The sequence below is a fragment of the Sphaerodactylus townsendi genome, linkage group LG09, assembly GCF_021028975.2.
Source record: "Sphaerodactylus townsendi isolate TG3544 linkage group LG09, MPM_Stown_v2.3, whole genome shotgun sequence".
NCBI lineage: Eukaryota > Metazoa > Chordata > Lepidosauria > Squamata > Sphaerodactylidae > Sphaerodactylus > Sphaerodactylus townsendi.
In genome coordinates this window covers 43358692-43502870 of record NC_059433.1, presented here as the reverse complement: position 1 = coordinate 43502870, position 144179 = coordinate 43358692, and the positions used below count along the sequence as shown (strand labels likewise).

Here is a 144179-nt window from a genome sequence, read left to right as displayed (position 1 = left end):
TCAACTTGCTCTTTAAGAATGGTGAATAGGACAGGAGTTGAACTAGTGGATGCACCCCTATTAATTCCTGTACTCTTTTTCACTGTGAATGCCAACAAAGAGCAAAATGCCTCTACTCAGGGATTAACTTTGTCTGACTTACTGACATATAATGTAGACTTGCTGACATATAATGTAGGGAAACAGATATGCATGAGAACATAAGAACATAAGAACAAGCCAGCTGGATCAGACCAGAGTCCATCTAGTCCAGCTCTCTGCTGGACTAGTCCAGCACTAGTCTCATCTAGTCCAGCTCTCTGGTGGACTAGTCCAGCTCTCTGCATGGCCTCAATTGTTAAACACTCAATCCCATCACTCTTGATGTGGGCCATGCATGCAAGAGGGGAAAGAAAGTGACTTTATCGGATTCCTCTTCATCACTGCAATGCCCCATCCATCCTGTGGAGAATTTTGTTTTTGAGGTTCTCCTCATCATCGAGGAGTTTCTGGACAAACAGCAGGCAGCTTTGTAGAAGTTGGGGGTTGGAGGTGATGCCAACTACTCCAATGTAACTCTTCCAATGGATTCAACCCAGAATAGGATTTAGGGTTCTGGCAAAAGATTTAAATTAAGCAGAAGGCAAGATAGATAGCAATTTGAACAGGCAGTAGACTAAGTTTTTAAGAGTAGAAACAGAAACATTCGCTATATGTTTGCTACTTTCTTTGAACTCCACACCTTCATGAACCTCTGGAAAAAGGCACCATCTTAAAAAAAAAACATCTATACCAAGACCACTACAAGCATACAACAAAGCATAAATCAAAATGATCATATTTTGTTGCATATATTAAAGGGTACTGACTTCACCACTTGTAAATTTCATTTGGAACCTAGATCTTTCCAGTTTTTCTGCTGGTGCAAGGGGTGGGTGGGTGAGAATCTTGCTGGATTTGTCTCTTCACTGCAGCCCTATCAAGTCTGACATTTTGTCCACATAGGTCCCACAATCCCAGGGCTTGTCTGTGAATCCAGTGCAAAAGTAGATAGGAGCTGATGTTTACAGTATAATTCTAGCCAGTTACAAGTCAGGGACCTGCAATGAATTTCTTCTGCTCCCCTCCTTTTCCTAAGGCCCAAACCAGTTATGTGTAACACATGATTACCCCAGGGAACCACCAGCGTAGTTCCAATCCAAATTGAAATCCAGCTTCAGAACTGAGTTCCAACAACAAAAAAAGAACTGAGTTCCAACAAGAAATTGTACCATTTCCATGGTAATCATGTATTAAGCATAACACTTAGTGTGGGCCTGATACTCAGCTGCTCTCAGAATTTCATGCTTTTTGAAGTGAGTGCTTATCACCCTATTTATCTGAGCATAATGGGCTTTCTTCTTTTTTTTAATTTATAAAATTATACTTGTTACATCTGAAGTGAGCCCTAAATTTGTAGAAACTCATACTTTTCTCATTTCACTTTTATTATCATAACAGAAAATCCTTATTATACTGAGAGGATGAGAATGCATGAGGAATCATGGGGACAATAATGAATGTAGAAACGTAGCCCACCCCTTAAAATCTCCAAGATTCTGTTTCAGGGATTTGAGCAGCCTGACTCGCCCCTCCCCTTTTAACCGATGCTCTGCTTCTCTGAATTTTGTGTTTGTTTTAAAGCAAAGTTCTCATCAGACCACATCTAAAGACTTTTTGTTCATTTATAGCAGGGGTCCTCAAACTACAGCCCAGGAGCCAAATGCGGCCCCCTGGAAACATTTATCTGGCCTACCCGGTGTTTGTGCCATGCGCATCCACCTTCCTTTCAGGGGCTTCCTCTCGAGCAAGTGCACGTGCACTTGCAGTCTTGGAGACCTCGGTGCATGCAAATCTTTGCAAGGATCCTCTCAACCACAAGCCCCATGGGAGGCGAGAAATCTCTGTTCCTGGGGGGCTGCAATGCCCGGCACGCAGAAGGCAGCAGGCGGGTACACCCACCAGGAGACCCTTGCCGACTGCAGCTGCAGCCGTGACTACTGGCTTTGCTCACTGTTGTCGTGCGCCACTCTCCAGCCTTGGTCATCCAGTCCAGCTTCAGTCTCCTCGTCTGCCGCCTGCCAGTACCCGAAGTGGGGAGGAAAGGCCCCTGCCACCAGCCTCTCCCCGTCTCGCTCACTCGGCTCGGACTGCTCGCATGACTTGGACCGCTCGTACAGGGGTTGCAAGTGAGCAGTCCAAGCCGAGTGAGCGAGCAAGCTGGGAAGAGGCCAGTGGCAGGGGCCTTTCCTCCCTGCTTTGGAGCCAGACAGGACAACTGAGGCTGGGAGTGGCGCACGATGACGGTGAGCAGGGTCAGTAGTCACAGCTGCAGCTACGGTTGGCGAGGATCGCCTGGTGGGTGTACCCACCTGCCGCCTTCAAGGCACCTGGTTGCAGGAGTTGCTGTGCCAGGGGGCTGCCTCCTGCGTGCCGGGCATTGCAGCCCCCCAGGAATAGAGACTGCCCACCTCCCGTGGGGCTTGCGGTTGAGAGGATCCTTACAAAGATTTGCATGCACAGAGGTCTCCAAGGCTGCAAGTGCACGTGCACTTGCTCGAGGGGAAGCCCCTTGAAAGCTCACACGCGAGCAAAGGTGGGTGCGAGCTGGCAAGGGAAAGATGTGTTAAAATGAACAACAGAGATTCCCATTGGGAACAAAGGGAGAGATGCCTGAAGGCCCATTGGGTGCAATGGAACCCAGGAACGCCAGTAGACTTGCATGGGCTTCATTGAAGACATTACAGCACACAAAAGAAAATGCAGAACACATTTGGAGAAGCCTGTTTTTTGCCTGGCATGACAGCCCCCAGTGTGGAATGGTGGCCTCTGGGACCAGTCAGCTCAACTGCTGGGGGTCTGCAATGCCAGCCCCCAAAGGGAAACAAGAGACTGTGGTGTTGGTATCAGTGTTCTGGGACTGGAATGGCTTGTGCTTTCAAAGTAAGACCCTGCAAATCTGAAGGGCTTTGCCTAGGGCAGGAGGTTCCCACGGATACCATAATACTCATGATACCTTTTCTGGGACCCCCCAAATCTATTTAGAGAGTAAGCAGGACTGGGGGGATGGGGGTTGTCCTTGTATACTATTATATGTATTTTTACTGGGAATTCATAAAATTCATTTTTAAAGAAATAATCTTATTCACAGGAAAGGTTGTAGTGTTTGTTGATGGAAAGTTGTTTGGCAGGGATCCCTTACCTGAGGCAGCTCAGGGATCTTGCCACTATTATGTGATCTTATGCATGATCACTTAGAAAAGAATACAGCCTGATCCTATGCAAAAACATGCATTGAAACATGCATAGAAACATTTTTACTTGTTCTTTATTTTAAATTTTGTATTTGTTCCCATTTTGTTTTTTTACTTCAAAATAAGATATGTACAGTGTGCATAGGAATTTGTTCATAGTTTTTTTTTAAACTATAGTCTGGCCCTCCAACGGTCTGAGGGACAGTGAACTGGTCCCCTGTTTAAAAAGTTTGAGGACCCCTGCCTTTGACAATATGTACAGGAATATATTTATTTGTTAACTTCATGCTCTTTGAGACTCAAGGTGGATTACCAAATACTTTAAAAAATTTATTCAGCCAGATAAGATGACCAATAAATGATGCCATAGGACTAGAATTGTGTATGTGTGTGTGAAGTGCTGTCAAGCAGAAGCTGATTTATGGCAACGTCTTATTGGATTTTCAAGGCAAGAGATCAACAGAGGTGGTTTGCCATTGCCTGCCTCTACATAGCAACCCTGGACTTCTTTGGTGGTCTCCCATCCAAGTATTAACTGGGGCTCACCCTGCTTAGCTTCTGAGATTTACCATAATTGAGCTCCCCTGGAACAACCATGTTAAGGCCCAACTAGGATAACACAATTTAAAAAACCCTGTCTAGGGTACGATATATTAGTGGACTACAAAGGTAGAAGACAATGATGCAAAAACAAGAGCTCTGCAAGACACTCTTCAAACATGGGGAATGAGCATTGAAATGACAAATATGATTCAATGCAAACAAGTGTAAAGTGGTACACACTGGGGCAAATAATCCCAGCTTCACATATATGCTGATGAGATCTGAGCTGGCAGTAACAGACAAATACAGGGACCTTGGGGTGATGGTGGATAGCTCAACAAAAATGTTGATCCATTGTGCAGCTGCTCTGAAAAAGGCATATTCCATGCAGGGCAAGGTGAGAGACGTAGAGTATGAACATTCATTCATTCATTCATTCATTCATTCATTCATTCATTCATTCATTCATTCATTCATTCATTCATTCATTCATATAAACATGTATGGGCTTTTGTTGATCTTACACATTTATATGGGGGCACGCTCAGAAGGCTTTGTTCAGATTAATGAAACTCACAGGGCAGAACATAGCATGATAGGCAGTCATGCTTAACTGGAGGTCCAAAGCCATTAAGACTTTTGTGAGTGACAATCACTGCCTTGAATTGAATACACTATCCAGTGAAGTTCCTGAAGAATGGGTGTGATATGCATGCTCTGTGTCAGGTTGGTGGTTCTGACACTCTGCTTAGTTCCTGATACTAACTGAACTGCAATATTCTGTATCAACTGGAGGTTCTGAATAGACTATCAGGTTAGACCTATGTAGGGTGCATTCAGTAGTCTAGCCTTGAGGTGGCAGTGGCATGGGTCCACATGATCAGATTTGGCACGTCAAGGTAGGGAGCCATCTTCTAGGCTGAATGGAGGTGGATAATAAAATGGGATGCAGAAATGATCAACCCTGCACCATTTTGATAGCAAAACTCATCTCCACTCTCTCCCTGTAATGGCTAAGAGTTGACTGTCCACATGGATGATCTGCCAGAAGCTACTCCATAACTTCCCCTTAGAGCCAGAAAATATTTGGGGGGAGGGGGAACCAATGTCATATCCAGATCCACCACAGCATCATGTATGGGCTCCCATTTGCTGTGACAGCTTGCTAGAGGCTATTCCTTAAATCTGCTTGTTCTAAAAGGTTCAGTTGCTTGGGGGTGGGGGGAAAAGGTACTGAGTAACAAGACAGCCCATTGAGAGGCACCGTCTGTTAACTTTGATAGAACATCTTTGAAAGAACAGTAGAGTGTGTTAGCTGTTTTGAGAAATCAATATCCAAAGTTAATATACTCTAGCAAACTTGGGGAAAACCCAGTCCAATAGCCATATAGGATTTGTGTGTGTGTGTGTGTGTGGAGACAAAAATGGCTGATCTCCAGGAAGTATTGCCTCTTGCCTCTAGTCAAGGAAGTATTTTATAAAGCCCCCTCCCCCATGTCTTAAATCTAACCTGAACTTATTATTTTTCTTTAATTTATTCAGTCATAAAGAGATCCCAAAATTGTAACAAAAATATATTAAATAAAAAAAATTGGTTAGGGTTAGGGTTAAGGCAAGCGCAGGGGCTCAGGCTTGCCTTAGTGTTACTTTGAGTTCAAGGGCGCAGTCCGAGAGTAGTGCTATGGTCAGTTTCATGTTTCGGGTTTTTGTTACAATTTTGGGAACAATTTTTGACTGAATAAATTAAATAAAAAATAATAAATTAGGGTTAGGTTTATGGCAAGGGCAGCGGTTCAGGATTGCCTTAGCGTTACGTTGAGTTCTAGGGCACAGTCCGAGAATAGGGCAATGGTCAGTTTTATCTTTCGGATTTTTGTAACGCCGTTATAACGCCATTATAAAATTTAGTGTTAAGGCAAGGGGAGAGGCTCAGGCTTGCCTTAGTGTTACGTTGAGTTCTAGGGCAGAGTCCATTATTAGCGCTATGGTCAGTTTTAGGTTTCAGGGTCTTTCCTTTTTTGGCAACAGTTTTTGACTGAATAAATGAAATAAAAATAATAAATTAGGATTAAGGTTAATACAAGGGCTGGGACTCAGGCCTGCCTTAGTGTTACGTTGAGTTCAAGGGCGCAGTCCGAGAGTAGTGCTATGGTCAGTTTTAGGTTTCGGGTTTTTGTTACAATTTTGGGAAGAAATTTTGACTGAATAAATTAAATGAAAATAATAAGTTAGGGTTGGGCTTCAAGCAAGGGCAAGGGTTACGGCAAAACCCTGAAACTGACCATAACCCTATTCTTGGAGTGCGCCCTAGAACTCAGTATAACACTAAAGCAAGCCAGAGCCCCTGCCCTTGTCTTAAACCTAACCTGAACTTATTATTTTTATTTAATTTATTCAGTCATAAATTGATCCCAAAATTGTAACAAAAAATAAATTAAATTAAACAATTGGTTAGGGTTAGGGTTAAGGCAAGGGCAGGGGCTCAGGAGTCCCTTAGTGTTACGTTGAGTTCTATGGCACAGTCCGAGAATAGGGCTATGGTCAGTATTAGGTTTTGGGTTTTTGTAACACCGTTTATTATATCTATATATTTTGAGTAAATATAAAGAGTAGATATATTTTTAAACACATTCATGCATATTATTTTTATGCATGTCTGTAAAATACACATGGAATTATATCAGACACGCTCAAACATTACTGTGTGACTCTTTGAGTAGTTAGTTATGGAATTATGGTTATAGTCCTCTATGTGGGTTTATCTCACCTACAAGAAGTCACTTTAAATACTAAGGCAGATGCTTAGGTCATCGATCCTTCTTGATCTAAAAACTGAAAGTTTCATAAACAAATTGGTTTTTCTAAGCTTAGTTAAAATGGAATTTCTGTTTTATCCATTATTCAGTAAAACTATAGAAAGGACACAGTCTTCTGGATTCAATCCCATAAATAGAAGAAAAATGTGTAAAATCCCACAAATTGAATATATATATATAGTTCCAAAGTAACGAGGATAGCATTTAATTAGAAGTTAATATGGCACTTCAAGGCTGATCCATAAATTTCAAAGTCCATGAGGCAGACATGAGGATTGTCAAAATATGCCATACTTGGGAATTTAATTATCAGCACAAAACTCAAAGGACACTTCTGATTCAAAGTCCCCATGTGACATTCACACAGACTTCGTAATCTGTGAACCAGCAGTTAAATTACTTGTGTCTGTCTAGCAGAAGATGAAACCAGTGTATCAAAGCATTAAAAAACTATGTAAAAACTTACAAAGTTTATATATTCTAAAATAGTTGTGTTTTATTTACAAGACAATTTTCAAACTGTTGGCATTTTAAATATAACTATGATGCACAATGACACTATAACAAAGATCAATAGTTTGATGATTTTTAAAATTCTAATAGTTAAAATTTTTAATTTCTATTTAGAAATGCAAGTTGATCTGCCACACAATAATTTATAAATACATATTCTATGAACTTATTCTAATTTTATGTTAATACAACACATTTTGTCTGAAGCTATTTTAAATGTTTTCTTGATAATAGTATGTAAACCCACTAGTCATACATGTATTGAGACAATTCTTTAGAATGTAACTGACTTACCAGCTTCCCTTTGAACACATGAAACAGACACTCCATTCTACAGTTCATTACAAATGAATCTATGATCACTGAAATCTTTTACAGCCTATTTGTTATCTCATGTTTGCATTTTAAATACCACTTTTATTAAGGTTGGAGAGTGCCATAATTTGAAATCACATGGGTTTTCTGTTCCCTTTCTCAGAAAATGTCCCACAGAGAAATTTTCTACCAACTCTTTTACAAGTTCCCTCACTGGATCTTTTTTCTGGAGAGCAGCCTTAAGAAATGAATATGAACTTGTGGTACAAATCTGGTGATTTATGAAGTAATGATTTCATAAATGTACCTCTTAAACTCTGGTATTAAGATGCAATCCCAAGCACACGTACTAATATGTCAGCCCAGTTGAACTCATGGAACTTACTTTCAAAGACACATACTCTCAACTGGCATGTAAATCTCAAAATGCTGATTAATGCAGAGTTGTGATGTAGTTTATAACACTACAATACCTAATTTCTTTTAGTAGGAAATACAAGAAGCAAAACAGAATTGTAATTCTGACTTCTGTCATTCAAAATATCATTACAATATGCCCCTATTTTCCGTGACTAGCTAGTTTGTCATCTGTAAGGAGTATTCAACCATTCAAACGACCACTTGCATTCTGAAATGGTATGGCCCAGCCATAAATCTACTGCCTCGGTGAGAACTAGACTCTGAACTTTTAAAACTGTCATACTGAACCTGTTACACACCTTGATCTTTTGAAATGACTACTTCAGGGCTACCAGATTGTCCAGTCATTCAGTATCAAATTTGTGAAGAGGAAGTAAAGATTTATTGCAGCTCACTGTTGTATGAACATCACTCCCATGAGCTGCTTTGAATAAAAATATGGCTGAACAGTCCTGAGTTAATTATGTATTTATTTACTTCTTTAGCACTAGAATAAATATGTTAGTGTAAGGATAAGGACACTGAATCTGGGCACTGATGTACAATACCCATTTAGACCTGAGAATCCCAGTGACAGTGTGGGCTTTTCAGACAGTTCCTACAAGCTAGTGAATATCACCTTATCATGAGTACTGGTGCAGCAGCTGTTCCCCCTTCTTTCCACTGTCTTTTGATTGGGCTCCAAATCAGAAAACAATTATTCCCTTAAATGTAACTAGGTCAAAAACAAGCAAATGAGCTAACAATTCTTGCTCTTGCCTTGGGCCTGGGTAGAAACAATAATCACATAAGATGCACAAAGAGAGCCTTAGAAAATAATGGTTTGTAGAAAATTGTTCCAATGCCACTAAATAGAAGGAAGCATCAGAGAACATTCCTTCCTCTTGAATGGCGCTGATCAGAACTATGAAACCTGGATCAAATTACAACGCTTCTTTGTTATACAATGAAGAATGTTCTGGCAAGGACCACACCTGAAGCTCCTGTACAAATTATTACATTGGCAGTATGCAAGACTGTACATTACTTCCTCAAATGTACAGGAAAATACTGCAATATATTACTGATCGAATTTGTGCAGGTTTGTTCTGAAGCAAGTTCTATTAGGCACAACGGGGGCATACTCCCAAGTAAGTGTGCATAGGATTGCTCTCTTAAAGTATATGATGAAGACAAAAGAGAAACATCAGGTCGAGTAGGGAAAGACAAAGCAGCACTGCCATTCTTCCCATTCTTCAGTTGTCCACCCAGCTATATTAATTTGCAAAAATAATGGGCTGGATCCAGAGGTTCCATTCTGCTAAGCTTGGAGCCTTTCTTTTGGAGCCTATACATGGAGCCTTCAGATCCAACCAGTGACAGAAGATTAATCAGGAATTAGACAACTAATGAGATGTAATAGATGAAATTCTTAAAATAAGATTTATATTTTCTAAATTCTGAATGAATTCCTGTGCTCACTGTGACTCATTTTTTTCTTTTTTAAAATCAGTGTAGCAGAAATAATTTTAAGATGTTTGGTATTCAGTATCAGCACAACTTGCAAGCCAATGAAACCAAAGGACTTGGACTCAAACACATTGCCATACTTACACAGGAACATATTTCACCTGATTTCTATGAAGTTTACATCCCTTAAGTAGTGAAGTCCAATGAATTCCTAATGAAATAGTTTCTCCCCCCCTTTACTCAGCATTCCACCATTTCTCATCCAAACAGAACAAAAGCTCTCTGAAGGAGTAGGTTTATAGCATTGTTGAAGGCTTTCATGGCCAGAATCAACGGGCTGTTGTGGATTTTCCAGGGTGTGTGGCTGTGGTCTGGTAGTTTTTCTTCTATGAGGATAAAACATTAGGAGCAAAAACTGGTCACACCATGGTCACACAGCCCAGAAAACCCATGACAATCAATATGCTGATTAACAGAATCATATATTTAGGACTGAGATGTTAAAGGAACTAAAGTCAATAGGACAGAAATAGTTTCAGTCCATGTTCTCTGGTTTAATTTCACTGTGTATTGGAAAGTGAAGCTGTTCATTCCACATGCATAGAATTTTATTCCACTGAGATTAGGCAAACACTGGAAAAACATAATTTTAATAGAGGAGTAACTCCTGCTAAGAATCTGACTCCAAGTAATTTATATATGATGGGAAGCCCAATCCAGATTTGGGATGTGTGTGTGTGGGGGCGGGGGGTACTGAATGCCCATAGCAGGCAGTGTGGGTTCATGCCAACACATTTGCCCAATTGGCTGGCGTAAAAGGTACTTAGGCCAGCTGGTAGGACAAACTGGGAGGCAAGTTCTGCTTTTCCCTTTAGAAGGCTTTTTGGGGGGATGTGTGTTTTTTCTGCCCTCTGGAGGCTGCAAGGCAGCAGCACCGTCCCCAGTCGCCTCCAGATCTGGATTGTATTCTAAGCATTTAAACCACGACTTTATCCTGCATTTAATGTCACTGAGAGAGTGCTCTTTGCTGCAAACTATGTTTCATACTGGTCGAAGGCTTTCACGGCCAGAATCACTTGGGTGCTGTGTGGTTTCTGGGCTGTATGGCCGTGTTCTAGCAGCATTCTCTCCTGACGTTTCGCCTGCATCTGTGGCTGGCAGATGATCCTCTGAAGATGCCAGCCACAGATGCAGGCGAAACGTCAGGAGAGAATGCTGCTAGAACATGACCATACAGCCCGGAAACCACACAGCACCCAAATATGTTTCATACTATTTGAATCCCTTTAAAAATACTTTTCTCAATGGTGATTTATCAGATCAAACATTTTCTGACAGAATTTAATTGCAAGCTATAGTTTCAAGTTGCTGTTCTGCTTCAGCAGCCATAGCCGCTGCCTGTAATTGTTCTGTTTCACTTTGGAGAGCACTCGTTGTAGTTACTTGTTTCCTTTCACTGTGCATATTGTTCTCATGTCTTTTTAAATCAGATGCTTTGGCAAATGCTTTAGTACAAGAACTGCAGACAAAAGGCTTTTCTCCTCGGTGTCTTCGTTCATGGTCTTTCAGGTGGGACTTGTGCTTGAATGCTTTGTCACACATGTGGCATGCAAATGGCCTTTCATTACTGTGAACTCTTTCATGCTTCTTTAGATCTGGAGCACGGATAAAAGATTTTCCACATACTTCACAGCTATACGGCTTGTAACCTGTGTGTATCTTTAGGTGTTCTTTCAAATGGGCCTGAGTAGTAAAGCCTTTAGTGCACATTTCACAAACAAATGGTCTATCAGCAGTATGGAGCTTTTCATGTTTTCTCAATCGTGCTTCATCAGAAAATGTCTTACCACATGCCTGACATGCAATCTGCTCCCTGTGACCATAAAGCAAATACTCAAACTTCATGTCACCAGCTGCTGTGGTCCATGCTGGTGTCTGTTCATCTTTTACCTCACTTATGCCATCATTAAATGCTAGTGCTTGAGGAGTCTGAGATCCTAATTCTTTTGTTTCAGCAGTCTCTATGGACTCTACTTCTTGACCATAGCAATTTACCTTTCGAACCTCTTCACTCCCCAACTCTTTCAAAATTGCTTCCTGAACCCTTAAAGTAGCAGTTGGTGATTTTCCATCTTCTTGACTAGGAGGAGTCCCTTCCATTGTCATATCTGATGGGCTGTCATCATGATCTCCAATTTCTTCTACTTCATCATCTTGGTTATCATGAGACTCACCAATTGATCGATTTATTTTAAGACAATACTTATTTTTTGATTGTGAATTATCTTCTGGACTGGAAACATCACGTTTCTGAGAACAGAGTTTATCCAAAAACCTAATACCAAGAATTTGACCAGATGACATCATTAAGTTTACGTCTTCTTTCTTAACCGAAATCTTTGCTGTGTACATATAATTCAGAACTTCCTCAAATATATCAGAGCGAAGGAAATCAATCTCTATCACTGATGAGCTATCAACTTCCAATTTTTTGAAAAGTTTTTTAAAGTAGGTGCTGCAGGCAGCTAGCACACACCTATGGGCTCTGAATTTCACGTCTTCTACAACAATAGCTATGTCACAAAATTCTCCTTCCAATCGTTGTTCATTTAACGTTTTCAGGAACACAGTTTTGTGATCATCATCATTATATTTAATGGTTTCAGACATACTGATGAAAAACTCCTATAAAAAATGATAAAATTTTTGTTTTACAAGTCATTCTGAAACAAGCCAAGAATTTACATTGTAAAAAATGTCACTACATTGAAATTCTATAAGTTCTTGTTAGAACAGGAGATAGGACTCACAATGATGGGCTTAAATTATTGGCAAACATGTTCCAACTGGATATCAGGGGAAAAAAATACAGCAAGAGTTGTGAAACAGTGGAATCAGCTACCTATGAAGGTGGTGAGCTTTCCCTCACTGGCAGTCTTTAAGCAGTGGCTGGACAAGCACTGTCTGGGATGGTGTAGGCTGATCCTGCACTGAACAGTTAGTTGGACTAGATGGCCTCTTCCAACTCTATGATTCTAAGCTTGATAATTGTTTTTCAGGCCATTAATAAACTTTTAAAAAAACCATGGATGCATCTGATCTACTATTATTGTATCAGCATCTTTCATTAAGGAAATCAGCAACTGAACTGGGGACCTCAGTAATGTGAGGCTGGAGTACCTTATCAAAGAGTTGCTAGACTGCTGTAGGCTGAACAAGGCCAAAAATGGACAAAGACTGCATCCTGAAGGAGTGCACAACAAGAAGTGCATGCCATTCTTCCCCAACCAGCTGTGCTTGGGAGTGAGGAAAACAGCAATAAAATACTGGGAGGTAAAGAACTGAAGTAGGCATGGGCTACAGCAAGGAGACGATAAAGAGATAAAAGTGTGTGCATGTAAGGGAGAATGGACACAAATAAGAAGTACAAGACTCCTCTTTCCCAGTATGGTCATAAGCCATCTGTGAAACTTCACATGCAATTGCTTGGTAAATAAAAAAAAGTGAAAAAAGGAAACATTTAGACTGTACCATGAACAATGAAGTCTCTTCTCTTATTAATGGAACAAAATTTTGACAACAGAATATCTCTTGTCCTTGGCACCCTGAACCTGAAAGATAAAAAAGATGGTGATTCTCTAAATGTACATTATCGCTTTATTTTAATTATATCTTTAAAATGATTTAAAATCTGGAAACTGTTTCACAAAAATATCACATTAAGCACAACCAGCCTATTTTGTGAATTGTGCAAAACACCAAATATCCTCATTTGCACGGGGATTCACTATAAAATTTTAAGCATTCTCTACACAGGTGCCTATATTGGTACCCCTTTTTCAGTGATATTTCCAGATGTTTGTCCATGGAGGACAAGCTAAATACTAGCTCACATAGTCCTCCCCCCCTTCCCCAAGCTGCTTCTATGCTTGGCTGTTAACACAGCTCTGGATGCACTGTGATTGTTCAGCCCAGTCATTTACAGATGAGCTCCTCCCATGACTTACCTCTAAGTATCAGCCACGTGACTCTTTTTAGTAGTCATATTACACTACAAAAGAAGTGAATAATTTATTTTGAAGCACAAGACAGATGCTAGATAATGTTTTGAATGGGAAAGGTACAACATCTACTTGCCAGTTAAATATCCAGTTCTGTAATCATACAAATAATTGTAGAAGAGGAGAAGTACGGTATGCTAATCTTACAGAGACTCATGCACATGTATATACAGGTATACATGCACAAATTAGATTACAGAATTAGGTTTTCACTGGTCATAGTACTTTCCAACTTTACAATGTGATCCTAAATAGGTCCTATTGAAGTAAGTAAGCCTTACTTCCAAGTAAATGTGTTTTAAGATTATGGCATAACAATTTGACTATAAAGAAAACAATCCGGTGAGCAAAAAGAAAATGTAAACTTCTTTAATTTTAAAAGGTATAGGATGATAACCAATTACCTTTATATTCACTTTTTAAAAAGTTAAATCAATGAACTTCAGAGGTTTCTTTAAAAAAGCAGCCCAGAATTATATTAATTTTTAAAGCATTGCTATCACAATGGCATTTTTTTCATATTTAGAATGGATTTTTACAAATGGGATGAAACTGTAACAAGGGTGAATGGAAATCAGTATAATCGGTGCAGAATAGGGTATGTGTTTTGCAGAACCAACAAAACAAACGCTTTGTGGCATCTTAACAACAAACAAAATAGGGAAGTCTGTTACACACTGTAACTAGACACAGTATGTAACAGACTTCCCTCTGTGATACACCTCTGAAGATGCCAGCCACTGATACAGGTGAAACGTTAGGAACAAGATGCACTAGACTAGACCATGGCCACACAGCCCGGAAAACCCACTACCAGTTGAATCCGGCTGTGAAAGCCTTCACAGTACAATACAACATTTTATTCCAGTATAAGTACTCATGAACCAGGGCTTAGTTGTGTTTAAATCTTTTTTATTTGTCTTAGAAATACTTTGGCAATAGGAGTTCTAGAGATTATCACTGTAGATAGGTACATATGTTATATGTGTGTCCAACTTCCTCTGCCTCCACTATTAGTTGTAAATACATATACCTCTTGGTCCTTAGTAACATAAGCCGAGTTATATCTTTATAAACGATATTTAGAAACTGATGAACATCACACTTTTCCCCATTAGTTCTTAACTTTAAAAGTCTGTTATCCTTCAAAACTTGTTTCTTTTATTTCTTTTTATCTATATATTCTATTTTAGGTTTCCAAGTATCCAAAAATGTAATCAGATTCCTTGCGGTAAGGAACAACTAGGGCTTAGTCGAGCAAGAGGAAATTTAGTCCACGAAAATGTAAATTGGAATAAAGTTCTGTTCGTCTTTAAAGCGCCGCGACGCCCGGTTTTGCTTCTCTAATCTCTTTTGCTCCGCACTGAAGGGACGGCGATTTTTTCCCCCGCCAGGCGAGCGAAAGCGTGCACCCTGCTTGTGCACGGCAGCCAGCCAGCGAGCGAGCAGCGTCAACGCCGACTCCGCGCGAGTAACCCCCGGACGCGCACTGTGGGCACTCGGGTCGGTGCATGCGTGCTGGTGCCCGTGCAGGGCCCTGCTCTGCCTGCGCCCCGCAGAGACGGGACGGCAGCAGAGCCGGGGAGGGAGTGCGCACAAACTCGCGCAGGCGCGCGGCTCCCGTCGCCCCTCCCCCGAGTCATGCCGGGGTGCGCGCGAGAGCGACGGCTGCGGTTCCGAGCCTCTCCCCGCCGCCAGCCTCGCGGCGAGGAGCTCCCGTGGCCGAGCTCGCTCACGCTAGTCCGTTGCTTCGCTCCTCTGCGAGGCCGCGCCGCAAGAGCAGGAGGAGGCGGCAACAGCGCCATCGCCTCGCTTCCTCTCAGACCTGCCCGAGCAGCGCGAGACATGCGGCGTGCACAGAGCAGAATGGCGCGCGGCGGAGCCTCCCCGGCGCACCGCCCTCTCCTTCCTCGTCCCCTCCCCCCACGACCTCCGCGGCTCCGGGTTTCGCCGCAGCCTGCCGTCGAGCGCGCGCACAGGTTCCCTCCTCCTCCTCGCCCCGCCCGCTTACCTTGCTTGCGCCACGGTTCGCGCGATGAGGGGCACAGAGTCGCAGGGTGGTAGTTGGCTCCGAGCACGGAATTTGGGGCATTTAGGGGGAGGGGGGGTTTACGGGGAACTAGCGCGCGTCTCCCTCTCTGACCGTTACGGCCGCTTCCTGCACGAGCATGGAGCGCGCGCGAGAGGAGCAGGAAGGGCGCGCGCCGGAGGCGGGAACGTGCATGCGCGATGCGTGGAGGGCGCGCCCCCCGCAGGGAGAGGGCGGGCACTACGGCTGAAGGAAAGCGGGTGGGCGCTCGCGGCGACGGCCTAGGGGAGGAGGCCTTGCAAGTGGTGCCTCAGTTTGCTGCGCGGGCTCGCGCTCAGGCCGGGCGGGATCTCGCGCTTCATAGCCGTGCTTGGTGTACGCGTGGCCGCGCCAGGCTGACGGCCTCGTTTCGTCAGGTGCATTCTCACGGTCCCGATCAAGCTCTTGCTTTGATGTGTCACAATGTACTCGAGACCTAATTTTGTTATTGCTATGTAAGAAAGTGTGTATGCGCGCGCTTTAATTAGTATCACAGACAACAGGGACGTGTAAAGACAATAGCGCCCGTTTGCCCTTGCAGGAGGAGGAATAGTCGAACAAGCTGAAAACCCGGCTTTGTATTCCACTGGTGAGCAGCACCCTCCCTGCGTTCACGGTTGTACTGTTTGGATTTGACCCGCCGCTCTTCTCGCGCGCGCCCGTTGGAGGGAATCCTTTAGACTGAATAGGCAACCAGAAAGGTTGTTGAGGAGAAAAGGCGATGAGGACCCAGACCTGAGAAGGATTTCTGAGTCTCGTGTGGAGAACAGAACCCACCAGAAAACCATCAGAGGGCTTTACTCTTCCTAGGAGATTTTCATCTTGCCTTTAGCCCAAGGCAGATTAAAATTTGAACAGTAATAACTAGGGATTTGTTGGTGTTACTTTGGTTTGTCATTCTTTTAACCTAAAAATAACAAACGTTAACTAATGCAAAAATAGCATAGCTTGCAGAGGTCAGGAATTAAAATTTCATTGATTGCTGTAAAAAATATGTTCTAACTGAAATCCTTTGATTAATTTTTTAAAAATCCATAGAAAAGAATTGTTTTTTGACAGCTCGTAAAGGGGAAGCTCTGAGGCCCCTTTTGCATGCAGAATAATGCACATTCAATCCGCTTTCACAATTGTTTGAACATGGATTTTACTATTCCACACAGTAAAATCCAGCTTCGAAGTGCATTGAAAATGGATTGAAAGTGCATTATTTTGCATGTGCAGAAGGGGCCTTAGTGTGTCTAGAATTCCATTTTAGAGAGTTGACAAGATGTTGATCATTATTTAAGTTTCACAGGTTATAGAAATAGAGGGTACAGCCAGTCGGCAGAGAAAACTAATTGATGCCCAAGGGGTCCTTCAAATATATAGGCCTCAAAACATGAAATTGAAAGGTAAGAACCAGCATATTGAAGTGAGCCTGAAAGCACAAAGGGAACTAGTGCACTTGTGAACTAGTGAAGATTGCCATAGTGACCCAGTAAGAAGGTAAGCTGCAGCATTTATACATTAGCTGAACTCAATGGCAGTCTCACAAGAATCAGTCTCACAGGTGTGGGCTGAGATTCATAGCTAGATAGCTGTGTCCTAGAAAGGATGGTAATTTAGAAAGATGTAAATTAAAGAGGGTGTGTGTCTAGCAATTCCAGCCTTTCTAATAATGCGCACTTCCGAGCTCCTCAGATATTCTAATGAAGACAACTTAATCTGAAATTGTCCCTTATGAAACATTGGCTAATCTAACTAATCTCCCAATTTCTAGTAATAGGAGCTTTTGGTTTATTTAGATGGAATGGTAAAATAGGGAAAAGGGACATTTCAGAGGTTAATCTCATGGCCAAAGCTCCATTTTTTGAGCTACTGTAGACTCTTAAATGATTGGTCAGTTGCTTGAATAGCACTTTAGGTTAATCTATAATTACTGTTTTCATTCCCTTTTGTTTCTGTTAAAACAAAATGATAGATTTCCCCCTGTCCAGTTCCTGCATGTTTTTTGCTTCCTGTTGCACCTTCAAATTGAGACTATTGATCCATCGTATGACTTGTACTTTTTATATGCAGATGTTTAAAAGCCACTTATATGATAAATCTTACAATCAGTTCCTAAAAACCACTACACAATATTACTCAAAATAATCAATAAAATACAATAATCAAAAACGTTACACAGACAACATTGCCAGGCCATGATCTATAAAATACAATAGAGAAAGATCAGTATTACAGTCTCATATCTAGATTAATTATTCACTTGATCAGTTTTATTTGTACATTTAATAATTCTGTACATTCTGTACATTTGTTGGTACATTTGGTACATTTAATAATTCTGTAATTCTGGTACATTTAATAATTCTGCCTTCCCCTTCCTCCCCTCTCTTGCATGCCTCCCCTCCCTCCCTCCCCTTCCCTTCCCTGCCCCCCCTCCCTCCCCTTCCTCTCCCTCTGCTAGGGTGGGTGGGCCATGTCCAGATGCTGGCCCCCTCTCCCTCCCCTCCCTTGCATGCCATCCCTCACTCCCCTTTTTGCCCTTATAAGAATAAAGAGGGTGTTCTTTTATGATGTGACTGATTGTCAGTTGTCTCCACATCTACATTCTGGGGCTTTGAGCATTCACAATTTATGCATCTCCCACAGCCAGTTTGGAGCCTATGTAATGTGGCCCAGCTGTTCTATGGCAGGTCAGATCTAGGAAGTTCTTTACTAGACTGTCCCATTCAGGAGGGGCATTGAGGCTCTTTTACATATTGAGGCTCATTTACATATTACGGGAAAGATGGCCTCCTACAACTGCACTAAGAGTACAGTTTTTTGTAATGTATTTGTTTGAAAAATATTCACATGCACTAAAATTCATATTGAACAATCTTACAAGTTAGATAAGATTGTTATTTTATTGCTTTTGTTGCTATAGCTGTTTTTGGTTATTGGGTTGGGGAAAGGTCTGGCATTGAATGTTGTTGATTTCAATCTTTCTTACCTAATATAACCTAAAAATTTATCACTGGAGATGTGACGGCAGGAATTTGACCCTGTGAATTGCAGTATTTCACAGGGGTCTGTACCCTTGGACTTAATTACTATTGCAGTGCATAACACATTGAGATACTCTCAAAGTATTGCATCCCAAAGTCTCCATCCATTGGTATGAGCATTTTTCCCTCATTGGAAGAGTATTATGATAAGAACATTTCATTCAATTGTCATGGATATGACCAGGAATAGCGCGGGGGGGGGGGGGGGAGGAATTAATGGATTTAACCAAAAAGATCACAAGGGATGTTTCTGCTCGCCAGACATAGAGTTTATGTAGCTTCTCATCTGAACATGCTAAATAAGAGTTTAGAGACTCAGAACAGAGGGGCAGGAAACAAAGAAGTTAGATGGTATTTTATAGATGGTCTAACCTAATTAGATGGTCTTTTATAGGTTAGAAGCCATCCAGTCCTTATAAATAAATAGTATGTATTAAGGCTCAGATGTAGAAGTGTCTTGAGAATTAAACAAATGTCCAGCTTCACAAATGTGAAGATGCAGTTTAAAGATTGAGTGTGTTGGTTGAAGGCTGAGACATTGTCATGTATGAGAAAAGTGTAATCACTATTTTTTAAATAAAACAAGAAGGAACAAGAATAAACTAATAGTTTTACATACAGTGGAACCTCGGTTTTCATTGCCTTCGGTTTTCATTGGTTTCGGTTTTCATCGATTTTTTCAGTGAAAAATTTGTCTTGGTTTTCATCGATTTGCCTTGGTTTTCATCCATTTGCAGTAAGGTGCAGGGGTTTCTGGAGAAAAATCACCCAGGCAAAGCTGTTGCAGGCCGTGTCTGCAACTTGTTTAATGAAAATGTCTTGCCCCATTTCAGACAAATCTTAAAGAGGCGTCAGAAACAGACCTCTTTGGACAGCTTCCTGGTGCGACATTGGTCCACTGGCTCTGAAGCTGGTCCTAGTGTTATTGTTTGTTACTGTTTTCAGCATTAAACACTATGTTTATTCACCAAAAAATGTGTTTTTGATATGTTTTTTGGAGTGCCTAGAATGGAATAATTGGATTTACATTGATTCCTATGGAAAAGTTTGCCTTGGTTTTCATCGATTCTTTTCGGACGGATTACCAACGAAAACTGAGGTTCCACTGTATTTCAAATATAGATAACTATGTAGTGTTGGATTTATCAAGTGGGACAGCTAGCTATTGTTAGGTGTTTTTAAAAACCTATACATTTGAGATGTTGTATTAATTATTATTATTATTATTTATTGAATTTATATATCGCCCTCGCCTGGAGGGCTCAGGGCGGTGTACAACATAGAATAATAGATAGAGCAATTTAAACACAGCCAACATACAATCATAAAAATAGGCTGTATTCATATTAAAACTATAAAGAACCCCATTTAAAACAGCGATCCAATTACAATATAAACAGCAAAACTTGGAACTTCTTCAAAGGGGCTTGTTGTGATTAACTTGGAACTTCTTCAAAGAGGCTTGTTGTAATTGGGTTATCATTGGGTAACATGTTTTTATAGGTTTGTGTAATTGATCATCTGTGTAACATTAATGGATGGTATAATTTTCTGATGAGTTAGTCAGTGTTAAAGATGCAAAACAGTTAAGCTTTAAATAAAAGATTAAAATGCAAGCAAAGATTCTCTAGTAGTATCACTTGTAATAGTATCACAGTGAACCTAAAATGTTGTTAAGGTGTACATATTGCCAGGAATTAAATTTCTGATACAGAAAAGCTAACTAGATGTGTAGGATTTCTAAAGTACATATCTGAATCAGGACTGACCAACATCATCCAGATGTAACATAGTTTTCCCAGTACTGCAAGGTATAGGCAAATGCCAAATTTATTTGGTAGGACAGGGGAATTGAACAGCAGCTGCCCGAAGACCTTTGGGGTCAACTGAAACCAAACTTGCCATCAACATCCTAAGTGTGACTCCCTCCATGGTGCCCTGTCAGGTTAGCTGTTGGTCTCATAAGGTTAACCTGCTGCAAACCTGCTGGAGAAGTCAGATGACATCCAGCTGAGGTAAGGGGAAGTATGTGAGACTGGAAGCTTCCCATCAACCCATCCCTACCCTGCCTGCTCCAGTTATAATGGGATGCCCCCGCTTAACACAGGAAACCCAAATTCTGCATACATCTGTTGACAGATATAAACTGAGTGTTCTCTGTCAATTTCTAATTGTATTTTGGATCTCACCTAAGGGACAAGAAGTGCTTGCATCATGGAATAGTGCTGCAAGTGGTATCTGAATTCATGGGGAGGCGGTAATTTTTCAGCTCCTCCTTTTCACATCAGTAGCTGAAGCTCCTTGGAAGACAGCATTCCTGAAAGCATGAAGGGGTTCATGGGAATGAAGTCACCAGTCCTCTGTTGCATATGGAAGTACCTTGTGGCATGTATTTGGGATCTGTGTGCGGTAGCCCCTGGGAGGGGTGGTTCTCACCCAGTTTTTTCCGTCAGGCGTCCTTGGGTGGTGAGGGTAGAGACAGTGGTCTGTGGCATTCAGTAGATACTTTGCTATCTAGAGTCGAAACATTAATACTGGATAAAGTAGGGATTCTGTTTGTGTGCCACCCACCATGTCACCCAACAAGCTCTTTGCTTAAGCTGACAGAAGCCTCTTGGACCACGAGGTTTTTTGTCCTTGGGGATTTAAATATTCATGCCCTGGAGCAGCTCAGGGCAGCCATGACAAAGATTGTTTCGGTACTTAGGCATACAGTAAGTCATACACTTTGCTTTTCTCTGGAAATTAAGGTACAAGGTTTGGTAACGAGGTAATTTTCCACTCTGTCCTTGTCGTGGACTGATCATGATCTGGTAAGATTTAGACTCATGGAAGGCAGAAGCAATTAAGAGTGACATCCCCAGAAGGTCCATAGGGGTTCCAGATACTGCTTTTGGATTTTCTGGTCAGCAAGGTTGGTGCTCCTGTTGCAATCCTGGTTGACCTGTGCAATGCAGAGATGACCCTCTCTCCTTCTATGGAGTCCCAAATTCCCCTTGGTAACTGAGGAGCTTCGGATGATGAAATAGTTGGGCAGATGGGTAAAGCAAAAGTGGGAAAAAACTCCCCACAGAATGTGACCAAACCTGGTTCGGGGGACATGATTGTGCCTACTGTGAGGCTATGATGTAAGCTCACTTTCCCACAATTATTGTATTTGCATAATGCTATCTAAGGCCATTCCTTGAAAAGTGATCTTACCAGTGATCTACATTCTAATCACATCCAAATTAATTAGTGTAATGCGCTGTAGCTGGGGCTGCCTTTGAAAATGGTTCAGAATCTTAACTTGGTCCAAACTGCAGCAGCCAGACTATTGTTGGGTTGGTTATGAGGTTTGTCCGTGTGCTGAAATACCTGCAGTGGCTATTCCCTTTTTTCTGGGCACAATTCAAAGTGCTGATTCTTACCTTTAAGGCCCTAAATGGTTTGGGACCAAGGTATCTGAAGGACCATCTCCTCCCATACTGTGCAACTTGCCAGTTTAGATCTGCTTCTCAAGCTTGGCTCTCTGTGCCTGCCTTCAGTAGTAAGACAGGTGATAACTAGAGAGGGCATTTTTTTGTGGTGGAATTTCACTCTGCCTTTTGAGGCTCACCTGGTACTTACATTTCTTTTAGGCACCAGGCTAAAACACATCTTTTAATCTAAGTTTTTAATTTGGGGTTTTTATCTTATTAGCTTTTTATCTTATTAGTTTGCTCTGTTTTTATGCTGATTACTTCTGGTGGCTTGTTTTTTATTCTGTGGTTTTTAACTGTAAGCCACCTTGAGCAGGACTCTGAAGAGACAGCATCCAAATGTACTAGTTAAATAAACCATTATCAAGAATTATGCTTGCTGTATTTCTTTGCGTCACATGGTTGGCTGTTGTGCATGTTAGCCTGCAAGAAACGGAACACACTTTGGCAAAGTGTATTTAAACTCAGGATTAGAGTTCCAGGATTAGAAATGGACATGGCGATACACATGTGTTGAAGAAGTGGACGTTGACTCCACGAAAACAAGTACATATCTGGGAACTCGTCCTGGATTTTCTTGGATTGGATTTTGTAACAATACATTTCAGACTACTGTGCCTTACATAGAGACTTTTTATTATTTACTGGGAAAGGCTGGTGTTGTTTGCCAGCTCTGCTATACTTGTATGCACTGTACTGATTCGCATAAATATTGTACTTGTTCACAGTTGTACATTATTATCCAGCAAGAGTCTTGTGTTTTGTATTCTGTTGATTGCTGCTGTGTGTACAATTGACCCACTCATTCGAATTGGCATAGTCCACCATTTTCTAGGTAAGTTATATAAAAATATAATTTAATTATTAAGAAACCATCTCAGTTGTTGCTTTAATGCTACTCCAGTTGATCTTGTTATGTTGGCATGGACCAAGGTCTGAAAAAGGACAAACAGACCAAAATATTGAGACAAAGCAGCTGTTAGAAACAGGCAAGAGCTTTTTATTTCATCTGGCACAAAATTAGGCAATCAAAATCAAATATTAAAATGCAACATTTATTTCTGAGGACACAACCACAAAGTTCACTAACATTGAGCCACCACTGGGCCCTTGTTATTCTAGCAGCGAGCACCCATTCTAAATTGACAAATCTTATGAACAGTCAGTAGCTTTTGATGGCATTCATATTTTAATGTCATGCTAAAATGTAGGCAACATAGCCGCAACCTTGGACATACAGATCAATCTGTCCCATAGATATTAAATAGATTCTGGTGCCGTGCTCGAAACAATTATATTGCTTATTTGTGAATAGCTACCACAGATAACAACCTTTTGTATAAACTGAAAACTGTTTCTTGTCTGAAATAAGCACTACACTTGAACTAGTTTTTACCACCCACCCTTTTAGCCACTTCAAAGTGTTCCCCACATTTGAATAGTAACTTTGACATTTAGCTCTACAAATGGCCTAATTAAAAAAGCATAAATTGCCTGTTCACAGGATAAGCTTTTCACAAGGTAACTACTGGTCATTATTTTTGCTGATAATGCAAATACCTGAAAGGAATTATATTTGAGTTTCAGAATTTTTTTAAAACACAAATTTGTGTTTTAATGATTATCCTAGAGTGTAGTCTTCTGAGAAACGTGGCGCATGCATATCCTTAATAGCTGCCGCAAGACAAAAAAAAGGTACTTTTGGTTTTCTCAGGGATGGAAGGAAGTAACAACAGCTAGATGCTATATTCAAAAATCTGATGTTAAGCTATAAATGTAAAATGACACAAAATGATCAGTACATGTTTTTCAGTAAGAAACCAAAGATTACAGTTGAACTGGAAAGAACAAGTTGTGCAAACAATATCTTTAAAAAAATGACTGGATGACGGTTGATTTCTACATTTACAGCAAGAATGCTCCTGTGAGTCAGGAAATAACAGAAGTGTCATGTAGCATTGTAAAAATATCCAATGGTCAAAGGTGCATCAACTTACAGCTAGGACTAGAATAAAGGGCTACTCAAAACATGGTGTATGGGTTAAGCTGGGGGAAGGAGTCAGGTGGGTCTTTTGGGAATCTGATTACCTGTTTTCTGGCATTCAAGTTCACTTGTGCCTGTTATTGTACCATGGAGAATTATCCAGTTCTGCAGTCAAGTAAAAACATTCATTCTAATCCAGATATTTCTTTGGCCATAATTATCAGGAGATTGGAAGTCTTATGTGATTGCCTGTGGGAGTGTACTGCACCTCCAGCAGATTAATGATTATCCTAGAATTTTCAGAAGATGCCACTTCAGTCAACCACAAGCTCCACCTGGCATAAACACAGCAAAACGAAGGCAGGGAAACAAATGGTGCAGAGGAAAATGAATTATTTGATCTAGCAACCCCTACATGTTTCATGTGTAGCTTCTTAAGGGGAATCCAATAAAATGAAAAAAACAAACACAAAATAGTAATATAAACATATTAAAACTTTTTAAAAATTATTAAACAATTATTAAATGATTAAACTACATATACTGTGTGTTGTAATTTTACAAAGAAATCACATTTTAAATTAACATTAATTAGTACTGACCCTCCAGATTCTTTTTAAAGCAATATTCCCATGCATGTAGTAAGGCAAAAGTGAGCTGTTTCAACTAACACTGGCTTTATATACAGAACTGTCTGCCCTGAAATTTTCTCATTTAACCCCTTAGGGTATATACATTTTCACCTCAAAATCCACAATATACATTGTTTATTTAATGTTGTCAATATGAAGATGTAATTATATAGTGCGCTCTGTACACGCTGTACAAATTGTCCGATGTTTAATTTTTCTAAATATTTTAAAATGTTTGAATAATGTATCACATATGTTTATATTACTATTTTGTGTTATTTTTTTCATTTTATTAGATCCTCCTGAAGAAGCTGCATGTAAAATGCATAGGTGTTGCAAAAATTATTAAAGAATTAATTTCCCTCTGCATCATTTGTTACCTTGCATTCATTTTGCCTTGGTGTGCTGCCCTTTTCATCATAAACTCATGGCAGCCATTAATTTAATAATTAGCATGGTTCTTTATCAAGTTTTTGTAGCTATATACATTCTATTTCTATTATCCCAATCAGGTCACAAGTTTATTGGCATACAATACTGTAGGAAGTCACTGAACACCTAAAATGATCCTGTACTTCCACACATACATGAACTATTGGATCCGGGCTCTTGTTTTTATACTGTTTTAAAATATTTTCCTTCATAAGTGTGTGTATATTCTATATTCTTATATATTTTTCCTCTATTCCTTCATGTGGATATATATATATTCTCTAAAAATAGTTATTCATTGTTGGTCTTCCATGCAGCCCACCTTGGGACTATGCATGTGCAGGCCTGCTAATTGAGATTTTCTAGCTTAACCCCACTAGGGGACAGAACACATCAGAGTCTTATTGGCGTTCCCACCAAAACATCACATGTTCAGACGTTCCCTCAATTCTTCTTTTGCCACTATTGAAGTCAGTCGTTTTCTTTGCTGCTTGTGAGGTACTTTGTTCATTCTGCATCTGACTGTTTGGATCACTCATCGCCTACTTGTGCAAAGAATAGGCTCATTGGGATGTTGGTGTGTGCCATGTCTCAGAAAAGGTTATTCAGAATAAAGAGCACTCACTGTAGCGTAAAATTTACCCAAACCAAAAACTGTGAGGTGTCTCTTGTGTTTATGGCAGTACCACAATGTTTTGGGTTGCAAATCTTGCCAAAAGTTCACTCCCAAGGCAAGGAATGACTGGGCATCTAAACTGAAAGTTGCTCTGTGGGACTTTCCTCAGTGCCTGTTCTTCGGGGGATCATTTGTCTCAGTTTGTACCTGCATTGCAGGAAATGACAATGGACTCTTGGGTGTTAGCCATAGTCAGGTGAGGTTATAGGTTGGAGATTCTTTTAAAATATCCAAACCTGTATGTTTTTGTGTAGTTGGAGCAGTTAAAAATTCCATTCCTGTTAGTCATGCAATTGTATTTTTTAATTAGGGAAGTTGAGAAAATTGATTCATATGATCAGTGTATAGGTTTTTATTCCTATTTTTTTCCTTGTTGACAAAAAGGATGGAGGCAAAAAATGCATCGTTGAGTAAATCATCCACTAAATATTACAAAGTTTTTAATGATCTCTGTGGAGTTGGTATTACAGTTATTCCCTCACATTCCTGCTTTGCTATGCTGGATTTGAAATATGTGTATTTCCGTTTTTGGACCACACTAAGAATCCTGAGATTTAATATTTGTCGGAAGCTTATCGAGTCCTGCCCCTTTGGGTTAGCTACTGCACTTCAAGGATGACATTACCCCTGTTTAGATGACTGGCTTTTAGTGGTCAGATTAGAACAAAAGCTTTGTTCACACCTTAAATTGACATTTTAAACATTGGTCAGTTTGGCCCTAGTCTAAGATTATCTCTGCTACTTCTGTCTTGAATTTAGGGGAAGGAAAATGGTTTCTTCTGCAGGGGAAGGAAAATGGTTTCTTCTGCAGGAAAGCTAATATTAGGTACATGGCAAGCTCTTTTCTCTGCAATCCTTTTCAGATAGTAAGGAGAGAGAATGTCTACATGATCATTACAGATTTTAGAAACTATCCTGTAATTCCCAACAGCAGAGGTTCTCGATCCCATGTTCGTTCTTGAGATCCCTGTCCTGATGGGTGCAGCTGAATAATGTTGCAGGGCACTCCTTTTGGAGATCACAAATTCGATGCCATGATAACCATAAATGCTTCCCTATTGGGTTGGGAAGCACATTACGAAGGTATTATGGCTCAAGGTACTTAGTCCCACATGGAGTGTAAGATGCATATTAATATTCTGGAACTCAGAGACCTACATCAGAGGTCCCCAAACTTTTTAAACAGGGGGCCAGTTCACTGTCCCTCAGACTGTTGGAGGGCCGGACTAAAAAAAAAACTATGAACAAATTCCTATGCACAAATGATTGTAAAATGTTTGATTTCACCTTTCAGCCTTTCTGCTATGGTCTACTTTTAGAACAGTGACCAAAGTATGTCAAGTACAGGGTGGGCTCCAAATATTGTTGGGGAGGCTGTGGAATACCTTCCCCTGTAAAAAAAAAAAAGCAGAACTTTCCCAATGAAGAATTCCAGCTAACCCAGGATTAGGTATCTTCCTGGGTTCTTCCTCCCTAGCAGCCAGCGAGCGATTCACCAGCCTGGCTGATGCCAATGGGAGTGAGGCGGAACAGAAAGCCTGAGAGCAACGCATGGAGTAGCCGAGAGGGAAGGGCAGAGCAGGAGTTGCCACGTGTAAGGTTTCCAACTCTGGGTCAGAAAATTCAAGGAGATTTGGGGGTGCCATCATGTAATTGCAATCAACAGCCGTTGGGGCCGGTTCCTCCTCTCCCTCGAGCCCCCCACTGCACATGAATGGAGCCATCGCCGCCATGCCTGGCGGGCCGGATAAATGCCTTCAGGGGGCCACATTTGGCCCCCGGGCCGTAGTTTGGGGACCCCTAACCTACATTATCACTATATTCTGCTTGACCAAGCAAGAAGGGACAGGCTCCAGGCAGTCTGCACCTCAGGAACATAGAATGTTCAAGCAGAGGCCCTCAGCCTTTCATTTATCCTCTTACCACAAATAGTCACTGAGCAATTCTTGCCTGAACCATATATTCTCTAGTAGGGGGTCCCTAAGGTCAATCTTTTCCCCTCTGCATCGGGGCGGAGCGAGGGGGAACTGCGCCCTGGGCATGCATGCACCCTGCGCCCTGCCACACCCCTGCCTGCCAATGCCCTGGCCACGCCCCCACACCACCGTGCGCCTGGAGAGTCGCACACCCCTGCCCTATTGGTGCTATGCCACTGCTCTGCATCCAACACAAATGCCCCAATGTTCTGTTTTATAGCGGAACTGGTTCAGGGATGGATGGAAGACACCTTACAGATTCTGTGGCAGTGGGCACTGTTCTATTCTTTCCCCGCAATTCTACTGATTTCCAAGGTGTTGGGAAAGATGATAGTGGAAGAAGCAGATATTATTATGGTTGGCCCACTGGCCAAAGCACATTTGGTTTCCTATGTCAATGACAAGGGGCCAGTACGTATTTTCCCTTTACCCAGACTTAATCAGCATAGGCCCAGTACTTAACTCTGGCTTGCACCATTTGCACCTGGCAGCATGGAGGGTGCAAACTACTTGCTGTGAAAGGTTTTTCATTACTTGCTGCAGTTAAAAATACCCTTTTCCTCTATTAAAGTTTACCTAGCAGTAATTTCTGCCCAACTCAAAGGGTTGGGCAAAACTACAGTATTTTTTCACAAGATGTCTCAAGCCTTTCTGTCTGTAGAGTTAGTGAGACAGCAGTATTCAGAATGGATTCCTCATTTCTGAACGTTTTTCCAGAGCGAGTGATACGGAGACTGTGTGCCTACTTCTTGCCCAAGGTAGTTCTGGGGTTTCACCTGAACCAGGAGGTGATTCTCCCCATCTCAGGGGCCAAAAGAACACTGCACTCATTGGACATTAAACATGCTTTGTTATTTTATTTGCATAGGTCAAAAGATTTTTGCAAAGACAAGTCATTGTTCATTTTGTCATCCAGGCCCAAAGAAGATGAAGATGGCCTTGCCTCAGACTTTGTCTAGATGGATAGTCTCCACTTTCAAAGTGTGTTATGAGAAGTTATTGGAGATCCATGCTCACTCCACCAAGTCGCAGGAATCTTCTGCTGCCTGATTGCAGGGTGTACTGTTGAAGGAGATTTGCCAAGCTTCAGCCTTGTCCATTGCAGACACATTCGACAGATACTGTGCCTAGGCCCTGCAGGCAAGAAAAGAGGCAGAGATTGGAAAGGCAGTACTATATAGGAATCAGAGCTCTACTCTTCATCCTGGTGAGTAGCTTGGGAAAATTCCAATGTGGCACTGCAGAGAAGACTGATAGTGAAAACAGAGTTGCACTTACCTGTAACTGCTGTTCATTGAGGTCTTCAGTGAAGGCATACATCTCTCCCGCCTGCCCTGCTGTGAACTCTCTTTTCCTTTTCTTTTTCTCCAGTGGCTCAGGAGGAACTGATGAAAGAGGGTGCAACTGCACCTGAGATCATGATGGTTTTGGCAGGAAAGCTGACACAGCTTCATCCACTAGCAGTTTTAAGCTAGAAAATCTCCAATAAACAGGCCTACACATGCGTAATTCCAGTTTGTGCCTGCACTGAGAACCTCAGTGAACAGCACTGATAGGTAAGTGCAACTCTGTTTTCCATTTAATCTACTCTAAAAAAGTTGATCTTACTTCATGGAAGCTTCTACCACTCAATTCAGTTGGAAACATTTGTGTTTGCACTTTGCTTTTACCAGCATAAGTTGCCTTACATATTTTTGACAGCTCTACAAAATATAATTTATTACCTTTTTTTAAAACTAAAGAATACTGTGAACATTAATGAGCAACTAACCCAAAATAGTACAGGACACAATCTGCCCAAAATTAAGCATTTCTGTCCAACTGAAATAAACTGAATTAAGTGCTTAACTTTGACTGGATTGTGCCCAAGTACTTATTGAAATGGGTACTTTTCTCATGATTCATAATGTGAAAATACAAAATATTTTTTTTCCTGAGCCAATATTTAAAAATAGCTGATTATACTCTTCATTTAATTTACGTGAAGCATGTTATGCAGCTATATAATACAGAAGAAGTCGGAGGGCATCTGTCCTATGTACATAATTGTAAAGGAGTTTGTTTACACCATTCTTTTAGGACTCTGCTTTTCTATGTATGCCTGTACAAATACAATGTGGCACAGTAGAAGAACATATCTTATGCACATTAAAATGTCTTTCACAGAATACAAATGGTATTTGGAGTTTTGAATACAGAAAACATGTTCTTAGACATAGACCAAAACAAATTTGGATGCATTTACCACTTTTATTTCACTATGCAGAAACATACATTCACCATGTGTTGTGATGTGACTGACAGTGTGATGAAGACAGTGTCCCTTAAATGGATGTGAAAACTAAATACCAAAGAATTTTTCAGTAGGTTTTCTGTACAATTTAAGGCTTAACTCTGTTGGGATAGGAAAATGCAATCACACTCTGAAAAGAAACACTTTGTGAGAACAAAAGGGAAATAAGTTTTTTTTAAAAAATCAAGATTTCCGAGTAATAATGCTGTAATGCTAAGGAACGCATAAATTTTAAAATAATCACAACATAATTTATAGGATAAGAATTTGTGAAGGGTGGAAGGTTTCTAACTTTAAACTTTGAATAATCTAAAATTATTAATGCCTATTAAAGGTTTAAAATCAGGTAAACAAAGCACATATTGTAACCATTTAAACAACATTAGAGATTGATCATTGTTTATTAGACAATAATAAAGCCTGTTGACAAAGTATATGATTCAAAGTGTTTACTGAATAAAGTGTGTTATTGGCACATCTAAGGTGATAAAACATTATACACAGTACCTATACAGCTTTTAGTGTTTTAGAGTAATCTTCATTTACCCTAAACAAAAGTTTTGCCACCTAAGAAAATGTGATTTTTTTAAATACTTCCAATAATCTGTGAAGGCATGGACTGTTTTATGTGTAACACAAGATTGCTGTTTTATACTGGTGATGAACGTGCAGGTCTAGATGGAAACTTAGTTTTGGAAAATTAAAATGCTGCATTTTTTGTAATTTGTTCGTTGCTTCATGCAGTATTAGGCTACTAATGGTGATTCAGATTGTTGTAAATGGGACAATATTTCTGCCAGTGTCTTTAGTAGCCATCAAGATCAGTTCTTCCACATTGAAATTTTCTCTGGAGAGATGTAAGCCTGCTGGGTAGAACTAAGACTCCATGTAGGTTCTGTTATTCCCAATGGCGTACATGACAAGTCATATGAAAGCTACGTTATTCCTGCAGTAGAGAGAATGTAGTTAAATTCGATGAAATAATTTATAACAAATCATAGTAGCATTAAATCTCTCTGAGCCTAGTAGAATGAACTCTTTACAGCAGGGCTGAATTCAAATATTAGTGTGAATTATGAATGACTTCTAGTAGAATTGTCTCAAAAATATGATTCAGGCATTCAGTTTTTTACAGCAATATACAACACTTCCATGAAATTATGGAAATAATTTTTATGGAAATAAAATTATGTTGGGACTCATTTCATACATTTCTAAGCTAGGTGAAGGAATCACCCGTCTTTCATATAGAAAACTGCTACGAGCTCTTAGAAGAGAGATCAGTAAACAAAATATCTAGTCAAGCTTTGAAACTGCAGCAAAAAGGAATAATCAGTTTTAGTTTCATATAGTTTAGTAATGTGGCACATGCTGTGCATGCAGAACAGTCCAGGTTAAATCCTCTACATGAGCTGGAAAGATTTTTTTCCATAAAACCATGGAGACCATTGTACATCAGAGTAGATTCTACTGGACCAGATGGACCAATGGTTTGATTCAATATATTACAGCTGCTTATATTAATTATTCATCCAAACAATTTTAAGAAGTATGGTGGTGTCTAAAATGCATACATTTTTTATACCCAGTTCTCAATTACTTTGCAAAGGAGACCCACCAATTAAATATTTTCTTTGTCCAATCTATTGGGTATATCCAACCTCAGAATTTATTTTTAGCCCTTTATTTTATTCACATTTGAATGCAGCAGCATGTAAATCTATTAAGAGGGTACCCAAAATCAATTAGTGACTCCCTATCTTCCATATGGAACATATTACTTCTTTTAACATTTGGAACTAATTGCTTGAAACTGTTGCTATCAGTTCACGCAAAGCAGAAAAAAATCCATTTTTGCACACAACATTCAAAGCCACCTACAGAAGATGCTAGTATTAAGAGTTCTTGCATAGCATGTTAGTATGCACAATGTATTCTAGCACATGCATATAATAACTGCAATACTGTCAAGGTGCCGGTTTAACTAGATGCTTTCAGCATGCCTTTGTTGAAGAACAGCAGACAATGGAAGCTGTATTGTCTGCCCGCAAGAGATAATGCATAGTAGTAGCCATGTAAAAACAAGGAGACAAAGGTATATAGATCCGTGCTTACTACGAAGTTAACTAAAACAACATTTAACAGTGCTTCAACTGTACCTGAACAATGTAGCAATAAAAGCATACTATTCTAATATTTCTGTTCATACTATGATAGGCTGAAGCCATTACCAAAGAAACAAGTATTTACAGTATTTACACTTTCCCACAAGCCGTATTTGTAAGCTGTCTTCAGAACTTATCTAGAAGCATACTGGACTATGAAAAACGCATAGCAACTAGCAAGCAGACACAAGCAAATGGGTTTATTCTATTTCTCTAACTGGCACTGTTCCAAAGAGGGGTAAAAAAATGGCCCCGTGAACATAAAGTGAATTTCATTAGAATCATTGTTTCCATAAAATGTAGTACAAATGCCAGACAGAATAAATAGAGAGGGTTAGAGATGAATTACGAAAGAAGAAATGCCTTTGTTGCATGCCAGCCCAGTGAGTGTCTGGGAAAAATCTCAGCCTCTTACCTGTGGTCAATCCTCCCCATCTTCTGGTGTGATTTCTGTCTCTTTATGTACCACTACTTTGGTCACTGACATGTCAGGGTGCTGCTCTTTGGCCTCTTTAATTGCCTGAGCCAGCGCCTAGCCCAAGGAAACCACAGAAGGGCAAAAACAAGAAGGAGGTGGAACATGCATGATCAGTAGCAAGGTGAAGAGAGATTCATGATCAATTACACAGTTTGCAAATGAGGAAAAGTGATTCAAAACAGGAATATTATCCTTGATCTAAAGACTAATCCATTTCTAAAGGCATACCAATACTAATACGGTCCTTAGATTTATAGATAGAACACAGCAGACTAACTTGGGGATAATTTATAGCTTACATACTATACCTGATCATGGTCAAAGTCTGCATCTCCTGAGATGACTATTCGTTTTTCAATTCTTGTCTCTGATATGCCTCCTTTCACTGTCTAGATGAAAGAAACAAACATTAGCAGTTAACTTTTGATCCCAGTATCCAGGGATTACTTCCCCAACAGCTGCCCAGGATTTACAGAGGTGTATACAGGGAGATGAGTTGGATGAATTGTATCTATCAATCTCTACTATACCATCACAATAATGATGTGCCTAGCATATGACGAGCTGCCAGTGTTTTGATAAAAAGGCACACACTTTTTTATGGCAGTGTTTAACAATGTCTTACTCTTGCAGTGGAGTGTACTAGATATTCCTTGGTCAATGGCATTAAATATCTAGTTGCCACCTGGAACCATATTTGTGGACTTCTGCTTGTCTATATCCAGAGTTGGGAACTGCAAATAATTTAGATGGTGTGTTCATTAATTCAGACAATTGCCACATAATGTTTTCTTGCCTAAATGAGACTCTGTGGTGAAGGGGATTTGGACTCCATAGCTACTACATACAACAAGAACAAAGGATTTTTCCACCATTTTATCTGGTTCTGCTTTCAGTTGCCTAAATTTTTATCCATTTCATAAAAGTCAAACCTGTTTGGGGCACAGATTTTTCAGAAACTTACTTTGGTGATGTGTGTAGTAGTTGTAGTACCAGTGGTTTCAGATGTGATTGTCTGTGCGCTCATCAGAACTCCAGGATCTGAATCAGCACAAGGATCTGCCTAGGGAAAATAAAAGAACAGAAATCCTATATAATGATATATATCTTAAAGATCTGAAATATACTCATCTAATACCATCAGTCATAATATCCTGGACAGTCTAGGCTTCGATGTCCTTGTTTTATTGTTATTGTTGGTTCTTATCTTTCTTGAAAGATAGCTTATAGTGGCAGGGTGTGCTAAAAGACTCCTGTCCTGCCCACTTGCCTCCGGGGTGCCACAAAGTTCCCTATTGTCCCCCTTGCTATTTGATAGCTATATAAAGCCATTGAGGAGATCATCCAAATATTTAGTTAAAGGCCAGTAACATGGCTTTATGTCACTGAATTCCCTTTCCATTTCAGGGAGACAATGAAAATGGTAAACTAATATCTGAAAGTAGTCAAGGGGTTAGGTAAGCATGAATAAAGTAAATATTACTTCAGGTAACATGGAAGCTGTCAATAGTGGTAAAACTGATATGGCGGCAATAGGTAGAAACTGTTCTGGACAGAGCTGGACTACTTGAAAGATCAGATGTGCAGTCTGGATTTTCACTGTCTCGATTTTCACTGTCTTGATAGGCTGCACAGAGGGCTAGGAGTACCCTTCACCAATTACAGCCTGGTTCACCAGTCTGTTCTGCCAGTCGGAATCCACCTTTTCGCAAATAGTAAGGACTTTTGGTCAGTTTTCTCAACTGCCATCTCTATATTATGGAACTTGCCAGGGAAGTGTGTTTGCTTTCATTATTAAAGGTCTAATGCCACCATTTCAAAACATGTCTGCTTCAGAAGACCTTCAACAATATCTTATTTCTTATGCTTGGGATTGTAATGAAGTATTGGTATTAATAGCTTGATTTTAATGTTATTGTATTTTAAACTATTTATGAACTGCTTTGGGTGAGCTATGAACATAAAAGCATACTAAAGTATCTTATAAAAATGAATAAATAAAATAGCAGGAAAATGTTTAATATTGATTACTACTCAAGTGCAGTCAAAGCTCTGCTCCTGCCCCTGAGTTCGAACCCAACAGGTAGCCAGCCAAGATTGACTCAGGCCTCTTCCGCACATGCAGAATGCACTTTCAACCCACTTTTGCAATTGTTTGCTATTCCGCACAGTAAAATCCAGCTGCAAAGTGCATTGAAAGTGGATTATTTTGCATGCGTGGAAGGGGCCTCAGGCTTCCATCCCTCCAGAATAGGTCAAATGAGTACCCAGCTTGCTGGAAGTAAAGTGTAGAGAACTGGGGAAGGCAATGGAAAACCACTATGTAAACATAGTCTGCCTAGTAAATGTTGTGATGTGATGTCATCCCATACATTCAATACAGCATTCAGACCCGTATTAAGGAACATGAAAGACACTGTCGGCTTAACCATCCTGAAAAATCTGCAGCTGCAGAACATGTGTTAAACAAAACTGGACATAGTATTTTATTTGAGAACACTGAAATTCTGGACAATTCAGAAGCTTACTATATCAGACTGCACAGGGAGGCCATTGAAATTCACAAACACCAGGACAACTTCAATAAGAAAGAAGAGACGTTAAAAATTAGCAAAGCCTGGCTCCCAGTACTTAAAAAATGGACTGATAACCCCACCCACAATACATTGCACGCAACCACACCTTTGCATAGCAAGTTCCACCCAAACACTTAATGATTGGTTCCCCACCCTGGGACTTGGACAATATACCACACTAAACTTTCCCTTCTCACTTAGACACAATGTGAGACAGACTTTTCTCTGGGATACACCTCTGAAGAGACCAGCCACAGATGCAGGCGAAACGTTAGGAACAAAATCCACCAGACCACGGCCACACAGCCCAGAAAACCCACCAGAACCAGTTTCTCAGTGACCACTGGCTGTTCCCTGCAAAGGTGGCCTTGTACTAGGTAAGCCAGAATGCACGGGGAACTGCAGGCTGAAGCGGGGGTGGGGAGAGTGGCATGGGGAAGAACCAGCGTGCAGTGTCTTAGCTGCACTCCTGGGAGCTGATGCTGGTTTGATTACATGGTTTGCCAGGGCTCCACCTTGATCTCTTCTCTATCACAGGTGCAGCCCCAGCGCCCAATGGAGGCAGCAACCAAAGGAATTTGGAGGCAGGAGAGATCCTGGAGCCTTACCTCCTTGCGAGTGGTTCATGCCTGGCCCCATGCACAGGAGCCTTGCCCACTCCAGGAGGTGGGAAAAGCCCTTCCTTGGGATGCAGACCAGGGTGGGGAGCAACCACGTGGGGTGCCCTGGCATGCAAGGGTGTGCTGCTCCTTACTTGGCGAGGAAGGGAACAGAGGTAGTCCGGGTTGGTGTGGCCAGAGCCCGCAAACACTTGAAGCCTTCCAATGGGGGAGGAAGGAGGGGGCAAAATGTGCTCCCCACATGATATATTCATGTGGCACCTGGGGTGTTTGGCCCCTCTATACCTTCTAAATATGCTTTTGCATTTACCCACTGTGTTCAGAACTCACTGGATTCTATCTCTGTATTTCAGGGCGTACGCTATTCCTCCCATTTTTTGCATCATTGCAAATTTAATGAATAGTTCTTCCACCCCCTCATCTGGATCATTTATTAAAAAAAATTGAAAAAGCACCAGTCTCAGAATCTAGACACTCCTTCCAATCAGATGAAGTGCCACTGACAATTACTCTTTGGGTGTGGTTCCCAACCAGTTCCCTATCCATTTACCGGTAACTATCCTACAGTCTAGTATCCAGTGTTCCAGTTCAGCTGTCAGCACATCATGGGGAATTTTTACTGAAATCCAGGTAAACATTGCTATTAATCTTGCATAATTAAATAAAAATCCTGATGTTGAACATTTGACGTAATAAAAACTGCAGAAAAACATTTTACTTCCCCTTTTCTAATGGATAGCATTTTTACATCTCCATTTCACTATTATCTGTATGAGACTTTAAAAAATTTTTTGGCTAAGAAGTTTCCAGAATCTGAGATCAAAATTGTATTTAAAAGGTTCCTTTTCAATGCAATTCTTGGGAACTGGGTATACCAGACACAGTGCTGAGTGTCATTCATCTTCACAGCACTTGTCTACATCATGTCAGATGCAACAGAATTTCTTACCTCAGAAGACTCATACGTAATAGTTTTTGTTTCAGTATGAACAATGGGTACTTCCTTCACAGAAATTTCCATTTTCTCCCCACCTGAAGAAACACTCCCAAAATTGATTGTTTCAGTCTTCACAATTGGTGACTGTCATAATGAGAAAAAAAAAAGTAATTTCAGGATATATTAAAATTATGGAGTTCTGAAATAATTTGGGATTAAACAGAAAATGAACTAATTCGGTGACTGCATATGTTGAGAACAAAGATTTGCATTGTAAAACAAAACAATCAGTATGCATCACCAGCACTTTACAGCAACGTTTATATCTAAACCAGAAATGTATTTAATGTAGCACATTTTTAAAGAGCTGATTTTTTTGTTTTGTAATTGCCAGATTCATATAAGCTTATTTTCTTCAATATGATCAAAAGCAGATTAAGATCATATACGTGGCGGTGATTAGATAAGAGAATTTTTATTTTTATTAATCAGCTGGAACAGAGAAAGCTATTCCCAGGCATGAGAAGAGCTTATTGTCTTGATAAGGAAGATCAACATGTGTTTAATTTTTTGTAGAACAGCCAGTGATAGAATTCAAATAATTTAACAACTGATTGTTTACAAGCACCCTTTTAACAACCGGTTCTGCCAAAGTGGTGCAAAGCTGCTGAATCCCACCACTGAGAACAGCCCACTGAAGTTCTGTGTTCTGGTAAGTATTTAGCATGGTTAGGCACTGATGATCAGAAGCACATATTCTTTTTGGCAAACTACAAGATGTCTTGCCTGAACTCAAAACAAACAAAAAACAGAAACCAGCCGTAAGCATCAAGACTGCCATGCAAGGCAGGAAATATGGACTGCTTCATATGTGATATTTCTTACAAAGATTCCCTATTACCGTGTAGGAAAATCGCTTCTATGCAATGTATGTGTTGTCACATGAATTTCCCTTCATAAATATGCAAAGGAATAAATACATGTACAACCATGTTCACATTATAGTATATCCACATTTTACAGCCTAAACACAGCTTTTCTTTATGAAAGCCATCCATGGAAGAAACAAGTGCAGCCTTATCCAAAGAGGAGAAACAAACTGCTCATTAAACAGCAACAAGAATCTAACATCTACTTAATGCTTCATTAATAAATTCAAAGTGAAAATACATCTATTTATGCTTTTTGTAGAACTGGCTAATTAGAAGTGATTAATTACCTCAAAAAGAGGTTTTCGTTCCAGTGCATCCGAAACTAAGGCTGTTGCACTCTGCTGCTCCTCTTGACCATGAGAAACAGTGGCCGTTTCTTCCTGTTTGGTTACAACTTGCTCAGTCTCCTGCCTCTTTTCCTCTTTAGCCCCCTCAGTCACAGCACAGCCCTCCTTCCCTTGAGTGTCAGAAGCCATATGAGACATTGCCTGTGCTGTAGCATCCAGTTGAACACCAGCCAACTTAGCAGCATCCCCACTTGCATGCACATTTATCACATGTTTCTCCTCGAGCAATACCGTTTCCTGCACAACCTTCGTCATGGCATCCTCTTGCAGACGCTCCTCCGTCTTCCTTTCACCAGAACGTACCTCCTGATCAGTCTTTGCTTGTGTTTTCTGCAGGGGAAAAGTAGGGGAAAATCTACTTGTCAGATTTCATTCTTGATGGCTTCAGGATGGGGCAGTCTGACCTTAGGAAAGTGCCTTGCATTGTTGCAGGCAGGGTTGCTAGGCTTTGGTGACCCCAATGTGAAGGGCTTCCCACAATGCTCCCAGACCATCTCTTGAAAAAGCCTCTGATATACACTTTAAACCTTAAGAAATCACACTCCACAATCCATCAAGACAGCAAACATAGAAGACAGTAAAAAAAATGTAAAGAGAAGAAGACATTTCTCCATACATAAGGATGCTAGGATCTGTGAAGTCTCACCTATTCAGAAGCCACTCCAAGATTTAAGCTGCAGAGTGCTGCATGACTTTAATGCGTGGGGTGGGGGGGGAGGGATAGAGGAGGCAAGATGCAAACAAACACTGTGCTGCTCTAGAACGGCAGCAGATGGAAAATTCACCGGTAAGTGAATGAATTTTCCTTTCTACAGTGGTTCAGAGGTGGGGCAATTGGAACTCTGGGATGTAGCAAAGCAGTTCACTTCCAGGGTGGGAACATGCTTCAACCAGTAATCATGTTTTGCAGTAACCATGTTTTGCAAAACTTTTCTGCCAAATGCAGAAGGAGGGAGGATTAACACTTCCCCCCTCCCTCCACCCAGCCCATACAAACACACAAAAACTATACAGCAGTGACAAGTGAACTGACATGCTCATGACTGTCCCATAAATGGATGGAAGAGTCCTATTTTCTGCAGAAGCAGGGGAGGATAGATTTGAGGCTTCTGGGAGCTACTAAATGGCCAACATTTTAAACTGTAGTCCAGATGAGACCACTCCAATCTCTGATTGGCCAATTATTTTATTTTAACCACTTACAGAAACTAACCCTGAACTTATGCTAAATGACTAGTCCAGACCATCTTTGCCTTCGAGGATGCTTGAGAAGGCTGAAAGTCCAGAACAAAAGCAACACTTACCATGAAAGGTAACAGTTTGCTAACCCACGGAAAAATGGTGTGAGTGGCTTAGCACGGGTGATCAGTGGAGGGGCTGAATCAGCTCCTGACCCCCTTCAGTGGTCTTTGCACAGAAGGTGTTAGAGTTTTGGACTAGAATTGTGCATCTTATTTTAAATTTCTATTCAGCCTCAAAGCTCACTGTGTGAACTTGGGTCAGTCACTAGCTGTCAGCCCAGTCTACCTCATATCTCCCTGAGAAACAGGAAGGATAAAACAATGTACCAGATACATGGAATGCAAACATAAGTTAAAACAGAGTATAATAATAATAATAATAATAATAATAATAATAATAATAATAATAATAATAATAATAATAATAATAATAATAATAATAATAATAAATTTTTAAAAAAAAATCAGTTGCAGACTGGTGTCCCAAATGGTTTTTGAGTATGGAAAGATTCTTAGTTAACTGAACTGAAGTTATGCTAAAAATTGGAAAACAGTGTTGTGCTTACCTATAACTGTTGTTCATCAGGTGATTTACTGTACAGGCATATATGGGGACTGCACAGACCTACCAAGGAAAAGGCCTTTCTGAAGCTTTCTGCAAAATGAAATGAACAAGCAGTGCTCCCCCTCCTTTCTGTCTCACACTGGCATTTCCTGCCCAAAGGAGAATGTGAAGGAGGCAGGGAGAGTACTTATCCCTCCGTTCTCCCTTTGCTGCCATGCAGAGGCCATGAGATGGGAAGCAAGACAACCCACCACAGAGAAAGGACGAAGGATGTGTGCTTGCACAGAAGATCAACCGGTGAACAACAGTCACAGGTAAATGCCACACTGTTTTCATCGTTGTGGTCTCTGTGCAGTCTCACATGGAAGATTAGCAAGCTCGCTTTTCAAGAAGGTGAGTGTGAGATAAGCAAACGAGTGATTGAAGTGCTATTTTTCTCGCAGCTGCGACCAGAATCTACATCAATAATGTAGCGGTTGATGAAAGTCAAGAGGATAGCTCAGGTCATGGTTGAGGGATACCTTCACAAGGAATGTTGTGGAAGATACTTGGGCCTTGGTGGAGTGAGCTTTTAGGGGCGCCGGCCAATCCACCTGCATTTCAATGTATGCCAGTTTTATAGCTGAGACCACCCATCTGGATAACATTTGGGAAGATGCTGCCTTTCCCTTTTTGGAACCACTGAAGCAAATAAACAGACTGGGTTCCTTTCTGAAGTTATTCGTACAAGTCCAGCGAATGGAGGGTTTGTTCTGTCAGTGAGCTCAGGGATGGAAAAAACACTGGTAGAATGATGTCTTGAGCTCAAAGGAAGCAGGAGACTACCTTTGGAAGAAAACTGTCTGCATGAAACATAGGAAAGGAGGATTACACCTCAAGACTTGCAGTTCCCCCATCCTGTGGGCTGATGTAATAGCTAGCAATATATATAGTCTTGTCAACACTAATGATAAACTCCACTGGTTTTATTGGCAGGTATAGATTCAAGAGCCCTTTAAGAAACTTCCTTTAGCATGCCATAGTAAAACCACTGATACCATTATAACATGCAGAGATTGTAGCTAGGTAAATTTTGAGTGATAGGGCTGCCAAATGATTGTCTTTGAATGACAAAGGGTGCTCACAAATCTGTGATAAGGGACATGACTCTGGATCAAAGTGAGATGCAACCAAAACCTCTGAGACTGTGTCTGACCAGGTGACTATTGACTTATAATGGTGCAATGAGTTTATGTTGTGGTGGAGCAGATGACAAATTAGGAGGTCTTTTGCTGGTGGGACATTCCTTGAGTCAGAGATTGTACAGTAGGAAACCAGACTCTCCTGGACCAGAATGGAACAATTATGCAGAATGTTTTGTTGGTCCTTATTTTGGCTACTACCGTGTGAATAATACTGAATTGCGGAGAAGGAAACATAGAACAGGTGTCACTCCTGCCTGAGCTGGAATGAATCCCCAAATACCTCCCTGTCTGAAGCTTCTTGGGAGCAAAAAAGTAGGTGTTTTGTGTTGTCTCTGGATGCTAAGAAGTCTATCTGAGGGCATCCCACTGGTTGACAACTGGGAGCAAGTACTTGATGTCTATCTGCCACTCTTGATCTACTGTCGACTCTCTGCTGAGGATATCCACAACGGTGCTGATTTGGCCCTGATGTGAATGGCTGCAAGGGAGACTTTGTTTTGAATAGCCCGTGGCTAAATGTGCATTGCTGTCATGTTGTTGGATGATGGAGCATGTGCTTCCTTGTTTGTTAGGGAGAATTTGGCTGTCATGTTGCTGGTCGCCACCAACACTTTTCTTGACAAGGTTAGTGGGGAAAAAAGAAGCGCATATTGGATTCCTCTTAATTAAAAAACGCTGATGTGTAACTTAGATTTCCTGTAAGACCATGTACTCCTTACTTATGCACCATCACAGTGTGCACCCCAGCCAATCAGGACAGCATCTGAGAAAACCTCCACCTCATGTTGGTGGGTGCCCAGTTCTCAAACCCTGTGACCACCAATGCAGACCTTTAATACTATCCTGGGGATAAAAAACCTCTTCCAATGGACTGGGAATCAAATATGTGAATAAATCAGTTTTACAAGGGTCTTGTGCAAGTCTGGTGAGGGGGACAACTGCTGTTGTGGATGCCATGAGCTCTAACCATCTTTGGATTTTCTGGGCTGATTGAAATCTACAGCGGGAGAATTGCTTTACAATGGATTGAATCGTGTGTGCCTTTTCATGAGAAGAAAGGCTCTGCCTTCCACCGAATCTATTTGAGCATCCATAAATTCTATGGTCTGGGTGGTTTGCTGATGGGATTTTTCCCTGGATAACAAGAAACCAAGAGATTCTTCAGTGCTAATCAGGGTGTAATAACATTGTGGAGATTTGTCTGTCATGAGCTAGTCATCAAGTTAAGGATAAATGGTTCATCCATTCACCCTGAGACAGGGCTCTACCACAGAGACACACTTAGTAAAAACCCTGGGTGCAGCGGTCAACCCAAAGGTCAACCCAATGTTTGTCTCCAAATTGAAATCTGCTGGATGCAAGCGCGCAACTTCAAGGCTGCCCCTGCTTGCCAGGAGGAGAGCAGCAACAGTGCACGGTAAATGAGTGACTGTCATGCTGGATATGGAGGAGGAGAGCCCCTCCCCACTAGGAGCAAGTAGAGCCCAGTGGGGCAGCAAGGTGCCCTCTGCTTGGCTAAGCAGGTGCAGCAGCCCAGCCCTCACCTCCAGAAGCAAGCACAGGGCCGCTGAATCGCTCCCCGGCCCATGTGTCAAACTACCCCAGCCCGCTTACCTGGCCAGCTTGCCCACTGCTTGATTGGCCTGTCTGCTGCCCATTCAGCCTTGCCGTCCACCAGAGAAGTAGGCAAGAGGGACACAGTTTTGGGGGGAGAGTGCAATTTGGTGGGGTGCACTTTCAGTACTTGCTCCGAGCACCAATTACTGATGGTAAACCACTGGAGGTGGTCTGCCATTGCCTCTCACTGTGTAGCAACCCCAGACCCCATCTAAACTTTTTATCAGACCAACCCAGCTTAGCTTCTGACAAGGTCGAACTAGACTGGGCTACCCAGGACAGGGTTTAGTGGTATATAGGCCTTAACATTTATAATCGGAAGAGATAGTATAGCATTCTGTTCACTTGTATCAATGCTGCAGTTCTGTGGCCCTCAAGCAAGCATAATGGCTAAAACCAAGAGAAATATGTGATTCAAGCATTTTCCAACATGCATGTTTTTAGGAAACTTAAGCATCTAACTAAGATCACATATTAATATGCAAAAATAAGGAACATTCCCCTCTTTCCAAAAGCACAGTCCCATATTAAAATCTAAAGATGGAATCAAATGGCCACCTGAACCCAGCTAGGTGAAGTAGGTGTAACCCCTCCTATGAACTCAGTTGGTTTTCTTGCGGATTCTATTAAAGTGAAGATATCTGAACCATCCAAAGTTTTTTCACTGGAGAGCCGTTTTGTCTAAATGGACAGAGAAATGTACAGTCACACAAACAAGGAGAGGAAGACAGACACAGACAGGTTATGTTAATTGGCAAAAGTAGAGACAAAGACAAAGGAAAGGAGGAAAAGTGGCAGGGATACGGAGAGGAAAATAATGGGAAAACAAAAGAGCACAAGTCTGTATTGACTATAAGCAGTAATCTAAAAAGCAAAATAGTTAGCAATAGAATTTGGGCCCCCTTCAAAAGAAGCCATGGCAATAGATTACATTTCAGTAACAGTGATTTTTAAAAGTTTAAAAGCCTGAAAATGCCCGCTTGGTATTGTGTTAATTGACAAACCATGAGGAAATAATAAGAAGCTGGGTTGGCTGTTGTCAACAGAAAGCCAAGCAGCAAAAGGACCAAAAGGCAGGGTAGTGAGCATATTGCCTAAAGAAGTCATGCTTTTATTTTTAAACTGTGGCAAAGTTGCATGTTACCACTACTCTTGATGCTGATGATTCAGTAACATAGTGAGCAGTAGCAATGGTAAAGGGTGGCTCTCTGGAATATTTCCATTCTGATACACTCTTATCTTTCCAACCAAGCGGCTCTCCTTTTAGTCTTTCACTGTCAAGAGGTTTTTCAGCTCTGGCCATCTGCATGCTCCCCGCTGTATCATGCATCATTTTCTGTGTCTTCTTCAAACTTTCATCTTCAGGACTCTGCAGCCGGGAATCTGCCTCTTTAATGGGAGTCAGTGATTCTGATACCCTTCTTTTTGCATCAGACAACCTTCTGGCATCTCCGTCTGTGATTGGTTCTAGAATTTCATACTCTGCTACTACAGGAATGATTTTCACAGATTCTGGCACTGCCCTTTCCATTTTTTGCAACGCTTCAAGTGACGACGTACATTTTTCTCCCTCTTTTATTTTAGTGGTCATGGTTACAATTTTTCCAGAGACAGTATCGTATGATTTTCCTAAGGTGTACGTTTTCTGTTTATTTTCATCTTTCGACTGTAATTCACCTTCCAAGTCCTCAAAGGTCTGTATATCTGTGGTAGTGGGTTTTAAAAGCTTGGCTGGGATGTCACCAGTTTTACTGCTCACAGTCATTACTTTGTATGTCACAATGGTTTTCGATTCACCATCAACTACCTCAGTGGGTACTTTGTCTACAATAACCCAATCCTCAGTGCCCTATATTTGAAATATAAAAGCTAAATTAGAACAGCTAATTGTTTATCTTGGCATTAGGAAAGGAAAGTGAAATATAATATCTTTTAGGACATTTATGGTACCATGCTGAGAATCCAAATGTTGTGAATTCCACCTTTGTATAGATTTCAAAGGCCTATAGACAATTTACAGGCTGAAATTTACAGAAACTAAAATCCACAATAAATGATAACATAAGAAAATCACTTTGCCTTAGTAATTTCCCTAACATACCACTGGTCCTTAAAAATATTGTATATTTATACCAATTTTATACGTACACAACTTAATTTACAATTAACCATTTAGTACATTATAACCCCAGGATTCAATCCCAAGTATACTTATTCACAATCATATCAATCATTTTTGCTTCTAAATAAGCATACTTAATTGTTGGGCAAATATCAAGCTCAAACCCTTATATTTCAGAAAGAATGCGAGAGGTGTGATTTCAGTTAAAACCATATACACTGTTTCCTTTACAGTTTTCTGGCTATTAGTTTGATGAGAAGTGATTCTACTGCCAATAAAATATCTCTTTTGCAGCTTCATAAACTCTCTTGCAGCTTCATGGAAAACTTCATAAGCATTTAACTTTCTGTATCCATCAGAGAAGTCAAAGGCTGCAGTTTACATTTTAAAATATTTAGATGTTTTAGAGATTTAGATTTTAGATATTTGGATACGGAATTATTGTTTCCCACCTGAATGAAGGTGGAATGCCCACAGGCCTATTTCTCTCCCCACTCCTGCATACAGAGATAAGCAGTCACATGATGTGAGTTCTAAGAATAAAGATGGTTTGCACAGATTTCCTATTAATAACATAACACTTGAATGTGCAACAGTGTACATGCCAGAGAGGGCAGGGAAAGAAAGAGGTCTACACTGCATCCATTAGGAACTGTGTGCACACACTGCCTGTACAGTGAAAGATCATACTCATAAAAACATATGCTCAACGCAAGCACATTTCTACACACTTGTGTCCTATAGGAATTTATGGCAAGGGAGATAAAACTTTCTGATATGTATGTGTATAGGAAACCTACTATTTGTTTTAATGTGTGAAGTAGATAAGAAGAATTTTTAACACTATATTATTTAGCATACTGTTTGCAAGGAGTGTTTAGTATATAAATGCCAACATCATACCAAAGGATTCTAAGATCCACCTACTAAGGGTCTAGGGAATAAGTCTCACAGAGATCTTGAAGGCCTTTTCACATTATTTCCCCCCAACATTCTTCCCCATGATCCTGTCCACCAATGAACAAGCAAATCACTGCCACAAAACTACCTTTGAATCATAAGAATCTGGACATTTTTTACCTGAGAATCTAGGCATGTAGTGCTCTCCTTCTGTAAAAATATACGTTTTTCAGATTTTTCTCTTTCTTCTTTGGTCTGGCGAATAAGAGGAAGTATGGAATATATAATTTTTATTTAATTTACAAAGTGAAACACTCCTCCCCCCAAAATGTCTTCAATATTTAGAAAGAACCATAGGTTTCCTCATGCACTTATTCAGGTCTGGAATGGTTCATTTAGACTTGGTACCACTGGAACCAAGGATACTCATATCCTTTCCACTGGTAGTGGAAAGTACTGCTTGGATCTTTGCCTGAAGCAGCACTGGATAGAGCTTTCCCCCAAAGTGATATTTTAGGTGTGCTCTTTGTTGAGGCATAGTAGGCATCATTTTTGGTTGTCTAAATGGTGACCTGCATTTTTTAAACAGCATTTTTTTTTTGTCATTCCATAGACTCTAGATATGTTCATGAGGTAAATTTTATCAGTGTGAAAAGAAGGGATGTTCTGTGAACAGATCTCTCTCAGAGGTGGTGGGGAGAGAACTAAGGAAAGGGTACTCTGCCCTCTCTGTAACACACTGGAAAAGGCAGGAAACAGTGTGGGGGAGGCCTGTGCATGAGTAGCATGAGTGCAGTACTGTATAAGGACAACTGTGAACTTCCACTTATAGTAAATTAAGCCAAAAGATACAGTAAGCAATTCTTTAGTAATCTCTTCCTACTAATAATCTCTATAATAGCTTTAAATTATCTTTTTTAATAGTCCAATGGTTCACACTAATCAAAAGAAGTAGTTAACATCTATTCTAATTTTGGGGTTGGGGGGGATACCGAAGCTAAAAAACAGGAAGTCAGTGACCTCTTCCACACATGAAGAATAATGCACTGTAAATTCACTTTCACAATTGTTTGTGAGAGGATTTTGCTATTTTGCACAGCTGCAAAGTGCATTGAATGTGCATTATTCGGCATGTGCGGAAGGGGCCAGTGTCATCCTAAGCAGAGTTATACCCTTTATAGAAGTTGGTGGCCTTAGAAGAGTGTAGTGGCTTAGTGCAGTATTGACAGTCACTCACCTCTTCAGGCACAAGTGGTTCAATCATAGGAGCTTCCTCTTGTCTTGCAGCTAGCCGGACGGGTGATGTTGAAAGCCTCTTTTCCCATTCATTGGTCCCTGAGATTTCTGTGGAGGTTTCCAAAAATGTCCGTTTCAGCTCACTTATATTTGTCTGATGTTTCATCAGGTCTTCTTGGGTTTTATCTAGTTCCTGGGGGGAAAATGCAACATTTTGTAACTCAGTTTATGTAAACTGGAAAAAAAATGGGGGGAGGGATCAAACCATGTAAATTAGTTGGCAAAAACAGGGAAAGAAGCCTTGGAGGGATTAGATTTCACAGCACTAACACAACACACTTGTGAAACAGTGGAATTTTTGAAAGATAGCTACAGAGAAACTCTTAGGCCCGCTTCACACAGTGCATGGTAGCAAACCAGTGTTCACCACTGAATGTACTCTTATGAGGAAACTACCCAGTTCCCTGGTGAGTATACTTGTATAATATATTCATTTTCAAACTCATTTACTGCAATAGCAAATAACATTTTTGCTTTTATGTGTAAGATATTTTATGGGGACACTTTAAAAATGCAATGTGTAAAGTGGTCCTCATTTCTATGAGCATCAAATGTTCTAAAGGACTGTCAGATTCCACACGCATTCTAGACTCTACCTACAAAATACTTTTTAAAAAAAATCTAGGCATACACACAGAGTCCTAAAAGACAGTGTAACAAAACATTTCAGAAGAGAAATAGCTGTTTAATTAATTAGCAAGTGAGGATACATCATGCATCATAGTGTAGATTCACAGTTTAACCACTATAATCAAAAACACATATACAGTACATGCACTGGTATATACCAATACCAACCTCTAACATAAGATTACTATGTTTGACATACACATTTTCACCCTTTATGCGCTTAATCAGACTACTCTGAAAAAGTGAGAGAGAAAGGGAAAAGTAAGGGTGACAATATTAAAAGGATACATGAATGGTATAGTAGGCAGAATTGGTAAATGTCATACTGAGAAGAAGAAATTTCTGCAGGCACCAACAGTTAATTCTGCTTCCAAACATAGACACACTCACCTGTGTCTTGAGATCACCATCTTCCTCTTGATCCGACTGTTAGCATAAGAAAGATTTGAAATAATAAATTAAATTATTACAATAAATTAATATACACAATACATGCATAATACAGTGCAAATATTTCAGATTACATTATTTTCACAATATTTAAAGTTTCAATAATCCAATAATCCAAAAATCCTTTCAATAATCCTGTAGATCAGAATTACTAGTGCAATATTTCAGACAAAGTGGGCCCATGGACTGAAAGCAGCTTCCATCAGGTCATTGAGTGTGTTCATGTTTGCAGATGGTGAACAAATGTTTCATCTAATTAACTAATAACTCTAAGTCACCGAGATACTCTAATACTATTTGTTCTCTACCTAACATATGTTGAGTAATTATAATTATTTCAATAATTTGATTAAAAAAACCAAATAAAGGCAATGCATTGTCAAAAAAAAGTTTGTGTTTCATATTTGTGTTTTACTGGAGCTTTACAAATATTAATATGATTCACACAGAATATTTTGCAACATGAACATTACATAGAATGAATTAATATAAAGTAACACTTGTTACTAATTCAGTAATTCAGGCCAAACTATACATGACATAGGGAATCAATAATCCTGATCTTTTGATTGTTTTTTTTCCATTAAAAGAAACCAGTAAGGCTCCAAATTTGACTGACACTAGTTTTTAGATATAACTGACTTCTTCTTTGCCAAATACTATTAACATTTTTTTCTCCTACTGGGCAAACAGCAGTTTCTAGGACAAGGGAATGGAATTTAAATCAGAAAAATGGTGTGAGGAAAGGGCTAAATTTTCCCCAGCATACTACTCCAGTTAAATGTGAAGCTTCCAACACTTGCTTTAGTGTCGGGGTCCCCAACATTTTTAAACCTGTGGGCACATTTGGAATGCTGAACAATACACCGTTTTTAAATTTTCAAAATGTGGCAGGTGCCATAGTTTTCCAGTCATCACTTGCAAGTACTTAGAAACAAAAAAAACACACCCTTGTAAATTATTGATATGTGTATAGTTTTTTTATTAACTCATAACTGATGTCTATGTATTTTGTATAGCTTGAGGTCCCCAGTATATCTGAAGAGTACCACTAAATAAACATGCACACAGCACTAACATAGAGAATCTTGTAGCTGAAGATATTATTTGACAACAATGTGATTACAACTGAACAAACCTCAGTGGCAGTAGTTTCACCATCAGCAGCAGTATCTGTCCTTTCACTGTCAGTCTGTTTTGTTGCACGAGTAACCAGGGTCCAGCAAGAAAAAAGAATAAACCCAGTTTGTCAGTAAATTTAAGTCACAGCCTGATTAGCCAACTCTACATCCCTGTGAATTGCACTTGAGTTACTTTCCAAACATAGCTTATTTAAAGCAGCAAAATGAGACACACCAGAATCAGAGGAAGGCTCAAGGTATATTCTACAAAATGTTACTAGAAAAAGGCATGTAATTGTAGCTTTTAATTAATCTGAGGAAAGCCAAGTAGCTCTGAACAAGAATTAAAACTTGCAGGAATACACACCACAATTTTTGTAACTTTTAATTAAAAATTACAGAACAATATGATGTTTCAACTAATATTTTGAAAGGAAAACATAAATGTGTGTGTGTGTATGTATGTATGTAACCCACATTAGCAGTCACCTGACTTTCAGGTCCTCATGTATACAGATTCTGATATCCTTGCTTGTAAAAAAGGCTAAGTGGGTATCTGCATTACCAAAGAGTTCAACATATTAAATATGCTACAGTCTGCCTTTGAGAAAACAGCAACTCTTGACAAACATCTGTAATTGCTAAGGCAGAAATGCTGTTGATAATTCTGCTCATAAGGGAATAATTTTAAAATGACAATATTTATCATTCCAGTGTACAAAACATGACAAAAAGATTTTTTTAAAAGAATGACATTTACTAAGTACAAATGATAAAAATGAAACAAAGCACAGCATTAACTAATGACTCTAAGTCACCAGGTGAGGAGAAAACTAATGACTTTAAGTCACCCTTATCTATTAGTGATTTACACTGTATCAAGAATAACTCTAATATATGCTGAATAAAAAGAAATTAGTACAGATAAGTATAGACTGAATCAGTTTAAAGTAAGAATAATCTTTCAAATTTTTCAAACAGTGTCACAGTGTCCCCAATCACAACAATACAGATTCTGTTAGCATCAGTTAAACATCTACTGCTGGTCACAAACAATACATTGTTGTGAGATTAATGACGTTTTCTGAAAGTACCATGTGGGTGATACCCTGAAAATGAATACAGGCAATGTTCCCAGGATTTGGCTCATCTGAAAAAAACAGTCATGCAAGTGTCAGTCTGAAAAAAATGAAGAGCAACTTTGCCTAGCCACTATGGCCCTTTCCGCACCATCGGCATAAACAATACTGACACACACACCGGGGACCGTTCGCATGGATGGTCCCGGGAGGGCGGCAGGCGGTAGCACAGCCTTCACACAGGCTGCACCATTGCGGAAAGCCTACCTTGTCTCCAGGCTTCCAGCTCGTCGCAGAAGCCAGGGGACACGCCGCCGCAGCCTGGAGCAACGGCTCTGGAGTCACAGGCCAGGGGGTGTCTGTCCCCTGGCCTCTGCGACAAGCTGGAAGCCAGGAGACAAGGTAGGCATTCGGGAAAGGGGAGGAATGGCTCCTTCCAGCTGCTGTTGTTCGCACGGCAGCAGTTGGAAGCTGCTGTTTCCGAAATACCTCGCTCAGGGAGCGAGGTTTGGAAACAGCGGCTTTGCACTGCTCGGGGTTGCGAGGCTGCTGCTGCTGCGATGCTAGGAGTTTTAGATGGTAGCAACAATGAAGCCTGGCATAAATTTGCAGCAGAATTGGCGGGGGGGGGGGGGGGGGGAATAAAATCTTGAGGTAACAGAGAGGGCTGTACCATTGGGTCTGTAGGTGGGAATGAAATTTGTTTGCTCCACCTCGTAAAAGTCCTGGGCAAACAATGAAAAAAAATCTGGCACATCAGAAAGGTTCGATACCCTTCTGCTCTCTACTAGCATCCTATTAATCACATTTTAAATACAATCAAAAACAGATCTGTGCCATCGTAAACCCATTCTACCACCTCAGAATTCTGTCACAGCCCCACCATTGCATATTAGTTTAAAGACAAGTGTTAATGGCATTTCTAATTTCCCCAAATCTATTTGTTCGTAGCATTTGCAAAATACTGATATGGCATCTGATAATGTGAAGGCTTTTTTCTGGAAAAAGCAATTAAAAATATATTGTATGTTGCAATTTCATTAGATTTTAAAAATAACTCTACCTCATGGGATCTTCTGTTTTTAGAGATAGTTACTAGAGATACAGGTGGCACTTGTCAAGTATTAAACTATATATTTACTGTGTTCAACTTTAAGACTTAAGTAGTGAAATCTGGAATGTTTTCTATATTTGGAAGAGAAAGGAATCAAAAATACTCACACATAGTCTTAATGTGTGATGGGTAGTACACTTATTTTGTACTCAAAAATGCATGCTAGAGAATGAATGTGCTATTGAGAAAACAGCATAAATTTTCTTCAGTTTTAAAAGCTTATTTTATTTTGTGGTTTTACAAAAATAAGCTTAAAATATTTATTTTCAATGCAGTTTGATTCAGCATAGTAGCAGTAAAATTGGTTTTGGGAAACCAACCACTCCACTGAATGTAAATCACTAAATACTTCTTAAGAGTTGGGCAGCCCAATCCAAGACACCACTTGCTCATGCATTATCAGGGTAACTACATCCCTGGTCTCAGGGAAGTGTTGGAGAAGGGAAATGGGGCCACACCCACTCTTCTAGTTAATTCAGTAATCCACATTAGGCCTAGACCTATTCCAAATGAATATTATGGCTACTTCGTCCCTTGCCTAATCAACCAATGTAATGTGCAGTACATGTTATGAAGCACAGCAGAGTTCAATAGCTGTTATTTGAATGGCTATACTTGCATTTTAGTATTGTATTTAGTATGGCGATATTCCATGACACTAACTAATATGTGCATATATTAATAGTCACAAAAGTTATCATGAATTGATTACTCATTAGTGGAACTTGGAGTCCTCTTATTTATCAAGAATATAAAACCAAATTACTTTGATATACAGTAAATTTTACTTTAGTAAGATTATTCGACCATCAACAATCAAAACATTTTCAGGTGCTATTTATTGTAACTGTTAAATAGGCTCTGTATTCTGAGCACTTTTATCAGTCTGTCCTTCTGGGTTGAATTATCCAGTGCCCAGTGATATTTTTAATCACACCTTGTAGCTGTCTCTAGCTGTAACTTGTATACTCCTCTCCATCGAATTACTTCTCAATCTCTTTATATTTGGAAACTTTTCTCAAATGCACAAGGTCCATCACTATGATGGTAGAGGGAATATATGTCATTCTTGCATTAACGTAATTGCTACCTTTTAACATGATCCTGCCTGCATAAACTGACAGTTTCTATCAGATGGGATATAAAATCAGTAATCCTTAATTGCAAATATGCAATTGCAACTACTATCAAGGGCTACAACAATAGACAATACTTTAATAAGGGATATAAAGACTTATCTAAAGAGTTGTTGATGCATTTTCCTTGGCAGCTCCTCTATCAACGGGAATATTTAATGAAGCACTAATTGGATTTGCAGTGAAATGTAAACTTAATAGAGGCCCTAAAAGAAAGTTTTTCTAGGAGTAGCAAGTTAAAAGGTCGAGTAAATAATTACTAACCAACTTTAATTTCTAAGTGATGCACTACCATTGTAACTAGCAGGCACGTAAAGGCTTTTCAAGAGCTTAAAAAAAGTTCCTGACAAATGTTATTTAGCTTTTATTAATAATTGCTGTGTTTTGTTTTGCTGATGTGATGTAGACATGCCCAAGTTTAAAATAAATTTTCATGCAATATGTTCAACAAGAGAGGCACCCTGGATTAGGCACAAATCTGGGTAATCTACCATGGAAGTACTGGTCTTGGAGTAATCATAGTCTCAGAGCTAAAGCCTGTGCATTTCTATTCCCATGTGAATTTGCTTTGGATTGTAGTAAAAAATCCGACTTTTGTAAATAGCAGTTTGGTACATTACTAATCCAAATGTCACAAACAGGCTGTTGTTTGACAGAAGATAAGAAGGTGGGTATTCCAGAATGTGTGTGTTCAGGATTGAACCCTAACTGAATTTATATTCCAATAGGAGAATACAAAACACAAATCTGGTTGCCACTATTCATCATAATGTACACATAGGGCAATAGTGACAATAAATGACAAACTTGATATCAACTTTTTTAATTGTGCAAAAATTTAACAGATCTGTGTAAGACAGACTGAATCGCTTTTGAATGGTATTAACAATATTTACATACTGCCTGGATAGTCTACTTCCTTGGCAAACAGACAGAAAAGTGCCCTTCACATAAGAAGCACTAAATTCAGCAGTGCATGTGTAGTGTGGTCGACATATTTTCTCTGGCAGTTTCTCAGTTAGTGGGATTATTTAATGAAGCACCAATGAGCTCTGTGGCTGAGAACCTTGAAGAATGCTATCTGGATATGGGCATTATAACATACTTCAAAGACTGGATATATTTTATTATGCACGTATTTATTTACAAAGTTCTTAAATTACTTGGCAGAACTGTACTGGATGCTGACCCAGTGCCTTACAAACATGAAAGGCTACTAAATGAATTATGTACACATTTTAATTTTAAACTGCTACAACATTTATAGTTGGAAAATTCAACTATATATAAGAACTAGACTTAATTATTTCTTCCTTGATGGTTCTAAAACCAGCTGAATAGTTACTGAGTTAGAAAATAAGATTAAAATATCTTAGGTTGTAAATAAGCTCTTTTAAAAGTGATTTGTGGCAATTTGTAAATACCACCACCTCATACACGTACTGTTGTGCCTAACCCTGGGGCCCAAGCTAAACTCTTAACACAACAGAGGTTTTAAAAAAAAATCTGAACATATTAGCACAGACAGAAATGAGGCTCTGAAAGTAGGACTACTATTGCAGCATTCTAACACTGTTTAGGACTGAAGCAATGAACACAAAAAAAGTGTGTTCTGTGCCGAGGTACACACCTCTTCCTCTGAACTGTCACTCAGGTCATTGTCAAGTGAAGCACTCAAGGAGGCCGCCTTGGGCTCCAGGTAGCAGAGGCACATAGCCAGAGGAAAGGAGAGAGTGAGGGCGTATGGCACTGAGAAAGAGGCAGACAGCAGAAAGAAAAAGATGAACAGAAAACAAGGCACAAGGGAAGGTGAGCGAATGGGAAGAAAATGCTGTATGCTTTCTGGGAGGAAGTCAGTTTCAGAGAGATTAGGAAAGGATAGGTAGCCATCATCATCAAGGAGAGAAGGAAATGATTCTGGAAGTTGCAAGGAGAAAGAAAACAATGTTCCACCTTTGCCAGATTTTTGCTTATAGTTAAATGCTGTATCTCGTTCAACTAAGCAAACTTTCCCTTTTCTTTCAGAGTCCAAGTCAGACTCGTTGAGTTTTTGAACAGAGTTTTTAGATGTCTCACAATCAAGTGACTTTCGACCATTTTCCTTGCATCTCCTGCGGAGTTTTGTTGAAGACTCAAAGGAACTGGATTGTGAGGATGGAGATGACTGTAATGAATCAGTGCCAAGCAAAGGTGGCTGATGAGGAAGAAGAAAGAGCAGCAAACAAAGTGCAAGAGCAAAAAGGACAAAAAGAAAATTTAAATTAGTTAATTTCCCCTGTATATAAAATTAATTACACAAGATTAAAGAATGCCAAATTTATTCACCAGATTAAAATATACCAATTCCCATGCTGCATGCCATAATTATTCAAATAAAGGGTAGCAGCCCAAAGAAACAAATTTGAAAAACAACCTGTCTGTTAAAGTATACTGGTATGAGTTCTTATGTTTAAAAATGTTGTGCTATAGAATGGTTGTGCATATGTTGTTTAAAATTATGTAGAAATTCCATGCCCCTCTCTATTCATTAGAAATTAATTCGAAATTAGAAATTCATGACTTCTCAAATACAAAGGCTGAATTCACAAAATCTTTGCACACTGTCTCCTTCTATTCACATGTCAATTCCTTCCTTCGTTTCAGGATGCTCTAAAACATGGCTACACTTACCTGTAACTGATGGTCATCAAGTGTTTTTCTGTACAGGCACATACTGAAACTGTGCATGCTCTGCCCAGCCACAGACATCTAAAAGTTTCTGACAGTACAAGAAGCTAAAGGAGCACGGAGCTCTCCCATCTTCCAGTGCAATTTCCTGCCCTAATCGCCTAAAAAAGAAAGGCCATCTCTCTCAGTGTATTGAGGTTGCCGCTGGTAAAGATACAACCTTAAGAAGACCAAAAAAAGCTCACCACAGTGCACAGAAAGGGATGTGTGCCTGCACAGAAGAACACTCAATAACGGTAACAGGCAAGTGCAACCATGTTTTCACTGTCATGTCTTTTGTGCAGTCCCACATGGGAGAGTAGTATACTTCTGCCTCCTTGGTGCCCAGAATGACTCCCTGTACAGGAACAGAAAGGTGAACTTGGACTGAGGATTTTGCTAATCCTTTATATTTTAGACTTCATTGGTAATCCAGCAGTGATGAATGAGAGCAAACTGTAGGCTCTGAGCCTGCTATAGTAGGCCAGGCTCCATTTCAGTGATGGTGTGGTAGAAGGCATTCTAATTGCTGAGAACATTCTTTGTACCAGCTGGGAGAAAGTCAAGACAGAGATTGAGCTGACTAGGTTTTGAACATTAGAGTGGGGAGATTATGATGCAGGACTTCCTCACATTGGAGGAGGTCTGGAACTACAAAGAATGAGTGAGTTTTGTTCCTGGACATGCAGATTAGATAGTGAACCAGCTCTGCCTTGGCCAGTTCAGGGCAATGAAGATGGCTGATGTCCCATATCATAGCATCTTGCTGAGAGTTTCAGGGAGGAGGAGAAAGGTATAGAATAGATCATGCTGTCAGGGGACTTGAAAGGCATTTCCTTGAAAGGCATCTCCTCTCCTCCGAGGAAAAATCTGGTGGCTGAGGACCATTTGTTGTTTTCCTGAATAGTCTAACTGCAAAACACCACTTTTTTGGCCTATGCGGAATCTGCCCTTGATTTCACAGCCTGGATGTGTTAGTGCTGATCACAGTTTGATTCAGATATAACAGCAAACCATGGTTAGAGGAAACCAGAAAACACAGGAGTTCAGTGTGTGTGAAACAAGGATAGAATGTTGTCCCTGCAGTATATTCTTGATCTTCCAAAGCCATGCCTTCTTCTCAGGGAAGCCTGGGAATTGTTGTTCATGGTCGGTGGATACAAATCTCTAACAGATAATTCCACCAACTCTTTACATTATGATTGGCAGAACTTTGGGGAAAGAATGAGAGTTAAAGGCCAAATCTGATATTAGTCTGTAATTTAGGTACTATCTATGAGGACTCTTATCATAGAATGCCATATGTTCTTGGAGTGTCCAGTGATGTCATGGAAAGGCACGCATGACTTTCCATATAAAGAGCACTAAATGTTTGCCTGCAGATAAATAAACCTTTCATAAATTCTAATATACCTCTTCTCAACACAGGTTATAGTATGTGTAGGTTAAAAAAGTAGATTCATCTAAGGTGCAACCCATTCAATTTTGCTCATTCCTCCTCTCAACTACAGATGGTTATACAAAATCTTGCAGTATTCTCAGTGTCTCCTGAGTGGATGTCAGGGAAATGCAAAAGGCAAGTATAGAATGTCAGAAAAACTCCATTCTGGAGTTAAAATTCAAAATTAAGATGGAGTTAAAATTCAAGCCTATGTTACTAAATGGTCTACAGATACTTCAGAGAGTGATAGTTTGTTAGAAACTCAATCTTGTCAATTATCTTTTCAAGATAGAAGACAATTTAAAAAAAACAAACACAGTGGACATTACTTTATATCTATTACAATGTATCAACTTTTGGACCTTATTCTTGGCTTTACTTAATGGTGGTGGAAAGTGTTGTAAGTTGCAGCTTACATAGGGCAACCCCATAGAATTTTCAGCGCAAGAGAAATTCAGATTAGGTTTGCAACAAGGACATAGGTAAGGGGGGGATTCTCGGGTTCAGCCCCCCCATTGCATGTCCAAAGCTCCGCCACCCCCCACCCCCCGCTTGTGGGTTTTTGTATTTTTAAAGTGTTTTTTTGGTTTTTGGCCTGCAGGGGGTGCAGTTTTTAGGCTAGCGGCACTAAAATCTCAGACTATCATCAGGTGACACTTCTGATGATACCAGCCAAGTTTGGTAAAGTTTGGTTCAGGGGGTCCAAAGTTATGGACCCCCAAAAGGGTGCCCCATTGTTTCCAATGGGAGTTAATAGTAGATGGGTCTACCCATTTGAGGGTCCATATCTTTGGACCGTCTGAATCAAACTTCACTAAACCTAGGTGGTATCATCAGAATAGTGTGCTGCTGATACCACCCCGGTTTGGTGAAGGTTGGTCCAGGGGGTACAAAGTTATGGACTCCCAAAGTGGGTGCCTCCATCCCCCATTGTTTCCAATGGAAGCTAATAGGAGATGGGGGCTACATCTTTGAGAGTCCACAATTTTGGACCTTCTGAACCAAACTTCACCAAACCTGGGTGGTATCATTAGGAGAGTCTCCCAAAGATACCTGGAAAGGTTGGTTCTGCCAGCTTAACAATTGTACCCCTGACAACAAGCACCCCCCAAATTTCCCCAGATTCTCTTTTTAAATCCACCCCCTTCGGCATGGATTTAAAGGGAGAATCTGAGGTCCCCAGTTTAAACATTGAAAGTAATGTTGTTTCAGGGTGGGGGATAATCCACCCCAAAACAGCATCACTTTCAATATTGTTTTATCTGGGGACCTCAGATTCTCCCTTTACAGTGGATTTAAAAGGAGAATCTGGACTCCCTAGTTTAAACACCACTGAAAGTGATGATGTTTGGGGGTGGATTCCAGCATCACAGCAGTCACCCATGGGGGGGGGAGGGGGGCAAAAACCTCACATTTTGCACTGAGCTCCATTTTCCCTAGCTACCTCTGTGCCTGGAGGGGAGAGAGAAGGGACTGCCGGCTGCCAGCTGGGAGCCCAGCTGGTGGGGGAGGCGGGGCAGATGGGTCACGGGAGTCTGCCATCCCTTGCCTCGGAGGGCTACTTTTATAAGCACTTAGGCTGGGGTGGGGCTTGGGGAGGCGTGGCTACGCCCCCAGAGGCAGGTGGGGGCGTGGCCTCACCCGCGAACCCCCCCATAAAAAATCTATACCTACGTCACTGGTTTGCAATTGTCTGTCTCTGTGTAGCAACCCTGGACTTCTCTGGTGGTCTTCTAGCCAAATACTAGGGCGAACCCTGCTTAGCTTCTGAGATATGATGAGATTGACCTAGGCAGGCTGCATTAAATGTTAACTTGGCTAGTAATCATGCTAGTTCTAAATGAATTAGGAAACATCCTCATTAACATGGATAATGGATACTCTGATATGGAATTTTCATACTGTGCCTATTCTAGTCTAACTACAAAACAAGAAAATAGTTTATTTACTAAGTGGAACCATTCTGTGTGTTGATTTCAGAGAATGAGATACAATTAGAAAGGGAACAGGGTAACATTGTTTTGCTGGATGAGGACAAAATCTGTATAATCCAGGACTTCATCTCTAAGTATGACCTCCCAGATATCTCTGAGATGCTTCAGATATATAATTATAGGTGGGCCACTCCATAGCCATTCTGACTAAGCCATTTTTAAAGTTCCTCACAACTTTTTAATTTTATAAGCCTCTCTCAAATTTTGTCAATGGGTCTTGTGCAAGAGAACTAGTCATTGATTGTTCTTCATAATCTATTCATTAAGCTTTGAAACAACTAGGTGTTAAACAAAATTGGTAATAAAATAAAATTTGGAAATGATGTGTTAGGGCAAAATAATGTGCAGCATTAGCAGATTTGAAGGCAAATGTCTGCTACAGATATGATTGGATTAGGGTTAGAACATCCTACAGAAGTGGCGAATTTGAGGCACATATTATAGTCAATTTGATTCATGTATTTAGCTTGTCCACAGTTTTCTTGTACCATTCTGTTACTGGTTGACTATATTGGTTTGCGGCTGGACTCTGCTTGAATCCAGATGCAGTATCAAATCATGCTAGTTGATTCTGAAAACATTTTTATCACCAAGAATTATTGCAAATGTAAGTAACAAATAGGGCCTAAAGCTCAGTGTCTATGTACTTGCATCATGAAAAAGCTTTACAGTTTTTATTCCAATAGATTTTCTTAGACAATACAAAATCAAGTACTTCATAATTTCAATTTATATAGCCCTTTTCTGTTGTTAGGGGGCCCTACTTAAAAACTCTTATTTGTCTTCTTAACTGTTTGGGCTACAGAAATATGTGATGCATTATCAAAGGAATACGCAGTGCCCATAACCAGACATGATGTTAGTGTGGACTTTAGAATGCAACAGTCTGGAAGCTGTATATTACAGAACAGTAATGGCGGATGTTGATCAAGATGACCTCCAGGGAAATGTATTGCTATTTCAAGGAAACTTGTCTAACCTTCTTAGGACACAACTGCATTAAGATATTGAGATCCATGCACATTCTCCATGTTTTTCAAGGTCTATAAATAGCAGCTACTGGGGGGAGGGTGGTTACATGGTACAGGAAAAGGGGCAATTAATCCCTTCCCCAAAATACCATTCTGAAAGCTACTATTTGCCTGGTAGAGAACACATGTGAGTATCCTATCAGGGCAAGCAGAAGCCATGAATGGGACTGATTTACCACCAGAAAAAAAGGTCAGGCAAAATGTGTTAATCCCATGAAGCTACTCCCTATAGATATGGAAAGAGATGGGCAATCAGATCGTGGTTCTCCAGTACCTTCACCAAGAAATAATAAACCATAATAATCTTCTGAAACATTCAAGTTCTCAGAAACATTCATTGCTATAGTCAATGAATACAATATAAAGTAAAATTAATTCTAACTTGAATTATAATACATTAAATATAAATAAACTGGTGAGTACTATCCAGTTCCATTAAAAATCAGCATATTTACTATTGCCTTCAATGAATGCACACTGGGGGAAAAATCTCCCACCATCGATTACAGAACTGTATGTAGTTGTTCTTGTGCTGCAGAAGTCTGATGGTGTTATTAGCTTTCAGCATTCACTTGGAAGATTGTGGGCTAAATCCAGTCTATTATTCTCACTAGAAGTGATGGGCATTTTGAGAACTGACAGCACTGACAGTTTTGTAGATTCATATGTACAGATTTTTGCAAGCAGCCTACTTTCACATACAAAAATCAGTGGATTAGGGTTTAAATGGATTATATGAAAGCTTGGAGTTTACATTTCTGTGCTCTCATTTCCCTGTTTGGATAGATATCTTTAATGAGTACTAAATTTAAATTATAAACTGAAATCTAGTCAGTTTTTTACAGCATCAACTTATACAAGATTGTGCATGTCCACAATTCCCTCTTCAGATGCAGCCCTTCTGTGCCAACATCCCAACTGCTGAGGAGGGTCCCCCAACCTTCCAGGGTTCCTTTTCAAGAGGGCAGGAAGCTACAGTACGAAGGAGATGTTGGTAAAGTTGCACCCTGCTTCATATCTTACAGCATTCAAGAAAGTCCCCAACCCGTCAGTTGGGAGTTCAGGAGGTTGCAAAAAGAAGAGGAAGGTGGAAGCAGAACTCCATTATAATTCCTAACTTTTATGATCCAGTCCGCAATCCTGTTAATTTTCATGGTGTACATCATATTAGAAATTATTTTAAAATGTATTTTAAAGTTAGTTAAATCACACAATTTACATTTCCCTACATGCAAAATCTTGCAGACATTTGTAGTGGGGAATCTTGGGAATATACATATTGGTTATCTTTGGGAAAATAATGTGTATCTCCAGATATTACTCTTTAGCAATATTTGCAATTTGCTGTCTGCTATGATCTACCAGAAAAACCTAAACACACATTATGCAGCTCTGCCAGCACATATTTCCTTTCATGTAGTTTGCAACTGCAAATGTTATTCCTTATTCCTCCTTAAAACTGAATTGCATGTGTAAAGCTGACAGTCCTAATCTACTGCAGAATGAGAACAAAGGTTTTTTTAAAAAAATCCACATTTATATGGCAGAAAAGTGGAATGTGGTAAATGTAAAAACTACAGTAGTGTACTGTGATTTACAAAAATGGAAGTAATACTGATTTTAAGGTCAATTAAAAGGAAGTAAACATCCTCTTCAATCAGGAACAGAAGATCTGACAACAATTGTCAGAATACAATAATAGCAAGTTTTTTTTTAAATCATAGCTTAATCCGATAATTTCTTATGTTTGTGTGAAACAAATAAAATGTAGAAGACATTTCTGGTCTTAATCGCAATTCCATCATCTACATGTTAACTAGTGGGTCTCCATAAAACACTCCAAGTGTAAAAAATCCCCTTATTCAAAGCTGGTACAACTATATTCATAACTGAGCACTGCATATAAACTCTCAGTTATTGTATCATTTCTAAAAAAATTTAGCTAGCTGAGTAAAATAGAGGCTTGAAAGCTCTACCTTAGTGTCATGCCGTATTGCTGAGACTGGAGTGACTTCCTCTTTCTTTTTTTTATTCTGTTCCTCGTCCTTTTCTTCTTCTGCCTTTTTCTCTGGAGTCACCGTGGTTATCAAGTTGGTTTGAGAGATTCCCTTTGTCGTGGCATACTGGCCAGTACCAACCTCTGCAGCAGACATAGAATCCTTCATGTACATTTCATGGTTTTCATTCACTGATGCTAAAAGCAGATATAATTTAAAGAGGTAAAATCTGAAATAGGGTATTCTCTGTAAAGCTAAGTTAATGTAAGTAGTGTCTTAACACAACTTGTCAAACAGCTGACATGTTTCAGAAACATGCAGAAACATGTATAAATGCTAATTATATTTGCTCCGGGATAAAGTTAATCTACAAATGCATATATGCAATATTGAGGTTTTGTATGTATTTGCACACATGCAGATGCTCCATACCATTTATTCAGAATACTTTAAATATTAGCTGCTAAATACATTGCAATATTCCTTGTGTTATAAAACGCAAGGAACAATCAATATTGCTCTAGTTGCATGTACAAAAATGACTTAACTTTTAGCTTTACTACATCCAAATGCAATCTAAGCAAAATAAATTTGAACAGAACACTGTAAACATAAAAACAGAGAACAAACAAAGGTTCCCTACCATATTTGAAAGAAAAAAGTCACATTTTAGAAACTTGAATATGTAAAAATACAATTTCCAGAACTTGTAAACATGTGTCATTTCACTAAAGGATCATTTATGTCTATAAAATATCAAATATATTAATGGTCCAATCATATGGGGCAGAATCAAGTCATGGAACTGGCGTTGGGCTGTGATGACTCATTTGTCCTCTCCACCAGCACAAGAGGCACCCCTGCTGGCGGAGGGGGGGAAAGGCACTGGCAGCCAGCCGCTTGTCAGCTCTGTGGCAGTAAAACCCGAAAGTCAAGGCTGCTATAGAGTTATGCTGGAATCAGATTGGATACCGGTGTGTGTGTGTGGGGGGGGAGGCATTTCTGAGGGTGGAGCTGACATTATTCAGCTTCCATGATACAGACCAGAGTTCTGGGGGGGGGGGCTCCCTTTTGGGTGGAGTAAGTCAGTTTAGCCCCGTGAAAGACTTCTCAACGGTGGGGTGTTTTTGTTTTGTATTTTCTGCCTTCATGCACTGCTGGAAAGCCCTCTGGACATGGCACAGTGGCAACATCATCCCCGACCACCTTGCGCTGCCCATTACGTGCAACTTGATATACATAACACCATACAGTTAAGTTACAGCAATATTCCAAACTTCATACATTGGATAATGAGGGAGCCAAATGAATAATTGTTGTTTATTACATGTCACCTTTTACTTTTAACTTTGGTAAGCCTGACTATGTACACATTCCAATGTAATAGTGACACTTCATGGACACGTATGACAAAAACCATACATATAGAGAACCCCTCCCCCAAATTAACCCCTCCCCAATTAAAGAATGCTTAATTGATTATTGTATGAGTCTTAAGACAATAAATCATCATGTCAATAAATCAAATATGCATATAGATATATCTACAGAAAGAAGCAAGATTTCTTTCTGTAACATACACGTGATGCTTCAATAGGAAGAGATATTGTTCCTTTCTCACACAGGAGAAAACCCTCCTATTAAAACATTAGCTTGAAATATACTGTTTCTTAAGTACTTGAATTAAAGCTAATTAAAATTTTAACATCTACTACCCAATTTACTGGAAACTCTTTTATAATTTGATCAAAACATTTATAATCAAATTCAATTATTTGGTATAGGTCTACCAAATTCTACTTAAATAGTCAGTTAACCCACATGTGACCACTTTCAATTACTCGCCACCAATCAGTTTGCACTAAAAATATTAATTTCTCTTTGTAGTTCTAGATGGGTTCCATATTTTCTGAAAAACTGATTCTTCTATGGATTCTCTTGGAAGACAGTCTTAACATAAGTTCTGAAAGTTGGTTTTTACATATTCAGTGCTCTAAATCTTCTTCATTTCCAATTAACTGGAACATTTTTGCACCTAAATGAAATGCAATGAAAACATATTGCCTCTGGAAGAATTACATTACAGTCTACTATTTAATTTCAATGAAGCACATGCACTCCAGCAGCAAATGGAGCATCAATTTTAAAAGCAGCAATAGTAGCAATCATATGCATTCTTCCAAGTAGCCTACATGTAATGTTGAAATCATTAGGACTATGGCTGTTTCCGCACAGCCAAACAACAGTATCCTAGGGACGGTAAAAACACCATCCCTGGGGCGTTGTTCACACAGCTAAAGCTGTGCATCGCAGCAGTGCCACACTTGCGCCACGCAAGAGGCGTAAAGACGCCACAGTGCGAACCACAGTGCGAACCCAGGGGTCAGAGGATAGCATGGGCATATATTTGCAGCCGTCCAGAGCTGCACAGGAAGGAAAGGTAAGTGCCTCGAAAACATCCTGTGCGGCTCTGTGCGGAGGACTCCACCTCCATCGGGACTCCACCGGCTTTATTTAAGCAGATGCTCCACCGGCTTTATTTAAGCTGGTGGGAAGTCACTGCTATGGCCATGCAGAAACAGCTTATGCTTTTCAGTACAGAAAAGTGTATAATGGTTAGACTTGATCTGAACATAGAAAAAAGCCAGTGTAGTTCTCCACTGTACTTTTAATTCTTTATTTCTTAACCTGTTTCATCAAGTTTTTGTCAGATGAACTTTCATTCTGAGCTTCTTGGAAGAAAAGCAAGATAGAAATCACTAAATCAAAGCCAGATCTACATTTATGTTACGCTGGTGATTAGTAATTTTATATTTAAGCAATTCCAAAAGCAATACACTCTTGAATAAACTAACTCATAGTTATGCAAGATAATTACTGTAGTGTAAACTTATTTGATGGGGATAAAAACTGATTTTAAATAACCCCAACTCCCTCTTTATGTACACTTTGTTCACAGTGATTTTGCAAGTTAATGTATTCAGAACACTGAAACAAACATTTTCGTACAAAAAATGTCTACGCTACTTAGGGTTTGTTATCTGAGATTGAAATATGTGAATACTATCTACATTTACTGGTTACTTTCTTTCAATATTTCTCCTCAACAAATCTTCCAATCATTTCCCCTCCAATCTGCCTTTTAAAAAGTAGCTTATGGCCTACCGATAAGAACATGACATCATCAGCATAAGCACAACGCTTCACTTGTTTGGGACCACTATGCTTTGTCATTGATTATGCTACTAAGATGGGAACTATCACATTTAGTAGGTAATAATACCTCTCTTAACATATAGCTAAGGCTAATTCATTAGAAGACATTATTAAAACTCTAACAGCGGACAAAACAGAGCATTACATTAATGGCGATTCATCCTGATTATCCTAGCCATATTATAATGCAGCAGCACAGTATTAACTGCATTTATACTGCAGTTTACACTAAAAAATGTTTTGCAGAGAATGACATTTAATTTATTTTATAAAATTTATATCCTGTTTTTCTGCCCTCACAAAGGCAGACATGCTTTTACAACTGAATCAGAAAAAAGTATTGAGAACAATTTGTACTCCAAGGTCCATGATAGAAGCAAGATCAGTAGTTGCTTGGTAACCAGCAGGACAAAGATTACAACTCAAAGCATCACTATTAACAAATAATAATCACCCATATTATGAGTTGCAGCAAGGAGCAACAGGTATTATTGTAATTGATATGAAACACCAGTGGGGTTTTGTTTAAATGGCCTTCTATACTCTTCAGTATCTGCTGTGATAAACTTTCATGAAATCCACCTGGCTACATTCGTTTTAAGAAGAACAGGTGTTTGAATTAGAACTTCACATGAGATAATCATATGCCATTATCTGTGTACAATTAAAGCAGCACTGCACTGAAAACTGGTTAGTTTATATTTCTGAGCATCCTGCCTGGTTAGTTTTCAAGAGCTGTAAATTCTTGATTGCTGAAAAAAACAGTAAAATCCCGGAAAAGAAGAAAGAAATAGCTTTTAATGCAAAAAACTTTATATTACAAAACAACATGGATGCATCTATTTTCATAAAAAGCTGTATGCATGCAAGCAAAGCAATTAAGTGAAAACTGCTGAAACACAGAAACAAAGGCTACTCATTCCACCTGTGAATGCTGTTTTCAAGTGAAATGTAATGGACATCCTTGTGCAAAACAGTTTATTTGTACAGCAGCAACGTCCTGCAGCAAACATTTTCTTAAGCTTGGCTTGCTATATGGGGCAAGGCCAGCTAAAATATGCAGTCAGTTCTAGTGGATGCAAGCTGCTTAGTTCAACAAAAAAGTAAAATGTGAAATATTTTCACTGCAGCAATTGCAAATGAATGTTCTACTGTGTGATAAAAATAATTTCTAACAGGAATAGGATAACATCACCTGGAAAAGTAATGCATATAAAAGAATGAAAAATATAATTTGAAATTTAAGATTAGTTGACATGTATATCTTATTCAAACGGATAGACTAGAATGCCCAGCTGATCCGCACATATTATTTCAAGCCACATCTTTAGATACTTGAACAGATCCTTTCCCACTTCCTTCTTTCCCACAAGGGCTTCTATGGCTAGTAAATGCAGACAGAAATCCAATTGTCACACATGCTGAGTACTTCCTTTTGGTTAGGAACCTGAACACATCTCTAGGATCTAGATAAGTTATGTTTGACCCACTTCAGTTGGGGGAACCACGAACAGTTTAAAAGAAAGTGAAGGGTTCCAAAGAAAGCATCCAAGGGAACAGGTTGTCAGTTAATGGAAGTGCTATTAATCCTCTTTCTATGGTTTTTCAGAACTTCCATTGAACAAACTCAGAAAAGGCACAAGTCTAATATTTACTTAGTTTATCTAATCTTTCCATAGTAAATGAAAAATCATGCATATACTTACAAATGTCATCTGGCAGAAGCTCAGAAAATACGAGATAACAAGAGCCTTAAATCTATCCTGTACCAAGATTGTTCTTCAAGAAACAAAGAGATAACACTCCCCAAAAGTCCATTAAGATCATCTTACCCCCATCTAGGCTGCGAGACATAGTATAGCGTTTGCTTGAAGAACGTTCAAAGTAAGGTGCTGGGCGGTCTATCAAAGCACTGGCTCTCCTTGTTTGGGCCTGCGTCCTCCCACTGTAGCGAAACTTGGAACCCAGTGTAAGGAATTTTTTGGGAGGGGCTTCAGGTAGCAACAGTCTAGAATGTATCAAAGCAAATTCATATTATGAAGTTCTGTATATTTAAACCCATATTCTACAATAGAAGAGATGTGGAGCTCGGCCCCGTGATATTTTAGTTAGTACTGTAGCATATAAGAATTGGCTAAATACTTCAAAGTCTTTATAGAAATAAGTCAGCTATTATTCCAAACAGAAATATCCAGCTCTTCATTGTAAACATAAAAATGAAGGTTGCTGTATAAATACCTGACTCTGATTAATGAGAAAGATAGGCTAGTTGCCTGCAACTGATGTTCCTCCAGAGGTCATCTATGCATTCCCATTTATGGATTTTGCGCCTGAGAAGCTGGTCTCAGAAACATCTATGGATACAAAATGGTGTGAAACCCTCCTCCTGTTCCTTTTGAAGAAAAGGAGTCTCAGATCATATAAGAGAGCACTTTTTCTGTTGACTTGTAGCCTTGGAGGTAAAGGCTGACTTGTATGGGAAGACTGTTCTGCCTCAGATGAGCAGTTTCTCAGGTGAGCAGAAATCACTGCCATGCATTTGGTGAAAAAAATTGGGGCAGTGGTGAGGCTGATGGGCAATAGCTTGTACTGAAATGGTTGCTGGGGATTGCAAGCCTGATGTTGAGGTGTGACTGCAGTTTGGATGTATACATCCTTTAGCGCTATCACCCAGACAGACCAAGAAGAATGGATAAAAGTGTAACCATTCTGAACAATTACAGAGTGATAAAGTGGTTATCTCTTCTGAGTTCCAAAATGGACATGCTGAAGTACTGAGAGCCGGATCATTCACCTGACGGCAAGTGACCAACTGCACAGGAAATGTAAGGTTAGAAAGTGCAGGTCTTTCAGTAGCCAGTGTGTTTACCTTTCAGAGAGAGGAAGAAATACTGTAGAAAGAGGGAAGCCACCTGAGTATCCTGTACTCTGATTAGTCACAGCAACCTGATGACACAGAGAGAGATATCTCCCTAACAAGGGAAAATTTGGGGTTTTTTGAATCTTGGATGTCTTGGAGTAAACATCAAACTGCCTTTAGCTGAGTTAAACATAACATCTCTGAGGAATAATGAATCAATCTGAGTGGAAAACTTGACTATGTTAAAACTATACTATACTGTGATAACCTGTGCTGAGCTGGGTTAGAAAGCAATATATAATTGAGGGGCCTTAACTGTGGGGTCATATACATAAACCAGAGAGAGGAATAGATCTTCTCAGAGGGAAAAATAATTCCTGGGGTCAGTAGTCTGGGGTATTGGGTTTTTGCTTGATCTTCTTCAAGAGAGTGTTTTATGTTTATTTTGGTTTCTAATTGGGTAAACTGAGTGAGGGTATTGTGTGAAATAGCAGCCTGTATTAGACACGGTGTGGTAAATCCTTAAGCCAGTACCAACTGAAGAACATCTTATGTAGCTGTACCATCTGAACTATATCTTTAACATCTAAGCTGATAACTGAAACTGAAATTTAAGAAGCCTGTGTCTAAAAACAAAAAGTGACTTTTAAGCCAATGCTTTTGTAAATATATTTCTTCTGCCTTATCTTTTCTTTCCAACCAAGTTAACTCCTATTCCCATCTCCCCTCTGTTAATAACTTTAATCTGTTTTCTTTCAATCTGCCTTAGTATTATTTTTTGCCTTATAAAGGGGTTTGCCAGAAAATTAAATTATTCTGAGGTGGGCAGAAAATTAAAATAATGGGATTCTTTCACCTTCTGGGGAGTTACAGGACTGAATGAAAGTGCTTTATTCCACCATACACTACCATATCTGAAGCAGCTCAATCCCTGAAAAAGGCAGGAAATCTTACAAGCCTGGTCAGATAGTAGTTTGCCCACCTCAGTAAGTTGAGAAGGTGAAGGGGTCTGTCACAGCAAGGAATGTGCTTTATTGCTTGCTTAAGAGTAGGAATTCTATCTCCTTATGAAGGACCAGTTTGGGGGGGGGGGGGAGATTTGAATCAAGACAATGTTGGTTGATAAAGTAATAAATCTTATGGCACAATTAAGCCTGATTACAGTGAGCACCCACTGGTCAGAGGTGATGACTTCTGACATGTGGAAATGTCAAATCAAGTTGGGGTGGAAGGAGAGACAGATGTCACTCTGAATCTCAAAAATCCCTTCTTGGTTCTGGAGGAATGTTTGAACTGCGATGATGAACATGATTTTGGTTCTTTTAAGGATGATCTTCCTGTTGGCTGAAATTACAGCTGGTTAGAACTCTAATTAGGATACACCTTGAAGGACTGATGTTCTAATTATTAGAATTCCAGTACTTGGTGGAATGCAGCCTGGATGAAAAAGAGACAAGGCCCATAGCCTTAGCATTTGTGAAGTGGTCTACTTTTTAGAGAGTTATCAGTCTTGATACTGAACATATCTTGTTTGTCAAAAAGCCGGTCTTCAATTCTACACCTGACATCTGGGGGCCAGAGCAAAGGATCATAACTAGATGTGGGGAGGCCATGTGGGGAGGCCATTTGCCTCATCCTGGTTTCAGCAACATGTTCGGTAGTGCACATCTGTTGCTTTGTAATTCAAATGGATTTTGTCTCTAAATGTAAGAACTGCTCTAGTCTGTCTATGCCTTGGATTAAGACAAACACTAATTATACTGTGTGGCTTGCAGCCAAATTGCTGAATTACTTAAAGGAATTGCTTTAGGAACAAGGAGTATCCCTTGAAAAACATTCAAAACACAGAGAAACTCAAACTATAGAGGTTTATATTAGGTGATGCTCTCAACTATACCCATCAATCTTAAGTGTGAAGAAGCACATGGACTCTATATACAAAATGAATATGGCTCTAAGAGCAGAGGCATGGGGGGGGGGCGAATGGTGCACGGGGCAACACCTGTTCCGGCTGCCCCTCCACCATCACCGCTCCCCCGCGCCTCTCTTACCTTAGCCGGCAGCAGGACAGCCAGGCTGTTCCTTTGGCCAGCACAGGCTCCACCGGCTGAAGGAGCAGCCTGGTGGGGTGGGGCTGAGGGGAGGGGTGTGTGGGGGGGCAATTCTCCACCCCATGTGACCAGCTGGCATACTCCCAGGAACATGTGACTCCACATGTCCTTGTGAGCGCTCTACCTCTGTCAAAGAGCTTCAATAAAGTACAAAAAGCCTTAAGACCTAGTTGGCACCCAGGTTCCAGAACTTGTGATTTACAATGGTTCTCTCAAATTAGAACTGATACAAGGATTCACTCTGTCCCTCAGCCACCCTGTCGCTCAAAGAGAACAAAACCTTACAATCTCATCTGTAAGACTGTCTGCCTGCTCATCTTGGATGCTGCTGTAACCTTGTATCAATTCTAATTTGAGAGAACTGTGTGTAAACCATAAGTCCTGGAAGCATCAGCGAGGTCAGGCTTCTACCTCGATGCTGACTTGGCTCAGTGGTCTTAAACCTTTTTGTACTTTGGAGTCTAACTAGAGTGACTCTGTGTTATGAATTTTTTCAAGGGACACTCCTTGTTCCTCAAGCAATTCCTTTAAATAATTCAGGAATTTGGCTGCAAGTCACACAGTGTAATTGTGTTAGTGTTTCTCTTCATGTTACACTGATCCCCCAATTGTTTCTTGCTATGCCTTGGATTAATGCTGCTGCCTGCTGCTACCTTCCTGGGAAGGTTCTCTTCTTGTTTTGTGCCAGGGCTGATTTGCACTTTATTTAAAATATTTTTATTTCAATTTTTCGGTGTTTGTTGGTTTTGTCTGGTTGGGTTGTAGTGTGTGCGGGAGGGCTTATTTCTGTTGCGTCTCAAAATGGTTGTATCTGATTTTGTTTTGTACTGTTTTGGGTTTAAAAGGCACTTGTGGTATGTTGGGGTCACTTCTCTTGACTTGTTTTGGAATGTTTAACCGCTTTCCATTTTAATTTTAAAATGTGCTCTGGAGGGATTTTTAAGGTTGTAGCTTTAAAAATGTTTATCTTTTGGCATACTTATGGTTCTGGTTTTATATCTGTCCTGTAACTGTTCTAAATAGCTGTCTGTGTTGCGTTGTTTGGGAAAGTGGTTTTGTGGAGTTTTTGGCGTATTCATGTTGGAAATTTAATTGTTCTGAAGTAAACTTCTGGTCAGGTTTTAATAACAGTTAATTGCAGGTGAGGGTTAAAGTGTTTCAAAAAACACAACACAAATTTTAGTTTAGGGTTCAGTCAGTGTTATTCAAACAAAAATTAGGCTGTTGGTAGGTTTCTAAAATAAGCCAGGTGTTTTTTGTTTGTTTGTTTTTCTAAAAATTGGAATATAAAGTTTACTTTTAAAAAATGTGTTAGCTGGCCTGGGCTTCAAAACAATTGAAGTCAAGTGGTTTAAAACAGGGTTTAGGTTGATCATTCCAAAACAATTATCAGGTTTTCAGACAGGCAAGGGATTGGTTTAATTGGGGGTGGGGGTGTAAGATTAGACTTTACCTGTAAAATACAATAATAAAATACAAAAAATGAAATAACTGAAGATTTTAAAAAGCATCCCCTACTTCCATTTCAGGTTGTGGTTACAAAAAAAATTAGCCAGCTTTCAAGTCTGTGTGTAATTATGTACATTTTGAAAAAGTTAGGTAGTGTGGGTTTAAAAAAAGGCAACTGCAGATTAGTCCTGAGGAGGAAGAAGTCAAGGGAAGCAGATTAATGAGATGGGTTCAAGATCAGGTCAGTTAATGCTCAGACTCAGAGTGTAGGGCAGGGCAGTCAGATTACTTTGGTGAAGCAGTGCATGAGAATAGAGTGAGCAATAGGAGGAAAGTGCAGTAGGGCTCTAGGGGAAAAGGTAAGCAGAAAAGTAGTCAGGCAGAGGGGAGGGCTGCAACACCCTTCTCCCCTTGTGCAGAGACCTGCCTCACTGCAGCTTTCCACCACCCCATCCTCTGGCTGATAAAATGTGATTTTCATGCATTTTGTAACTCTAGAATTTTCAGAGATCAGCTTCCACGCAGGTCCAAAATCCATTGATGTGATGCACAGAGACCACAAATAAGTAATTCATTCGCTTGAGCTCCTTGACTCCTGCAAGCACTGTCCTTCTCTCCTCTTAGGAGATACCACGAACATGTGGGGTGTAGTGATTAAGACTGTCAGACTAATATCTGGGAGTTATGGGTTCTAATCCCCCCTCATGCCAAGGAAACTTGTTACATGACCTTGATCCATTCACACTCTCTCAGCCTAACCTTCCACAGGATTATTATGAAAATCAAATGGTGGAGAGGAGTTTGATGCAAGGTCCTCACTGAGAGAGAGGTTGGATAGCAATGAACTTAAGAAATAGACATGATGCTTGCCACAGAATAAGTTGTAAAATCATGCTCCCAAATCTGGCATATTAAAAAATCAGTGTTAATAACTAAATGCTATCTTCCACAGATTTAATCTTGGCACCATCTGCATGGAATAGTTCACATTCAGAGTACTGCCAAGTTGCACCATGTGTTTCCCTTCAATATTTACAACTGCCAAAATCTTTTCTCCATGCTTTGGTCATATCATTTACAAGCAGTTGAAATGTTTTCCTTGCTGCTACTATTCTCCCTCTTCTGTTGAAGCAGTGATAGCCGCATCATTAGCATCATTAGTGATTTCTGCCTCCCTCTCTGAGAACACTGCAAAGCTCTCATGATGGTAGTGCCCCAAAGGCATTGTGTTATTTAGGAAAGGACATGAAAAAGACATTAATTGCATATGAGAACATGGAGACAAATTCATCTTAGCCAACCAGCAAATTTTGCCATATGTCTCTTAACAGCGGTGTTTGTCTTGAGAAAAAAAAATGGCACTATTTAAGTATTGGTGACAATCAGAACGGCTTTCATATCCAAACCCTGCTCATGCAAGAGACACAAAGCTAGAAGAATAGATGACAGAACCATATCATTTTCATCAGGTTTTCTTTAAATTAAAATAAATAAGTACTATCACTGATAGACGCAAAACGTTATATTCCTGTATGGTCAAGACAAATCCTATTTATGACAGTTGATGCTTTCTTCCTATGTGTCTCATTTCTTAAATAAACCTTCAAAAATGTTGTACCTGAAAAATGTATGATGTTCAACACAAACTTTCCACAGACGCTTTGCTGCACGATGATTTGGTAATTTAAAGCCAATAGTGCTTTCAAACTGCTCGAACTGGTGAAGGAAAAGAATGCTCATTTATTTGCAGTGCAAGGTATGTCAAATACCTAACGGCTGAGATTGTTATTTAAGTCATCACTCTATAGAGGTATTTACATCTGTATAAACATATGACACAAATTGGACTGGGAGACCACTGTTTAGTTTACCAACTTAAGCAAGTAAGAGGGGATTCTAGTTTTATAGCTGCACATGAAACCTTAATTTGATCCCTTGTGAAAGACCATCTTCTGGGTCGGGTGTAAGAACATTCCTGGTGGACTATATCATTCCATTTCATAAAGCTTACCCAAAGGGCAGAATTAAGGGGAAAATGGACAATTTTTATTTGGGGATCTTCTCACGGCTTTAGTATTTGTATATAGTATTTTAGTACTATATATAGTATACAGCAGCGTTTCCCAAACTTTTTTCCCCATGGCCCAGTTATTTTAATACCTCTCCTCCGTGATCCACTAAATTTTTTATGGTTTATTTATTAGTAAAGTAAAACAAATTTGAATGTCACCCAGCCCTACACCAGGCCTCATCTGCATGTGGTGGCATCAGGAAGGCTTCCTGGGGTGCCACTTTCACCCCCCACTTCCACTGTCCCAGGCCCCTTTCTGGGTGGTTGGCTGGCCGGGGAGAAACCCTGAAGCTGCTGTATCGTTCCAGCTGGTCCAGCTCCTAGTGGGTAGTGCTCTCTGAGCAAGGACGGGGGTGGAGTGGTCGGCACCAGCCACAGACATTAGGTGACCCAACATTTGGGAAATGCTGGTATATAGCATTTTAGTACTATAGTATATAGAATTTTAAGTCATAAAGTATTTTAAGTCATAAAGCTGAAAGTGCAACCTGTTATGGGCCAGTATATAGGAAAAATATTTGGAAATACAGTTGTCATCATGTAACATCTTGTTAAAATCAAAAGAAAGCACAACTGTTTTGTACTTTACATTTTGTTGAGAATGTCTAGTTTCATAAATGATAGATTTTTCAGACAGAAACTATTTTAATATCCATGAAATCCACATTTAAGGAATAAGATTTGTCTCACCATTTTGGTCAAGAAGGTTTTGGGAAAGCTGAGGTTACTTGCCTATGTTCCAATTCAAAGTGAAAATACTTTATTTGGGGATATTTGTACTTTTCAATGGTATCCCTCCTTCATTTTAGCACTATTGTACACCACTACCAGCATCACACAAGATAAATGCACTCCCCTTGTTTCTTTTCATTTTTTGGATACACATTTCAAGTTAGCAGCATGTATCTCATAATGAAGAATGTAAGCATTTAGTGCCATCTGCTGAGTACAAGAAGTGCTGTGAGAAAAGCCCATTCTCTCTTCTCCCGGTTCTGGGAGACAGGGAATATCTGCTTCACAATGTGTTCTAACGAAGAATGAATTTTGACAGGATGATAGACTGTCTGCACATTTTGGGATTTCTAATTAGATGCTGTCTCCTTTGTTCATATATTTAGTTGGGAAGTCTTGTGTAGTAGAAGCTTACACAGTAGACTGGTCTTGATAGTTCTAACCACCGTGGTTCAGATACTGCCAAAATTCTTCCTTTTCTGCTTCTTGATGCTGCAGCCCAAAATGCCTCCTGAAGTGCTACTCCTAGATGGACTGAGCAACCCCAGGACAGATGTCAGTGGGGAGTGAGATAAATGCAGACGGAAGAGTTTCTGCATGATGGAAACCAAGTGTTGCTCCCTGATCTTGATAGAATTAAGACTTATTCTCACTGTCAATTCAGTCTCTGGGGGAAAGCTTGCACATGACCTCTTGATGCATAAAATGCACACTGAAGATCGAATTCTGAGGGAGGTGGTATGTGTACATTATTATGAGGCATGCTCTGCAAACAATGCACTTTTCCTGCAGCCTCAATAATTCAGATGAACATGTAAATTAGCCCCATTGAACAGATATGACTTCCTGAGGCCTAACTATCATTCAGATGATAAACACTGCCTGCATACTGCAAGTAAGGGATGTACTGTCTGAATGCCTCCTGTAACCAAAAACAAACTCAGTTCCCTTAAAAAACAGAAGTCTGAAAGAGGAGGTCTGCTACCAAATATTTACTAATTTTAAATTCTCATCTGAAAAAGTAATTACTTATTGGAAATGAAAGAACTGTAGTTTTATAAGCAGATATGAGACTCACAAAGGCATGACTTGGGAAGTCTAATCCAGAAGGGGGGACTTGGGATGGCTATAAGAAGCAGCATGGGCTTGCACTGACATGTTTGCCCTCCTGGCTGGTGCAAGTGGCAACTACACCAGGAGGGCAAACAGGGAGGTGGGCGGGTACTATGGAGTTCTGTAGCACAAGACTCGCTTCCATCCACTGCTTGCAGAGCTGCGTCAGCCTAACTTGTTGGCTGGTGCAATTCGGAGTGGCTCAGGGGCAAAATCAATACTGATATTACTTTTAAAGGATATTAATCTAGCCTTTTGACTGGGGGCTGGCAACCACAAGTGCAATCATGGCTGTATGGCAGAAAGTTGGATTCCTCCTTGCGTTTAAACAGGGAAATGCAAGGAGAGTTTACTGCAAAGGAACTGCGAGGCCAGGAACGCTGCAGAAAGCGCTCCCTATGTGATGGGTCATCATTTCATTCACTCTGCTTTTCTGAGAAACAAGAGCACAGAAACAGCAGCAAAGCTCTGCTCCCTATGCAAATACAGCATTCTCTCTTCTTGTAAAAGAGGAAGTACATTTAGTTCCCATGGTAGGAAGAAGGGAAAAAGAAGACCAATTACTGTGTAATAATAATTAAGGCTGAAACAAAATTGACTAATTCATATAAGGAACAAATGTTTTATACAGCATTAATTTTTAAAGCAAAATATAACATTACCAGCATGTGAAGCAGTAGAAGCAGAACCAGTGTGTGACAGTTTTTTGGATACTGAAGATGGTGAGATCATAGCTTACCTCCCCTGGCCGGATTTTGATATAGAAGTTGTTCCTCTTGTATGAAATTTTGAGAACCTTAGGCCACGCAAACCTGTTTATTCTGAGTCTGTCACGGTATATCAAAAGACCACTTGCACAAACCCCTAACATGATTTCAACTCCTTCGGAATCCTAGGTAATAAATAAGTGAAAGAAGTAGAATGCAGTCTCTTTTCAATGTGTTTAGAATTATGCTATTTCATTTACATTTTCACTGTAACTACAACACAGAAGGTCCTATGGTACCCCATCTCACTTGCAAAAACAGTGCTAAGCATAACAAGATCTCATCACAATATCTTAACAGAAAGTTGAAACAAGTTCAGTTTTAATAATAATAGAACATGAATAGTTCACAAAATGTCTAGTGGTGGGATAATTACAGAAGTGTTCTTCAGTATAAAATATATATGGCTGGATGGCCTAACCCTATATAGCTGAATGTTCCAGCAGAGCTGATGGTTGACCCTAAAAAAATAAAGATGGTCGTTTGCTCCAATTCTGAGACATTTGCACTGAATTCTATATGCTTCAACTGCTGTGATGTAAGGCTTGTGTTTAAACTCCTGAAGTGGCATTCTGTGCCAGGCAAATGGGGCAAATACACACAAAGTCTTAGCTGCTACTGCTTATTGCTACTTACTGCTACACAGCCATGCCTTTCCCCTTCACCATGGTGAGCTGCACTGGCACAGCAATATTGCAAGCTGTGCTAGTATAAAGGGCAATGCAGTTTACACTCCTGCTCTAATTCTGGGACTTTCAAATAAATAATTAATTTTGTTATTCTAATTATATCCTACTTTTAACTTTAAAAAGCATTAGTAATAATTTCTGACTTCAAGCTACAGGATGACCACACTTTCAAATACAGAGTAAAATGCTGTGTGATTCAAAAAGGCAAAATAACCCAGACCATAGTACAAATTATAGTCCTGTTCATAATGCATACCTTGGCATGATGTAGATCTACTCCATACATGGACAGTTTTTTGGCATTCTCCAGGAAATGCATCTCAGCTTCTGCAGGTGTCATTCCCCTGACAAACATCAATCAGTATGAATAAACATATATATATATTTTAAAACAAACAACATAGAAAATGCATTTATTATTTGTATTGATTTAAATGAGAGATTATGATAATTTTTCATAACATTGTCTACTTTTGCATATCTTACCTGTGACTTTTGTGAAGCTCTATTACTTTGTCTTCCAGTTCTTTAGTATGGTTTGGAGCAAAGCGAAAATCACTGACATAATCACTTCCATATTCCTCAGGATCATAATCTCCAAGTTCTGATTGAACTGTATAGGAGCCCAACAGTGCTAGTGTAACAAAAGAACATGGCAGTCGTCCAGAAACTATGTCATCTCTCAACTGCAAGCATAAGTAGTACCTGCAACGGATTTTTAAAAAATAGAAGACTATAAGACACCCTTTCCCTGAAAATGTTAAACTGAATTTTGTAAAGCATTGTCCTGTAAATGTATAATTGAGATTTCTCCTTTATACTGTAGAAAGTATAATGGGATACTTTTTCAGTGGGCCCTAATAGTATTTTTATTTATTTATTTATTTGTTGGTTGGTTGGTTGGTTGGTTGGGTTTATATACCGCCCTCCCCTGGAGGGCTCAGTCACTCCTAACAAATAACACAGCCATGAAAATAAAGCCATCAAAAACCCTTGAAATTTGCACCTTGTAGATAATGTTTATGTTTACTAATGCCAAGGTTTCTAGCATAAGTCATTAAGTGCTTACAACAGACATACCACAAACAATGACATTACATTAATGTTGCAGGGATGCCATGCTGCTATTACAGATGCAAATACTTGGTGTCAGTATCCCAGTTACATATATTTAAAGTTATCTGATGAAATATAAAACATAAAAATCATTCTGTCGGTCAGAAACATTGCAATCTAATGTTCCTATTAATATTTTCGTAGTCTTCATTTTCTAAAGACAGTCAGCTTAAACAGAAGACACCTTCTCCCTCTTATTGATTTTTCCTCATACATTTTATGTCCTCTTATGCTGTATAAGTTGTTATTAGTTACAGAATTCAACAATAAAATTAATCCTTATTTAAAACACTTATTCTGAACACCAATGAACTACATAAAAGTTGCATGAAATAAAGGACAATGCAGAAATGCAGCCAGTAACTAATGCTTTTTCATACGATCTGCTGATGTTAGAATTATGATAGTCACACAACAACATAGGAAGGGCTGTGAGTAAGTAGAAATTACTATCATAATCTTTGGGGAACAACTTAGCTTGAGTCTGAACTACCTGGTGATATCTTCAGAAAGCTGGGCAGGATCAGGAGGGTAGAATTTCACATTAAAAGAGAACTGCCAAGCACCACCTGCAAGAGAACAAAGGACTACTGGAATCACTGGCACACTGTGTGCACCAATTCCATTGCTTTCTTGAACATTCAAAGCTTTTTAATCATGAGCATTCATAGCATTCAGTGATACTCATCTTCCCAGGCATGGTTATAGCTCTTTCAATCCATTCAATCCATTCTAATCTGGTTTTAGGCCATTATGGGTCTGAAATGGTCTTGGTCACCCTAGTGGATGATCTGCACCGGTAAATGGACAGAGTAGGGCATTTGAAACTGCTGATTATAGTATGCTGGACATTTTGTGGTTGGGAATAGGGGACAATATTCTGTCATAATTTTGGTCTTATCTTGAAGACAGGTTTCAGTGTGTGGTGTTGAGGGACTGCTGCTGGTTTCCTTGATCGCTGATAGGCCATAAGGTCCCAACTCCCCCCCCCCCCCCCCGATGGAATTCAGCAGGTTCGCACCACTTTGGCAGAACCGGTTGTTAAAATGGTGCTTGTAAACAACCAGTTGTTAAATTATTTGAATCCCCCCACTGCCCCCCCCCACACCACCCTATGTTTTTAAGCATTGACACAAATCTCATGCTTCTAGAAAATCCCAAAAAGTCTATGAAAATGGTGAATTGATGCCTGGCTGCTGTTCAGGGATGTTTGAGAGAAAATTAACTGAAAGTTAATCTCACCAAAGCAGAGTTTCTACTGGTGTGTGTGTGTGTTGTGGGGGGGGGGGGGAGATTTGACCCAGGAATTGGGACATCTTTTGTTCTGGATGGGGTTGCACTCCCCCTAAAGGAGTAGGTTTGTAGCTTGGAGGTGCTGCTGAATCCAGGTCTCCTGTTGGATAAACAAGTTCCAGTGGTGACCGGAAGACTTTTCCTGTGACCCTTCTTGGGCAAAAAAGTTCTTGCCACTATGGTGAATGCCCAGGTAACATCTAGAATAGACTACTGCAATACATTCTACAAAGGGCATCCTCTGAAGTATGTCTAGAAGCTACAATTGGTATAGAATGCTGCAGACAAAAGGGTGCCTGGAGTAGGTCACAGCAACCATAGCATTCCAGTCTTGTCCCACCTACACTTGTATTATTCATCTTTAAAGCCCTATATAGTTTAGGGGCTGTATCTTAAGGTCCAAAAACTTCTATATGAACCTCCCTGATCACTTTGCTCATCTTCAGACGCCCTGTTACCCAAGATGCTACCCAAGAAAGATCTTTCTCAGTCTTGGTGTCCAAACCAATCCAGGGATATTTGTCTGTATCCTTCCATCATTTTTGGCCAAAATTCTCATTAAAGGAGAAGACTTTATTTTGTTTTGCCTGGCATTCCTTCATTAACACTTATTGTCCTCCACCCTGTTTATCTGTCTTTGGGTCTATGTGTTTATCTGCTTAATTATTTTTAATATTTAATATATGCTTAATATATTAATTAATATATTTTAATATTGTTTTGAATGTTCACCACTTTGCAGATCCTAAATAAGGAGGAAAGGCTACATGCAAATGTTTTAAATAAATATTCGCATTAATGTATCACTTTAGCCATTCTTTTTTCAATTAAAAAAATGCCAGTTTTCCTTATATCGGTTGTGTCTGCACAAGAAAGTATCATCTAGTAAAAGGGTCATGAATATTTTACACATAAATCAGGCGATACCTCTTTATAACTGCCGATATTCTGCATCCTTTTATTTCATTTGGTTTGCAGTTTGAAGTGTTCTATTTTTAACTATTTAAACTGAGTGATGAATATGTATGTTGAAGGCATGTCACGTTCTATTACCATGGCCTTGCTGTGTCTGATAGAAGAGAAGCTATGCTAATCTTGACAGTACAATGTACATTAAACTGCCTGCAAGTTTCTTACAGGTTCCACTTGTTAGGGCTTGGATTGTTGTTGACATGGGTGAGCCTCTATTCTATACAGAGCCTTCTATAATGTCTTGGCTCATCCTTATTTACATCCTTCAGATATTTATGATCTTACACCCTAAGCTTCTTCACTTAAGGTGACCTTATAGATACTTCAGTTTCTTCAACAAAGCCAGAATTCTGCATTGCAATTGAAACAAAATCTTAATCATTAATTTCAGAGAATAAAAGTTCTCTGATAACTCTCTCAGCTCCACCTATCTCACAAAGTGTTAGCTGTGGACAGATGTGAAGAGAAAAACTATTTTGCTTGTATGTTGCTATGACCAAAGACACTCCATTTTGATTGCTGGAAAAGCTTATCAAAATATTGTTTTCGGTTTCTCTTGTTTTTTACATAGCTTAGAAGCAAGTGTTTGCAGTTAGAGACAGGCTGTACCACTGCCTAGGTCAGATTCCACATTATGGTCATGGAATCATCTCCAACTATTGTCAGCTGGTTACAACAGGTCAGCTAAAGCCCTAATTGAAAGTTTCAACAGGGCAGGGGTAACTTGCTCACCTTCCAGAGAGTTCTTACTAACTTAATATCTGATTGTTAAACTGGAAATTATCTGGTGTGGCCAGTTTATGCCATAAATTAATCTCATTAAAGTTATCAGACATCTCTTTTCTTTGTCTATAGTCTGCTTCGCCTATACTTTGCTTGGAGAACTTTGCTTATGCACTGAGGACTTCTGTTATTTTTTTTTAGTAAGTAAGTATACTTTATTGTTTTATTGTCTGGAAATGCACTGTGTGATTTTGTATTCACAGCTGATTTTCTAAAGCTATTATTCTACAACTTTTCTTTTAAATAAAAAATATAAAATGTTTGCTTTGTGTATTGAGTACTGGTTCAGAAACCAAGGCTTGGCATGGCTACCTCCCCAAAAGCCTGGATAGGTCTTTGACAGTAGGAGAAGGGAAGGAATTTGTAAGTTGCTTTGAGATTCCTTCCAGGAGAGAAAAACAGAGTAAAAATCCAATCCTCTTCTTCTTCTTCTTCATTTTGGCCGCTGCATTTCTTAACTGCCTGCTGAGGTTGGTGTCTTGGTTTATTCTTCATTCTCTGCAGCCAAATCAGGAAAGAAAGCACCTTTTTGTGTTTGAGAGGAATTTGCCCCCAGGCATGTTAAGTTGCTGAGGTAGGAAGGTACTGGGGTTCCGCCACACTACTGCAGTGTCTGTTGCTTAATCTCTGGCCAACTGCTCTGACCTGTGCTGAGTTGGAACTTCCTTGGCTAAGTGGGGAAGAGACAACTTGGGAGTAGGAAGGCTGCTTACTGTGGAGCTGATCTGTCCCAGGCAGTAGCCTATGCCTCTAACACTCCCTCAAACTAAAGAATTGCAGTGGGAACAGAAAAATTATAGAAAGAAAAAGGACTTATACTGCTCTAATAAGAGCAGATCTCACAACCTGTTGTCTGTTATCCAGGGGCGGAGCGAGGGAAAACTGTGCCTGGAGCACACGCACGCCCTGTGCCCCTGCTGCAGCACTGCCCGCCCCTCCATGCCCTGGCCACGCCCCCGCTGGCAACAGCCAAAAGCAGATGTAAAGTTACCCAGCATGAACAAATTGACTGCCCTGACACAGACGATCACTCCTTCAACTTGCACCTTCATTTTTCCCCTCCTTTGGATATTTCCAGATGATCAGCTCCAAGACCTACAATAACTAAAACTGAACTGAAATAATGGTATGATTCCTACATTTGTTAAAACTTCGTAATTATGGGAACAACCATGGGAATCCTTGGGCTCATCCCCCCCTTCCCCCACCTCATCTCACAGCTTGGGGGAGGGGGAGAATCTGTTTTCATGGCAAACCATACCACTGCATTTCAACAAAGAAAATACTTTTTGTGACATGAACTTTTAATCTATTTAAAAAGTATCCAGCAAAGTGCTTTTTAAAAATTGTACTGTTCTTTTCTAATAAATAACGGAGCACCACTTACTTCGGATTTGCTTCTTTATTTCCTTGGCTGGATCCAACCAGTTCTGAAAAGCAGTATTTTAACTAGTTGAATTAGATGCTCAGCAAATATTGGATTTCAAAATAACAATAAATGAAACAAAACCAAAAAATACAGTTATAAGGAAAAAGTTAAAGACCAATGATTCGGTGAGAGAAAAGTAGACACATGCTTTACAATCTAACTGAAAACAATAGGACTTAAAATTGCTGCATTATATCCGGAGTGCAGATTTTCTTGGGACCAAGATTCCTTCCTTCCATTCTATTCTGTTCTCTAGTGGGTATCCTTCACACAAGCCCTGCCCTCTGTCTACCCCATAGCGGTAGAATGTTCCCCCTACCCAGTGGTGGGATTCAGCAGGTTCGCACCACTTCGGCAGAACCGGTTGTTAAATGGTGCTTGTAAACAACCAGTTGTTATCGAATGCTGTCCCGGCCGGATTCAACTGGTTCTGGTAGGTTTTCCAGGCTGTGTGGCTGTGACCAAACGAATTTGTGAACCTCACCTCCTCTAATTATTGAAATCAATCATCTAGACTGGGCTCTGCAGACTAATGGCTACTCCACAACAGAAATCAGAAGAGCTTTAAGACCAAGAGAAACCCAGAGGACTGAGGAGAAACAGCCCACCACAAGAAAAATATTTCTACCATACATCAAGGGAATCACAAATCAGATAGGGAAACTGATGAAAAAGAATTACCTACAAACTATCTTCAAACCCACCAGGAAAATACAGCAGATGCTAAGCTCAGCAAAGAACAAGAGAGACCCCCTCACTTCTGCAGTCTGTCGCATACTCTGCAGCTGTGAAAAGGTCTACATAGGAACCACAAAACACAGCATTCAGACTTGTATTAAGGAGCACAAAAGACACTGTCAGCTTAACCATCCTGAAAAATCTGCAGTTGCAGAACATGTCTTAAACAAAACTGGACATAGCATTTTATTTGAGAACATTGAAATTCTGGACAATTCAGAAGGTTACTATGTCAGACTGCACAGGGAGGCCATTGAAATTCACAAACACCAAGAAAACTTCAATAAGAAAGAAGAGACTCTGAAAATTAGCAAAGCTTGGCTCTCAGTACTTCAAAAATGGACTGATAACCACACCCGCAATACAATGCACTCAACCACACCTTTACATAGCAAGTTCCACCCAAACACTTACTGATTGGTTCCCCACCCTGGGACATGGGCAATATACCACACTAAGCTTTCCCTTCTCACTAGAAACAGTGAGAAACAGACTTTTCTCTGAAGATGCCAGCCACAGATGCAGGTGAAACGTTAGGAACAAGATCCACCAGACCACGGCCACACAGTCCGGAAAACTCAACAGAACCAACCAGTTGTTAAATTATATGAATCCCACCACTGCCCCTACCTCTGTGAAAGTGCCCTATACTGTACAATGGGCTGCACCATCCTTCTTGCCAGTAAAAGTGCAAGTGGTGGCAAATTATAAACTGTTGGACAATAACCAGTTTTTAAGGCTGATGACTCTCACAATCAAATCACAGTACCATTTACATGCTTGGGTTTTAGATAGCTTCCCCATCTTTGAGTTGTTAATTTACCTTCTGGTTTTCCATGTCTCTGTATGTTAGCCCAAAGTAGTCCTTCTCCAAGAGATTAAGGTGCTCACACACTTTGTCAAACAGCACCTGGCCCTTTGAGCGTTTCTATGGGAAAGCAGACAAGAACATGTTTTAAAGTTTCAGAATACTGTTCAAAATAGAGATTGTATTCAACAATTCTGTATTTATTTATTGAAAAGGTTTATATGCCACCTTCCCATCCAAACAGGGTCTCTAAGACAGTTAATATCAGGCATTAAAACTTTTAAACATGAAAATAACATTTTAAATGTAGATCCAAATATTTAATTATACAATAAAACATAAAAATATATGAACAAACGCATACAACCAGGGAGGAAGGTCAATAAATGCTTATTGGGGGTAGGTCAAATAAAATTTAAAAAACCATTTTCATCTGCTGGCAGAAGATAGTGACAGCCAGACAATCAAGAATTAAGTGATCAAGCAAATAATGAACTAGGAAATCAAGCAAATACTGACTTAATTTCACAATATTTTAAGGGAGATACATCATAAGTATGGACATGTAACTAAATCAATAGTTACTGCTATTTTGTTTTACAATACTGGAACCTTTTTTAAAAATGTTACAAACCTTTTATAAGCAACAGAAATAATTAGTGTTTCTTGGGGAAATCCATTCAAGGCAATATTGTTTAATCAAGCTCCTCTAAGATGAGTCACTGCTAATTATTGATCCACTGGCTTCTAGATAGCAGAATGTGTGGAAGACCAGCATGCTGATCATATGATTGATTGATTTGTTTATTTACAGTCATTGACCAGCAAGATACTGATCTTATGAACATTTATTTGGAAACAAACCCTGATAACAGCTTATGCTGGACACCACAGGCATTCCACCATAATTTAGGCATCTCAAGTCCAGGAATGATTATGTGCATGCTTACACAAATGCAGACATTGCAAGTGAAATATTATGACATGTTCCTGTTTGCTTATACCTACAATAAAAGGATTTTATAATGTTAAGCTGCCAATAGATATTCAAACTTTGAACAGGCCAGAGTGTAACAAGTGGACTTACATGCAATAATTTAATGTTAAAAATATACGTAAGATCATAGAATGGGAAAAAAGAAATTAAAATGGATATAACATTCTTAAGAAAATATTGTGAAAATATTGACATAGGTACCATAGAAATGTAATAATGTGAAGGGGGAGGGGATTACAAGTAGTTTCTGGTTTGCTGGAGGCAAGCTAACAACACTGAGTTCTGTCTATGTTTTCTCCTCTTCCTTCCACAAGTGTTATGCTTGAACAGGGCCACAGGTATGAACCACAGTGCTCCTAGCCTTAGCCCAGGGCTAACAGCCTCAGATCTGTGGATGCGGGACAGCCTAAATGGGTTTGTCTACTATTCTAGATTTTGTCTATAATTCTGTAATTTGGAGCACTTATTTCGTGAGCCACTTGGGTCTCTCGAGGGAGACAAGCTTAAGGAAATAAATATCCTGAGACCAGTGACACACTTCTAAGCCCATGGATTTAAAATGGGGTACATTGTTTAGGATGGTATTGCAAGAGACCACTACATGAAACAGAACCCTCTGGCTTGAATGTGCATATGACATTTAGTGAATGAAGAGCAAATACTGGCAAGATTACCCTACACTTCAAGCATTAATAATCATTCATCCTGAATTCACTAACTGAACATTATTGGCGGCAACACAGAACACAGCACAGAGGTTTTACCACTGAGCAATCATAAATGTCAAGCAGACATCCTGTCCATATACAAACAGCCAGGCAACATTCCACAGAAGAATACAAATTTTTGTTTAATAGATAACCAAGCTTATTTTCCAATGGATATATTCACAATTCAAAGGTATGAATTCTATTGCTGCTGAACAGATAACAACACTGCAATAGTTTTTTGAAGATCTATGTTCTATGTTTCAAGTGTTACTATGTACCAGACAAACATGTACAACCTTAGCCTGTTGATTCACATATGTACAAAATACATATCCAGAAAGCTTTCTCCACCCTTCCCTGATTTTCCTTATTTATTCTCAGCTTCTTTTTTCTATTTTTAATTCCATGCTAGGCTCTCTTAGTGTACTGATCAACAACAGATGAGTTGAACAGGTATGAAGCACAAAAGAAAATACTCTCTTTTGAAATTAAATCTATTGTAGTGACTCAGTGGTCATATTTTACAACACAGACATTTCTGTATGCAGCACTGAAGTCTCATTTGTATAAGGAATGCTGAACAAGACAAAAAGTCACAGCTGACTACCAAAGGCAAAAGAAATGTCAGCTTCTGAAAGCAGTCATAAAAGATTTCTATTAGGATGGGAAAAACAGGTACATATGTAGAAAAATAGCAAGAAAACAATGCAATGGAGGCTCATCTTCAAAGTAACTATAAAATCAACCACATTCTTTTTCTCAATATCAAAGAGTGAGAAAATTCAAACCATTAATTTTTAAACATACAGAGTGTGTATTATATGTATGCCCTTACTTTGCCTCACCTATAAGTGCAGATTTAAACTGTTACCAATTCCAAGACTGCCATCCAAAAAAGGAGGGGGAATCTGCTTTTGGGAGCACTGTGATGCTGTGCCGATGGATTTGCCCAGAGGTGTAGCTAGGGGAAATGGAGCCCGGTGCAAAATCTGAGTTTTGCGCCCCCCTCCCCCCATGGGCAGCCGCCCTCCCCCAACACGACAAAAAAGCAAGAACTGAGAGTCTCTGCTAACATTTAATACTAGCAACAATCCACTTTGGATGGGCTAAGAGGAAATGAAACTGTTTTTTCCCCCAGCAACACAAAGCACACATGAAATTCAACCTCCCACCCCCTCCTTGAAACTCCCAATCTTTCTTATGCCCCACTCACCTCGTTGGGGAGATCCTGACGACTGCACAAAGTTTTCTCCCTCTCCTTCCAGCCACCAGCGAGCGGCTGAAGGAAAACCAGAGAGCTGAGAGCCCAGCCCACAAAAAGTCCTGACTCCTGGGCTGGCCCTGGGAATTGGAAGTAAACTCAAGCAGGAACCTGGCCTCAGTCAGCTTCTTCACGTTCTGACAAGTAGCCGTCTCCTCCCCCGCGTTTCCTCCTGCCATAGGCAGCCCACAAGTTGTTTCCTAGGCTAGCTGTTGAAGACTGGAGTGAGTCCTCAGGCTCCGAGTCTCTGCAGGGAGGGGAGGGGGAGTTGAGGAGTTAATTGCTCCTTTTGTTTAGGGCTGCTCAGTGCTCTCAGAGTTGGCTGCTGCTGGCTTTGTTGGGATGCAGAGGAGGCCATGCGCTGAGCGGCAAACTGAGGAGGGGGGAAGGGGGAAGGGCCAGGGGGATTTTGCACCCCCCACGTGACCCATTGCTGTGCGCCCGGTGCATTGCACACCCCCTTCCCCCTGGTGGCTTCACCGCTGCCTCCACCACTGCTAGCAGGCTATGTGTTGGACATAAGCTGTCCTTTTGGGCAGCAAAAGTCCATTGAGGAACACAGGAGCACCAAAGCAGCAGGGAGGCTCTTTCACTTTTCGAGCCTCCCTACACCACCAGATGGCCTTTTGGGGGGCAACGGCTGGGTGTGGCTGCAGCACCACAGACAGGTGCCCAATTCTTGGATGGGGCTGCCCACATTACTAACACCACCCCAGCAATTATTAGTGTGTTAGTGATCTCAACTGTGTCAGGGGAAAATGAGAACCGTCCCTTTAATCTAAGCAGTTCTAAGCATTCTTGCTGAGACTAAAGTCCCACTGATATTAGTGGGGTTTTTATGAACAGACTGATACCTTTTAATGAAATTAGGGGGTGAAGACAGAAACTCCTATTAGCTCAGGTATATAGTCCATGATAAATGGTTTACAAAAGTAATTGTGTTCATATGGAAACCTCATAACAATATCTTGTCGACATTCATTCCTGATACTCATTTGTCAAGAGTTCAAGGCGCAGGAGCAGAGGAAGAGCAGTGATTTTAATATTAAAAATAACTGCCCAAAATGTAACATGCTGGAACTCCTGAAGTTATTTAATCTGGATATATGCTGTTCCTGTAATAACATGTCTGTAGTGTAGTGATCAGATTATTTTTTTTAACAGCTTAGTTTAGTAAGACTGAATCACACTTAATTTGCAGGCTATAAACATTTATACTGTAAATAAAGATTTCACTGATTCTGTACCATAGTTTCAAATGCCACAGCTGTCTTTAGTTTATATTTAGATGAGTCTGGGTTAAAATATTTCTGTTGTACACAAGTTTAAATGTTTCTAAAAACATAATGTCCCGCATACACAATACAAAAGAAATATTACAGACTAAACCAACACTGTAACTCACATGTCTTCTGTGTTACGTGGTATGATGTAAACTATGGCTTCATGAGACATAAATCTCTTAAAGTAGGTTAGAAAGTATTATCGTCAAATTGAGAATCTCTCTTTTTAATGTATCTTTTATACAAAAGATATTGTTACAGGAAACAAAATATTCCCAACAATTCATCCATCAGTTATAGTTAAATTATGTTTAGGTATTAAATACATTAGCTTTTAACTTACTTATAGTATGTAGAGGAAAGCCTCAAACTTTCTATGTTAACGTAACACACATGTGTTGTGTCAACAACATTGTATAATACAGCACACTTTCTACTGGGGCCAAGCTGTTTTTTTAAAAAAAATACTCAGTTAGTTTACAATCCTAAAAAGCCAACACTAATCTAAAACAAAAACAAACCCAGAGGATTTCTAAATCCTACTAAGACGATTGGTGACCTAGTCCTAATTCTGGAGTCAGATCAAATTAGGGTCTTTGCTTGTGACATCAGCAGCTAGAGCACAACCAGACTGTACATTAAAAGATGCTACAGGACAATTGTACTCATTCTGCACTGTTTAGGTCAGAGTTTCTTCTATAGTTTTTATATTTAAAACATTTATATTACATCTTATCTTCTCATATTGAAGACAGTTTTCTTAAATTTTACAGGATGACTCAAACAGGAAGAGGCAAGTACGCACACACGCAAAACACAGTTTCCTACTGTTAGCCAAGCTTCTACGTCTTCTGTATACATATGCAAATGTATCTCACACTCCACTGGCTTATCCGCAGTCTGAGGCAAGGCATCTTTAGAACCATATCATATTCTACATTTATGTACTTTTCATAAAAGCACTGTATTTATTAATTTTAGTGTATGGAAGTCTTTCATTAGACCTGCAAAGCAGATCACAAAAGACAAAAGAAAGACCACAACCATTCTTCTATTAAACATTTCTTGGTTGTTTTGTTACATCTGAACCCTACCTATATGTCTTCATGGATGACTGGGGACTCTGAAATATAGCAACTGGTTTATTTCTACAAGACAGGGAGTAAGGAAAAACATGAACTGGGTTGCGGGGGCATTTGTCCTACCTTCTAAGGGTTGAAATAAATCGGCATCATTAAAATATGACTGGGGGGGGGGGAGGCATGGCTATGGGCCAAAGGACCTGATTGGAAGAGGAGCTCCCTCCCTCAAGAGGCAGGCGTCCAACTCTGGATTGCGGTGGGGAAAGGTTTTCACCAAAGGTTTTCACTTTCTGGTTACAGAGAGATTGGGTTTTATCTCTTCGGTTGGTGACAAGAAGAAACACAATTTCACATGCAGACAAATACACAACATGTATGCGAGAACATACAGACCCAGAGCAGGATTGTGACACATGATACTTTTAATTTAATGTAATTGATCACTTTTTGTAAACTTAAGTTTCCTCCAAACTGAATTACATGCTCTTTCTCCCTCAAAAAGCACTCTCACAGTGAAAGCGGTACACTGAATAGCACAAAACACAAGTTATAGATTTAATTCGAAGTACTGTAAGCAGAACAAAGCCTGTGGAATAGGACTTTTCTGCCCCCTCTCTTGCTGTTGCCTATGATTCTAGGGTTACCCGCTAGTGACTGGAAGTTGGCTGAGGTCTGAGTCATGGAGGCACAGTGTTATGTCATTTCCAGGGAAAATCTAGAAATGACATCACACCGTCACCTTCTGGCAACTTTTAATTTTTCCTCCAGCTGGCCATGGGAGTGCTGGCTGCAACAAGCTTACATAGCATCCCCTTAAATCTGCACTTGAGAATTAAGGGACCTTAATGAACAGTGTGAGAAGGGTGAATTGACAAATCTGCCAACTTAAGTGTCTTTCCACTACTGTAAGTGCAGTTACATAAACAGAAGAATACTTGTGAATCCTTCCTCCTATGTCATCCCTTTTCTTACCTGTCCAGCAAATTGCAGCAAACACTTTTTCTGTGTAGCCCACCAGGAAAGTAAGTATGTAGTACTGCTTGACAACTAGAGTGCAGAATAGCAATGTCCCAATGTAGAAAACATACTTCGACATTAATTGTTGGTTTCTAGACCATGATTCTATGTATATGCCATATGTTTCATCTGAAATATGTCTTCCACTAAACAAAATCTGTTAAGCGTGTGCCAGAATGACAATGAACAACATCCTTATGGTCTCCTACATGGGGCAATTTAAAAGCTGCTCTGCAATCTCATAGTGTGAAGTACCAGCAGTCTAGTTCTATTTAATTTCCAGTAAAGTTCATCCCTTACATATAGGCTCAACTCATTCCAAAATGTTGTCTGTGCCTTAAAACATCTGAACCTTTTCTTCCAACACCATCAAGATACTTTGACTTAGATGTCTAGTGGGCCTATGCAACTTGCCACATGTATTTTAATTTTTACCAACTGAGAGGTAGAAAAAAGTTGAAATTACAAAACAAGTTTTATAGCAAAGAAAGGATATTATTTGAACACCAACAGTCTCATACACAGGGTTGCCAATTCTGTGACCTCAGTGGATTATAGTACTACTATAGTGGATTATAGTACTACTATAGTTCCAAAGCAGGCATTTTTTTCCAAGGGAACTGATCTGTGTAGTCTAGAGATCAATTGTCATTCCAGATTAGCAACCAATTCACAAGAGCACTGCCAGCAATTTATGTATCAAGTTAAATGTTATAACACTGAAAACAAAGCTATTTGAGAAGGTATTATTACTTATATTATAACAAGATTAACTTTTAAACAATAAACATTATTATTTAATATATGTTGAGCTGGGTTAATGTTATATATGAGAATTATCTAATTCTGTAGATTGTTTTAGACACAAATTTTCATTAACTTTTAAACAATAAACATTATTATTTAACATGTGTTGAACTGGGTTAACGTTATATATGAGAATTATCTATTTCTGTAGATTGTTTTAGACACAAATTTTCATACTACTCATTTTGAATTAAACACTGTTCTGAAAAGCATTTCACTCCCTCCAAGAGACAAACTATTTAACAGGAGTTCCTTTAAGAGTTTCCCCAAATTTTCCTTGGAAAATACTGGGGAAAAGTTCAGGAAAAAAATGTTAAGGATTTTTCTTTTTCTCTGCACAGTTTTTAAAGGGGACATCACATCTCTAAGTAGTATAATTTCTGGATGTTGGTGATGTAAATTATACAAAGGGCTCTATTCCCTCCTAAAAATCTACTCCAGGGACTTAAGGCCTAGCCTGCTTCTACAGTATTTTTTTTCCATAGTTTGGTGCAAATCCATCAAAACATTATTTGGAGATTTCTTTTTCTTTTAAAGGATCTGCTAATCAATTATCTGCAATTCAACCAAATTGTAAGGGTTCTGAACAGCAGCTAGCCACATGCTTTTGAATAGTACAAAATGTTCATGTTCCATTTTTCCAGCTGCAATATTTTTCTGGTTTATTCTTCATTGTTTTACTTTCAGTTTCACTTCTAATACCTCATATGATCTGCAGCTGACAACTTCCTAAAATGATGTGGCAGAGGTTCAAGCGTGAAATAAACTTTGTTTTACCCCTGTAGTTCTTATTATGATTCATCTCTAAATGTCTACTGTGCTAGGAATCCATTATTTGCTGGAATTTTGCAAAACTACTTTTCTCCATTCCCTCACTCATGGAACACTTTGACTCCTATACCTATGGTGCTTTTTGAAGTCCCTTATGACCTTATGTTCACCAAAGAGATTACAGAAATAAATTGCCCTTTCATTATCTTAGTGAAAGTTAGCATGCTGTAGTGCAGGGGTTGGAAACCTTTAGCACCCAAAGAGCCATTGACCCCGCCTCCCCAAACCCCACTCCCACCCCAGGCCTCCCCAAGCCCTGCCTTCAGCCAAGCGGGCAGGATAGACAGTGGCGGCGACGCCAACAACAGCAAGTTGCACTTGGGACGTGGCGAGCGTGCCTCCTTCCCCGCCCCTCCCTCCCTCCCTCCCTCCCTCCTTCCTTCCTTCCTTCCTTCCTTCCTTCCTTCCTTCCTTCCTTCCTTCCTTCCTTCCTTCCTTCCTCATCATCCTTTCCTCTCCTTCCCAGGCACCAGATGAGGGAAGGAGGGGAAAGGAAGCTGGAGGGAGGAAGGAAGGAGGAGGCGGGGAAAGAGGCACGCTCTCCGCGTCCCAAGTGCAACTTGCCATCGTTGGTGTCGCCGCTGCAGAGCTGCAGTACAAGGATGAAAGAGCCGCAGGTTGCTGACCCCTGGTGTAGTGGGTTAAGCCTGCTCTAATCTGGAAAACTGGATTCGATTCTCCACTCCTCCACATGACTTTGAATCATACACAGTTTTTTCAAAACTCTCTCAGCCTACATGGAGGCAGGCAGTGGTAAATCACCCCTGAAGATCTCTTATCTTGAAAACCCTACAGGGTTGCCATAAGAAAGCTCTGACTTGACAGCCCACAGTCATAAATGGTCAGATTTATGTAATTTAGGCATAGGTATTCTATTATAACTAAGCAACATATGTTCCACACACTGAAGTCATCAGTAAATGGGAAAAATTCTGACTCAGTGCTAGTTGCACCTACAGTGCCTATACAATTTGACTGCCTCTTCAAGAGTGCAGCAGTCCACTTAAATGTAATTAGAAAAATGCCAAACTAAAACAACCTTCCGTGTGTCAAGCAACCTGAAAGATTATATTAAATTAGTTCAAAAAGTGCAAGTCCTATTGGTAGGTGTCAAAAACAAAACCCTACTGAAAGATAAGGTTAGAAAACATACTGACTCCCTAATAATAGTAGTAAGTGATGAACAGCACTTTGAACCCTATCTAAAGATTATTACAAGCTAAAGTCACACTAGGAAGAAACTGGTAATACCAATGAACTGTAATATCTGGCAGATTTCCCAGTTATTTTTGTGCCAGAAACCCTAATTCTCTGATTTAATGGTTTGCTTCATATATCAAATTTGATTATCCTTTTTTTTTGTTAAGAATTGTAATGGCTAGATACAGGAATAAAGGCAGGATCTAAACAGCCAAACAACTGTAAACACGAGAAGCATGAGTACCGTATATACTCATGTATAAGTCGAATTTTTCAGCACATTTTTAATGCTGAAAAAGCTCCCCTCGACTTATATGCGGGTCATTAAAATTTTTTGTGTGTTTTTACTTTGCCGGCCAGCAGGGGGTGCAGTTTTTATGCTAGAGGCACCAAAATTTCAGGGTACCCTCAGATGACTCTCCTGATGATACCAGCCATGTTTGGTAAAGTTTGGTTCAGGAGGTCCGAAGTTATGGACCCCCAAAGGAGGTGCCCCCATTCCCCATTGTTTTCAATGGGAGCTATTAGTAGATGGGGCTACCCTTTTGAGGGTCCATAACTTTGGACCCTCTGAACCAAACTTCACCAAACCTGGCTGGTCACATCAGGAGAGTCTCTTTATGATACCAGCCAGGTTTGGTGAAGTTTGGGTCAGGGGATCCAAAGTTATTGACCCCCAAAGGTCAATTGACCCCCAAAGGACCCCCATTCCCCATTGTTTACAATGGAAGCTAATAGTAGATTTTCCATTTCTGATAATATCCCTCTTAAAATCTAAGTTTGGTTACATTTGGACATACAGATGATGATGAGGAATCCAGTTTTGGAGGATTTTAACTCTTGTGTTTTAGCTTGGTTGCTGGTTGAGCTAAGGTTTTTGTACTTTTAAAGTTATTGTTGATACCATATTGTTCTTGTTGACCCTCTTTTCCACTTACAGAGCCAGTTTACTGTTTTTCTTTGAAATAAATATTCAAAAACATTTAACCTACTGATGCCTCAATTGATGCTGCATTTCCCACCCTCGACTTATACGCGAGTCAATAAGTTTTCCCAGTTTTTTGAGGTAAAATTAGGTGCCTCGACTTATATGCGGGTCGACTTAAACACGAGTATATACGGTACTTTAGTTTTTTAAACAGCAGCAGCAAAACAGTTTTTGAATTTGAGGAGAGACTTGAAGACGGTCACATGTTTAGCATATGACTATGATAGTAAAAGAAAAAAAAATCAAGTACTGCACTGGACTGGGGCTCCCCTAAATATCAATTTGGAAACCATTCATTTCATTTCATTTCACTATCAGATTTACAACCCGCCCTCCCCCGTAGGGCTCAGGGTGGTGAACAACAATAATATAAACAACAAACATCACAGGTCATAGTCAATCAGCAAAACATCAATTGGCATGACATCATGAAATAGTAAGAACATCGATAAATATAAGAAATATAAGTAGAAAGTAATAATAATCATAACATTTCACATGGTAAAAATATCATAAGCAAAACATCACCAATACAACATCAATAAACGTATTGATATGAAAAATTTATTTCTTGAGTATGAAGGTCACAGTTGGTTATAACTATGGAAATTGAGACAGATGGAAAAAGGGGAACTAGTGGTTAAAGAAAAAGGGAACTAACTGGACAGTAGTGAGGAACACGGGAAATTGACACATACACATGCCACATCTAGAAACTGCAGAAATCTTACTTGATTGTTGCTATGCTAGCTTAACTGATAGTTGCACGTGAAAAGCCCCTGATGTACCAAGGGGGTATGTGTCGAAAGCTAATTGGCCAGATTGTGAACCCTGTGTCCACCTAAGGGGATGGGCAAGGGGGCAGAGCAGGAGCCTTAAAAGTGAGCTGTGCTGTGCCACAGACCCCAGAGAGCCGCACTTGGGTGCATCTCTCTCCACGCCTGCAGCCGTGACTTCAATAAACTGCTTACTGCTGACCGCCTTGTTTGTGAGTATTTCTGGATAGAATATTAAATAAATAAATTCTGCATTCATGTTCAATCTCATTAGCGCAAGGAGCCACGTGGAAGTGCCTCCATGGGCAGCGGCATCATCTATGATGGTGGAACACTGTTGCCTCTGCCCGTGCGGAATCCGCCAGAGCGTGGCTGGAATATCTGTTTTTCTGGCTTTTGAACTCTGTAGCTTCAGTCCAACCAGGTAACATATGAGTCAGAGAACAACAGCCGAAATTAGAATTCTAAGATAGTTTTGTTGTTTTCTTCCCTGCTTTGCACCTCATTCATTATATTTCTGTGGTTTTATTTGGGTTTTGGGGGCTCAGCTTTTATTCAGTACTTTGGCCTATTCTGATTACAGCTGCCAAGTAATTATTTGCGGAACTCAGGGCTGACCTCTTGTTTAATACCAAATAGGCTGGAGACTTGGTTTCTTAGTCAGTCAGCCAAGAGTTAGCTTAGAAGGGTTGGTGGTGGCTTGTTATCCTAGTCAGTGAGGGATTCACTCCCCAGAATGTACATACATACATAGTGCATTTTGCTCTTGACCTTCACCCAAAGTCTTTTTGAGGGACAAGATGTCTTTGATCATTATTCACTGCCTGTTACCTATCTCACCATTAATTTTTTTCAAAGACTATTAATACTGAAAAATCCAGTAGAAACCAATGTATGAGTTTAAAATTCATGCAGAGAAGGCACTGAAGTAAAAACATTATGGCTGAACTCTCTAACTTCAAACCAAAGCCAACATAAGATCTGAAAACTGAGTTCAAACATTCACTAGTGACTGTTCTCTGGAGAATGTCTTTGGTAACTCCAGAAGAAAACAAAATGGAACCAATTCCAATTTTGAATGCTTGGCTGCAGATGAATAATTTCCTGTATCTGCACAGCAGACCAAAATAACATGACATTGAAATCATCAAGAAATGCAATTCATGTACACTTTGTGATTAATGCAGTAGAATTGGTGGGAAAGAAAGATGAGAGCAGTGTTTATGTTCATAGATGCTGAAAAAGAATCTGACAATAGAGTTTGTTTATTGAAAACACTTGGAAGTTATAACTTGCGGTTATTTTCAGGAAAGATTTCTCCAGACTTCAACCAGAGACTCTCCACATACTGAAGATGCTGTAACTCCCTGACTCTTTAGACTGACCTTTTCTGTACTTCTTTCACCTCTGCACAGTTTTTTCTTAGACTTGAAAATGATTGCACAGAATATTCCAAATGTAACAGCACCATAGCTTACTGTACATTTTATTTTCAAATCCTTTCCTAATAATCCCTACCACAGAGTCTGCCTTTTTTTTTACCACTGCTGCATTCTGCAGCCCTGGGTGATAAATACATTGCTTCTTTTCCACACTCACTAATAACTTTCTTATCTTACCTTGAAAGTAAAGGGGTGAACTCTCAACATACTATCCTTTATCTAATATACAAAGCAAAAACCTTCTCATTACCAAAACCTAATACTCTTTCACTGTGCTTCGACACAGCTAGAGAACACAGATGCAGATTATGACAAACTGGAAAGTTTTCAATCTATGCTGTTATTGTTTTCAATTGCTGGTTTCTTCTGCTGCTCCACTCCACACATTCTCCACAATCATGAGAACCACTACTGTATTTTGAAGAAGATGCTGAATTGCTAAATGAGTCATCACAAAGAGACAGAATCAAAGGAAGCCTGGGAAGCAGAAATAGTCTTTTTTTTTTAAGTTTTGTGTTGCCAGTGTTCCAGAGTACTAATCACAGGAATTCATAAGCACTATATTCCTTTTGGAAACACTTTCAATAACTCCCATCTTTCAACCAAATTCAATTAATTTACTGCATAGTGGGTATGAGACACACAGTTCCCCCCTCTTTTTTACCTCCACTTCACAGCCATATTCCGAGCCATCCAAAAGGGTCACTTTGCACTGCATACTTTTTGGTTTTTTGACTATTTTTAGAGGTGATCTAGAGAGTTTACTTGAGGATGATTTCTGAGACAGCTTGTCGTCTTCAAACTGCTGGTACTCCAGTTGTTTTGCTGCTGCAGCAGCAAATTCACGTTCTTTGTCAGTGGCCTGAAAAGAGAAAATAGGGAGATTAAGTTCCAATTTCAGTTTTTTTTAAAAAAATGTGGCTGATCACAGCATGTTTTCAAAATCACAAAGCCCAATCAGATTCCTCTTTTACAGAGGATTACTCAGAACTGATAATTTTGATTGCTATAGAATTGCACTGCAACAGGGATAAGCTTCATTCAATGTTTTGAAAAGCCTTTTTAGTCACTAAAACACTAGCTGCTGCTCAGTTGTACGTACTTCTTTAAAGGATGAGCTCAGAAAAATCTTCAACATAATTCACTTTTATTCATTCAGGAATCTGATTTGAGAAATTCATGCTACATGATGGTATAGGATTCATGCCTCTTCTCAGGACTCTGATGAGTGACTGCTTCCCTGGTCTACCCACCGTATGTTTTTCTCCAAACAGCAGTTACATTATGACAGCAGCGTTTTAATAATGGTTACCTCCATAAATCAGCTTTTTTCAAGCTAGTCTCTAAGCAGAATTTCACTAGTAATAACATCATAATAATATCTTAAATAAAGCTTAGAAAATAACTCATTTCTATCTGAGCATCACAAAAATATATCTGAATTGCCTCAAAATAAGTCAGCAGACTGCAACACTGACATTCATCTCAAATTAATCCTCCAGGTCTTTTTTCCCTTCATTGTAACGAGCCACCATGAGAACGAATCAAATCTGACCAAAAGCTTTAATCTGCTTTCAGACTCAGAGTTGTCTGTCACATAATATGCAGACTCCACTGCTTTCAGTAAAGCATACGGAAGAGGGGGAACCAATGACCTTCAACTATAATCCCCCCTTTACTGGTATATAAAAAGATTACATTCATCTAGGACAAGATGCATCATGTTATCAAGTGCTGAATTACAACTTGCATGTCACTGAATTATTATTCGTTCCCACACGTGAAGCAAGTCTGAGATGAGGACTAGGGGTATGTTAAGAGGCTATCTCTCTGAGGCACCCTCCTCTCCTGCTTCCCACCCCAAGTCACATACTCATTTTCTCACAAGGTAAGGGGCTGGTCCACTTCTATCTCATTCTGTTACAACCTGGGCAATGCTTGACTGATTTGGCAAATGACATGCCCAGCTGGAACTTTTCATCTGACAATGCTCAGCTGTGAATAGAGCCACATTGTGTTTAGGAGACAGCTTAATGAAGTATTGCATAAGCCATTTTATTCAAAACTGTTGGAGCCATGCTTTGGACAGCTTCAAGTCAATGTGCACCAAAACAAAAACACGCATTCAAGTCCCTAGACTACAAGGCTGTTTCTAATTCGGGTGGGTAACCATAAATTCTTCTGCATTTTCCTCTGTATCTCTTTCCAAAAGATAAAGCACTAACAACAGGAGTGCAGTGGTCATACAGAAAAGTGAGTGCTTAATGGAACAGACTGTTCTGAATTTACTGTAAAGGACTAGGAGGTTGTAAAGATGACCCAGGTTATCCCCAAACCCAGGTTATCCCCCACAGTTTTCTGATGGGTGATGAAAACCAATTCTACCTGTGCTCACAAAACTTCTCAGCAGTTGGACATTGTTCTGGGAAAGGTGTACCAAATCACTATTAATGCAGGTTAAGGACAAAGGGCTCCAAATTTTGCATATTTGTCAAATATTCTTAACTATGGTATGCAATAAGATATCCAGAGAAGCAAAGTAATTTAGTCAATCCTAGGACTGGAATAGCATATTTTCCCCTCAACTCCTACTACCCCACTATTAAAAAGAGCCTTTTTAAATTTAGTTTTTTAAATTGGTTTTTCACATAGGATAGTAAATGCAGCACCAAACCCCATATACCTCTCACACTCCCCCACACTCTTCTCTATCATAGTCCACAAGACCCTTGTGAGATGGGGAAGTCAAATAACGATTACAATTACACAGTTCCTCATCTGTAGAGTGTAGTTCCTCACATCCACCCCCCTCAAATTTTGCTCCTGCCTGGATAGCATGCATTCTAATTTTATTCTCAGAGCAAACCTTTGTAGTAGATTCAGATGGAAGAAAGTGATTAGACCAAGGTTATTTAATGCAGTGATCTTTTCCACTACTGAGACCCACAGACTTGTAAGCATGTGATAAAAAGGCCCCTTCTGCACAAACCTTTTAAAATTTTGAGGCAGGAAATAAAATGTTTCCTCTGTGAAGTTCCACATTGTTTTTCTCCCTTATGTTTCAAAAAGATTTTATTTCTAGCCTGGAAATGTTTTATCTGAAAACCGTTTTACAACTATTCTTTCAGGTGTCTTTCCTTGCTGTGCGGGTATATTTAAAGTGTTTTATCTTTCCCGTTGCATTTTCCATGCCTGCCATCCGTTAACTTCCCCCTTGGCACCATTTTATTGCATCCCTGAGCTCACTCTGTTCCCGCTCTCCCCTTTATTTTTGTTAGTTCTGTGTTTTTTAAAAAAAAATTGCTTAAATTTTCAAAACATCGATTACACACAGCAACAGAGAATACATGCATTGAGACTTCAAAAAATTGATTTCTACAAATAGCCAACAAAGAGAGAAACAACTCCTCATGGATGCCATGAAACATTTTGAGGAGGTAAGTGCGAACAAAAGGGTGGAGGGATCGAAAACATTTTGCAAACATTCTGCAAACAACTTGGTTGACTAGTATGGTCACCAGTGATTCATGATATCAGTTTCTAGTAGCAAGAGGAGGAAAAACTAGAGTTGTACCCTCACCAAAGTAAAAAACCAGAAGACCAAAAGGACTGGGGAAAACCCCTACACATACATACACGACAAGTACAGAAAGTGTTCCACAATGAAGAACAGGCAAAGGGTCAGAACCAGTGGTGGGATTCAAGTAATTTAACAACTGGTTCCGGTGTTGGGATTCAAATAATTAACAAGTGGTTGTTTACAAGCACCATTTTAACAACTGGTTCTGCCGAAGTGGTGCGAACCTGCTGAATCCCACCACTGGTCAGAACCATGGATAAATCCTCCCCTTACTGAATGACCTCTTTTCACAGTCCTGTTGCTCTTCTCAGTATGCATGGAGGCACGGCAAACTTATTTTCTGTGTACCTGTACATAAACTTGAAACCCAGAAGAAAAGGCTTTGATCTGCTGGTTAGACACTGTTGAGAGTTTCATGGCAAAATGCCAATCAAAATGCAAAGCACTAATCTCTACACCACACAGCTACAACAACATTTGCTTTCTTGCAGTTCTGTAATATATTACTGTATACATGGTCCAGAGTTCTACAAGATCTTTCTGTCCTACATGTATATTTTTCTCCTGTGGGTAGAAAAGCAGCCATGGGGAATTCCCCCTCCCCCAAAAAAGATGGAAGTTTGAGGGTTAAATAGCTCCCCCCATTCCTGAGAATGATTGCAACTTTCCATAGCTGCTCTTGTTTGAGAACAAAACTGTTGGAGATTAAACACACACACACACACACACACACACACACACACACATTCACACACACACAAATAGCTTTACATGTTTTCTTTAGAAGGCATATAGGTACTAATTTCTGGACGTAGCTAAGCTGAACAAACTAATGGCTGGGGGAAATATTCTATGTTAGACAGTCACAGGAACACCTTATATTAATTTGTGCTGTGCACAAAAACATGCCAAGAACGATTAGAGAAGGACCCCAAACTGTCAAGACATGTTCATGCAGCAAGTTAGTTTCAGAGGGAATTCAGCCTCATCTTCCTAAAGAAACCTGACATCCCCCTTTCATACAGTTATCTAATCTAGGACAAAAGTGACCACTGAGACACAACCTGTACTCAGCATTTCACATTTTACATGCATACATGCATTCTTTCAGACCTCATTTTCGCTCAAAAGTCCCTTTGTGACATTCATCCGGCAAAGATGAGGATCTGCCCACTGACCCATCAATTAATATCTAACAGGGAAGAAAGGTTACAGTTTTGGAGGAAGCAGCAATGACACTACTCAAATGTTGTATTTGGATCATACAGCCTGGTTGATGTTTGAGTATTTACTGCCACAATTAATGAGAAAACAAAAGGCAGTGACTGATCCAAAAGCAATATTTATTCTGCTTATTTCTTGAATTTTGCTGCAGAACATGATTTTAACCATCACGCAGTAGTGAACCATCATCCTTTCAACAGCTGTCCTTTGGGCCAAATGATGAGGGATTCCATAAATCAGACATCAGTGTTGCCACCATAAACATCAGTGGCATCTGTGCTCAAAACTGTGAATACAACCTGTGTAGCAGCAATTCCCTATTGGCAGAACTAAGATTGCTGAAGTTGAACTACAGGATGTATGAACAGATGCTTCACTTGCAGCAAGAAAGCACAGAATCCAACAGTGTCTTCCTAATCAAGTATACTTAGACTTGTACTCTGGTCTATTCAATAGATTTTACTCTCACTCTCTCTCTGAGGGAAATATTCCTAGCCTCTGCAAGCCTATCCCAATTTCAAACATATTTACTGTCATCTTTTGTGTGTATGTGAAATAAATTTCAGCCAATTGTTTATTTTATCCTTATTCCATTTTCTCTTTTAAAATAGCTACAACAGTCTTAACTTCTGTGGCGCAGTTGTGCCAGTCTGTTGCAGTGAACACAACAGTCGTGAACCACCTTGACATTTATTGTAGCAAAGGTTTTCAGGAGCCACAGTCCACATGATCAGGTGCATGAAGTGGTTCATCTGTCCTTTCGAACTGATTACAGATTATCAAAATGCAAGTTCACACTTTGTTCAGAATGTGTGCTCAGCTTGTCTTTTGAAAAAGATTCAAATATCCTTAACAAAAATCATTAACAAAAATGATGTGAGCAACTGCAGAAATATCAAGTGTCTAAGCATTTTGCTCTCCAAAACAAACTGTCTCCATTGTAAAGGTCAGAATTACCTTTAGTAAGCAAGAGCTTTCTGGAAGCCATAAGCAACAGTGTTCTAGCAGTTACAGTGTTCTAGCAGTTACAGCATTAGACTAGCACAGACTTGCACTGAGGAGATGCAGGTCTCCACACTGCCAGGAAGGTCTCCAAAAGGCCAGTTACTAGCTACCAAGGTACAAGCTACCAAGGTTACTAGGTACCAAGGTGGCTCTGATGATACAATGTTTGGGAGAGTCCATGTATTACTTCAGAAGAAGTAAAAATATGCGATATCATTTCCAAAGCAGTTGGCAATCAATGTATTCCAGTATACAGGAGTATTGATGAAGATTCCAGATTTGAAAAAGCAAAGATGTTTACCAGCATGGTGTAGTGATTAAGAGCAGGTGGATTCTAATCTGGAGAACCGAATTTGATTCCCCACTCTTCCACCTGAGTGGCAGAAACTTATCTGGTGAACCAGATGTGTTTCTGCACTCCTACATTCCTGCTGGGTGGTCTTGGGCTAGTCACAGTTCTTCGAAACTCCCTCAGCCCCACCTATCTCACAAGGTGCCTGTTGTGGGGAGAGGAAGGGAAAGGAGTTTGTAAGCCATCTTGAGTCTCCTTACAGGAGAGAAAGGTGGAGTATAAATCCAAACTCCTCCTCCTCCTCTTCTTCTAGTCTGGCATCATGCAGCTGAAAACTGGAAGAATTCTTTAGGTATTAATACATTAACAAAGCTGTGCTAAGTTTCAAATGCAACCAATTTACAGCACTGTATCTGAGCTTCCATCCAAGCTTTTGAGTCTGCATTAATCATCCCTGTAAACAGTTCCAAAGCAAAACAGTTCCTTTTTATTATAGAAACAAACTGCAAGGAATAATGTAGAGGATCAATTTGGAAATTACCACTGCACTTGCCAAGTTCTCCCCTGCAGAATTCTTGAAGGTCTCAGTGGCTTGAACAGCAATTTCCCCCCTCTCCTCTCTGTTTTTGCTTTAACTATCACTTAACTACTCTCAACATCCCACCCCTTCTAGAGAATATAATCCTTATCACACCACTTTTGGAAAGTTTTATTTATTTTCTTTTGATACATTTCTCAGTTCCCCAGATAGGTCTATAGTTTGTTAGTGGGTGGTTTTGTTGCTTTTGTCATTCACATGGGAACCAATCAGAACCAGTCAATTTACTGTTATATACAATAAACTGACAGTGATTAGTGACTGGAGTGGGCCTTAGGAACCATCACTCATTTTGCTCCACCTATACTAACTCCCCTTCAGCTTCTGGCCCCCATTCGAGGTTCTGGTATTAATTTTTAAAAGTCCTGCTTGGGACCATCATATCTAGTCCCATATGAACCTACTCAATCACTGTAGTCATCTTCAGGAGTCCTTGATTGGGTGCCCTCACGCGTGAGGCTAGGCCGGGGGGGGGGGGCAGCAACTCAATAAACTGCCTACTCAGTCATGGCACCAAAATTATGGGACTTCCTCCCCTGGGATATTCATTTGACTACCTTCCTTGATTGTTTTCATCTACCAGTGGGTGAAGACTTACCTGTTTTGGTGTTCTCTCACTGGCTCTCCTTCCTGTTTGTGTATTTGAATGTTTGTTTTTACTGGTGTTATAATATGTATTTTAAAAGGCTGTTTGAATGGTTTTGACTGTTTCCTGCCTTGCAGGCTGACAATTGTGTGAAAAAAATGACATTAAAACGTTCTAAATAAATAAATGTCAGCAAACCTACTATTTAGAAAAGGCATACGTTTTCAGGCAAGCTTTTAGAATTTGAATTGGGGCAATTTTGTTTTAATCACCTAAAGTGCTGTACTCTATGATTTTTATTGCACACTAGTAAGCCTCAAATATTGTAACAGAAATACTTTCAATAAATACATTTTAAAAATAATATTTATGGACCAATTGAAATACATTCAGTTTTGTGAAAGAAATTTGTCTGAAATTGATATGTTACTGACTAATTTCAGGTTGTTGAAGTAGCTTATCAAATGCACCGTATCAAGCATTGATATATATATTTTTTTAAATTGGCTGCTGCCATTCCTACAGATACAATTTCATTTTGTTAGCAGTGGAGCCTTCCACTGATGAAAGAAGTGTCCTGCTAGTTCAGTTAACCTTGAATCAGCAAGACATAGCTCTTCATGATAACATTCCTAGTATGTGAGGAAACTCCATCTTTCCTGCAGATGTGAACGCCTGGGGGGCGGGGTATTAATGGGGAAATAGACTTTTTAAAACAATTTTTTCCTGAGGCCTGTTTTCCATGGAGAAAGACAATCTTGGGAAGTACTGAAAGAAACCCCTATGAAAATATTTTCTGTTTTAGAATGTGTGAAATGCTTTTGAAGACGAGGTGGGTACGCTGTAGACATGCATTTCTGCACCTAGAAAGATCTTGGCAAGGGTGAATGCAGGCCTTCATTGCTTCTCAACAGCTGCATGACTTCTGTTGGCCTTCTGACCTGAATTGTGGTAGACCTTTTCACCTCTTCTTCAAATCACTCTAACACATATACCAACAGATTGCGTAATTATTGCCCTACCTTTTAGATGCCCTTTCCACACAAACGTTTTAAAATATTTTGAGGCAGGAAATAAAATGTTTTCTCCATGGAGTTCCACATGGTTTTTACCCAAAACATTTTATTTGCAGCCTCAAAACATTTTAAATGAACCCCTTTTCAAAACGATTCTTGGGTTGAAATGTTTTGAAAAGTTATTTGGTTGCTGTGTGATCTATTTACTACATTTGCCACACTTCTCTGCTTTCCCTGAACTTTCTCTTTGGTGCCATTTTTCCAGCTTACTCTCCATTCTTCCTCATCTGTTTCTTTACTCATTTCACTGCATATATTTCAAGTATATTTCCATTTCCCCCAAAATTTAGTCCAACACCCTCCCCCACAAAAAATTAGCTTCAAAATTTTCAGACATTTTCCATCACTAATCATTAGCAGAATTTAGATACCACATCCAACTGTAGGACAACTACTTCAAGATTTAATTTTGGAAACGCATTATCTAAGGGATGGGCCCCTAGACTAAAATGCTGTATTTTTTTCACATTCATACCCAACATGTTATTGAAAAAAGTCAATGGTGCATGATGTTTAGAGTTTAGCATTAACTCACACGACAGAATGTAATTGCAATCCAATCAATTAGGAATTCCCAGAATTTAAACTAGAGATTTCATTGGTTTCAAACATTACGCTACCATTACAGAAATGGGATTTCAGCAAGTGTCAAAGTAGAAAGCGCCTCCATTGTCCCCCTGCTTCTCTACAAATTGGTGTGATCTAACATGGAGATGAAATAGTTATAGTTTTTTCTTTCTCCAACAGCAGCAGTGAACTCTAAATTAATCACAGCAGGAAGGACAACCTGACACAAATTCCAAAAATATTACATGACTGAAATGAAAAAAGTAGTTTCTTACCCCGCCCCCCTGCAAGTAGATCAATTTTTCTTAATTATGCCAGAGTTTTCTTAATTATGCCAGAGTTCTAAAGATACAGTTTTAAAGATATAAAAGCCATTTAATGAGATGGATATTTGTGTTTAAGTAAAACCATATTCTGGCTTTCTGTCATATATTAGAATTTTTATAATTAACCAAGTTCCACTGGATAACTTGCCTGCTCCTTCTTCACAGGAGTGCTATGGGCTGCTACAGCAGAGAATTGTTCTAATACATGTTGGTGTTCTTCACTGAGCTTCTGCTGTTCTTGAGACTTAGTCGCCCCTTTTCCTTGTTGACCGGAAGGTCCTTTCTGCTTTTGATCCTGATCCTTAGATTCAGAGTCTGATCCAGATTCTGTAGTCATGGTCAGTTATTCTGCAATAAAAATAGGGATGTTACTAAACACTGCTACAACTCTGGCTTAATTCAAGCAAAAGTTTTCTTTATAGTCCTCCCACACTCAGGATATAATTGCAACACCCCCATTCCCAACTATATTGAAGCAACTTGACGGAAATACTGCCTATAAATTTGCTGCTTATTTTTTAGTATCAGTTGCTTTAAAATGCTGCAACAAAACAACCAACCCAATATGTTACAAATAAATCAGAAGTTTGAAAAGAAAATAATTATGGGGGAATGGTTTTTCTGACAATATGCAAAAATCAAACCAAAAAATTGTCCCTAAATCCCTAAGTCCCTAAATTCAAATCTCAGGTGCTCATTATAAAAATACACAACAAGATGGATTTTAAAAATCAGAAACAGTCACAACAATCACCAAGTATAGCTGGCCAAACTTAAAATTTGTTGTCAAAGGCTTTCACGGCCGGATTCAACTGGTTCTGGTGGGTTTTCCGGGCTGTGTAGCCGTGGCCTGGTGGATCTTGTTCCTAATGTTTCACCTGCATCTGTTGCTGACATCTTCACAGGTGTATCACAGAGGGAAGTCTGTTACACATTTCCCTCTGTGGTACATCTGTGAAGATGCCAGCCACAGATGCAGGCAAAATGTTAGGAACAAGATCCACCAGACCATGACCACACAGCCTGGAAAACCCACCAGAACCAGTTAAAATTTGTTGATTGGTAAAGGAACTAATGTCTATCCTCCTCTACACCTACGTATGTTGTGAGAGGACCTTAGGCTTTTCTCTCTTACCCCGTTTCTACACATTAAATGTCATCTAAACTTCCTTAGTTTGGACACCAAGCTCAATAGCCAGACTTTCACTTCTTAGGGTCAATACTTGATTAGGATTTCAGAGGATTCCCAACTATTAACAAAGTCTTTTTTTGTGTTCAACAGTGCTGGAGGAAAAACAAGGATAATACACTGAAGTTGTCCTGTCTCTCCTTGGTCACTCAGTGCAAAAATCCTTGCGAGTCAGCAACTCCCAAGAATCCAAAGAAATCAAAGTCTCAATACTGATCAACATGTATGACAATGGCAAAGCATGAAATATTCAACATCCATAAATAAACTGCGTAAGTGTTCAAACAAATAAACACAGTATTGGATGTGGTGGGTTTTCTGGGCTGTGTGGCCATGGTCTGGTACAGTCTTATCTCTGGGATAAACCTCTGAAGATGCCAGCCATGTTAGGAACAAACATGCAGGCGAAATGTTAGGAATGAGATCTACCAGATCATGGCCACACATCTCGAAAAACCCACCACATCCAGTTGAATCCAGCTGTGAAAGCCTTCGACAATACATTATACACAATATTATTACAATATGAACTTTAACTGTTTCATGCACTGATTTATGCTAGGTTGAAATGAAATATGACTATTGCACTTTATCTTTGTTATCAAGATATACCGTATATATCAAGACATACCGTATATAAGCCGACCCAAATATAAGCTGAGGCACCTAATTTTACCACAAAAAACTGGGAAAACTTATTGACTCGAGTATAAGCCTATAGTGGGAAACACAGCAGCTACTGGTAAATTTCAAAAATAAAAATAGATACCAATAAAATTACATTAATTGAGGCATGAGTAGGTTAAATGTTTCTGAATATTTATTTCAAAGAAAAACAGTAAACTAGCTCTGTAAGTGGAAAAGAGGGTCAACAAAAACAATATGGTATCAACAATAACTTTAAAAGTACAAAAACCTTAGCTCAATCAGCAACCAAACTAAAACACAAGAGTTAAAATCCTTCAAAACTGGATTCATCTGTATGTCCAAACAGAGCTTCAGTTATAGCTGGTGTGAGGTTATCAGCACAGACTAGAGCACATACAGTTGTATATAAATACCCTATATCCTTGAGTGTAAGCCGACCTGAATACAAGCTGAGGGGGGCTTTTTCAGCATTAAAAATGTGCTGAAAAAGTCGGCTTATGCACAAGTATATACGGTAATTGAGTTAACGGAGAACCAGTTACCATGCAGTGATCCTCTCTAGAAAATCATCTGTCTTATGGATAGAATAGAATACTTTATTTACGGTCAATGACCAAATATTCTTATGGATGGAGAGACACCTTTTACAATCAGCTTTTCAGTGAGCATTTGAGATAATTTGTACATTGTTTATTAGATAGTTAATTTGTAATAGAAATTTAAAATTTTCAAATGGTCAAAAAGATTACAGGGTAGCTTTGAACAATCCTTTCTTTCTCCATCTGCCAAGTCTCTCGCACCGTGCAGCTGTAATCCCACCCTCTCCTTTGAGAAAGTGAAATATACAAACCCACATATAAATAAAATGCTGCTCTCTGAAAGGTCATCAGATCCTGGCATGTATGTTACTTCAATAATATTGATGGAAAACTGAAGTAACAGCAGCCGACTGGGGGGTGGAGGAAGCGGGGAATCAAGACAGCACATTCTTCTTCCCTGCATAATTAATGATCTACTTTCCTCAGGCCTTATTCCTCTAATCCACTTGACAACAAATTATAATTACTGCACTGATACCAACATTATATGTACCAACACAAAAAACAATCTCATAAAGGTGTTTTTTAAATGGTTGATTCAATTTTAATACAATGAATATATGAATAAGGTGACCAGATGGTCACCTTCGCTAACCGGGACAGGCAAGTAAGTGGTGGTCTCCTGCAGGCTATTGTTAAGATATTTTCACAAGAGGGCTCAAGAGTCGAGACAGCCTTCATGCCAATGCCGCTTCCCCAACCCTGTCACAGGCGTGGGAAATACGGCAGCTCCAGAATGTCATCGCGGTGCCTCCCGCAAGGGCCAGCCTGCCTCAGACTGCCTTGTGCCCCAGAAGGCAGTGCGGCAGCCTTCCAAAACCCGGGACTTTGGGGGAAACCCGCGGGACGCAGGACAAGTTCGTTAAAGGCGGGAATGTCCCGCCAAAAGCGGGACAGCTGGTCACCATATATATGAAGGACTACTCATTGTATAAGAAATGGTCAATTCATGCAATCCATATTAATATACACACTAAAGAGCTCTAAGGTTGCCAGGTCTCCATCATCTAAAATTTTAAGAAACACTGAGTGTATCTTCATTTTTTCTTTTTGTTTGTTGTTTGTTAGTAAGCTCTCTAAATTCTAATAATCAAACTTTAAATTGGAAAGAAAAAAAGAGAGATAAAAGGCACAACAAGGTAGGTTAGAGGTGGCAGTGAGAATAATGAATAAGTGCAGCATGCACAGGTAGCTAAATCCAAAGGGGAGGGCAGTTGAGTGGCAGCCAGGGACGGTGCCACCTCCAAAGAGGCAATCAGTGGTAATGCAGGTGCCAGGGGTGAAGGAAAAAATCCTCTTCTCTCTTGAGGAAGCCCATTGCCAGGAATTACTTACATCATACTTTTTGGTGGAGTAAGTCTGCGCCACAAAAAGGGGGCATTCCTGGAAATGCTTTTGGAAAACCCTCTCCATGCTGGCTCAGATTTTTTCAACCTTCCATGCTTCTTCATATTGAGAGGTACTGGGTCTTAAAACTTTCTCAATATTATGCCCCTCCAGCCCTTTGGCCTTCAGCAGAGGTGTAGCAGGGGGAAATGATGCCCAGGATAAAGTGGTGCCTCAGTACCCCCAAGCCCTGTGGTAGCTATGCCCCTGCCCCCGTTCTCCATGGTAGCTATGCCCCCACGCCCCACTTACCTGAACTGGCGGCAGTCCCAGGCAGCCTGGCGGGGCTGAGAGGTGCTCGGCTACAGCCTCCACTGGGTGGGGTGGGACTGGGTGGTGTCTTGCGGCGCCTCCGCTAGGATGCTCCTTCAGCCTCTGCTGGCTGAAGGAGTAGCCTGGCAGGGTCGGGCCCTGCCAAGGGGGAGAGGGAGAGATTTTGCACCCTCCCCCGCAGGTGCCATCCCTTCCTCCCCTGTGTTGACCCAGGTGTCGAGTCGGTGTGGGGGAGGAGGGCTGCAGGGCGATTTCACATCTTCATGTGACAAGATAGCATGTGCCCAAGCACATGTGATCCCACATGTCCCCGTGGGCGCTCTACCCCTGGCCTTCAGCATGAAGCATTTCTTCTTCTATAGAGAGAAATTCTATAGTTCAAACCTGTCTCAACACTATGATCTGTCTTCTTCAGTCCTTTAGTCCTAATTCCAGAAAAAACTTTATTCACATTATATTGGGCTAACAACTGAATATTACACTTTGGAAGAACTATAATATCCCAACACTGAGTTTATAAAACAATTTCTGAGTATAGTAAAATAATAATTCAGACTACATTCAAACCAGAAAGAAAGCAAAAAGTTTTTGTAAATAACATGATTACAACCTAACACTTCTGGAAACTGAATATAAATGAATGATAAATATTTTATCACACAATTAGGAAGGGAGGAAAGATTCACTAAAAAGGGTCATTACAGATCTCAGTAGACTTGCATCTTTTTTTTTTTAATTATTCAGGTCTAATTTTCTTCACCTACTGTAAAAGCCAAGTGTTCTTTTATCTTGAATGACGGCTTAGCATCAGTTGGCTTTCCATATCTGTGATTGATGATAGCTACAATGCACTCTCTGTAATTATCTCACTTGCATAAATGGAGCAGCTTATTTAATTCCAAATTACTTGTTGAAGAAGTATCACTAGTACAAAAACACTGCTATGGCAGAACTAGCTAGGTACCAAATGGAGCATTCTAAAACAAAGACAGTACAAAGACAGTGACAAATTAAGTTACAATTTTGTTTTTCTTTTGGTGAGACAGAGTACAGTATCACATTGCTAATATCACTTGTGCATGCGTTCTTTGGTCACAAATTCAGAAGACTATCTCATGTCAGTATGTACAGAAACAACTAGTATTTTAAAAACAATATTTTGTGAGCTACAAACCACCATCAGATCCATAAAAGCTAATGCCACAATAAAGTGGTTAATCTTGTTTCAAATTGTTTTGGTTTTAATTGGTTTATGGTATCATTCTAAGCAGTTGTTCCTTTCTAAGTCAATGGGCTTACAGGGATATAATGCTGCTTAGGGTGGGAGTGCTAGTATCTCAGCTGCCTTTTTGGACTTCGTTTACCTTCCAATGGAGATTCAGACATCCAGCAAATGTGTCATAATCCAAGTATCGATTTCACTATCTAGTGTGACTTTCCTGGTATCTGGCAATTTTTGCCCCTTTATGGATAGCCTGGCAGCTTTAAAGCTACACTACATGTACTTACAAATTGAATTAAGTTTTCAATACCTACCTAAACACTATGAACAAGTTACCTATTTAGTTAATTCACAACGCACTGGAGTGGCCTAGGTAAAAAACGTAATCTTCACAGAGTTTGCTAAATGTCCCACTGTGCTTTTGTGGTTTTGCCTGAAAATCTCAAACTGTGCTAAACAACATTTTTCTTTTAAGGTTTAATAAAGTTTAACTTCATTGATTTAAATCATAATTTTACATGGGTTTATATAATAACATTTTTAATTTGAAGCTCCATTGCAGATCCCTGTAGCTGCAGATTCCTGAAGGCCTTTGGCTATAATCCTGCACAGTTAGGGTGCTTAAATCTGCACTGACTTCAGTGGGATTTAAGCTACCCAACTGTGAATACACTTTTAGCTTTTATGCTGTTTTCCCAAAAACAAATAACACTTTACAACTTGAGTTCTGATAGAAATGGCTGCTTTGGGCAGGCAACTGACTGTGTTCTAATATTCCTGTAACATTACTAGAATCATCAGCTTGATAGAAAGATACTTGTATATTCTTGATTATATTAATGTGACCTGTTAAAATATTGTTTCTTTATGTATTAGGATGGGTGGGGGTTTTTTCTTATAGGATGAGGTTTTTTTCTTATTGGGTCCATAGATATAAGTTATTAGTGGGAATGCATCCTAGGATTTTTAGCTTTTTTGGAAAGAAAGGGTGCACAAGGATTTTGCTCTGTGTTACCTTAAGTTAATTTAAGTTAGTAATGTGCAGGGTCAAAATGGGAATAAATGGTCTATTTTAGGGAGGCTGGCAGAGGGAAATCACAGTGATCACAGGGTGGGGAAAATACAGTGGTAGAAGAAGGTTGAATGGCAGTAAGAGGGAGAGATATAGACAAGTTCACTCCCCTCCTGACCTTCTTCCCATCCTGAGACATGAGTATGGTAGGCCTAGGAAGCTATACCCTTCTCCAGCACTGGTGCTGTTTAACGCCAGAGCCATAAACAAAAAAACCAATCACATTACGGGATTATCACATGGCACAAAATGGGGACCTGGCATATGTTACTGAAACTTGGATCAGGGAGGGCCAAACAGTCACCCTGAAAGAGCTCACCCTGCTAGGCTTTTTGGTTCTTCACCAGCCCAGACGAAGCCATCGAGTGTGTGTACTTTGCTCTCCTAGGTGGGTATTTTTTAACCACAGAACCAGCAGTGTTGTAGAAAATGTTCTCCCTGTGCATTTGCCCTGCCCTCACTGCTGCCCCTCTCACTCTTAAATCCCCATGGCCAGATGATAATGGGCAGCATTCCATGCTGCATGCCCCCACAGCCACAAACAGCAATGCTGGCCCTGTGGCCCCATGGACCTGTCCACATGGATTACCTTTGCTAACATGGTTGTCCATGATTCATTGATCCCCCTGTCATTCCCCCTGCACCACTACTGGCCCCCAGTGCTTTTCCAGGGCCCATTTGCCCCCCAGGGGGCTTCCCTTACCTCACCTTTTGGAGGCACAGTGGCACCATACTCTTCCTCTCCTTTGCCTGGTCTAGCCCCCGGGCTTTTTTCTCCATTTCACATCTACCCCTTTCCTCTGCTCTCTGTGCTGGCTGTTGGCCAACCTGTCAGTCGAGGCCCCTGTCCTGTCTTCTACATGTTGATGCTTCTGCATCATGTTCCCTCTTCCCTGACACAGCCTTTTTTCATTCTGTTCTGCTGCTGGCCATGGCACAGATATTGCCTTAGGATGCAGTTCAGCAGAACCATTGCACCGACCCCATCGCAGCTTCTGCCCTCTGGATTGTGCTGCCCATCTTTTTATTTTTTTTCTCCCTCTATTATTATATATACCTTATCCTATTATATGAAAGGCTAGCTGTGATGGCAACGGCCTCACTTCCAGCCAATTGCTATGCATGACTCACTTCCAGCCAACCACACACACGGCTTGTGAGTGGGGTCTACACAAAACAGATTTAAAAAGAACGAATAACTTTATGGACTTTATGGAGAGAAACAAAAACCACAAAAAAACAAGCATGAAAAAAATAGTATTATAAGCCACACTAAACAAATAATACAAATGATACAAAATAAACTGTATATATACTACTAAAATATATATATTCCATATGTGTCCTCACAAAATAATTATTCTTTTGTTCTAAAAAATTAAATAATTAACACAATATGTTACCGTCTAAGCTCTGATTATAAAATAATCGATTTAAATCTATGTCTTATAAGTTTATCTCACTAAATGTAAATGGTTTAAATAGCCCAAATAAACGTAGGAAAATTTTCAGATAACTAGAACACCAAAATACTGATGTTATCTGCCTCCAAGAAACCCATATAAAAAAGATGAAATTCACCATTCTTAATGCAGAAAGGTTAGGGACATTGTTTCATACTGAATTGGACAAGAAGAAAAAAGGGGCATTGTATGTAAAAGAGTATCTGAATCCTCACAAAATATTCTCAGATATAGAAGGTAGATACTTAGGAATATAAATAAATCTAGACAATAATAAAAAATCTTACTGATAGGAATATATGCCCCCAGTGTCAAAAAAGCTTTTTTTACGAAAAACTTTTGAGAGCAATCACTCAAGAAATTCATGATGATATAATAATTTTAGGAGATTTTAATGGCATAGTAAACACAAACTTGGACAAACAGAGTAAACAGACTCTACAACTAAATGTCTTCCTTCGATCATTTACTAAACTAACAGAAACTTTAGCAATAAAAGATATATGGAGAGAAAAGGAAAAGAATGCTAGGGATTATACTTTTTTTTCAAACAGGCACAAAACTTACACAAGAATTGACAAGATCTGGGCCTTTTAATTTATAAAACTAGAAACATAAATATTCTACCAAGATTATTTTCTGATCATAACTCTATTTTATGGACATTGCATAAAGAAACTAGAAATAACACCAGGACAATTAAGAATTGACTACTTCAAAGAGATTACATTAGTGCACTTTGTCAATCAAACCTAAACAAATTTTTCAATATAATGAAACATCAACACAGGATGCTAATTTCATATGGGATACCAGCAAATCATTTATAAGAGGATTTCTAATTGAACAAAAAATATGCTATAAGAGAAAATGGAAAGAGAAAATGTAAAAAATAACTTCAGAAATTGGGCAATTAGAAGATTTTTTTTTAAAAAAAGACCAGGTAATAAACAGATAAAGCACAAAATTATTCAATTAAGAACGTAAGAACATAAGAACATAAGAACTAGCCTGCTGGATCAGACCAGAGTCCATCTAGTCCAGCATTCTGCTATTCGCAATGGCCCACCAGGTGCCTTTGGGAGCTCACATGCAGGATGTGAAAGCAATGGCCTTCTGCTGCTGCAGAAGGCCAATTAAAATCCCAACTAGATCAGAAATGAACAATAGAAGCCTGGAATAGACTACAATTTCTAAAACAAAAAGAATTTGAATGGCCAGAAGATGATTAACAACAAGAATCAACAGAGCCCTCTGCGGGTGGGTGGTTTATTAAATTTAATTAATAATAATAAAGCAGAAAAAGATTGGAAAATTATAACAAAAATTCAAATGAAAGGGAAAGTTTTGGTGGAAAGAGATGAAATTGAAAAAGCTTTTATTGCATATTTTTTGGATCTTTGCAACAAAAATGAAAGAGATGATATACAGAAATTAGAAAACTATTTGAGGAAAAAGAATTCACCAAAAATAGGAAAAACATCATTATTGAATTTAAACAAACATATTTCAAATGAAGAAATAGAAAAAACAATTCCATCTAAAAACAACCTATGATTATTCGGCCAAATGCGGAACCAATATTATGGTACGAATCAGGTGGGATACCAGATCAACACAAGCAAAAGATTTTTAGGGGAATAAAGGGTTTTTAAGACAAGTTTTACAGAAAAATAAATAATGGTAATTAAAGGTTTGAAGAGTTGAAGAGTTGAAGAAGAAGAAAGAAGAAGGAGGAGGAGGAGGAGGAGGAGGAGGAGAAGTTGGGTTCTATCCCTCTTTTTCTCCTGTAGGAAATTCAAAGGGGCTGACAATCTCCTTTCCCTTCCCCCCCACACAACAAACACCCTGTGAGGTAGGTGGAGCTGAGAGAGCTCAGACTAGCCCAAGGTCACCCAGCTGGCATGTGCTGGAGTCCACAAGCTAATCTGAATTCCCCAGATAAACCTCCACAGTTTAAGTGGCAGAGCAGGGAATCAAACCCGGTTCCTCCAGATTAGAATACACCTGCTCTTAACCACTACAATAATTCAAGAGCGCACTATGCCAGTGCACTAAAACAATAATTCACTAAAACAGCGCACTAAAACAATAATTCAAAATATTCCTGTGTATATTTATTACTTTATTGCAAGACCTCACATGTGCCACTTCATAATACATAACTCACAATAACCAGTGTTTGGGCTATAGTTTTCTTATAAGTTATTAATCACCATTTCATTTATCAAGATTGTTAAACTATGCATCTTCACTATGCATCTTCACTAATGCAAAACAGCTCTCTCATATTCTGCTAATCTTTTGCACTGCATTTTGACATAATTATAAAAGTTAGCTGATCCCTGAAATAGGCCTTAGGCAATAAAATTCAATATTTTAATTCCTGCAATAATTACTGAAATCTACAATGTAAATAACTTATTAGATTCTTAAAGTTCTTCATTGCCCAGATTTTTCTTCACGATGGTTTTCCACTTATCAATGCCAACATATTTCTATTGAACTCTTTACTGTCATAACAGTAAATTCCACGCTCATCAAGATTGGCAAACAAAAATGACTGTTTAAACGTTTCTGATCCAAGTGAGGCCCTGAGGCTGCTATTTATAGAAGCGTAAAGTTACATGGATCTTTATGTCATCTAGCTGACTCATTATCACTGTAGAGATATACACTGCCACTTATATTAAACCAATGACGAAAATGGTAACAGAAAAATTTTAAATTCATTAGCTACGTCAAACTACATGATATGACTATGTTGGGTCTACCAACATTTATGTTTCTACAATAGTGCTCCCACGTTGATCAGCCTATTAGTGTTGTTGGGAACAGCATTTAACTGGGGAAACTAGGAATACTGTCCTTTGTGGTATCTGATTGACTGAAAGATCTTCCCTGAACATCCTGGTAGTTCAAATGGGAGGAAGCCAACACTGCTCAGCTTCCAAGATGTGATGAGAGTGAGTTAGCTTGGATCATCCAGGTCAAGGTGGAAGGAGGAACAGAAGTAATCATCCCTGAATTTAGATTTACTTTGGCCAAAGAAGCATAGCACCAACAGAGCAACATAATACATACACCTATATGTGGTGATTCATATGGCCAGTACTCATGTTACAAAGTTCTTACATTCCCCATGGTGCCTGTTCATAGACATGGCCTGGGATTTCTGTGCCAAGAACTTTTAATTCCCACGTATGTATTGATTGAGACCAGGGAAAGGGATTGTAAGCCTTTCCCAATCTGGAACAGTCCAAGGGAGGTGCTATGGGACCCACTGGGGAACCGTACATCTAGCATAGAACTCTCAGTGCATCTTTAATCAACAGAACCCTTGGTGGCCATGCATGGGACACAAAGACGTGATAGCATGTGAACTGGCCCTAGAGTGATGCAGGGTATTTCTTCCTTCTAGATTAATCATATAGTTTCTGAGTCTTTTTTTTTTCTACTGAAATTTTCAGAGAAGTAAAAATCATCAGTTGCTTTATAGCTTAAACATAAATTTAAGGATTTTCCATGTACTGACTAGAAACATGATCATCTGGAAATGAAGACCCGCTGATTTCATATGTGGGCAAATCCATCTAGGAATGCGGTCTTATTTTCACTACAGTTTTAGATATTTTTATGAACTGTTTTGGCTATTGGTAATTTTACAGAAAATAAAAACCCCATTCCACAAATGCATTGCCTATGTTGTGAATTAAGGTTAAATTTTTAAAAGTATGCAAAATATCTGTTCCAATAACAACATGTCAACTGTGGAAATAGATTTCCTTGGTATGTAACTGCCTATTGTGCCAGATGTATTGAATATCAGAAACATAATTAAAGGCAAACGAACAGCTGCACTCTACCAGCAAGGGTCTTTCGCAGTATAATGTTCTGATGATGTTCATTCTCCACGTTATTTTTTTAACCTTTTTTGAGATTAACCATGAACACCAGTCCCTCTTCAAAGTGATGCTGTTTGATCCATGAAAACATCTTCCAGGTGCACCTACATCAGTTTCAGATGTTTTCAAGATTGATGCTGCAACTGCTATTTCAATCAACTGACACTGACATGCACAAAGCAAAGTAAACCGGCCCTTAACTTTTATTCCCTGCAATCAAAGGTTTCAACAGATTCTTTACAGAATGTTTATCATTCCATTTTATCAAACAAATTTCCCATAATCCTTAATATCAGATGGTGTTACAGTGCTTATACGTTAGAACTATTTGCTATATATAAACTTTATAATACCTGGTAAATTAGATGGTTGATAACATCTACTGGCTACTGTTTCAATCCTTAGAAGAGATCCAGAATAGTTTAGTGATTCGTATCGTTGGACTAGGATCTCAGAGACCCAGGTCTGAATCCCCCGCAACCCGTCTGCCATTAAATTTTGTTAAGCAGGCCAGTCTTACAACCTCATAAGATGGGGAGAATGCTGTGGTCTACTTTGGGTTTCCACTGAGAAGAAAAATGGGGTATGAATGAATGAATAAATAAATAAATAAAGTCCTTACAAGGATGAGATAGGATGGGAACCTCGAAGGCACAAAATGGCTGAAGTCATAAAGGTATGCTGTTGCTACAACATCTTTAGAGTATCAAGCCCAAGAGAGCATCATTTTTAGCACTGGTAATTAACATCTTAAGACTAGGGATTTAAACATGCATGTTATATATATAAAAATCCTAACACAATATACGATTTCTAGATTAAATCTGTACAATCAGGCTACTTTATGGATGAGGATTTCTTTTCCTAAACTTTTCCTTTCCTGCAGCTAACTTCTTCCATTTTTCCTTATATTATTTTACCACCAACATTAGCCTTCATTAAAGCTAAACAGGATTTCCTCACAACCAGAACTGAAACCAGGGCTAAATCATGATTTCATATTCTGGCTGACTCCACATGGAGGTTTCTGCCACACTAGTTTTGCTCCTTCTCGCCCCCCCCCCCCCATATATATATATATATGGAGCGATAGAGCTCATCTTTCTCAAAGGAAAAACAAAAACCTTAAAATATGATTTACTATTTGCTTATTAAAATATTCTAGCACATATTTCTTCCTGCTTGGGAAACAATTCCATCAATTCAAACTTTCAGTGCTCATGTTAGTGCTACAAAGTAAAGAACCACTAGCATTTCAGGAATATATGAACAATATTCTCTCTTTTTTCTGACTCCAAAAGCTCCTGAGACATAACTAGATCCCAGATGCTTGGCTGGCTGTGATATAATTTATTAAAATGTTGAGAGCAAACTCATGTCCATTAGAAGAGCATGTTGTGGTTTTATCTGTGCAATCAATCTACCGGCCTCTATTAATGCTAATAGGGATTGCTCCCGTCTACTTGTCACTTCTAGTAGAATGCATAGATAAACATTAGTAATTAGTCATGTCGCAAAGACCTTTCAAACATGAAACTGGGAGAATTCAAGAAGTCAGTCAACAACATCTTTGATTTTCCGGAAGTCATTCTAAACACATGAATATCAAACAAAAAATGTAATCCAATCTTAAAATAATGATATGAACTTATTGTTTTGAATCTTCATTTGTTTTACTTTATATTTCCATCTTTCTCCCTTAATGAAAAGCATACCATGCCAATAATTTCTCTGTTTCTCCATTTTTAAATGTCAGTTTCACTTATGACTAGGGTGTGTATTCAGAGCTGAAAAAGCCAAACATTTTTGGCTTTTTTTGGGTTGCTGTCAAAGGGCACCTTAAAGCTCTTTAGATTTTAAAGATCACTGCTCAGTTGATGCCCAGGGGGAACTTTTGTGGAGCTCTGGGGGAGGAGTTACAATAGAGGCATCAAATTTGCAGCATAGCTGCTGCTGGTGATTTTCCATACAATAAAACCCTGAATTTGGTAGAGTGGATCCATAAAACTGTACCCCCACCCAATTTCAGTGAATTTGGTTCCTCTGCCTTTTTTTTTAACACCCATCATCACCACCACCACCACGAGTCCATATTGACTACAATAAACTTATGTCAGACTGGAGTACCTTGCAGAGAAAAAATTCCCACCATAGGGGATTTAAGGCTCCTATTGATACCTATAGATGATCTTTGCAGGACTCGGGGGAAGGGGGTTTAGGTAGAGGTATCAAATTTGCAGCAAGGCTGCTAGTTACTCTCCTTATAAGCACCCCTGAGTTTGGTTAAGTTTGGGTCAGGATCCAACGTTATGGGCCTCATTTTTCCTCCATTGGATCCTGACCCAAACAATGGAAACAATGGAGGGTGGTGGAGGCACCCTCTTTAGGGACCCATAAATTGAACCCTCTGATTCAGTCTTTACCAAATTTGGGGGTTTTCTAAGAGAATCATTAGCAGCTACACTGCAAATGTTCTACCTCTATTTAAACAAAAACACCATACATAGCCTTGCAAAGTTTACCCATAGAATATAATGGTCCCAAAACTCTGAAAAATGGGGGAAAGCCCATATAGGTATGAGGATTCAGCTCTTTTTAGATGTACTGAAAATGTTTGGGTCAGTAATACCTGAATTTGGTGCACACCTCTTCTTAGGATGATACAGCACAGTTTGGGTGGGGTTACCATCAACAGCGTGAAATGCTATGTGCATATACTTAGATGGAATATCTCAGAAAGTACTTTCTCAGAGGCAGACCCCTAACTGAAACCATCAAAAGAAGAAGAGTTGGATTTATATCCCCCCTTTCTCTCCTGTAAGGAGACTCAAAGGGGCTGACAATCTCCTTTCCCTTCCCCACCCCCCAGAACAAACACCCTGTGAGGTAGGTGGAGCAGAGAGCTCAGAAGAACTGTGACTAGCCCAAGGTCACCCAGCTGGCGTGTGTTGGAGTGCACAGGCTAATCTGAATTCCCCAGATAAGCCTCCACGGCTCAAGCGACAGAGTGGGGACTCAAACCCATTCCTTCAGATTAGAGTACACCTGCTCTTAACCACTATGCCACTGACAAACTACAATAGTATGGTAATAGACTTCACTGGTTACACACAAAATTTTTAATCATAAACACTGGCTAATTTTAAAATATTTTACAAGCTGTGTACATGCATAATTTTAAATATCAGCTTACCTGGTTTGGACAAAAAAAATTTGCTATTTCCCCCCCACACTTTTTAACCAGATCTGCCAACAGATCTTTATGGTAATTATCATTGGTACCTTATCTGGGCTAGAATCCAGAAACTGGTTCATAACAAAATCATGTAAAACTATTCCAGTTAGCTAAAACACCAGTTGCTAAACAAAGACAAGACACAAAGGGAAGACTCCAGTGCTTGCACTGAAATTCACTCCTGCTGTTCTAAGTAGCGGTTGTTATGAGTTGGTACAATTATAAGTTCTTAACTGAAGGAGAAGAATGTTTCAGGAACGGGTAACAGCATTCAGCATTCTATATCAAACCACTGCCAGTGCTAGGAGATGCAGCCAACTTAAAGAGTCAGTTGAAAAATGCAGTCATTTGAATAAGCAAACCCAGGTATCATCCTGACCTGCAGAATTTGGGACCTCCCCTTACTAGTTTGCATACCAACATAACTGTCTGAATTGTGTGTGGGGGAAAAGGCTTTCAAACCAAGTTATTTAAACAATGGATAGCAGGGATGTATAGCACATTCCTTGCAGAAAAAGGGTTGATGTGAACAACCTTTGTGAGATGGTGTTTGCTTTTCGTTCTTTCTTATTTCAACAAGACAGAAAGGTCCAGTGATGAATTCTTGTCCTGAATGTTGAGTACGCTTTCTTCTTTACCAGGAAGAACATGAGGCTGTACCATTTAAGTAAGAGGAAGAAAGGGGGGGAATAAGGTGCAAGGAAGAGTAGTGTATTTGACCTTTTAGATTCCAAGGTAAGATAAATTACTCTCCCTTAACCTTTGATTTCTTCCTTTTCCCAGAAAATTTACTGAAGAACATTTGGGTTTTAAACACAGAGGTGTAAATACCTTTTGTCTTTTGCTGACAGTGCCTGCATACTCCAACAATTGAACTTAATTTGAATTCTCAGACTTCATCGCAGTGAGTCATATAAAACCTCTTTGATGTGTCTCCAAATACGAAAAGAAAAACACATGTCTATAGATGCTTACTTATATCTTTTGCAAAGGGTGTATTAGATGTGAAGGATAGGTTGACATTCAGTCCATGAATACACAAACACAAACACCAACCTAAAATTAAAGGATCATCTATGGAAGTTCTTAGCAATTTTATGTATTTCTTTTAAGGAAGTTTTTTATGCAAAGACCATTTGTTTCTGAAGGCCATTGCTCAAATTTAAAGCGCAACTTGATTTGCCTGTGTATTACACCTCAGTGCAATTGCCATTTGAAATGGTGCAATTGCCATTTCATTTCATGAAAATTAAAACACAGTGAAGAAGCTTAAATCTGCACCGGTGAATGGTATAGTTATATGGGACATTGTACAGCTGCTGGTGCGCAATTCTGGTCTGGAATAAGACTCAAAATGTTGTTCTTCTTCTAAACACATCTTCATTGGAAGGGGCAGGAAAGCGCCACTGTGAATAAATCTAATCTCTGAAAACATAAACACACTCCATAATAATGAACTCGGGTTTTTAAAGTACTCAAAACACATATGTTGGACATTACATTTTAGTCCCCCCCCCCCCCAACTATTTCTCGGGGCCTGTGGCAAACAGCTGTCATTAATATTCACTCCTTCTGCGAACACTTTCCTTAATCCCAGTAGGACTTCCCAGCTATAATTAAACTTTCCAGCTGCCACAGCTAGACAAAACCCAAATGGATCGTTTGTTATTTTTTTTTTTAAAAAAAATCCATTTAAAGCTATCTTAATGATTCCAAAGATGGATTCTAAAGAAACTGTGTCAGATTCATGGTTCGTTATTCATAATACATATTTTGTAGTACTGTTATCCGAACCAGTACACATGTAAGGCCCATAACATACACTGCGACCTTTATATGTGCTGGGTCAGTCTGTGTAACTGGGGCAATTATTTTGAAAGCAAACAGTCCAGTATATATCTGTGTCCTGATCTGATACAGCATTCCAGTTAAGAAGAAAAAATGAAACAGAGAGCATACATCAAATAAGAAAATATTTAAATCCCCAACAAGATACTTGGCTAGAAAATGAAATGCAAGGGAGAACATCATTTCAGCGTAGTAACACAATCCTAGCAATGGTATCCTTGGTTGTTCCCTACTTGGGTTTCAGGAAATTTAAAGGAAAGTAAAGGGTGAGAAGAAAAGCATATGCTGCCTTATCCTGAGAGACATGTCTGTTGAGCTGAGATCCAGGGAAACAAAGGTGGTCCAGGGTGTGGAAAAGCCAAACCAAAACCAGCTATGAAGTTGGGAATCAAAGGCAAGGGGATTCAGTGAATTAGTGAAAGAACAAAGATCCAGGAAATAGGCCAGCCACAACAACAACATTCCAGGTTCTTAAGATGCTCTATTCACATGTTTGAGGAAGGATGAGTTGCGGGAGGGTGCAAATCCAGAGGGACTATAAGATGATTTAGATTGAATGATTGAGTTACAGGGAAGGTGCACCAGCTCAGTCTGATCCAACAAGGGCTGAGCAGCAGCTTGATGATATTTCCCTGGGTTCAAGACTGAATTACAGAGATAAGCCATATAGTGAGTAGGGTTCTATAGCCTCAGGTTATAATCCACCCAACTTGACTCAATTACTCCTGTGTAAAATGGATATTCTGGAGGTGAAGACAAAATGCCTTTAATCAACATGCTCTTAATAGAATTCCAGTAGATGGACTATTCCTTGGCAAGGGTTCAGGAGAAATGTCTGTTATTTCAGTGGCTACCACCTTCATATAAAAATGGTATTATTTGGAAGCTGAATCAGAGGGTCTTTTGGGATGTGCAAATATAGTGTCATGGTTAAGGGACAGTACTAAGGAGTTAAGAAATCTAGAAAGGACATAGAATTTTTAGAATCAACAATAAACCTGATGTCCCCATTGCAATGATTTGGAAAACAAGTAAAGCTTATACATGAGGTAATTTAATAGATATATCTGCAAAACAAAAGAGAGAAAAATTGGAACAAACTAAGGAAATAATAAGCAGAATGTTGGAAGAACAGCATAAAAACTGACTTGACAAAGCAGCCTTAATTGAGATGAAGCAGTTAAGGAGTCAATTAGATATGTTTGAAACTGAAAAAATACAGAAGAAACTAATTTCGAAGGCAAAAACATTTGGAACATGCAAATAAACCTGGATGATATCTAGGGAAGGAAACTGAAAGAAGAGAAATTACAGGAGGGAAGAAGGGAGATCAAACTGTGCATGCAGAAAAGGAGATGCAGGAACAGTTTGCTCTCTCTTTTTTGGACTTATATAGAAAATATATTTCAATAGAATATGGAATGGAGTAGTATAAAAGGAACACATACTGAGAAGTTCATATCAGAACATAGGGATATATTGAAGATCAAGCCATGGTAATTCGAGAAATACTTCATAGTTGTAAAAGAATTAAGAAAAAATGACAAAGGGTCACCAAATAGCCTGGATGAAGGTACCATAATGTGTTGCAGAGAGCATATTAGAGAATTTAATATAACTACTACAAAAAGTCATGAATGAAATAGTAAAGATAAATTATTGCTCTCATTGTAGAAAGCTCATAAAACATCTTGTAGATTTATTTCAACACTAAATGTGAACTATAAACTTTTTATTTCAATAATGGTGAAAAGATTAAGGAAATTTATAGTAAAACTAATCCATGAAGATCAGTCAGTCTTTGTATCAAAAATATATATGAAGGACAATGTCGGTTTTGTAGTCAATGCAATAGAATTTGTAGGGGGGAAATTAAAAAGCACAGTTTATTTTTGGGATGCCAAAAAAAGCGTTTGATAATATAGCCTGGTCTTTTTTATTGAAAATGCTTGAAAATCTAAATGTGGCTCAAGATTGATGAACAGGATACAAAGTATTTATACAAAATTATTAAAGGGCCCTTCCCAGTGCCAAGAAACCCCCATTGGGCTGGAGGAACTTATGCCATCTTTTGGGCGGCGTAAGTCCAAGGCCTTGGCCATCAGCATAATGTGGGCAAGAGCCAAGAGGAAGCTGACTAATGTCGGTTTCTCTCCTGGCCATGCACCCAGCCCATCCCCACTATGCCAGCAGCTGCAGGGGCCCTGGGATGCTGGTGCAACCATCACACACCAGCAGATTCACCCCTCCACTGAGGGAAGTGCCCCAGGGAGGGCAAATCTGCCAGCACTGCAGTACACCACTTCCACAGGCAGATTTCCCCCCTTTTGGATGGAGCTATCAGCAATTAAGAGGAAACAAAGCTCACTATCATCCACATATTGAAGCACCTCATTCAAAATCCCCAGATGACCTCTCCCAGCAGTTTCACATAGATGTTAAATAGCATAGAGGATAAGCTGGAACCATGTGAGACCCCATGCCACAGGACTGAACGGCAACCCCCAGCACCATCTTCTGAAATCAGTCAAGTTATTGTGGACCCACTGAAACATGGTGCCCCACTTCTCCCAGCCTAGCCAGCCTCTCTATAAGGATACCATAGTTGATGGTTCTGAAAGCTGCAAACAGGTTCAGTTGAATTAACAGCAATGTACTCCCTGTCACTCTCCCAGCAAAAATTATCAATCAGAATGACCAAGACCATTTCCATAACCAAACCAAGCTTGAATTTGTACTAAAATGAGTCAGATAATCCATCTGCTCCAAGATAATGTGAAACTGTGCAGGTACCACTCACTCAAGAATTTCCCCCAAGAATGGAATGTTAGTCACTGGACAGTAGTTGTCTGGGTTATCTGGGTCCAGGGATGCCTTCTTCAGGATAGATCTCACAACTGCTCTTTCAAAGCAATCAGAAATATACTCTCCCACACAGAAGCATTTATTACCTCTTAGAGCCAGTCAACCAATACAGACTGGCATGATCCGATTACCCAGGAGGAGCAAGGGTCAACAGTAGACATGGAGGGCTGCACACTGAGAAGCAGCTTGTTCACTTCATCAAGCCTCACCAACTAAAAGTTATTCTTACAACTTAGACCAGACTATTACCAGCTTCACAGCCATCGTGAAAATTTAAGACCAGTCTAACTACAGTAGTAAGTCTAAACAATAGCAGATAGGGAGTTGCCAATAACCGAAGCAGCAAGCAAATTGGTTTTCATATACCCTGTTTTTTCCGAATATAAGACATCCCCTGAAAATAAGATGTAGTAGAGGTTTTACTGAAGTGCGAAATATAAGGCATCCCCCGAAAGTAAGACGTAGCAAAGTTTGTTTGGAAGCATGCCCGACGAACAGAATACAGAAAAATAAGACATCCCCTGAAAATAAGACATAGCGCATCTTTGGGAGCAAAAATTAATATAAGACACTGTCTTATTTTCCGGGAAACACGGTACAAATATATCCCCAGTTCATGATCTTTCTTCCATTGTGTCAAAGTGTGAGTGCTTTGGCTAGCAGATCCTCAGCAGGTACCAGATCAGGGCAGGGACACTGGCATCCTTTAGATCAATTTTTGCAGAAAGCTTCCTTTCTCCATTGGTAAGCAAGGCCTATTTAAACAGGTATATCCACTGCAGATGTTGTGATATTTAAGAACTGAAAACACCCAAACAAAACATATACCCCCCCCCCAAAAAAAGGTGTGTGTGTGTGCGTGCGCTCGTTCGTGCGTATTTCACCTCTGGTTTCTTCTTTTTATTTGTAAAATCAAAATGACCCTTAGTAAGGAAATACATATCTTATTCTTCAGTTATAAACAGTGTCACTAAATTTAAGGCTAAACTATACAAAGAACATACTGGAACTTTTTTAAAGTCATCTATAATCAGACATTTTAAACAATTCACAATATAGTATTCCAGATCCAGAGAAGACTCAGTTCTCATGAATGAATGCTATGGCAAGCTACATATAACGGAATGTTACTCTGACATGTATTATACAGTAGTACCAGCAAAGAGACAAAAGAACCAACACTGAAGGGCTAGGTCAGTCATGCAGGAAAAGCAAACATTTACACAGGCTCTTACAAACAAGCCAAAACAGTAGGTCAGATCTGGCATGAAGAAACACTGACATACTTTCTTTCTTTCTTTCTTTCAGTGCAATGTCCTCCAAGTGAAACCATGCAAGAAGAAGTCCCAATTTGAAAACTGCCTTAAATCATCTACACAGTGTAGGACTAAAAAGATGGTATGTGTGTTAAAAAATAAGATCTGATATAAAGGAAAAGGGCATAACAAAGTATAGAGTGATCACTCATACCACTTAGTGAGACAATAATGTCTGAAAGAACAATAAGGGGCTGAGGGAAGGGAACAGTTTCTTCTGCACAAGGGATAATTAAAAACAAAACAGAAATCAAGCAGGAAGTCAGAAAGAACTAGAACAGGCAACTGCACTTGGTGCCAACAGGCTTCTTGAACCAGCTGTGCACAAGCTAAAGCATGCCATTAACTAAAACCTCCTTCATTTTAACACAACTGTTTAACACAATTTACAGTAAATTGCAAGGGCTCTTAAAAATTATTTATTTTCAAAACTAGAATGTGTTTGCTTTCTGAAGTTCAGTATTAAAATTTTCACCCCTGTGATCAGTCATTCCCTAATTGAACCTTCCCACATTACTTTGCTAGTTCCCTACACAATAGAATATTTGCAGCAACTTTCCCCTCACCATTTATATTGCTGATAACTGTGATGACTGACTAAAGACTATCTCACACTCAGTCATGAATTCATGGGCACAATTGAGTGTTTAGATTGTGGGGGTGGGTGGGAAACTTTTGTTTTATCAGCTACCATTTCTGAGATTTATATTTTTACAGCTTGTTTTTTGAGCAATTTCCACAAATACTCTAACTGCAAGAATTACACTATGTAATTAATTGTGCAATCCTAAACAGACTAGAACTATCTAAACCCATTGACCTCAATGGGATTAGAAGAGTGTAGCTCGCTGTTGTTATTATTATTAATTTAAAAAATAATTAAAACATGGCCGTGCACATAACCAGACTTGGGCTTACATTTTGAACTAGTGGGAATCCTGAAAAAATGGAGCAACAGTTTTCTAAATTCCTTTTGAATTCTGTAGTATGGATATTGAAGGTATGAATGAAGAGTATTTCATGATAAAAGTATGATTTTATTTACAGTTTCGTTCAAGCAAATTCAAATTTAAGATTTTCCAGCTCAGACAGCTGTCCCATATCATCAGTCACTTCTGATAGTCTGTTTAATAGAAATTGCAAATATGTATTTAGAATGGATTCAATATAAGGAATCAAAAGTTATAATACTCTATAGAAACGAACGCGAGATTCTAAACGACCATTTTATGAGTATCTCCAGAACATGGCATTTTAAAATTACTAGATTAGGATTACTAGAGGCAATTTATATACTTTGAAGACTGAAAAGGAGTTGGGTGACATGGGTTCAACAGTATGATTTAGTGGCTGTAGTTTCAGGAGACTCAGGTTCAAAACCCCATCGTGTCATGAAAGATCACTGGTTGACCTTGTTACCCACTCTCAGCTTAGCTTACTTCACAAGGTTGTTGTGAAGATAAAGCGGGGAAGTACTTTTGGGGCAATTTAGAGGCCATTGGCTTAATCTGTACATGAGTTATGCAACCAATTCAACTGCAGCTTCTAGAGCAGCGGTTCTCAACCTGTGGGTCATGACCCCTTTGGGGGTCAAACAACCCTTTCACACGGGTTGCCTAAGACTCTCTGCATCAGTGTTCTCCATCTGTAAAATGGATAAATGTTAGGGTTGGGGGTCACCACAACATGAGGAATTGTATTAAAGGGTCGCGGCATTAGGAGTGTTGAGAACCACTGTTCTAGAGCAACCAGAGCTGGGGGATATTCTTGAAATAACCTCACCCAGGATGTGCTGATTGTCTACATTGTGGATACAATGACTTCTGACATCATCCTGAAGGAAGAACTGAGTTTTGAAGGTCCTAACTTTAGTTTTGGTTGAGTTATACCTGCCACAGATAACCATCGGTTCCAATGCAACAAGCAGGGAGAAAGTTTCTGAGAACTGCAGAGGCCAGGAGTTTCTGATTTTCATGCTTGCCACTGCAACTCCCACAATTATCCTGAAACCACTGGCCAATTTTGAGGAACCCACCTTTGTGTTCTAAAGATTTTTTCCTACCATGAACAAATTGATAGGCTGTCAGACGAAGCCGCGCATATTTTACAGATATAGCTAACGAACGGTTGCCAGGAAGCAATCTCATTACGCTCTCAATCAAATGAATCACGTTTCATCACTGGCCTTTAAAAGGAATACTAACCTGCACACAGAATACGAACAATGTTCTTTCAAAAGTCTCTTCTATTACTGCATACTTATTGCAATGGAGAGAATTATGCACATTATTCACACTGCTGCTACAGTAAGATGATCAAAACCAGCAATGTGCTGGCACTGAACTAAAGAGCTTTTCTAATTGCTATGTTTCAAATTCCATTTAGTCAGCCCCTTGCAAAGAGACTCCAAAACTTTTTAATAAATCATAAAACCAGAGGGGGGAAACTAGGCCATTCTGACCATCCTCCAACACTGTAAACTGGCTTTCTCCATTGTACTGCTCAACACTCTGTCTAGTCAACTTGTAAATGATTCAAGTGATTGGATTTTTATTGGCTCCCTAGGGGAACTGTCCCACAGTCCAGAAGTCCTTGCTGGTAACATTTTACTCTCCAGATCCCTAATTATAGAGAAAATTTCCATCATATTATTACATTTGTTCCAGTTCTTTGGATACTACTAATTCTGTACTTAATAACTTCATTACCTATTGTCTCAAAACAGCTACTGCTCAAGAAACATTCTTCTGCCTCTTCTTAATCCTCATACAGTTTCCTGCTACTTTTTGTTGGGGAAAGGAGCTGAAAAAATAATAAAAACATGCCAGCTGCTGATTTCCAGCAACTATGAACTAAAGACACAGGGGGAAAAAATCAAAGTCTTAATACCACAAGTACATGAAGAAACATGAAACATTTCAAATAATCTGAAATAATTTACTATATTTATAAAGGTAAAGGTAGACTCCATGCACTGGGTCATTACTGACCCATGGGATGATGTTACATCACGATGTTTACTAGGCAAGCTATGTTTATGGGATGGTTTGCCACTACATTTACCCAACATGAAATTTACTACTTTTTCTAAAAGTAAGAGAACAGATAGTTCTTGTACCTCCTAGTAGAAGAGTCAGGTTTTAGCTAAGGTCTTTAAAGGACAATTGGTTTGGAATGAACAAAAGGAAATAATAGTGTTGACAAGGAATTTTTCAGCTTAGGAAGCTTCAGTAATAATAAATATATTCAAAACAAATAGGCATTCATAGAATAAAATGATGCTGACCATTGGCTGAAGGTTATAAATAAAATTTTGTGGTTAAAATATTCCTAAACTTAGCACATGGGTAATGGGGGAAGGAAACCAAAGACACGCTGTTGAAGGCAAAACATTTTCCTGGGTAGGCAACTAACAGTGCAACAGTGCAGAATTATACCCTTTCAAGGCCATTTACTTCAATGAAAAGGAGTAGGCTTAGGGTTACACAGGTAGTATGGTAAGTCACTTGTTCTTATGCTATTACTGATCATATCTATAATCACTATCACATTCTTACCTCAGTCAACTCTCAGCTGAACCTAAGTTAACTATCTCTCAACAGGGGTTGAGAGGTTTGGTTAACCACTGTGGTTTGTTCTTGGTCTTGCAGCTCTTCTGAAAGAAGATGAACAGCCACCCAGAGGGAAAGTGTTCTTACCATACATCAAAGGAATCACTGATCGTATAGGGAAACTGATGAAGAAACATAACCTCCAAACAATCTACAGATCCACTAAGAAAATTCAACAAATGCTACTTTCAGCAAAGGATAAGAGGGATCCTCTCACTTCTGCAGGAGTCTACTGTGTACCATGCAGCTGTGGACAATACTTCGTAGAAACCACCAAACGCAGCACCCAGACACGAATCAAAGAACATGAAAGGCACTGCAGACTAATTCAGCCGGAAAAATCAGCACTAGCAGAACATGTGATAACCAAGCTGGGCACAGAATATTATTTGAAAACACAAAAATTCTGGACCACTCTGACAACCACTATGTCAGACTATACAAAGAAGCCATTGAAATCCACAAGCATATGGGCAATTTCAACAGAAAGGAAGAAACCATTAAAATGAACAAAATTTGGCTACCAGTACTGAAAAACACTAGAATCAAGACAGTGACTAATGAACACCACCCAGACAAAAGATGTCTCCAGGCAGTAAGCAGTCAAAGGGCTAGTGAACACTACCCAGAACATTACCCACCACTCTAGGCAGTAGGCAATCAAAGGGATCAAAAGGCCAGACTACTACAATGCAGATGTCCTCACTAATTGATTATGCTATCTTCATGGTTACTCACATGCTAAATTGGTGGATCCCACCCAACACATGCAAATCTAGTTGCACCCTTTACACTAGTTAACAGGCAAATGGTTCTTTCTCCCATCCTGGACATTCCACAGGTGTATATATGTTCCACTTGCTTTACTACCATCAGATCCTCTGACGATGCCAGCCACGGATACAGGCGAAACGTCAGGAGAAAATGCTATGAACATAGCCATACAGCCCGGAAACCACACAACACCCCGAGGATTCCGGCCATGAAAGCCTTTGACAATACATCTCTCAACACATTAGCATTTCCATATCTTCACCTCCTATACAACCATTCCCAATTCTATTGCAGACACATAGAAGAAAAATATGAAGCACTTGCAACAGTATGTTTGTAGCTGTGTTACAGGTCTCATATTCTAACTTTTATATATTTTAAAAAATCTTACCTTAGTGAAAATTAGACCCAAACAACATGGAGGATCGCAATAAATACAACCAAATAACACCTTTGTGCGCAAACTCTAGTGCTGGATGAAGCAGAATATTATAACTATTTTTAGCCTGTACTGCTGAATGACTTTGAGTGTTTCTTTTTTCTCCTCCAGCCCTTTGTCTATGTTCTATTTTTGTAGTAAGCCTCTTCAGTGCAGGTACTACAATGTCCTATATTTATATGTTCTTGCACATTAGGGACTTAACACATTACAGTGAGCAGCAAAGTAGGATTTCAATGGGACTTGCTGCCAAATAATTTAAAACTGTTGTAGTCTAAACTGTTCACATTCTGATGACTTTTTTTGCTTCCTTCAAATTGCTTCAAAATAAATCTCCAAGGGGAATCTTCATGGAGAATCTGCTGCAGCCCACAAAATGGCAGGCACAGCTGTGAAACTGACAGGAGTTCCATGCAGCAAGTGGGGATGTTGGCTAGCAACACTTGTGTTCGCCTGCGCTGTGGGAACACAAAATGCAAAAACGGATCTTTTTATAACATCCTAAAGATGTTATATTTATGCTGTGCAGAATTCACTATTGTCTTGTAAAATCAATGTTGGAAGACACACCTAAATATGTCTGTGATACAATAGAAGTAGGTGCAGGAAAAGAAGTGCCAGTAGGGAAAAAAAACAGAAACAGAGGAAAGGAAAGGAAAGGAAAGGAAAGGAAAGGAAAGGAAAGGAAAGGAAAGGAAAGGAAAGGAAAGGAAAGGAAAGGCAACCCATGTATTTTACTAGGAAGCACCACCTACAGTGGTTGGGAATGAGGCTATCCTTATCCAGCAATACAGAGATCTGAGAGAAATGAGACGTGTCCTATCTAATGTGACCTTTGCCCTAAGATACTTCCCAGGTACCTCGTTGAGGTGTCTCTAATGTGCAGCAAAAGCTTACCAACCCCAGCCCTTCTTCAGCACCAGATCTGATTACTCTAATCATAGGTTTCTATATTTTCCAGCAATGTACATAGTGTTCTGGGCCCTACAAAGCAGGACAATTGTTCTTTTAAAGGATTTCATTCTAAACTGTTCCCACTACATGTAAGAGTTCAACACATGGACATCATTAGATAGGTAACAAACTTGTTGATATAATAAGTAATGAGACACACATAGCCCACTCTACCGCAGGCATACTTCAAGCACTGCTAATCCATTACAATTTGGGCAAGATCAAAACTTAAATAAAGTAAATGCATGTCCAGCTGTCAAGACTGGTATCTCCTTTCCTTAATTCCAAGTACCTGTAGATCTTCTAACACCTTGGTCTGGAAAGTTTGGCTTAAAGCAAGTCACCTTGCTTTTAATTATGATCCCATATTTCACTTTCAGTTTGCAAAGAGTTTCACAGTGGCAGATTACACACAAGGCACCTGCTGCACAATGGGGGCAAATGTCTGTCACAGCCAGATTTTTTGTACACACGTATTTCTTCAAGCCCTGCTTTCACCTTTTAGTCTCCCTGCAGCAAGCAAGACCACTTGTAGCATGAATTTAATTGTGCTTTGCCACCAGACCAGGGGGATGTTCCAGTGAGCACAGTTTTGCCCTGGAGCTCCTCCCTTTGCCCATGGCCAGCCTGCCTAGCTCTACCCTTCCCACTGCCATCCATGCCCCGTTGTTGCTGGCTCCTTCCTGCTTCTCTAATAATCATTTCAATATATCAAAATTAACATGCTTTAGTAAAATACAAATGACTTGCAAAAAATTTTAAAAAATTAATGGGAGCTCTTTGAAATGGAAATATCTACTCTCAAAATTCTAATCGAAGTTAGAAACCCTACATTAACTCCATCTATTTGTGTAGGTTTATTCATATATAATGTCCTAACATACACACACATAAAAACCCAATTCATAAAACCCCTGTCATGAGCCAGCCCCTGGGTACTTACCAGGACACAGAGGCAGTGGTGGGATTCAAATAGTTTAACAACTGGTTCCAGTGGTGGGATTCAAATAATTTAACAGCTTGTTGTTTACAAGAACCATTTTAACAACCGGGTCTGCTGAAGTGGTGCAGAACCTGAGCACACCTTAGGCAGAACCTGAGGATACAGTGCAGCCAGAGTTGGCTGCTCCTGGAGAAGACCAGGCAGCAAAGCCAATGGCCAGTCCTTCCCTGCCTGATGAATACAGGTGGAGGAGCCTGTAGATCCTCCTAGGGAACCCAATGATGAACCAGCTGTGCATAGGAGGCAGAAGCAGAGGCTGCTACTGCAGAAGCACAAAAGGAGTGCTCATTTGGCAGCAAGGTATAGGATTAGAAGTATCTGCATTTGATAAGGACTAATTCCTCACAGAATCGCTGCCCCCTGAACAAGGCTTTCTGTATAAGCCTTGCTGTGAGCTTGCTTCTGCCTGGGTGCAACACCGCTGTGTTGCCTGGTTCTTTGTTGATTCCTAGCTTGCTCCTCAGTTCTCCTTGACCAGGGGTAGGGAACCTGCGGCTCAAGAGCCGCATGCGGCTCTTCTGCCCTTGCACTGTGGCTCCACGAGCCGAGCCGCCACGGTCGGCTGGGTTGCGCCGCGGGCTTCCCCTCTCGCCCGCCCCATTGGAGCGGGGCAGGCGCTTTCCTGGCTGCCGGCAAGGCCGAGCCAGCTTCATCCTTGCCCGCCCTGCAGGCAGCAGGGCGGGCGCATCCATGCACTTCTCAGAATGAGCGGAGTAAAAGGTAAAAAAAACCCCTATATATACAGTGTTATCTTAATTTTAATGTCAAAAATTATTTGCGGCTCCAAGTGTTTTCTTTTCCTGTGGAAAACGGGTCCAAATGGCTCTTTGAGTGTTAAAGGTTCCCTACTCCTGTCCTTGACCTATTGGACTGTAACCTGACTACACCTTGCCTGCCGCCTGCCTTGACCCTTTGGAATGTGACCTGATTACGCTTGTGCTTGCCGCCTGCTTTGCCCTGCGGGGTCAGACCCAGCCACGCCTTTGCCTGCTGGTAGAACAACCCTTTCAGTAGTTTGTTTCTTTTTAACATGTTTTTCTTCCGTGGAGCTCTAAGTGATACAGCTAGAACTTCCAGGAGATCCCCAGACATAGATGTGCTAACTTCAGTGGGAGTAATATTGTTCTGTTCATGACCTAGATCAGATGATACACTTCCAGCCACACCTAGATCACTTTATCTCAAGGGTTGGAGAAATTAACATTTTAGTAGCTACTGCATTATCCATTCCTTTGATTATTGTTGGTCAAAGGAAGTGCCTGAAAGTGTAATTCCCTGACCTCAATAGTCTTAGAACTGAGTAGGAAAAAAGTTGTGAGATATATTGGGCCACCCAAAATCCAGAAAAAGAAACAAGACCTACTGGGGCCAACTCACAACATGCAAAACATTATGAAATGTACTCTTCATCATCAGTACTCTTCATCATGTAAGAGTTAAAAATAAATAAAAAGGAAGGAGGAAATAAACAAAATTTCCAGGTCCACCTGCGAAAACCCTCTTCTGTCAGCTTATGTTAGATGCTGACAAACTCATAGACTCTAATTTAACCTATTGAATTCTGGAAAGGAAAAGCAAACAATGGAAGGGGGATCTCATTTGAAAAACAAAACAGAATGCAGGGAGGTCCTGAAATGACTGCATAGGATTATACTCTTGACATTTTACTACTGTTGTCTGAATGGTTCAGGTTGAGTAAACTGGCTTAAATTGATAAGATTTTTGTCGAAACACATCTGCTGAAATTATTCAGTTACTCTATTTTATTTATTTACTAGCGGGGCCCAGCCACGCGTTGCTGTGGCAATTGTCCTTCTCATCACAGTCCGCACCCCACACAGATGTCCATGCAGGTCCAATGATCCCCAGCATAGCCTTTTGGGGTGGTCAAATGGAATCCCTCTTTCCTTTTCAATTCACATTGTTATATGGTGGTGTCTTGTTTTTTTAGTATAATGTAACCCCTTTCCATTCCACAACGGAACTGTCCAGAGTGCGAAATCCTGCTGTCCATGAGGCTGGTTGACACGCACAGTCCTGGCTTGGGTAAGGGGCAAGGAGGGGCAAGGAGGCTATCCCAGTCAGGCAGCAGAGGCAGGGTGGTGAAGCGCTCAGATCGAGGCCAGCTCTCTGGGTTCTTAAAGGGCCATGTGCAAAAGAAGCGGAGCCGGTAGTGTTGGTTCGCCCCCACCCTGTGGATTTTCTTAGAAGAAAAAGGCGAACTCCAGCTTGCTTTTAGCAAAAGAGAGCTGTGGTGAATATGGGTGAGGAAGTGGGTAAGTGGTGGTTGGATGTGAGGGAGGGCAGAGTGAGGTGTGTGAGGATGAGCTGGATGTGTGTTGTGTGGCAGCAGTGGGTGAGGCACAGAGAGTGAAAGTTACCTGCATGTGTGTGGGTGGGGGGGGGAACCCCACCTGACGTCACACGGCAAAGTGTGTATGTGTTTCACTTCCACTCGTATTACCTACCAGTATTACCTAGTTACTGTTTTCACTGCTCATCTGTGGCCATCTGCGCGAACATTCTAAGCCCTTATACCAAGCCCTCAGGACACAGACATGCTGAACTAACATTATAAGGGTGACAATTAAACACAGCCAGCTTCATGGCCTGGTGCGCCAGGAAAAAGACGTTTTACCTGGCTCAGGTATGGACTTTCGGCGATTTGAAGGTCCGATTACCTGCCCAGAACAGGGAGGAACGTCATGTGAAAAATTGGGGGCTATCCGTCCAGCTGTTTTGGTGTTCGGGCGTGACTAACAAAGTCACTGTTAGCTTTTATATATATATAGATAGCCCGCCTTTCTCTCTGAGACTCAAGAAATTTATTGCCACTGTCACAGCTGCTTTATTATAACTCTGTAGGATTTTTAAGGCAAGAGACATTTGGAGATGATTTACCATTGCCTGCCACTGCACAGTGACCCAAGTATTCCTTGGTGGTTTCCCATCCAAATACTAACCAGGGATAATTCTGCTTAGCTTCTGAAATAAATGAGATTGGACCAGCCTAAGCTAACCAAGTCAGGTCAGGGCAAGGCAGATGACAGGATACAAAACAGTGCAATCAGGGGTCTACAAAATTAGATAACAACAAACTAAATCAAGCTCCAGTATAAGCAATATAGAAAGTGGATTCCAAGGTATAAAACAATGCATTAAAAGCAAGTGAAGCCTTGAATTAAATCTCATAACTGATTGGTGACAATTGTTTGCAAAATGGGCTTGATATGCAGCAGTAACTGTGCTGTAGCGTTCTTCACCTACTGTTTTTTACAAGCTGGCTTTAAGGGCAGGCCCATGTAGACAGTATTACAAACGTTTAGCCACCAGTTAACCATAGTATGCATCCACATAGACAGATCAGTTGACTTAAGGAAGGGGGGCATCTTCTAGACATAAAAGAAGCTGGCAGAATGCCTTTTTGTAGCTGCATTAACACACTTCTTCAGCAACAGTGCTGGATCCAGCATAACCCCTAGGCTTAACTGAGTCCGCAATTGTCAGGTGGACCCTGTCCAAGGTGAAAAGCACTAACCTCTTCAAGACTTCAGCCTGCCCAAACAGCACTATCTCCATCTTGTCAGGATTCACTTTCAACTTGTCAAGATTCACCCTTAGCCACGGTATCTTTAAAATGTAAAGTCTTACATCTCAACGTATTACATTTGTCTAGAGGCCCCTTCTGCTCCAGTACCCACAGTGACAGCCATTAGTTATGTCAGGAGCTAGAAGAATAAGCCTGTAGCACTTCCCTTGCCAAAACCATAAAGTGGACTGTTTCTTTCTACAACCTTTACTGTTTCTTCTCCCAGATGTCAAGAGCATTGGAAAACAACAGAAGCTTTTCTCCATTACACATCTGTAAGTTATCTTCACATAACCAGAACAGTATGTCTGCTATCACATTAGAAATTAATTATTTAACTTTTATTTAACCAAGGATTACAATGTGAGTGAAACCTTCAATATTAAGAACTAGGGAAATTTAAGGATTTTTGGTTTACTACTAAATCTAATGGCCTTCAATTTAGAGGGGGAAAGACGTATTAGCTGCCTGTTGTGGAGTTTAATTTTAGTTGGCACTTCTGGTCCTTCTCATCAATTGTTTCTTGTTTTTACAGCTTGTATATCTTTGATGAAAGCAATCATCAAGATTACTAGGTATTCACTCAGTCTAGTAAAATAATCATGACTCAGTTCTAGACACAGATGGAAAATAATAATATTTTCACAGTTGTACCCATATGTTTATCTCCAGTTTCCAGTTTGTGAAAAAACAAAAGTTTAAAGACTTGGGAGAATACTTTCAAGTGCTAATAGATGTGCAATCACATAGTGTTGTCTTGCTTAACTATCCATGATTAATAGTTTTCAGAAATGATAGACTGAAGTTTTTCTCTCCACAGTTAAATCTATATAACTTTGAAAGCCAGCCAATAAAAACCTTGTAGAGCAAAGTAGGTCCACAGCAAAGTAGATCACGTATTTGTTCACATTATAAATAATAAAGTATAAATTCTACATTAAGAAAACATTCATAATGTTGGCCAAACATGTTACTTTGATAGTTGTTCCTTTTCACAATCTCATAGGTACATTAGTTTTAGAATAAGTCAGAACTCCAACAACACATTCACAATTATTACTGAACTATGTTGTCTTGAATCATGTACATCAGTTGTCTTCATCAGTTATTTTCTCTTTTAAAGAGTACCTATAATAATACTGATGGAACGATCCACTTTAAAAAAATCCTAGCTCTGTTGATTTCATACTAGTTTTTAAAAAGAATACATTTAGCTTTATGTTAGACGTTCTTGTGGGGAATAAAAAAACCCATAGCTGCTAAAAGCCAACTGTTTATCCTGACATTTCTTTATCCAACTAATGAATGTCTCAAATAACTATTATAACATTTTGCTGGAAGATGGGCAATGCATTGCATCAATTTGCTGTCTCTTCTCCTGTCTCACTGGTATGAATGTAGATCCATACACTTCATCTCTTGGTACTTCTTGCCAATAACTATCGTAGTTCCCCACTCAAAGCAATGCACCATTAACACAAATATTTGTTTATTGAACAGATATTTGTTTATTGGACAGATATTATTGCAAATGACAACAGACAGCTCAGTCACTCTGCCCCACCCTCATTTCCTTGAGCCAAGGTGATGTCATGTCCAAAACAATACTTGCACTCCACTGCTACAATTCTAGTTGCTTCTGTGCCTCCACCCTTCTTTATATAAGTGCAGAATCATCCTTTGCAATAACTAATTTTACAAGTCACCAGTTGTGAAGACTTAGAAGATGATTACATTAAAAAAAAACATATGTCCCATTAGGAGTGTGATAAATTTTAGCTGGTCATGGTATATTTTAAAATGATGTTCTACTTTTTAAAAAATGATGTTCTACTACTCTTGACCATTGCAGTTATTAGGATAACAGTTGCAGCAGCTAACTTGACAACTATGGCATTCAAGCAGAAATTACAGATGTGGACTTGCATTAATTACTTCCAATCAGAATATTCTGTCTGTGTGTCACTTTTATTCTCACTTCAGAGCTCCAATCTTCCACTTGATTAGGATATTAAAACCCAGATTAAGGCGTCTGTTAATCCAAAATGGAAAACTACATTTCAAGATGAAGAGTTAACAAATATGGGGTTGTGTTACAGGATTTGCCTTTCTGCTTCTATATCAGCATACATTAACTTATAAGACTTCACAGACTAGCAGACACTGCAACTATATTTTCAGATATTAAAAATCACCACTGAAGTTCAACACAGGGGAGACATAATGTTAAGAGAGAAAAATCACCCCTCATATGCATTTCAGCTAAAAGTCACACCATTCAAAGAATTTATTCCCAGGTTAATTGTTGCATCAGATTGTGCATGACAGTGCTGCAGGATCAGGAATAATTGTACTGTAGCCTGCTTCCAGTTTCAAAAATGTAAATGAATATGAAGTGGCATTAATGAAACATCACAAAAGTGAACATCACAAAAAGGAGCATACGTGGAGCTCTTATGTGAAAGGAGTGTAAGTAATACAAATTTAAACCACACGACGTATAACTCAGCTAAGAAACAGAATCCAGATAATGCTAATTATATGTTTTACAGAATATAACAAAACCAGTCACAAAAATGATGCTATTGATGGGAGTGTTTGTAAACTATTAAAAGGAGATAAAAATGCAAAGCAAGGCACCCTGTCGTACATTACAAGTTTCATACATCAACAACTCTTCCAGCAAATCTCTTTTTTCCAGCTACTTGCCTGCTGCTCAGAAACGTGACCTTCAGAAAACTTTTATAGCAGGACCACGCCCTCATAAACATGTTAAATAGGTTTCTCCCCCTCCCCTACCAGTCCACAAAGCTCCCCACTACTTTACTACATCTGCATCTGCTCCAGGCTGCTCGCCTGGGATCACCCGGTTATCACTGCGGTCAAATAAAAGTTGTGGTCCAGCCACCGCTGAGTCATCCCTTCGTAGCAACACTTCGCTCAGAAACTAGGAAAGCCACATTTCGAGGCAGGACCCGCGATCCAAACACGAGTCTTCATGTTCGGCTGGAGGGGGGTTTGCAAGCTTGTCCGGCCCTCCCCTGCCGCCCTGCCTTCCCCTTCCCCTTCCCCACCCCCACCCCGCCCGTGTGATTAATACCATCTGCTTCCCTCGATCTTTCCGTTCGAGCCCGCAGGAGCCTCTTCTTTCCCAACTTTAAACTCCGCTCCGCAGCCCAGCTCGAACCAGAGGGGACCTTGGGCTCGGCAAGGCAAGAAGCAGGAGGAGACAGCGCTTCCCACTGCAGAGGTCCGGATCTACAGTTTACTATATGGCCACACCCACCGCATTGCAGAAGCCACGGGCGGGGGGGCGGGCGGAGTGGCGGGGGGGAGAGGAGACACAAGCCAGAGCCCACGGACGACTCACCGGCAGGCAGCCCCAACTCCAGACGTCAGGCGCAAAGGACAGGCGCGCCAGCCTCTGCAGCAGCCTCTGCGAAGGAGCCTCCAAGTTCAAACCCAGCGGGGAAAGAACGCCCCGGTCTGGTGCTCAGCTTGCCTGGAGGCAGTTTGCGTGGCTGTCCAAGGCTACACGGGACTTCCGAGGCAAAGAGACCAGGAAGCCCTTTCTCGCGGCTGTTTCTAAAACTGTTTCATAAAGTGATCTAAAGTTCTGCACAGTTTTGGCTTCCTTTCATCGGAGCCAGGTCCTCGCGTTTCACCTCCCCCGGCCATCAATCTGAGAGGGCAGGCAGACCTGGCAGCTTCAAGAACTGCATTGTCACACGGACCATGAAGACAATGCAACCCCACAAGCCAGCTTCAAGGTTTTGGAGAAGACTGCTTGCCTCTGTCTTCAGAGACAACCATGGAGGAGTGGAAAGGGTTGGTCACAAAGGGAGACTACCAGGGGGAAAGCGCCCTCCCTGCCTCACCCCACCCCTCAGAAAAGAAGGAACCCCGGCCTCTAACCTCCTCGGCTGCATGCCTTGCAAAGTCTGCCAGGCCCAGGCACATCCATCTGCACTGCCTGGCTAGCTCACTCAATACAGCCTCCCCAGGGTTGGCCAGGCAACACTCCTGCTGGTAGGGAGAAACCTGGGCTGGGTAAGGGCTATCACCAGGAAGGAACATTCTTCCCCAGACCAGACTAGGGTCCTCTGGTAGGGAGCAGACCAGGTGAAGTTAACACAGGGTCACCAGCCTCCAAACCAAACTTGGAGATCTCCCAGAAATAGATCCAATCTCCAGACAATTGATCAGTTCCACTGGAGAAACAGTTGCTTTGGAAGGTGGACTGACTATGGAATTAAACCCTACTGAGGTCCGCCCCCTTCCCAAACCCTCCCTCCCTAATTTCTCCCGGTGTTTTCCAACCCAGGGCTGGCAACCAGCCCACACTCACTATGATCCAGCCTCCCAGCCCCAGGGAGACTCGTACCAAACAGAATTAACCTTCCAGAAGCTAGGTGGAACCTCATGCTAGTCAGGTAAGGTTCATGCTGGCCAGGATCTGCCTTTCCGGAGCAAGGTGACACTCATGTTGGCTGGGATATGCCTCTCCTGGGCCAGGCTAGCTCTTCCACCAGGAAATTTCCCATTAGTTATAATTTTATGTAGGCTTTATTTAGGACACCTGCTTTTTCATCATGTAATATGGACCCAAAGAAGCTTACAAAGTACAAAACACACAAATGTCATAGGTTTATAAAAGGAAATTTCAGAATTTCTACTTGTTATAAAAAAAAAAAACTAGTCCCACAGCAGGTGGGAAGAGCTCTGCCCTTAGCAGCCAGTCTCCCTGAATGTGCACAGAGGAGCTGCCTTCTGGGAACCATCTACCTGTGATAATAATATGGATAATAATTAATGGATAATGGATAATAATAATGAATAATGGAATAAATAATGGATAATAATATGGAATGATTTCACAGAGCAGCCACAAAAGGCTGGCAGGGAAAGGCTGCCACACAGAGCCCTAGGGAAGCAAACAGTCTAGGGCTGCCTACACTCTGCTCTCCTCAGCCAGGTAAACACTTTCTTTCTTTCTTTCTTTCTTTCTTTCTTTCTTTCTTTCTTTCTTTCTTTCTTTCTTTCTTTCTTTCTCTTTTCCTCCCTTGAGGAACTCAAGGCAGCTTACAACATAAATAAAACACAAAAACATAATACAAGCAACGATAAGAACTACAAAAGTCAAAGACTAAACACTCCAATTAGAGCTACCACTACTAAAAAGCTAAGCCAATCAAAATGCAGTCCTAAATAAAACTCTTGAAGATCGATGATGCCGGGGCCAGGAGAGGCCGCTTCCATAACTAGGGCCACCAGAGAAAAGGCCCTATTTCCTATGCCCACCAAGGCAGCGACTTTAGTTGGTGGGGGAGTCAGGAAGCATCTTCTCCTGGTTCATAAATCACCTTCCAGCGGATAGCAGTCTGCATCACTCCCTCCCCCACCTGGCCGTCCATGTAGTTCCTGATAGTTTCTTCTTGCATCCCCCCTTTCACAAAGTGCCCCGTCGAGGATATGAAGACGGGCTACTCCTCCACAATGCAGAACACACACACACCCCGCGGCACTGCGGCGTCCCTTGAGATCCCGGAACCGGGGTCCAGAGGCTTGGGGCAGCTCTTCCCAAAGGACGTGCACGCGGAGGCGCCACACTGATGCGCCACGCTGAAGCGTCCCCCGCCCCGGGCATCCTCCATCATTCAGAAGCGCCCTCTCTCTCGGCCAGCCCTAGCTGAAGGGCACAGCGCCCTAGGGCTTGGCACGCTCCGCTCCCAGACCCCGGCCGGCTGCCGCACCCAGCTGACACCATCAATTGGGCCACGACACCGGCGCCTCGTCGGGTGGAGGCGAGCAACTCTCTCCCGAGGGTCCGTCCGAGCAGCTCGGCGGCAGGCCCTTGACAGCGGACCCCCCACCGAGCGCCCCCCTTCGAAAGCCCCCGCCTCCTGCGGAGCGACCCCTTCCCAAAGCTGCCCTTCCACCAAGAACGGTTAACTCGAAGGTGGCTTCTAGGACATCCATCCTGAGACTTCAATCCGGATCGGAGCAGAAGCGAAGGCCTCGCAGCCCTTCCCGGGCAGCCCCCCTCCCCCGCTCCCCCTCCATCTCGGCCCTGCCAGGCGGGAAGGAAAAAGCCTTCGCCGTTAAGGGAACGCGAAGAAGGCGAAGAAGAAGAGGCGGGCACGGGGAGGTCGGTCGGTGTACCTTGTCCAAAAGGGCGCAGGAGCCAGAGCCGGAGCCGGCCTCGGGAGCGAAGTCTGCTTGCAACACGTCACAGGGACGTGCGGCAACTGCAGCAAGCCGGAGCCACGCGTCAGCAGCAGCAGCAGCAGCACAGCCGGGCTCTGCCCAGGACGAGCCCTCTGCGCTTTTCAGCAAATCAGAAACCTGCAGGCGCCTCCCCAGACCCCGACAACGGAGAAGAGGGAGCAGCTAGATCCAGCCGGCTTGGGGGGGAAAAACGAAGAAAACTCCTCTGCTACTTAAAAATAGACCCAGCGCGCGCAGGAGCCCCCCAAAACGTCCTCTTGGGAATCAGCAGTGCGGATGCCCCGGGTCTGGCACCGGTGGGCCGAGGGCCGCCGCCACATTCCGAACGTGCTTCGCAACGGCAGCTACTGAACCAACCCAGCCCGGAGAAATGTCGATGCTGCAGAAATATCGCTGCAACTGCACGGCATGATATCAAAAAGGGTCGAAGTGTGCCACCGGCTCAGCACAGCCCCAGGACCGGGAAAAATGTTGACTGCAAGCCCACAAACGTATCATCGACCAACATCTCAGTCCAGCACACATTTTGTGGAAGTAAGATACATTAATTTGAACATACATAAAGGTCTGTGCTGTGAGATACGTTGACTCGAACATTACTTTCCTTACTCGACAAGAATCTTGACCTTGATCAAATCCTAGCATAAAAATAAATCTATTTTACATCAGCTTTCTATGCAAATCTGCTGAACTTTTTTTCTTCTTTTTTGATAACTAAGTTTACAAATGGAACTCCACACAACTTTTCCTTGGGCATTTAAGTCATCACAGTCACAAAAAGTATCAACAGGATCTTGACAGTGGGCCTGAGCTGTAATGTGTTTTGGGGCTGTTTTTTGGAACAGATAACCTTGTTTTCTAATGAAGGCTAGAATAAAAGACAATAAAAGGTCTGTGTGTCTGCACACAAATGCCACTGATCTGACCTGACATTCTGTAACATGCATCATACAAACAGATGGCCTGAAGAACGTATATGACATCAAATGCAGAGAGGACAGGGCTTCACATAACTAAGAACAAGAATCTGCCCATATGGTTTTGTAGCGCAAGCATAAGGAATGATTGGGAGCAATCCTAAACAGGTCTCCTCCAAAATATTGCTAAAGCTTAGTTCAACAACTGGGAAAAACAAAGAGGTAA

At 40.1% G+C, this 144179-nt stretch overlaps 2 protein-coding genes and 1 long non-coding RNA gene across 18 annotated transcripts; 1 reads left to right on the top strand and 2 right to left on the bottom strand.

The window, feature by feature from the left end:
- Positions 1–10185: 10185 nt before the first annotated feature.
- Positions 10186–15626, bottom strand: ZBTB14 (zinc finger and BTB domain containing 14). Its single transcript, XM_048508278.1, has 4 exons — positions 15401–15626; positions 12860–12939; positions 10593–12013; positions 10186–10366 (listed from the first exon to the last, which is right to left on the bottom strand). The coding sequence occupies exons 2-3, from the start codon at positions 12860–12862 to the stop codon at positions 10670–10672; spliced, it is 1347 nt and encodes a 448-aa protein (XP_048364235.1). The 5' UTR covers positions 12863–12939; positions 15401–15626; the 3' UTR covers positions 10186–10366; positions 10593–10669.
- A 7303-nt stretch (positions 15627–22929) lies between these two features.
- Positions 22930–143068, bottom strand: EPB41L3 (erythrocyte membrane protein band 4.1 like 3). 15 transcript variants are annotated; one of them, XM_048507316.1, is made up of 27 exons: positions 142971–143068; positions 105566–105765; positions 96828–97025; positions 83785–83889; positions 82182–82224; positions 78240–78315; positions 77117–77335; positions 76887–76974; positions 75914–76066; positions 72877–72974; positions 66671–66846; positions 61602–61819; positions 49142–49195; positions 47944–47979; positions 47722–47787; positions 46865–47056; positions 45808–45882; positions 43750–44454; positions 43164–43286; positions 37939–38328; positions 36732–36863; positions 33551–33649; positions 32895–32975; positions 32524–32640; positions 28929–30889; positions 27480–28784; positions 22930–26828 (listed from the first exon to the last, which is right to left on the bottom strand). In XM_048507316.1, the coding sequence occupies exons 2-24, from the start codon at positions 105752–105754 to the stop codon at positions 32530–32532; spliced, it is 3627 nt and encodes a 1208-aa protein (XP_048363273.1). In that variant the 5' UTR covers positions 105755–105765; positions 142971–143068; the 3' UTR covers positions 22930–26828; positions 27480–28784; positions 28929–30889; positions 32524–32529. The 15 variants fall into 15 exon arrangements, with proteins under 15 accessions (XP_048363273.1, XP_048363282.1, XP_048363283.1 ...); XM_048507325.1 differs by having other exon boundaries at positions 38230–38328; XM_048507326.1 differs by having other exon boundaries at positions 38245–38328.
- Positions 28717–55730, top strand: LOC125438791. 2 transcript variants are annotated; one of them, XR_007245408.1, is made up of 6 exons: positions 28717–28857; positions 29022–29206; positions 36136–36412; positions 37212–37431; positions 38335–38785; positions 54479–55730. It is a non-coding gene; the product is annotated as an uncharacterized LOC125438791 (long non-coding RNA). The 2 variants fall into 2 exon arrangements; XR_007245407.1 differs by lacking the exons at positions 36136–36412; positions 37212–37431; positions 38335–38785.
- Positions 143069–144179: the final 1111 nt, after the last annotated feature.

Coding starts and splice junctions, on each gene's coding strand:
- EPB41L3 (XM_048507316.1), bottom strand. CDS start 105,754: ATGACTACAGAATCTGGATCAGACTCTGAATCTAAGGATCAGGATCAA. Junction 76,975..77,116: donor GAGCTTCACAAAAGTCACAG/GTAAGATATGCA, acceptor GATGTTTGTCAG/GGGAATGACACCTGCAGAAG. Junction 47,057..47,721: donor ATAGTAATCTTATGTTAGAG/GTTGGTATTGGT, acceptor TTTTCCCCCCAG/GAACTAGATAAAACCCAAGA.